This window comes from Oryzias latipes, chromosome 9 (genome assembly GCF_053564925.1).
Source record: "Oryzias latipes strain Hd-rR chromosome 9, Olatipes_Hd-rR_3.1".
In the NCBI taxonomy this organism is placed as follows: Eukaryota; Metazoa; Chordata; class Actinopteri; order Beloniformes; family Adrianichthyidae; genus Oryzias; species Oryzias latipes.
The window spans coordinates 19,642,260-19,786,438 of NC_136245.1; the positions used below are offsets into that span (position 1 = coordinate 19,642,260).

The 144,179-nt window shown below is 38.3% G+C and overlaps 2 protein-coding genes across 7 annotated transcripts; both read left to right on the forward strand.

Moving 5' to 3' along the window:
- Window positions 1-11,278: 11,278 nt before the first annotated feature.
- On the forward strand, window positions 11,279-48,778 carry rhobtb4 (Rho related BTB domain containing 4). Of its 6 annotated transcripts, none has more exons than XM_023958532.2 (13): window positions 11,279-11,483; window positions 11,896-11,966; window positions 12,038-12,135; window positions 32,533-32,734; window positions 32,965-33,068; window positions 36,144-36,329; window positions 36,623-37,442; window positions 37,539-37,758; window positions 38,674-38,792; window positions 42,811-42,961; window positions 43,228-43,316; window positions 43,573-43,678; window positions 43,848-48,778. In XM_023958532.2, exons 4-13 carry the CDS (start codon window positions 32,543-32,545, stop codon window positions 44,024-44,026), a joined length of 2,166 nt encoding a protein of 721 aa, XP_023814300.1. In that variant the 5' UTR covers window positions 11,279-11,483; window positions 11,896-11,966; window positions 12,038-12,135; window positions 32,533-32,542; the 3' UTR covers window positions 44,027-48,778. The 6 variants fall into 6 exon arrangements, with proteins under 6 accessions (XP_023814300.1, XP_023814301.1, XP_020561661.1 ...); XM_023958533.2 differs by having other exon boundaries at window positions 11,331-11,471; XM_020706002.3 differs by lacking the exon at window positions 11,279-11,483 and having other exon boundaries at window positions 11,761-11,966.
- Window positions 48,779-54,857: 6,079 nt separating this feature from the next.
- si:dkey-40c11.2 (uncharacterized) lies at window positions 54,858-88,150 on the forward strand. The gene is made up of 16 exons (XM_004072639.5): window positions 54,858-55,227; window positions 77,323-77,378; window positions 77,599-77,711; window positions 79,018-79,092; window positions 82,863-83,006; window positions 83,196-83,273; window positions 83,384-83,535; window positions 83,636-83,690; window positions 84,554-84,628; window positions 84,751-84,859; window positions 85,002-85,490; window positions 85,684-86,088; window positions 86,214-86,303; window positions 86,399-86,529; window positions 86,957-87,008; window positions 87,124-88,150. Exons 1-16 carry the CDS (start codon window positions 55,136-55,138, stop codon window positions 87,258-87,260), a joined length of 2,253 nt encoding a protein of 750 aa, XP_004072687.1. The 5' UTR covers window positions 54,858-55,135; the 3' UTR covers window positions 87,261-88,150.
- Window positions 88,151-144,179: the final 56,029 nt, after the last annotated feature.

Here is a 144,179-nt window from a genome sequence, read left to right on the forward strand (position 1 = left end):
GATATGTGGTATAAATAGACCTTGAAGTTTGGAAATGTGTTGCTGTCAGTGTTGGAGAAACAAACAGATGGGCGTCAAACAGCAGTTATTTTTTAATTTTTTTTTGAAAAGTGTTTTGCAATAATTTTGGTTTCAAATTAGTGTCAAGTCGTAGTAAAATGAAATAAAGTGACATCTTAACATTTAGGAAAGTGGAAAACAACCATTCAAATTTACTTAATAGGCAGTTACAAGACAATTTGCTCAGATGTTCATATTTCAGTGAGATGAATCTGGAGTTAATGCAGCTTAATGAGCTGGAATGCTTTTCAGGGCAGCAGTCTGAGGGGAGAATTTCACAGCTACCCTTGGAAGAAATAGCTGTGCCCTGAACAGGTTGCTTGTAATCAAGGTTACTATTTGACGGCTGGGGAACTGATTGCTTAAGAGCAACAGACAAAGGAACTGGCAAGCATACCGGTACTTTTTCCTGGGAGGAATCGAGTGACCCATCTTCTATGTGGCCTGTATCTTCCACAAATCTGTAGCTTGTGTTTTGTACACAAGGCACGGTGCTAGAGGGATAGCAGGTGAGTGCATTGGTCTGGGGAGCAGAGACTTACTCTGATGTGAATGTACAGGTGCTCAAGGCGTCGCTACATTTTCAAGAGGGAGTGGAAGTGCCTGAGGGAGCCTCACCCTGATTTATCTGAAAATATATAAGTGACAGCCACAATAGCAAAAAAAAAAAAGCCAAAGAAGTTTCAATACATTGTTCAATCACCTTTAGCATTGAAACATCCTTTATGAAAGAACCCTCTGCTTACAATATTTGAAGCTTCTTCACCTCATAGTGGTGGTGGGTGGTGTCAATACATCTGAGAAACTTCCTTCTGTTATGCAAACCCCACAATTTTTAAAGAAACCCCCAAAAAGCCCAACTTATGTATATGTATGGTTTGATGTATTGTGAAGGCATAGTGAAAATTCCGACATCTTTCCTAACTCGTAACATAAATTTACAAATAAATGATTATACAACAAAATAAGAAGAGAGTCGTTGGTTTAGAACTTTCCTGTCTTCCTGGTGAACTTCATTGGAATGTGGAGTGACAGGAGCAACAAGATGACTTGGGAAGGTCTGGAAAAGAAGCGAAGTTTTGACAAAAGTGGGTGGGTCAGCAGGTTATTGTGGATCGATTTATGCCTTGTTAAACAATGGAATGTGGGTAAAGCAACTTGTACCACAGGGTTTTACCACAGAGAACGACATCGTTACACCACACACATCAACTGTTAGTTATAAAAAAATAATTAGGCCACAGAAATGCATTATGAGAATAAGATTTCAGATTTTTTTTTTTAATTAAAACATCTTGATTTCTTATTGCTGTGTTTGCCTTTCACTCAGATTTTGAAAATTCAAATTCATTTTGGGTTTTGGGATTATTTTTAATTTTCAAAATAAATCTAAACTGAGAATTTGTGAAAGTTTGCTGTTTTGTAAATTGAATAAGGATTTTTATTCATGGCTGAATAAAGTTTTACATATATGGATTTTAAATTTGAAAATTAGTTTTAAATTTGAAATAGAAAAATAGAGACTTAAAAAATACTGAAGGTTTAGACTCGTACCGGAAGTAGCTCATACCAACCCTCTATAAATGCACTGTTGCTTAAAAAATCAATCGCCTACTCATCTGCAAAAATAAAAACACACACCTTGCATGATCCCTGTAATGTCATTTGGAGAGCACGGATAAGCAACAGGACTCAAATGCATTAGATTAAAGTCAAATAAATATGATCAGACACTGCCATCTGCCCCAGGATGGCATGGTTGCCTAGCACAGGGCGTTGTTTGGCTTGACTGACGTTTATACGCTGCTGATTTGTGTGTGTATGTGTGTACTGTATGTGCAGATGGCACCCTTCAGATGATGATGGATTCCTTTTCCTGACTCTCTTCCAAATAACGTCAGACTCTCATTTTTATAAATTGCATTGGTGTGCAATCGTGTATGTGTTTTTGTGTATTTTATTGTTGGTAATTGCTGTGTTGTAATGATAGAATTTGTGACAAAGGTCCCTTCATTTTTTCTTTCTTTATTTTCGGTTGTGAAACAAAATCTTTGGACTTGTGAAGACTTTTTTATAATTCTTAACTGCTCTTGCTCTCCCACATAAAATACCCATCTTATGGCCTCTGCTGTGTAGGCGATAGACTTAGTGGGCCTCTAAACAGACTTGGAGCATTAACAAGCATATCCTGGAAACCCTTGCTGTGACACTTCATCAGTGACTCTGCTAATGGGGTTAATATGAAAGAGACAAGTGGTGCATCTTCAGGAGATGCAGACGATTCCTTCAAACGTCAAGCCGTGTACTCGCTATTGTTTCTCATCACAAACAAGTAAAATAATTACAGTTCCTGTAAAGAAAACATCCCAATACAAGATAATAGAATAGTCAGATGCATCAAATAGAGGAAATGATGCATTAAAATCCATTTAGGCCCATTTCTTTTAGTTTCTTAATTAACCATCTTCCAATCACTTTAGTTGTAATGAAGGTACAACAAAGTTTGATACTATATTGGTTATTTTACCAAAGGATTGCCATTATGGCATTATATATATATATATATATATATATATATATATATATATATATATATATATATATATATATATATATATATATATATATATATATATATATATATATATATATAAAACAAATGACATAAATGAAAATGTTGGAATTATTATAGTTTTTTTGAGAGCTGGGTGACAGGAAGATAGAAAAAACTTTTAATTTAATTTTCTTTTTTTTACATTCTTTCTTTACTGGGGATGCCAGTACTTACCTTCTCCAAGAATCACTTCAAAGCTCCCGTTTTGGATCACAGTTTTGTTTCGGTTCGATCTTTGATTTGTGTCTGACAAAACAACTACAAAATGCGAAAAATCCAGAAAAATCCCTTTTTGGATTTGCAAGTGAGCGAGTGACAATAACAAAAAGCCTTCCTCGTTGGCTTTTACTAAGCTAAGTGCAATATACTCAAAAACATTAAATACTGAATTTAGCACAAAGCCTGTGTTTGACACTTGTGTCATATATGTGCAGTAGGAATGCAACAATTCACTTTCCACACGATTCGGTTCTCTGGTGTTACACACGGTTTGGTTTAAAACTGGAGCATTTCTTTCTCCAGTTGTTGCATTGGCAGGAGATAGTGTTAAACAGGCATGATGACCAACTCATCACATTCTTGTCAACAAAGTTGTTGTCTGGCCCAGACGCTTGACAATGAAAATGTGAAAGAATTCATTAAAAATGATATCATTCTTAGTCAATTTTAACTGTAATGCTGACTGGAAACTGTATCGTATAAATGTCAATGTTTCATGAAGATATTAGGAAACTGTGTGAAAAAAAGGTTATGTTAGAGTTGTCAAACTCTTTCAAATTCATTTTTTATGCATAACTAATTAACTTTCATAATATGATGGTTTATCGAAAATTAACACCTTCATTAAAGGTGTTGATTGTTAGACTCTCAAATTTAATGTTTGACAATAAATGTCCCATTTACACATTTAATAATCCACAGTTCCATGTTTTCCCTCATTTCAATATTGCCTTCTTCTAGTTACCTCATCTTTCACAATAACAATGATGCTCTGTCATGGTTCTTTAGAACCATGATTTCCCACTTGGTCAAAAAATATTCCATTTAATGGTCGACTAAGCCGTGATTTTTATTGTGTTGCTAAAGGTTTATATCTTCAACTGTTTGCTGAAGAAGAATAAAAATGGAAAACTAAAAATCGGATCAACAGTTAAGAAAATTGAAGATATTTCCACTGTTAAAAAGCTTCTTTAACTTTTTGAAACCACAAACGAGTGTTTTTGAAATACTTTGCCGAAAGACCAAATGTTTGTTTTCAAGTTGTTCCCTTTTAAAAGCCAACATATTGCAGGTACATTCTAGTGTGGCTGAACTAGGTATTCACTAATGATTTGGAGTCCATTCTTCCTTATATACACAAAAAGACGTTTGAAGGCAAATGTCCCAGAACTGGACACTTCTGCCGTTTACTCCAAAGTCGCACAAATTCATCTCAGACTTCACTGCCTCTTTAAAATTTTTTTTATTATTGTTTGTGAAGTTTATCTCAACAATTGTCCAAATACAAGTCAACACTTCCTTAGATTTTCAATCCAAGAAGAAAGTTTTAGAATAGTTCGGGTTTAAAAAATGACTTAAAATCCCACTCTGATCATCTTTTCATTCATTCTAAAAGCGTTCCAAGTGGTCTTTTGATTATGATTATGCGTTTTGAGGCAAAAAAAAACCAAATAATTTTCTATTTTTCTAGGGCATGGTGTCTGTAGAGCAGCAGTTCATTAGAATTTGTCGTCCGGAAGGTTGGCACTGAGAAAGCCCGCCCTTACTTCCCAACATTCATCTGTACACAGTCTCATGCAAGGTTATAGTCCCTCACAACCCCAACCTAACATTACAGGTACAACAAAACTGGTGAGAAATATTGGAGCAATCCAGTCATACGATTTTGAGTCAGGTACAAGCTTAGGCGAGGAAAACAAAGATGTTCATGGATCTGGTCGTCTACAAGTGGAGAATGGAGCAGGTCAGGCAGCCTGCTAATTGTAGTTTATACATCACAAACTCTTTCCAACAGGATTTTTTCGTATTCTCCTAAATCACAACAATCTGAATAAAGAAATACTCAGCAAATGCAATTTTGAGCTGAATTTCTTTTATACATGTCCTCCATCGTGAGAAAGAACATGTTAAAAACACCAAACACCCAATTTTCATCTAAGTGGGTCTTTAAAACCTTCTAGAACAATGTCCTCATAATGTGTATGAAAAGAGTAGTTCAAATATATAATGTTTGTAATATTACATCTCTTCAGGCTTGGCAAAATCAAAGACAGCATTTCAGTGTGAATCTCTCATATCCCCCATAAAGGACCTTCAAGGTGAAGAGATTATTTTTTTTTGTTGCATACCCATTGAATTGCATGGGCCACCTTCTAGTCAGTGAGCTGAACTTGAACTCTTCGTTTCTTTCAACCAAAGAAAAAGATGAAAAATCTGTTAAAAATCCCATATCTTAAATGTATGCCCTTTTGTCCATTACAACTAATTTGTGTAAAGCAAAAGCCTTTTTTGTCATTCTGTAAAATGTGTTTTTTTCTGGCTAAAGGTTGTGATGTATTAGTAAAAACTGTAAAATACTATGCAATGAAATAAAGGAACAATGACATTGAGCACTGATGTAGTCAAAGGTTACATTTGTTTCACCTTTTTCCAACTGCCTGCCACTTCACTTTTTGTTTTTCTATTGTTTTTTGGAATTTTAACTTCTCTATGCGATACAACTTCTCACATAGCCGTATGTCATTATATCATGAATCATGTCAGATGAAAGTTGAGTAAAAGGTCAATTTTGTAAAAATTTTGTTTTAAGTGCCTCTAAATAAAAAGCAGTCCTGGTTCAGAGCAAAACAACCGAAAAGACCTGGGAAGGACAGGAAGGAAACAGCTAGCTGCTGATTAACTCATCTTTGTTCTTGTTTATTAACTCACGACCATCCCCTGCCAGCTGGCCTGTCACCTAGGACACATGATGTGATTAATCACAAAGTGGTAAATGAAGCGAAAGTATAAACACGTTAACTTGCGTATTTGTCCTGGGAAAACTCTTTTTAAAGAGAAATAACTTGATCCACGCATTTCCATTATGGGCTTTCACTTCCACACTGCATGGACCAACAAAAAAGAGCAGGAGGTTAGGCTTGCAGAGAAAAAAATAGAAGTTACTGCTGTAACAACTGACCTTCCAATGATGGCAAACACAAAGAAGCATTTCAAAATTCGAGGCTCCAGGCCTTCATGAATACATTTTGGATTGCATTAACATTGATTTTATATTTTAATTTAGACCACAAAAACAACAATCTTATTGGTAAAAAAAAAAAAAGGAAGAAAAAAAAGAAGGACCATGATACATACATCTATGCAAAGCATCATATTGGTATAATGTAAAGAGGAAACACAGAAGGGACGAGGAAAGAGGACAAATGACGAATGAAGACATCAGAGTTTGTCTGGGAAAAGGCAGCCAATGGATGTCCGGGCAGTTTTAGCTCTACTCATCCCTGTTTCCATGGTGACCCCAATGTGCAGTCGGAGCGGTGACGCCAATTGAGAGTATTGCGCTGCAGTCATGCTGACATGAACCCCACGTGCCAATGCCCAGCTGACAGCACTGAGCATCCGCGCTTGTCTATTCATAGCACCTAACTGACACCCTTCGGGGACGCAGGCAGCTCAGACAGTGGGCAAAAGAGGCCAGGTGCCCAACTGGCAGAGAACGCACCCCTTGATGGAGGTGTCTGTGTGCATGGAGGGCGTGGGGGATTAACTCTTGGTGGGGGCTACAATGTTATTTCTTTGATCTTTGTCCTCACTGACAGAGTGACACACGGCATGTCAGTCTTAAAAAAAATCTTGCAAATCCCTCCTTTTTTTTTTACCCTCTAAATGTTTGTCTACCACATGTGTGGAATAGACAAATAGGTAAATAGATAAAATGCAATGCAGACAGATATGAAAGTGCTCTTTTAGTTTATTCATTTTTGGCAACCTGACAAAAAAAAAAAACGCCTGTAAAACGTATTTCTCCTAGCAGGTCCAGCTGGTTTGTCACCCGGTTTGGCCAAAGCTGATACTTCTGGAATAATGACATTCATCTGAGCAGGGATTTTAACAGGTCATTCTAGGCAGTTTCCTAGTATGAAATGTTCATGTAAAGGCATACAGATGATTGTTAAAGATTATAAGTAGCTCCCTCTTAAAGTCAGATGATATAACTCCTCTGACAGAATTGAGCCATGGAGAATTACATGTGTGTGACAAAGTCCTTTAACACAAGCAAATCTATTCTGAATAAAATGTGTCAAGCCAGACGTGTGCAATACCTGTCAACATGAAAAGAAAACTTCTAGACGCCGCTGATATTTGTAGTGCAGGCATCAATGGCTGGAATGAAACAGTGAGTGCCTTTTTTTGTTGAGAGCACTTGTCCGAGCTCAGTTGGTACATCCATAAAACTGCTTTGTCTGACAGATGGAGCAGAAGAAAAGCTGAGGCTTTCAGGCCCATTGTAGTCTGTCTGCAGCCAGCGTTATGTTATTGTGGTCATTTGATGGCTCGTGTCAAAAGCCATTGTGACACACCACATTGGCGGCCCAGAGTTGCTGAGTGAAATTGAACTGTGTGGGGCAAAGATGGTCTTTGTGCATTGTTTGTTTATGTATGGGTTGGAAATTCAATGGCAGCTGTGTTTTTCCAGAAGGGTTGGTGCCATGGGCCTTTCACACCACAACGATCAGCAATTTGCCCCCTCAGAAAAATAGACTGACAGCAAGGGGGTGAACCATGTGGATCTCCCATTATACCTCTTTTGTGCCAATGAGGCTGCATCAATAGTGCTATTACAGCCCAACAATGAAAATGTGCAACGCAAGAGACTTTGCTATAAAGCTTTAGCCCGCCCATGTATTAAATGAAGAACAGCAGAGAAAAAGAGCTAAAGAAAACCAAGAGACTGACTGAAATGAATACTTCGACAACTCTTTGACAGGCAGTCTAGCCGATCAGCAAAACTGCTGTATGTGGGAAAGAAAGAGAAGTATCTACTTTTTTCTTGTCTTATTTCAGTTCATTCCAAAGGTACACTTTTAGTTGCAGCATGATTCTCCAGCACATATCCACAGTGGAGTGTGCACATTTGTGTGTACGTGCGATTAATCAGGGCCTGCCAGCCACATCTTGACGATGGTTGCCTAGAACTCGACACATACTGAGGTTAGAGCAAGCCTGGACAAGTTGCTCTCGTCACAGGATGATGACTTTGAGGTTTAGCTGAACAGGATTCCTGCATTTGAGATATGAATGTTCTAAAGAAACATGTTGTCTGCATATTTTTTTTTCTCACCCAAAAGGGGATGTTTTAAAATCCGTATGAGCTTTGAAATGTATTTGAAAGAGATTAATGTGCTGATTCAACCCATCCTCAACTTTTCACCTATTAGTCAGGAGTCCATCAGCTCTTTACCAAGTCATGTTGTGTATGGCAACTTAGTGTCTGTAAGAGGTACATTTTCTGGGTCAATGGTAAAGTAACATCTGGAAAATGTAATTTTGTGGTGCTGCGTTGTCTACAAATTGGGGTTAACCATCAAATTGACCTTTTTAATTCAACAGGCACCAAGAACCTAGAAACACCATACAAGTATTCATATAGTAAAAGAGAAGGGGGTGGTCACATGCACCCCTTGCTAACCTGTCACAGGGCCAGCCAATGAAATATACATACCACTACTTAATATAACTTATTCCAGACAATGAATGCTTTTTCCCCACCTTGCTTTTACAGCCTTTGTGTCAAAAAAGGTGAAAAATAAAGTTCTACAGTATGTTACACTGTTGTCATCATACTGAACCTTTGTTTTTGTGTTGCTTAGTGTCAAAACAAGTTTTTGGATTTTTGCTGTTTGTGGTGAGTTTCTATGACCAACTAGAAGGATTGGTTATAGAAGACAAATACATTTTTGTGAAAGAACAAAGGTGGAGCATGCTGAGCAATGGGTTTGTCTAAAACTATACTGCATATACGGCATGCATCATACCTCCTGTGACTTTTATCACGTAGCAGAAAAGAAAGGTGTTGCTTGTGACTAAGACTGGACTGAGTTTTAACCTCTCCCTTACAGTGAATGGTTAAGAAAGTGTTGTCAATACACTGGAAGGGCAAACAAACAGCCTGAACGACAACACCCTTAAAAAGATGCCACAAAGTTGATGAGAAAAATAGAAGACACAAAATAATGTCACAGCTAACTATCTAGGACTAAATATCAGATGATTTTTGTCACATTTGACACCAACTGTTTTTTTAGGTACATTTGTGAAAAAAATTAAGATGCTTTATTTTGCCAAATGTTTTCCTTTGTCTGTGGCTTTCATAGGTCACAGGCATCATTGTGTGAATTATTACAAGCTTTATATGGAAGTATATACTTAACAATTGCTAAAAAGAACATCCTGTGTGTCTGCATGTGTGTGCGTGCATACGTGCGAGCTTGATTCTGTTTTGCAAGAAATTCTGCCAAACAATGACCATGATCATACAAGAAATAGGTCATACCTGTACTTTACTACATTTTTGTTTTTCAGTCTTTGCCATCCGACCAGGTTTAAAATTGTACTGGGTGTGTAATGGAAAGGATGAAACTGAGGGTTTAGGGAAGCTTTCAGCTGAATACACATTGGGTAATTTCTACAGCCCTTGTGTAAAGAATGGCTCAGGTGGACATGTTTAGGTCAGCAGCCAGAGCCACTGAGCAAAGATCATCAGCATTTGAGGTAAAAAGGAACTCCATAATGCCGTGAGCAAAAAAGCATCTAAAATATGATCTAAAAATGCCACACACACAAAAAAACTGATTACCGGTACATAAAAAGTGAGATGCTTCCTTAATCATGAGCTGTTGTGATCTATGACTTTTAAACTTGATTTTTGATCTGGAATGGTTCCTTGTTTGTTTGTTTTTTAAATTGAAAAATCAAAAATATTTTTGTCAAAACATCTTTTAATGAAGGACAAGTGCATAAAGTATGTATTATTTTGGAACCAGCATGTTGATACACATTTTTAAAAATAAAATCTGGTCTCGGTGAGTTTATAAATAATTACGCTTAATATTTTTTGCCAAGTCTAACTAAATAGTAAAATCTGGAGAATAAAGTCCAGTCTATTTTTGTTAGAACTGCTCATTGATTTTTCAAAAGTTGCTTCACATGTGCACCACAAGCTGTCAGCATTAGAAAGAAGAATATTTAAAACAAATTGGACTAAAATAGGCATCGCAGCCTTGAGTAATACAAATTAGTTTGGGCTCTATTATCCATAACTACAGATTAATAATCTATTGAGTTATTGTAAAAGTGTTCCCATTGGTCTTTTAATTATGTTTTTATTTCTTTTGCCAAAAGGTCAAGGCCTCTATAATGCCCATCAAGATTCGCTCATTTTCATGGATCTAAACTATATGGAATACTTGAACTTTATGGTTTTTATTTCTTTTACAAAAAAAACTAAACCTTGTTTAAAAAGAATTTTAAAGCCCGCCCCCATTTCCCATCATGTTTACTTGCTCTTCCACTAGTTTACACATAACATGACCTGTGGAACAAAAATGAGGTCCATTATTGTGGCTATCTGCTCTACAGTTTTGAGCCAGATGCCAGCTAGGAGAAGGAAAACAAAGACGTACATGGATGCAGTCATCTACAAGTGGATGCATCGGAATAGAGAAGAGCAGGGAGCTTGTGGCCAGCCGGTTTAGCTTCTATGTCACTGCTGCAAGCTTTTTACGACGGCCTATTTTCGGCTGCCCTGACTCACAATGATTTGGATCAAGAAAGAAACATACTGTCTTTCTTTATATATGTCCTCCATCATGAAAAAAATGCCAAAGGAACATGTAAAAAAACAAAGACATGATTTTCATTGGAGTGGGGCTTTAAACAAACAAAACAAAAAAAACGTTTTAAAGATAAAAATTTTAAAGTTTAGAAGGATTCCAGATGGCCAAAATAACTTTGACACCAGCAGTGTAAATACTGCTTTGTCAGTATATTTCAGCTAAAATCACAAACCATAACAAAAGTTTTCTGCCTCTTCCAAAAGATTCCACCTGTGCAGTATATTGATTGTTAATAGGAATTCTAGAATATTTTCTTTTGTGGTTGGCATGTTGTAAGTTTTGATTATGTAATTGTATCCCCCACCCCACCCCACCCTTTTTTTAGAGAAATATAACATTTGTTATAGCATCTGTGCTCCTTTTGACTGAAACTTTAGGCTAGTCAACTTTAACCCCATCATGTGACAACTCTTCATACATGAACAACTTCAAAGTAAACTAGGTCTGGTGACTTGTTTCTATTTGATGAACAGCGTTTGCTTGTTCAAATATATCTTTTTTTTTACACTTTAGGATAAACTGTTTTTATTGATGATATTACCTCAAACATTTGGTTGTCAAATGGATTGAATTCATGTGCTAAATAAATACAGATTTCAGTTGCTAATTAAAAAAAAAAACAGCAAAAACTTTTCAGTCTCCTCGAGCCCGGCCCTGGAGGCTGGCACGCGCTCCACTTTATGAATGGATGGGTGTGGCACGCGCGGCTATAACGAGACTGACGTCAGGGAGCTGGTTGCTAGAAGCTGCCGTCCGCGAGGGATGAAGGATGCTCTTCAGCTCTGAGTTCAGCTCGATTGTGCTTCTACCGCCGCTTCAGGAGTCAAAGAAAGGAAACTTAGGGGAGGAGAAAGGAGGCAGCTGCCCTCTTCACCGACGACTCAACTTTTAGGAGCATTTCGGTGAGAAAAGGGGTAAGAAAAAGGAGGCAAACTAACTAATCCCATTGACTGTAAATGCAAATGTAGCTTTCAGGTTTTAGTGCGCTAAATACACACAAACTAGAAAATAAGGTGTGACAATGAAACCACAATCAGTTTTATCGGGAAAAGAGCGTGAAAGCAGACAAAAGAGCACGCGCCCCTTCCTCCACCATGTGCTCCTTCCCGGTAGGTGTGACGGTAACAACAAAGGGTGCGTGGAAAAACTCGCATCAGGACCACAAGCGAACAACTCAGACGAGGGAGGCGGATGGGGGGGGGGGGGGGGGGGGGGTCGGAGGGGGCTGTCTGTAGCTTTTGCAATATGCAACAGTCCTCGTGTAATTGCATTCCTCCCGGCGTCTCTCGGTTACTAGACTATGTTTTCTCGTGTCCGCTCTGGCAGATCTGCACCGAGCAGGAGGCGAAGAAGGAGAAGAAGCCCCGTGGTTTGAAGAGTTTCGAGCGATCGCTTCTGTGAGTTTTGATCCGGTGCTGTCATCCAGAGGAATGCCCAGGAGGTGATCTCATGTGTTTGCTTTTTGCAGTTTATGGAGAGGAGCGAGCGCAGCTTAGAGTAAACCGAAGAGGAAAAAGGCGGAGAAGAGAGCTCAGGCAGCTGATCACGGAGGCGAGAGTCTGAGAGGTAAGTAAGAGCGCGTTTGCGGTTCGGTTCTGTGCTCGATCCAGAAAGAAAATAAAGTCTGAAGAGTAGAGTGCAGGGGCACGGATAGACAGCGACGGGGTTGCATAACGGTTCAGTCACCGCAGAGGACTTAGCAAAACCTCAAACACAGCTTTTCTGAACTTCTGTTCAAAACGAGGATGTCTCATCTGAGAAAAAAGTAGGGCTTCAGGATGTCAGAGGTCACCTCACTTTGTTTTAATTTGCCGGTTTAAAAAAACAAAACAAAAAGAAAACAACTTTTGCATGAGATTTATAGCATCTGTCCAGAAGGGGCAATTTCTTATCATCTAGTGGTAAGTTTGGTTAATTTTCATGGGGCACATGCACCAGAAAATATTTTCTATTTTAAAAAGTAAAAGATGCATTCTTGTGATTTTAACTTTTTCTAAACTGAAAATAATTTGTCTTTAAAAAAAAAAAAAACTAATAGTGTTTTTGCATAGTTTGGCCAAGTATGCGACTTATACTCAGCTGTGACTTATATATAAATAAAATAAACAGCAACAACCACTAGAGGGCACCGTAGGTGAGTATTATTTGTTTTTTACAACACAGAGGAAGAAGCGCCACTCAGCTGGTCTTGGCTGAATTGTTCTATGTCACCACAATTCAATGGATTTAGTGATTTAAAGCGATAGTTTAGAGTTTAGTTGACTTGTTAGCATGTTTTTTATGGTTTTCTGAATAATTGTTCATATGTTGCGCTGATGTACTCGATTCCTACTATGTTTCAGAAAGCTAAAGAAGCATCAACGAATTATGGCAGTAAAGCATGCATATATTCAGTCTATTATTGTTAACTATCCCGTTATTATGATTTACCTTTCAAGTAGAAAAGTCTGCTCTCTGTTCTCCTAAATTAATTTCTCCCCAAAGTGCAACTTATATATCAATGGGACTTATAGTCTGAAAAAATACTGTAGATTCAGCTTGGATACACAGTCTGAGAGAAGAGTTATTACAGGTTATGGCCTCACAGGGGAAGGAACCATTTATCTTCAGTGATGGCAACACTCAGTTCCTGTTTATTTTCCTCATCTTTATCACTGAAGACTGTCCAGGCGGGGACACTCTAACAGAGCTGACATCAGTTGCTTGGTTTTAGCCACTTTTAAATTTTTTATTTTTTTTATCAGCAGTGGAATTTGAACCATTCTTCCATAGGGGTGAGGCCCATTCCTTCGTCTGCCCCTGCTCATAGGAGTGTGTTGTCTTGGAGGAGCCTGTTGTGTGTGTGTGTGTTTCAGGGTGTGTGGGTGGGTATGACTGGGGCTTTCCAGCTGAGCTACGCACCAAGCATTTCTGGCTGCTAGATGGCCAAGCATTGGGGCTAAGTCTTCACAGCTGGGAATTATACAAAAAGCAATCTCTTGTGTAAGTTCAGAAACGTCCTTTGTATAGGCAGAAACTATAAGATTCAAAGTTTGACCCTGTTTTCTTTCAAATCAGAAAACAATGAACACATATATTAATCCTTAAGTGACACTATAACACAAAACAATCCAAATTAAAAGAGTCTGTGTTGTAGCTAAGTTTAAAATTAAATTGATGAGACGTTTTTTTTTTTGTGTGCTGTTCCATTAGCACTTTTCAAAAATGGGGTGTCCATGAACAAAGAATGTGTAAGCTGGAGCAGAAGGTTGAAGAAAGAAAACAGCCCTTGTGTGCTAAAAGAAGAGAATAGAAACAGATTGTTTGAAAACAAAGACGACCCGGTCTGTGCATGTTAGAAGGAAGGGAGAAGAAAAGACTGAAGAATTTGAGGAAGAGGGACACAGAGGGGCTTTGGGTAAAGAGGGAATCAAGCAGAGGCACTGTGGTGCTAGACTGAATACATAAAAATAATTAAAAAAAAATGGATGAAATGAAAAACAAGTGCTTTTTGTTCTTCTTTTAGACTTCTATTTCATCTTGTTTGCATCTAAACTATCGGTGAAGGGACTGAAAAGATAAAACTTCAAATATACGCAGTTAGCAATATGATCCGGAAAAGAGGAAGGGCCCGGCTGGCCTCTCTGGTCCCAAAATGAAAACAAATCCTCAGCTCTTCCAAAAGCTGATTCCACATGTGAAACATCTGTCTGAGCTTCCTGTCCAAATGTGCAGTCCTGAGCCGTCCAGTAGTTGTTGTTTTCACAATACACGCCAATTTTAACTCATTTAATTAAATAAAGACAAAAATCTATTAACCCAACAACCAAACGACCAACAGAACATGTGTCAATTAAAACTCAAAAACAACTTGCCACTGCCCTATCTATACTTTTTTGATATATAATGTAAAACACACCCCACAGCAAGAGCTCTGGTGTGAGGGCTGGAGTTGTTTCTGTGGTGAGAGCTGTGGATAAGAAAGTGTTGTTTTATGGGCGAAGACAGGACAGGGCCAGACTGAGTGGGTAAGAGATGATAAGAAATCCAGTTCATTTAAGAGCAGACATCCGTGCACAGTCATGGCCGCTCAGATAATTCAAGCTGGAGTAAGGCCAGTGTCTGACAGAGGGCTGTGTCCAGATGGTTGCACTGAAAGCCATATTACTTAACTTAAATATTGACCTAAGACGCCAAAGATAAGGTGATAAAAAATTTTCTGTTTCAATACATGCATCGTTACAAAATACCAGGAATGGTTTGGGAATTACAGTTGAAGACGAACTTCTAAGGAGGACAGTTTAGTGCACTTGAATACAAAAAAGCTGTCATAAGTTTTAAGCTTTCAGCTTGGAACTTTAAACTAAAAGTCGTGTACATTAGTTAGCAAAGATAAGCATAAAAACACTGCTTGCATAATGCAAGCAAATGTATTTCTACATGTATGTAACTCTAATCTTTTAAATTCAAAGCTAACTCTATATGTGTGCATGCTTTGCTCCAGACACCAAGTAGCACCACTTGGCTGTAGCCATGCAGTCTTTACAGTATGCCATGCAGTGCATCCTGACAGTGCATATATTAGTTTACCATCTTCCACCATATGCTATGGCCTTCAACTTTGCTCTTGTGTGCTTGTGTGCATATTGCATTCATATTTTTGTTTAACCGTGTGTGCAATTTGATCCCGGGTGCCTCTTTTTTTAGCATCTGCTGCCTTCGTTTGTGGCAGATAACTGGTCCCTTTTGGGTGAATTGGCTCCAAAATCATATGACTGAGGCAATGCCAACTAGGTATGTGTGTGTGTGTACTCAACAAAAACCGTTTGCAATTTACAGCATAGCAGGCTTCTTTGGCCTCTTTAGTGTGTGGGATAAGTTTCCAGTTGGACAGGTGTGGTCGTCTTTTTGCATCCCCTGCCTGCAGGACCTTGGCGGCTGACCCACACACCGTGTACTTCACACGTCTACATGAGCCCAAACAGACCCATATGTCTAGCTTCTGTGCTGTTCACACAGTGGCAGCCTCTTACATGTTTAGTTTTTGCTCCAAGTCTAAATATTTCTGCTTGGATTTACATTTTTTCCACTTTAGACATAGTTTATTTTTCAAATGTGGCCTTTTCTAGCTTAGAATTTTGACATCTGCACTTAAATATTGGTGGTAGATCTAATAGAGAAAACTGGCAAAATGCAGTACAGTCACAAAAAATAAAAATAATAATGGCCAAGTGGCCGGGATAGGCTCCGGCAGCCCCGTGACCCCGAAAGGGAAAAGATGGGAGAAAATGGATGAATGATGAATGAATAATGGAATTAGAAGCTCCTTTTTGGGTAATATTGGCACTGCACCCATGTGAAAATTGGAATATACATAAGTGTTGGGGGGATATAACTCCACTAAAATCTTTCTTACTTTAAAGATGTTAGTGGGATATTATACACGTCTACTGACTGTGCTCTTCTTTCAGAGTTGGAGGGTTAAGAGAAACACCTGAGGGTCTCATTCCTGCTCAACAGGGTCAGACAGTTTTAATCTTTGCAAACTCACGCCTGAAAACTACAATCTCTTATTGTGCAATTGTGTCTCAAGACTCTATAAATAGCATCTCTTCAAGGTGTTTCCCCTCACAACTATTTAAATGCTTCGTCAGGGACGCCCTATTTTTACGGTTTTACAATGCTGATGCAACCTCACCCGTTTTGTTTGTCTTTCAACCTCCCTTTTACAACACACACACTTACAACAGATGGGATGAGTCAGATGTGGTAACTGGTAGCACGTCTGCAAATGACAGATCTCGTCATCACAGTTAGTCTTTGCCTGTCTGGTTCTGTGGGTTGGTTTACCATTAAACTGTGAAATAGATTAACCGCAATCAGCAGGACTGGTTAGATGTTTTTAGCTTTGATCAATCTTTTGTTACATTACACCTTTTCAAAGGTGATGTGACACTTGGGTGTAGTGACAGTTTTCATCCATTTTTCTGTGGTATCTAACAGAGGGGGAACATCACACTTTGAGAGGTAACCACCATAGACAATAGAAATTAGGGAGTCTGGGTAATTCAAAGACCCACTCTAATGAAAATTGTGTTTTTGTAGTTTTTAACATGTTCTTGTGGCATTTTTCTGATGATATAGGTGATAGATTAAGAAAATTAAGCTCAAGATTGAAATTCTGAGTAATTCTTTCTTCCAATAGTTGTGAATCAGGAGCAGACGAAAAAAATGCTGTTTGAAAAAGATCGTATTTGTGACGTAAAAAGAAATACACTGGGTGGGTGTATCACTCCGTTGATGCATATGCTTGTAGACGACTAGATCCATGTACGTCGTCATTTCCCACAACCGAGCTGGAAAGCTCCAATATTGCTCGCCAGTGTTAGTTTGCGGTTGTGAAGGGCTGTAAGCAAACAGGGGGTAAATGTAAACAGAGAGCTCTCAGCAATGACTAGGTTAAAGGGAGGGTTGCTCTTTTCCAAGGGTCCCGCCCACAACTCAATAATAAACTCCCACCGCTCTGCAGAAACTATGTCCTAGAAAAAGATTTTGACTAAAACCAGCATATTCATAATTAAAATACTACTAGAACTGCTTTTAAAATAACGCAAACGATGATTGGTCATTTAAGAAGACAGTTTAACATTTTTATTCACCTTGTCTTTGTTTTTCTCTTTATGTCCCGTTAGAAGACATTACTCCTATTTCAGCATAAATATTTGATTAGGTTCTCTATTATCTCCGTCATTATTCTTTCTTAATATCACATAACACCTAATACCAGTGGAGACCACAACAGATGCTGTGCAAAATGATTTTTCTTTTACTGAGATACGGCTAACAGAATGCTAGAAAGGGCTGTGTGACTTTCATGATTCCTTTTAATTTAAGTCTTATTTGGTGCACAAATCATCACATGCTTCACCATAACATTTTTATCAGCGGTCACTGAGTTTGGCTCCTAAGTCTTAAGGATAAGCCAGGATCAACAGTTATGTTCCATCCTTAACAACTTGCACCCTCCTGCCCCTTGCCCTTGTTCGAATGACTAAAACCCAGGTGGCCAGGCTGCAGCTTGGCAAATAAAGGACATGTGGTCACAGTGTGCTGAGATTATACCATGCTGTTTGTGTACCAGGCCACAGCGCAGCAGAGCGGAAATAACAGAACACTAGTATAGATTTTTCCATCCCATAGTGGATCAGCTGTGAGCGTGTGCATGCGCTCTGCAGCATGAATTCAAGCGGAGGTTATTGCATTTTCATTGAAGGTGGAAAAAAATGTATCTCTGCATTTGGCATTCATACGATTTCACACTAATGAAAGGATTACGTGCTTCCTCAGTGCGAATGAGAAAATGACCACAAAGGATTAAAAAATCCACTCCCATCCCTATTGAAAAAAATCTAAAGCGGATAGCTTTTGTTGCAAAAAAAAAAATGTTTTGCATTGCTGAAGCTTTTTTTGTTTTGTTTGCTAAAGTGCAACACAATTTGAGGAAATCCACAAAGCAGCACAAATAGATTACCAACATTTCATGTTTTTAAAGTAAACACAACAGAGGACCTTCCTGTTATGTCTTGACTCTTGGGGAAGCAGTTTATTTATGTTTTTTTTTTCCAGGTTTGTCTTTTTACACTCACATGCGCCCCCTCCTCTCTGTTTACTGCTCTATATTAGTATCTGTGAGCAACAGTTTGTATAAACAGAGGCAGATGGTTGCTGGTTTTTCATGAGATCTCAGACTCAGGAAGTAGACAGTTGAAAAAGAGCAACAAAACCAATATTTATACTTCAAGCGACTCGATAGCAAACCCGACGACCCCTCTCTTTGGAGGTGGAAGGTCAAGGCCTCCGTGATGCCCATCATATCCCTTCATTTTCTTTCATCATGGATGTAAAACGACATGCAATAATTAAAATATTTAAAAGTAGTTTTAAGGCCTTTTATCAGATAACATTAGCTGATTACTTATTGAATACAACTGAGTACCATGTACCTTTTCTCAACCTAGTTGAATGGGGGCCTCTGATAAACAGCAGTTTTCAGATGTTTGCAGTGTGATTTCTGTGAGGCCACTCACTTCACTTTTCTGTGCCAGAATGAAGTTCAGAGGTGTTTGTTTTGGCTTTACAGACTGTTTAATCAGGCTGTTTTGAGAGTACTGACTGACTTGTTAGAGCCCTGATGTGTTGCCCTTCTCAAAACTGAAGTATTTTTATTTTTGCTTAATTCCTTCCTCAAGGCAGTTTTCATGTTGGTTTCAGCCATTCAACACAGTTACTATATTTGATTCTCAAATCCAAAAGATGCCTCTCGCATGTGGAGTTCTGGTTATTAAAAGACAGACAAAAAGACGTTCTATCTGCCATCTTTAATCCTGTATGAGTCAGAGAAAGATAAATGCACTGGCTTTAGGGCTGCACAGACAGAAGATACAACTGAAAGGTGAAATGCTACTATTGGTTTGATGCACTGATAGACAGATATTCTGGTAAACTGAAAAATGTCTACATCATCCATTGATCTACCATTAACTCACTAATCAATCCTAAATGTACTAGTATGCAATAGTTTACATGCCATTATTCCACTGAGCCACTCTTTTGGGGTATTTTCTGGCTTTCAGCAAATACCTTTTTTTTAATGCATCTAGCAAACTAATTTTATTTTTGACTGGTTTAATATAATTTATTATTTTTATCTGATTACAAAGTTACGTAGAAGTAGACGACATTATAAAAACCCATTACTTTTTCTATTTACCTTATTATAGACTGAAAAGAAATCTAAGCTTTGCACAGATCTAAATATCCTTTTAAATACCCTTTTTCAATTGTGGTACTTTAATGAGCTTTTTTTCCACTCTTAATATTCACTTTAAAGCAAAAAAGGCATGTTTGACTTCAATGTTAATCCATTTTAAGCTTTCAGTTCATTTTTTTTCCATTCATGATTTAGTCAAACTCCAGTCTTAGCTCAGCTGAGCTATCTGATGCTGTCTCTGTTCAGGAGTATATCCATGAGAGGGGGAATCAATTGGATGATAGAAACAGGTCTGGCTCTGCTACACTTTGTGAGCATTTGTGGTGACCGGCTGTGGTGCAGTGGTAGGGCGGTCGACCTCCCATCGGAATATTGCAGGTTCTATTCCTGCTTTGCCTGCCCATGTGTCGAAGTGTCCTTGGGCAAGAAACTGAACCCCACTTTGCCTCTGGTGGAAGGTTGGCGTCAGTGTTTGGCAGTGGAGCTGCCATCAGTGTGTGAATGGGTGAATGGGACGGTGACTGTAAAGCGCTTTGGGCCTTCAAAGAAGGTAGAAAAGTGCTACATAAGTATATTTAACATAATTTATCCCTCTTTTTGGCGGCCCTAAGCTTTTTTCTGTTGATGCTTATATCACAATTGGCACCATGTTAAATCCCCCCCCTCCCAGCTTTGTTTGGTCTAAGGTTCAACAAATATTCTGAAAATTAGAGGGTTATAATAATAATAATAATAATGGATTAGATTTATCTGCACTTTTCCAGACACTCAAATCGCTTACAGTGTGTCCATTTTTCATTCACTCCTCATTCATACTTGGTGATGGTAACTACTGATGTAGCCACAGCTGCCCTGGGGCAGACTGACAGAGGCGTGGCTGCCAGTTCGCGCCTACGGCCCCTCTGACCATCACAGGGATCATTCATACACATGCACATGCCAGTGGAGCCACGCAGGAGGCAAGGAGGGTGAAGTGTCTTGCCCAAAGACACAATGACAGTTGGCTGGGGGGATCGGGGATTGAACTGCCGACCCTTCGATCATTGGACAACCTGCTCCACCGCCTGAGCCACTGCCGCCCTTATGATAGAAGTAGCAGAAATATGCATTTAAACTGGAGATATTGCTTGTCTTCACACAAGCATGAACTTTTCCTGTTGCTGAACCAATTAGGTTTACGTGAAAAATAAATGTTAAATTCTAAAAAAAGAATTGCATGTTTTTCCTTCCTTTTGCACCTTTTCAACATCTTCCATTGTCCATGTAAAGTAAATACTGTAACCGTGAAAGGCATTTAAAAATGTCTTTAAATACATTAGAGCTGTTTTACTCCAGTTTTGCCCTATATGAGTAACATCCAATATTTAACGTTGCAACAGAGTGTTGAAAAGTTCAACTACCACTAACTCTTAAATGCCAAGAATGAAATAGCTCAAAGGGCAAATATTTAAAGGCTTTAGGCTTTCAACTGAAATGAGAGTTAGTAAATTACACTTAAAACAGAGAAAGTTGATCTTAAAAATATTTAGGCAACAGTTGTTTGGATGACCAGGGATTTAGTGACATTAAAGACTTGTAAATTCTTTTGTGCATTCTCTTGTCATCATTTATTTTTCTGTCAAACAACTGTCCTATGCAAACCCAAACAACATTCACATTTTATCCAAACAAATCTACTGCAGGCTCTCTTTGGTACTTATGAGATCACATCAGACTTATGGTCTATTTTCTGCTGATATTTGTTTTATTTGGCTGCTTCGGAAGTCTTAACATTTCAAATATTGAGATACTGCTTTCTCCAAAGCCAGGTCCAACCAGGCTTGATTCATTGACTTATTTTTTACACTTCTATAAAGAACTAAAACTTGCACTGCCAGCACATCCACTAGAATAGTTCTGGCTCAGCACTTATTTCCCAAGTGATCTTTTATTTGCTAGAGTATAATCCAAATCCTCTTGAACACATGTCTTCCTTTAAATCAAGCGACTACCTTGCTTACAAACATTTTTCCTAGCTCAAATGAAGTTCTTTATGCTGAAAAAACAATTTCCAATCTAAAACTGCTCATATTTCACTTTGGATGCGTGGAGCAGCAGATAAAGAGAGTCTTAGGTCTGTCACCTGTCAGCCACATCTTTCTGTAGTGACCTCAGTGTCCATGAGGTCCTGCGATTATTTATGTATCAATTGTTTCTGTTTCTCTGCAACACATTAGTCACATGAATTTGGAGCATTCATTTAAACCCTACTGTGTTCTTATCTGACCCCAGACACTACCTCAGGCTGGTATTACCGAAAAGTCCTGTTTGGCATCACTGCCAAAGTTTTTGAATAAAACAAATCAGCAACCACAAAACCCATGAAAACCATGTTTTACTTTCTAATAAATGTTTCCAATATTTTTATTAAGAACTATAAGGTCACAACTCAGACACAAACTACAGAGGAGTATTGCTCAGTGGCATAGCTGGTTTTTAAAGAAATGCCAGGTCGGTTGGATTTCTGATGCCCTACCTTGAAATTAACATGATTGTGGAGTCTGATGGTTTAGACAGTGCAAACTGCTGTACTGTGTTGCTGTCCAGTCCAGATATTGTGCAATGAGACATTCAGGTAAGCATTAAAAGCATATTTAAGGACTTCAAATGTCTGTTGAGATGGATTCAACCTTGTTAAATATTTTAAAAATATAATGTTTTGATTCTTCAATGGTTCATAAGTCTAATGGTTAACCTATACTAGCCTTAATTCACAGATAGCTTTTCTTTTATTTGATGTTTTTTGAGTCTTTTACAACAAAAAGGGCAATGTGTTCATTAGTGCTAAATGGGGGAAAAACAACAGCTCACAGATGTGGAAGTTACCAACAGAAACCCAGATAAAACAGACTACTGATAGCAAAGCAAGTAAATAAAATTCTCGGCCGCTCACATTTTCTCCTCTTGGTCTTATTGAGCATTGAAAGTTTTACACCTAAACTCACGTTTGACTTTCATGCCATCACCCATCTTCAAAACAGGGTGAGTGTTACAAAACACACTCTGCTTCGTGCCAGGGTGCTAGTTCCGGCAATGCCCGACCACTTTTCCATGTCCAAAAGTGCGAGTATTTTGTCTTTGCTTGTTTTACTTATGAATCATCTTTGACCCTTATCATTTTTCCTTAGAGGGAGCCAACTCTGGATTCAGGTCTACATTTTGGATTTTTCTGTGTAAAAGAAATCATGTGGACCAACCCTCTCCTACTAAACACAGATGTGACCTGTAGTATGGTATGTCAGTTATGCTTGCATGAGCTGGAGGCAGAATTTAATCTTTGAAATTGTTATCAGTTTCATGGTGATCGAGGAGGTGTTTAAAAGACCCACTGCAGCTCTGACCTACTTGTGGCAAGGGGTTGCAATAGACTGTTTTTGTTGTGTGTGTTTTTCAGAGCTGGTGATGTTGTGTGTGTGTGTGTTGAAAGCGAGCTGTGTGTGCACATGGGGAGTGTGAGAAGCTGGGTGTTTTGACAGCTTTAAAGCAGTTCCAGTACAGAGCTGAGGCAGGGGGTAAGCAGTCCTGCTGGATATTCGGGTGAGCTGTGGGGTTTAGATTAGGGTCAGTGGGGGAGTGGACAGGAGTGGATGAGAAAGGTAAAACCTCCAACAACATACGCTGCACAAGGGAGAAAAATGAAGTGTGGTCACCCTCCAAGACAGTATTTGGTCAAATCCTGTCCTGCATTTTGCATTTTGTGCAGAGGGTTTTGGTCTTTTACGTAATAGCAACAGTTCTGTCAGACTCTTGGTCCTATATGTGTGCATTGGTCTTTAAAAACTTATTCAAAGACCTGTGTACTGTAGATTTTGTCCTTACTGAAATCTGCATTATTTTACCAGAAACATCTTTGCATGGTGTTACTAAAACATTTTCAATTTTTCATTTAGTTTTGTTGTTTTTTTATTAAAACACATGCAGGAATTTCTTTGAAGTCATGTGATAAGGATAGAGAATCGGTGTGATTACACAGTAAAAATAGACTTCCTATTTTTGCCTAATTAGGATTAAAAAACAAGGGGCTACAATGAGTTGGGTGGCAATGGATGGCTTGGAACAGTATAGGGCTGGCTCAAGCATTTCTTTAGGAGGCCTCCTGGATGTCTCCCTTGTACTCCAGGTATGTCCCACTGAGGGAAGACCCAGGGTGCAGTGGAGGGACTTACTGTAGTCTCTCGGGCAGCCTGGGAGCGCCTTAGACGCAGGAAGAACTGGAAGAAGTGTCTGTGAAGAGGAAGGTCTGGGCATTTCTGCTTAGACTGCTGTCGCTAGATAAGCAGAAGATGGATGGATGGATTGATGGATGGATGGATGGTATTTTATCATGTTGGGAACAACTTTTTCTTGCATTGAGAAAGAGAAGTCTGCAAACGTTTGCATGTCACCTGCAGCCAAATTAATAAATAAAATGACAAAAAAGTATGAAAAAGACTGAAAGCTATTGACTGTTGACTTAATTCAAAATTTAAGGCAGAAAAAAGTATTTTATGGAGCAAAAATCTCCTTCTTGAAGTAGTCAGGGGGAGTAAAATTGTTTGGCTTCCCCCTTTAATCAAGCTGAGGTGTAAATGCTGAGAAGGGTAAAGAGTCCATAAAAGAGTGATCAACCTGATAAAAAACTAGATAAATACCTCTTGTATTCAGGTTTCACTGGAAACAGTGCTACTTTAAAGTTCTCTCACAAGCTTACCTCTCCAGCAAAGGGGCTCCTTCTCCACAGTTCTGAGTCCTCTTGATGCCAGTGGTGCTGAACTCCTGCTTTGTCCAACAGCATTCCAGCCCATCTCTCATGCTGTTTCATTGTGTCTATGCCAACCAGGTCAGGGGGCAGCATTTTCTCAGGACTCCAAGACAATATTAGACAAGTAAATAAAAAAGGGGCACCCATAGTCACGCAGAGAACTATTTAAGCATTTTGCATGCAGCAACTTCTAAAAAAAAAAAAAGACATCTTATATAAATGTAATGGGTTGTGCTGATAGCAAATAAAAGGTATTTTGATAAGTATGTCCTAATGATTCACTGGTGGAATGTTTTTGTCTTTGCTCTGAGTAAAACTACTAATTCACAATGAGAATAACAGTTTTAAAACAGTGTTCTGCATGGGGATCAATACCAAATTCTACCAGTAGATGTCTGTCTTCATTCTTCTCTGCAAACCTGAAGGCAAGTTAGTCAATCCATCCAGAACAAACAAATGCCCAAGAATTACAGCATATAATTTGCTAGTTCAGTCTCCATACATGTGTCTTACCATTAATTTTAAAGTGGGCAGGAGATGTTCCCGGATGACAGTCAGTGAAAAGTGGAGCACATCCTAGTCAGCTCATTTATTACTGAGCTAGACAGCAAGACCATACATCCATGTGCTCTTATGATAATTTAATCATTCTATTAAATAGTGAAATGATGCTGCGAGAGAAAATACATGCATGTACACCAATATATCAACAGAGATGTAAAATATGCAAGTGTTAAGCTCCTTTCCTATCTAAAGTTGCATAGAGAAGATTTAAAACTTGCAGATATCAAGCTATAAGGTTATACATTTGATAAATTCACAATAGTTTCAGATAGCGACATCCATCTTCCTTGATAAAGCTTATATTTCTGTAAATATTTTTTGCAATATATTGGTAGTGTACATAAACGTAGCCAAAATAATCTACTGTTTCTGTTCTCCTGAGCTGCCTTTTTGGTAGCAGCACAGTTGCTATGTGTTAGTTGCTATGCCTGAGCACCCAGAATAACCACAGAGCAAACTCTTCTCTCTTTAATGAGTTGTAAATGAAGCGTTTTTTTTTAATTGGGGTTTTATTGGAGAGATAATTAGAAATTAAAGCTTTATTTTTTAATTAATCAGATTGTTTTAGAGTTTTATGTAATTGCTAAACATTGATTTTACTCATTTCAGTTTTAATTTTAAGACGTTGGCAGTAGAAGGACTTTAGAGGTGGATTTGAGGGCTTGAGTTGAGGCAGCAGCACGTGTCTGTTGTTCGTTAAGGAATGGAGAGAAGTAGCATGTTTTAGGTGGATAGATAGACTGTCAACTCTCAGGAATGCCATTGGCACGTGTTCTCGTTTTTCCTGATGAGCCGTTCAAGTGTTTTTTCCAGCTCGAAAATCCCCGAATTACTACTTTAAACCTCGTTTGTTCCAACCTCAACACACTTCTTTTTACTGTTTAGAGTTAGTCTTTTATATAAATACAATTATCGTTGAACATGTAAAAAGAAACAAAAAAGCTTTAATCGCTTAGCTGCACATGCTAGAGCTCCTATAGAAGCTGTTTCTTTTTTTTAATCATGTGTAAGATAACTGCATTTTTTTATACTCCTTTTCTTTGTATTTGCTGCTAATTAATGTCACATTTAAACGTTAAAAGTCAGAAGAATTTATATTTTCGAGCCAGACATGAACGCAACACAAGATCATTTGGGCGTCTTAGGTTGTGACGTGCCGTTTAGGGGGCGTGTCTTGAATGAAATCAGCTGGGGGAAACAACAAAACAAAAGAGGACGGCTCAGACTAAGGGGGGGGGAGGCTTTTGGCAAATCGTGATTATATTGAACATAAACTAAGTAGCCGCAGTATTATCAAACCAGTTGACGTCTGATGCAAGACAGCGCGGCGATACTTGTTGAGCTGAGTGAAGCGCTGGATTAAAGAGGCACGGAGAGGAAGTTAGGGGAGGAGGATGTGTCAGGGCACACGTCCTCTCTGCAGCTGTATGCGCTCGTTGACAAAGAACGGGATCTTCGCGATTTACCTCGTCGTTCTGCCTGCGCGCCTCTGACCGGTTCGAGTGACCGGCTGAACCACTATAGAGTGGCATGTGGGTCAATTCCGGAACCGTTGGAAGGTAGGGACCCCTCCTGCAGACATGCTGGGTCACATGGTTTCCTTGTTGGGATCGTTCACACAAAGGCACTCATTATATACCCCACCGTGACTGCAGAGATGCTGAGAGGTTCCCCATCTGTGACACCCAAAGAGACTAGTTTTAAAAATTCCGCCAATCGTTATGTAAGTTCCCCATATTAGTGAGATTGCATGTGATGTTAAAGCCCTAATGATTTATGTATTTATTATTTGCCACATTTTTTTTCTATTAATCAGATTCCACATGTGGTGCACAGGCGGCTTTTGTGCATTTTAATTCACTGTCATTGTGCAGCGGATGGGCTTGGTGTATTACGCAAGGCTTATCAACAGCATCATGTGGGATGTGGACTGGTATGCACCTGCCTTTTGTAACGCGGAGAGTGTAGTGAAGATGCTTTATCTTTCTTACCTGTAGACCAAAAACAGCAGCCGATTGCTTTGTAACCCCCCCCCCCCCACACACACACACACACATACACTAAAAGAAAAAAAAAATGAATGGGCCAGGTGATTATGAATGGTTGCAGGGAGAGGGAGCTCACAGAGTACGTTTCATTGATGAAAGCAGCCTTCCTCCTGCTACATGCTTGTCGATCAGAAAATTGTAAAAAAAAAAAGCTCATAATACCACCAATGTGTCAATTAAAAACACATACACACACCGTGTAATGACGATCCTATGGTCATGGCGTCACCACAGATCTTGTGTTACGCAGGTAGCTGAGAGGCTAATGAAAAAGCCTCTCACTTCCACTTGGAGATAAATAAATAATGTTTCAGAGAGGCACCGTTTGCCTTTTACGCCCGTATTCTTACCAGCCGATTGTATCTTCAAAGTAGGGCTGCATAATCCATTTGGCAGACACAACACATTGTGCAATACTTGTCTTTTGGCCAATAGATTTTACCCTGAAAAAAGATGTCTGTTAATGATCGCAGGGTGTTTACGTCTTCTACTTTCGTGGAAAATCTCTTTTTTGTTTTACATTTACTATCCAACCTATCGGACTGTTGTTCTTTTAAAATGACCCATGATCCTGTTAACGTTCAGTCTCTTTCACTGTGTGTCTCTTAACCACATGCACACAGACACTATAAGACTGATAAGCATGCAATTATTGTGAATGAGATATGTTTAATCTAGCTAAATGTTGGCCTTAGACTTTCTAGCAAGTCTGTTAATATTTGGAAGATTGTGGCTTTCCATGTCAGTAGCTCAGTGATAGGCGGGGTGAATCACTGACCAACCCCTATGAAGGAGTTAGCCTGCATTTTGGCTTTATCCATTTCTAACTTTAAGTCTGGCTGGAAGATGTGGATATAAGAATCCACAACAGTTTTGTAGATATTAAACTTGTTTCTTTATAATTAACAAATAAACAAAAATATAACGTAATCATAATCATCTTTAAATACCCACTCTGATGAAAATCATGTTTTTAGCATGTTCTTGTGGCATTTTTCCCATGATAGAGAATTTATAATAAATTAAGCTTAAAATTTAATTTCTAAGTATTAATGAATTCAAGTCATCGCAAATCAGGACCAGACGGGGAAAAAAATGACGGTGGCAAAAGCCATGTGTGACATAGAGCAGTGGTACCCAATCTTTTTAACGCCATGACGTCACACAAAGCTTTCACGACCCGGTCTTCAAGACACAAGCGGATGATTATTGTTGCTATACGCTACGATGAAGGAAGAACAGAGTCGTAACAAGACGACCCTGAGCTTTTATTTTGTTATGCATGACATTGTACATCGTGAAGGTGTCATCATCCTCTCCCCTTCCCACACTCATGGTGCAAAAAAGAAGAAATGTGTAATAAATGTAGCTTTGTTTTTTTGGAAGTCAAAGGCTCCTCTTCTGTCTCCTGGCTGGGTGTTTTCCCCTTGGCAAAGAAACTTTCCAAAGATGTTTGTTCTTTACTCATTTTGCTAGCTTAGCGGTAACCTATCACGTGACCAAGAAGAGCGCCTTGACATGCGTCAAGAATGAAATAGACGGATGTAACAGAGAATCGGGCAATTTTTCAAAATAAAACAACTTTCAGATTCCGAAAAGAATAAAACGGAAGTAAAGTAAGTTATTTATTCTTTCTCTGCGGCCCGGTACCAAAATGACCCACGGACCAATGCCAGCCTGCAGCCTGGGGGTTGGGGACCGGTGACATAGAGGATACAACGGGAAGCCAAAATCTCCCTGCTCCACTCCATTTTGAAACATCCATTTGTAGAAAACTAGATCCAAACATGTTCTTTTTCTCATTTCAGCTGGTATTTGGTTCAAAACTGGATAGCTCCAATATTTTTGTTGCACCGCTAACATTAGTTTGCAGTTGGGAGGGGCTGTAAGCTATCATGTTAGAGTGTAAATAGATGGTTGATGGGAAGTAGTGGTGGGCTTGCTGTATGCCCTCAGTCCCGGCCACAACTCAGAGGAGAATTTCTAATGGCCCACTGCCACTTAGCGGACTGTCGTAGAAAACAAAATTTGTACTTCCGTATACTGAAAAGGACACAACCAAAGACTGATTGGTCAAAGTTGAACTGGTTTAACTTTCAGCGTGTGTTCAATTGCTGTGCATTTTGTATGCAGAGCCCGAAAGTGGACGAAAACTTGCACAGTGACAGCTTTGAATGTGGAAGCCCAAAATGGGCATATGCACGTTTACATAGGCTTTAATTGTAAGTGGTCACACGAGCGTGTTTCTGTCCCTGGTGTGAACTTTGTACAAGAGTTTAGGGATCACAGCTCAAGATACCACAAAATGATGTACCACAGTACTGTTGTTCTCAGATTCCACAACTTTTGAAATTGTCTTTTTTCAACCCTTGGTGCTGTCTTTGTTGACCACAATAAGGTTGGGTTGGTCTGTCATCACCAGTTTGTCCAGATCAAAATAATGTACCACATGAGATGAGTTAGGACTGTAACATCAGTTTGTTTGAACTACTGGTAATATTTCTCAGAGCTAGTAGGACATCAGATTTTGCCATGATGCCTTAATGGGTCTCCATTGGTTCATTTAATTCATTCCACTCTTTTACCACTCTCCTTTATCTCAGTACAGATCAATTGTTGAAGAAAAATGGCAGAAGGAGTGGTTTGTAATCTATGAACTCTAACTCACTGGGAAGTTGATGTATCTTTAAATAAATTATGGTTGAAAAGTGAAAGGCTTCTATATTTACAGGGAGTCTGTGTAAAATAACACAAAAATTAGTCGAACTGATGCTATAAAGTATTTTACTGAGTAGTGGTAAGGCAGAGTAACAGTAACAGTGAAAGATGGATGAGAGCAAAGTATGAGTGGAAAGAGTGGCGGGAGTGATGAAAGATGGAGAAAGAAAAATAAAATGAGCGCATCAAGAAAAACCTTTCTGTGTCTACAAAGCATGATTACATCTATGGGAAATGACAGGGACACTATTTTTTTTTTTTTTTTACCCCAACTGACATGTGGCTTCCCAGTCATTAGGAAATAAATTTGCTCATGACATTTCTATGGGCTTCATGTTAGAACCAGCAACATCTGCTCTAGCTAAGGCTTGGACATGCTGGCGCAAAAACATGTACGCATGTCTGTTTTAATGTGTGTGTATGTTTGACTCTGGCATCTACTGTCATATATCCAGGGAGCTAAGCAGACTACAAACCATGTTATATAACCAGTCTGTTTCAGCTGTGCCTGCAGCAGTCTCTGTCTCATACATAAAAAAAGAAAAAAACTGCACATCCAGTTTTTTAATCCTTCTCAAACACAAATTCAAATTCACCTGAGAATCCCAAAGTTTTACTGATAGAAACCTCTAAGAAAATGTTTGTCCATAATATTCCTTTGCAAAATTAAGTTGTGACCAAAGTATAAAATAGTTGATTATTGGTGTCTTTTTGTTTAAGGGTGGGTGAAAGGTGTAAAGGCCAAGCACCCGCAGTGTAGAAATGGGACAATGGGTATTTCTAAGAAATAGGACAAGTAAGATAAGAGGGATATCAGTGCAGAAGAGAGACGTATGAGGACAAGAACTGCGAATGTGCCCTTGATGGAAAAACTCCCCTGCCTAGCCCAGTCACTGACATAAATACACTCCTACTCCAAATTGATGACATTTTGGGGGTTGAGAAAAAGGGTCATGTTTGTGTTTTGAATGATGTTCTTGTCACAATGTTCCCACACAGAGGTCTGTAGAACCACACAAGCGCATGTGCCAATTTTTCTATGTCTTATGGTTTCTTTGGCATGTGTTATTTGCCATGTAAAAGAGACATTGTTGAACAGAAATCCAGACATCTTCATAGAACTGATCTCCATTGCCCTGTGTGTGCCTACATTTAAGTCATGCATTCTAGGCAATTCATTGTAGGAGTCCATGAGAGCAGAGAGAAGTTTGAGCATTCACCTTTGAGCAGGTTATGTATGCAGCCAGATGCATGAGTTGACTTGCTTCAAGCCTGGTGGTCAACCCCAGCTGGGGAATGATAGCTAGAAGCTGGGCATTCTGGTGTCCCTTTGAAAAACTGACCACATCCTCACTGGCGCTGCCTCCTGGTTACATCACTGCACACAACGCTCTGAACTCATTACGACATGCACACACGTGCATGCTCTCTACATGCATGCAGGCATACACTGACTCCCCAGGCTATCAAGGGTCAGCATTGGAAGATTATAAACTAGACTTCAGGACGTCCTCATGTCACCTTTTCTCTGTGCATCTCTATTTCTTTTGGAATTAGACACAAATGACAGCAAAGGGACGCTTCAGCAGAAAAAGCTGTGATTTGTTCATCTGTGCAGCCTGATCTTACCCCTTTGATCCCTTTTGGCATCACTGATTGATTGTAATACTGATCCCTCTTTCCATGTTAGATGAATAATTCCTTCCTGCCTTTTCTCTCTTGCAACTCTCTCTACTTATTAAGCTTTGCATAGGAAGCATTAGATGAGAATCTTCTCTTTTTTTATTAATAATGGTTCTGTTTGAACATGATTATGCTCTTATGCATATAGTAGATTTGATAAGTCCATGTTGGGTTTCATAGATGGTATTTTCACCTCTTTTACAATACAAACAGAAACATTGCTTTGCAAGCTGTTATTGCCATTTGGTAAATTGCTGATGGAAAACTGTAAGGTTGTTCCCTTCATGAATAGGAAATATTGTCTTATCTTTGCTGGAAAACTTTTCAACAATAAGAAACTTTTTGTTCTGAAAAAGTAAAACGAATTATTAAATGGATATCTTTTTATCACTATGTGGACTATATAGTTGGGTCAGGGCCGAAAAGCACACGCGGCTCACGTGTCTGATGAAGTGTCTGCCGTTTTTATCTGCTGGAGTCTGTCACTGCTGGACTGAAGTGTTGCTCTGGCATCCACGTCAATGGAATAACAAGCGACGGCCTTTATGAATGTTTCAGATGCTCTATTTACGGGCCCCTGCTGGGGCTCTTGGATCAAGTAGCAGTGACAGAGAGTGATCAGCTGAATGCAGCTTTAGGGGTGTTTAGTGGGATGATGCGGTTTAGCAAGAAAGCAGATTCCCTCTGGAGTGTTTTTCTCTGTTTATCAACGTTGGTTTGAACATGTCAGAAATGTTTGCAAGGAGTTCATGGTGACTTTTCGCTGCTTACTATTATAAAAAGAAGTTAGTGCAGCTCTACATTGGTGCTTCTTTTTGGTGCTGTAGAAAAGTCAGTGGCAGGTGGCTGATCATGCAACCAGCTTGTAGGGACATTTAAAGTAAACTAGACACATTAATATAATTTAGCAGGACAAGGCATAGTCAAAACCCTATTTTAGCTTCCAAAACACTTGATTATCTTTTGTAGAGTTTTTTTCTGAGCTAAATATGGCCAGAGTGCATCAAAAGGGGAACAGGCAGGGCAGAAAATGGACAAAGGGAGAAGAGGACATTGACCTCAGAATAGGTTGCTTGGGTTTCTGCTCCTCCCCCTCGCTGTCTGTCTCTCTCTCTGTGTGCTGTTACAAAAATAGATCCTTGGTCCTGTATTCTTCAGCCTGTGAACCCTGTGTTCTGTTTCTGGCTTTGGCAAAGGCCTCTAAAAAATAGGCAGTGCAGCCAAAAGAGGGCTTAGAGACTCAACAGTGTATAACTTCGTTTAGGACAGTGGGAGAGTAAGCGGTGTCTGTACCAAGTGTCGATTGCTGGTCAAAATGTAGTGTCACTGATAGTGCTTTGTCCGTTTGTCGTTCGTATATATTACTTCTTACTGTCTTTTGTTTGTTATCTCCCCCCCCCCCCCCCCCCCCCATTCTCTAGGGCACTCTCCATGGATATAGACACAGATTATGAGCGGCCCAATGTGGAAACCATCAAATGTGTGGTGGTGGGGGATAATGCAGTAGGCAAGACCAGACTAATCTGTGCCCGGGCTTGCAATGCCACACTCACACAGTATCAGCTGCTTGCCACCCACGTGCCAACCGTCTGGGCCATCGACCAGTATCGTGTATGCCAAGAGGTGGGAGAAAGCACACACACTGTAGAAAAACCCACTTAAAAATAAATATGGGCGCACTTCTTGTAATGTGTTGACATTTTGTTTAAACAAAGCATTTCTTTATAAACTTATCTTATGTATCTTAAAACACATTCTTTACGTTTCTTGTATTATTTACAATTAGGTTTGTTAAAAACTTGCATCAAAGTGAAGATGTTTGTCTTGACTACAGCAATACATCCCTGTTTTAGGTTCTGGAGAGGTCTCGCGATGTAGTGGATGAGGTCAGCGTGTCCTTGAGACTGTGGGACACATTTGGGGATCATCACAAAGACAGGCGGTTTGCTTATGGGAGGTAGGACACACGCACGCACACACACCCACATACACACACACCTACACACACACACACACACACACACACACACACCCACACACACACACAGCAACTGCTAGAACTTGGTTATTGACCTAATAACAGAGTTGCTGGATGAAAGCAAGAAGCTGCTTTATTGGTGATACATGTTGCTTAAATGCTGTCAAAAAATGTCACCTTTAATGACAAAAACCAAACAGACTATTAAACATTTGAATGTACAATTAATGCAGAGTAAAAAGGATCAACTAAAAACAAACAAACAAACAAACTGGGAAGTCAACGACCTTTGAAGCAGAATAAAAGGAATAGCCAAGAATTATAGCAACAAATAAATAATTCATCAATTATTTATTTCCCAATTTTTGTGCTGGTGTTATTCTTATCTTCATATGCATTTACTTAAAAATTGTTTATATTTCATTTGCACTTTTAATCAAAAAGTGCACAGTCATCATGTGCAAATTAAAGTGTACCCTCTGCGAGTTCTGTCAAGGTTGGTTGGGCACCTGTTGTGTAAGTTGTCACCTTGTCACCATTATGCAAAAGGTTTTTGCGTGACATTCTTTGTACCTTATGCGCTTGCTGGCTGCACGAGTTGAGTTTGTGGCTCAAATTTCCACCTCTGTTATGTTTATTCCCTGTCTGATGTCTCCATGTTTGCACAGAGGCATGTTGTAGTTGGTGCTTGCGTGCTGTGGTGTGTTTGTGTGTCTGTCCACTCAGTCAGCCTGCAGTCAGCTGATAAAAGCATGGTGCCAGCTCAGCTGTTTTCTCCCCTGCTGCCTCTCTGGCGTCACCAGCTCTAGGCATCATCTGCCTCTCCTGCTCGTCCTCCTCCTCCGGTTCTGTTCATCCATAAACTGGGTCGTGCCCTCTTTAAATAACTTTCGGACTCTGCTGCTCGACTTTGCCTCACCTTTTTTTCTTCTGCTGTGCCTCAACACCCTGTTACCCTTGAAACTTTGCTGCTGTCCTCACCTGTGTGCGTCTACGTCCGTTTAACATTAAAACATCATAGTTTCAAGACTGTCAGATGCTTTGACAGAAGTGGAACATTGTGTTTTGGGAAAAGCAATAATGGCTTTTGTAGGTCAGTTTAAACCTAATTGGAGCCAGCTTTTGTCCTAAAGAGCAGAACTCAGTTTATAAAAGTTTAAGGTTCCTTTAGGCTAAGAATGCACAACATGTATTATGACACCAACCTGGCAAAATCAACTTTACTGTTTAATTTTCAAGTAGGAAAACACACTGAATGAATGCTTTCAGATTTCATAAATCCTAACATGTTTTTCAGATTTATATTTCCATCTTTACGGACACAATTCTCATCTTCTTAATAAAAGCTATGCTTTTTATTCTCGCAGACTGGCCGCTTACAGCTCAACCATCAATCAGTGTCACAATTAAACAAAATTCTAGTTTCGAGTTTTTTGGTTGTTGTTTTAACATTTAAAAAATTAGTTTCCTCTTCAGCTCCAACGCTATCTGTTTGTCAGAGTTAATTTGGCTCACAGGCAGTGTGTGGAAATTGGTTTTAATATCAAACAACTGGTCAACGTAAGCTGCAGAATCCATTATTTTTGCTAATTGTATAAAATTATCAATGATAACACAATGACTTGACTTGGATGCAAAACCTGTCCACCTGGATATATATGCATACCTGTGGACTTTAGAAATATGCTGATTGATGGTATTTTTTTCATGCACATTGCAGAGGTCCTTCTGGATAAAACAAATCTGTCAACACTTCCATATTATATGTTCTAAGTCATGTCTAGCTTTCAGCTTTCAGCTTTACATCCATGTTAATATCCATGCAAAGTGCTAAATAGTATTACTTGTTAGTTCACAAACAGTGCAGTTTATGTTGTCACTAAGCCTGCCACCCAGGGGGAAGTATTTAAACTTAACTTGTGAAAACTTAGCCATGGTAATTATCCTTTTACAGAGTGTTAATGGCAGTTTTTGTTTACAGTGCTGTGATGTAATGCCAGCTTGTAGTAAAGTTGTTCTTGTTAGGCAAAAGTTGTAATTTTTGGTATTAGGATTTAAAAACTAGAACGGCACATGCAGTTCATAAAGTTGAGAGGGGGTGATAGAAGGGCCTTAGAAGATTTTCTTTTGAAACAGTTGTTTGTGTTTGTTAAGCTTCACCTAAATCCAATGTTAAATATTCAAATTAACAGTCTAAGAAAATTGCAATAATGATTTCTCTGTCATTGTGCAACATTCCATGAATAAAAGTTGATTAGTTTTTTATTGCCTTTTTTTGCATCCTACACAGAAATGTTAAAAACCGCTCTACAGTTTTAGAAAATAAAAGCCCTACAATGTACTGTTGATAACTAGAGCAGCACTTCAATAATGTGAGAAGCCTTTCTGGAAGACGTACATTTCCTGTGATTTGCTGCATTGTTGCAGAACAAGTTGATTTTTTATTTTGATCTTGTCAGTATTGATTTGGTGATAAAAGATCTTTTCTAATGACAAAGATCAAACAGTACCCAGAAATGCATTACTTTAAAACAGACACATGCACGAACTTGTTACTTAAATTTTTGAGGAACAGCTGCTATCTTCCTGCTCAAACACATCAGATGGGCTGGGGTGTGTTTGTGTATGTGTTTGTCCACCCTGGCCTATTCTTAGCCTTTTCCTTTGTTGTCTATGTTGCCTTTGAGGGTTTAGAAAGATTTATGCAAGAGTGGAAGAAAGATGAGCCACACAAATAACCAGCCCGGAGGTCCGCACATAGCTTTTGCATTGGCACTGTCCAGGCTTTGAATTAGATGAACAAGCCTCTTAAACACACACACATTGCAAAAGGTTTAACATTAACTGACAATTTGCTCAGTGAGTCAATTCTGATTTTTGTGGGTTTTGTTTTTTTGTAATCATTTCTGTTCTCTTTAACCCATCAAAGACAATATGACATTTTTGACTGACGCCTGTTCGTGACACAATAAATTGACTTCTTAAATGTGATCCCCAGTGTTCAATTAGCACAAACTAAAAAGTTTTCTACACCTTTTCTTTTTTTCTCTGTAGGTCTGATGTTGTGGTGCTATGCTTTTCTCTGGCTAATCCCAATTCCCTTCGCCATGTTCGCACCATGTGGTTCCCGGAGATCAAGCACTTCTGTCCCCGGACACCTATCATCCTGGTTGGCTGCCAGCTGGATCTGCGTTATGCTGACCTGGATGCAGTAAACCGTGCACGACGACCGTTAGCAAAGTGAGATGCGTTCCTTATCGGGCAATAAAAGACACTTATGTAATACTAGCACCTGTGGTTTCAGTTCAGACTGCATAGGTGTGTCAAGTTAATCAGTGGTCTGTTATTGTAACTGAGTAACTATAGATGAGGATCTGACACATTTTTTGCCCATTATTTCCCCTTTGTCTACAGTCTTTTCTTTAAAACCTCTATAAAAGTTTTTGTAAAGGACGGCTAGAATCTCAGTTTCTACTTTCTTTTTGCACTTGAATTTGTCAGTCATCTTATAATTATTTCTTTTTGACTCACAGGCCCATCAAACCTACAGATATTCTTCCTCCGGAGAGAGGCCACGAGGTGGCAAAAGAACTTGGCATTCCCTATTATGAAACCAGTATTGTTGCCCAGTTTGGAGTCAAAGATGTATTTGACAATGCCATCCGTGCTGCCCTTATTGCTCGCAGACATCTACAGTTTTGGAAGTCACACTTAAAAAAAGTTCAACGACCCTTACTCCAAGCCCCTTTCCTACCTCCACGTCCCCCACGCCCAATAGTGGGGATCCCTGATCCTCCCCTCACCAACGGTGAGGGACCGGATTCACTTTTCTGCCACCCTCTGTGTGCAGATGTTCTTTTCATCCTGCAGGATGGCTCCACTCATGTCTTTGCACACAAGGTTTATCTGGCAACATCCTGCTCCAAGTTCTACGACCTCTTCACTCTTGATATTGGTGGGTCATGTGCAAACTCACAGGGAGAAGAACAGGAGAACAGAGAAAATGTGGAGACTGTGGAGGAGGAGGAGCAGAGCAGACGTGGAGCCAAGGAGCAAGCTGGGCGCACCAAGAGCTTGGATATTGATAAAGATGGGGTTGATGGAGGAGTGAGGGACCTGTACAGACCCCAACTTCTGCAGCAGGGCTCTTTGAGGACTTCCCAGAGTGATAATGCGCTCCCATCTCGTGCTCAGTATTCACTGGGGGCGCAATGGACTGGGCGAGCACTTTCAGGATGGGGAAGGGGGTTCCTTAGTGTGTGTCTGGAGCATGTTGATGATCCAATGACTGGACGGCCACGACTCATGACTGTGGTAGAGATGGATGCACTTATACAGGAGGAACCATTTAAGGTGAAAAAACTATTAGTAAATGGACAATCAAATCACAATTTTTGAAAGATTTTTTTTCAACAATGTTGCTGACCTCTTCATATGTCACAATTTTAGGCAGTGCTGCAATACTTATACACAGGAAACTTGGATGAGGGCAGAGGCGATCTGATGCAAGTGGCAACCATTGCAGAGCTGCTTGAGGTGTTTGACTTGCGCATGATGGTGGCCAATGTTCTGAACCGAGAGAGCTTCATGAACCAGGAAATCACCAAGGCCTTTCATGTTCGCAGAGCCAACCGCATCAAAGAGTGTCTCAATAAAGGAACATTCGCTGGTAAATCACAGAGCCAAACATTGAGTGCCTCAGAAATCTCAGAAACATCGTTGTCATCACTTGTGAATTCTGCACAATAAATTTGATAGAATCAGTTTTTAAGTGTTTTTGCGTGCATGCTGTGAGAATTGTGGTGGGCCTCAAAGGCTGATATTAGTCTTATATGCTACAGATTCTTTCTGTCTCTGGAGATGTACTCTCTGAGTACATTTGGGTTTGATTTGCCATTGAGTAACTGCTATAAACATGTCTATTAATCTTACATTGACTTTGAAACTTTTTCAAAGCTATTTTTACTGTTGCATAAGTTGTTTGTTACATTTTTGAAGCTTGTTGTTTTGTCTGTCTTGTTTTGTGCTAGTGTGGCTTTGTGTTCCTCTGTTGGCTGTCTGCATGTTGTCGTGTCATTGTCAGCGTGATTTTTGAGCCAAACATCGCAATGGCTTCTTTGTACTCATTCTCTTTTCTAATTGCAACTGTAAAGGATTTAGTTCTTTATTTGTATGTATTTCATTGTTTACCACTTGCAAATGTGCACCACAAGTTTGTTTGCTTTAACGATAAAAAAAAAAGATGTGAAGTTTTGCTTTCACATATGATAATTCACCAACACAGTAACAGTTTTTTTCTGTCATATTGCCACTTTTTAGAAAAAAAGCACACAAAAATTACATCATGACCCCCAACTCTCCATCTGCTCTTCTTCCCTTATTCTGAGCCTGTCACATGCTCTGTCCCTCTGTCAATTTATCTCTCTGTCTGTCTACCTGTGTCCGTGTCTGTCTGCGTGTCTGTCTGGCCTTCTGTCTACTTGTGCGTGTCTGGTCGTCTGCCTCGTCTGTCTATCCCCCTTCTGTAGCTTGGGCTTCTGTGGCATTCCACGAGATGAACGCTCTTTTCCCACCTCGGTTTTAGATGTGGTGTTTCGACTGGATGACGGCTTCCTCCCAGCCCACAAGCCCCTGCTCATCTCCAGCTGTGACTGGATGGCTGCCATGTTTCGCGGGTCTTTCAGGGAAAGTTACATAGAAGAGGTGAGTTTAGACACACTTAATAGAGCCTTAAGATAGATTTAAGCTTGTTGCATCATCTATTGGTCTCAGAAAAAAAAGGAAATTGGGGTGGAGGTTGGTTAGATAAGGTTTATGACTTTGGTGATGCATTTATAAAATCATCTCACGCATTTACGTGCTGTGCCCCCCCCCCCCCCCCCAACAGTGTCAAAAGGTTGCGCTCCTATCACTTTGGCCTACATACCTCTTGTTTCACTTCTACTTCTGATAAAAGCTCTGCATGTACAAGCTACTTGGTGCATTACTTGCATGAGCACATACATCTGCTTACAGGAGTGCATACTGAGGAAGGTCATGTGCACAACCTCAACCACACAGCAAATGCTTTTTGAGACCAGCTTTTTGTTGATCGTCAGAGTTGCTTCAATGTGTTAACCACATTGTCGCTAAAACCTTCTGCAAGATAGAAGGGCCTTTTTTTAGCAACTTTTTCCAGGAAGTGAGTTTGGTTACTTCAGATGTACTCCGTTTCTTGTGGCAGAGCATGTGCAGGGGATCTGACCTGACCACAAAGGAACTCATAGTCTGTCTCCAAGCTGAGGCTCTTTGGACTTTGTTACACAACCAGATCCCATAGATTAAATTCAGGGCGTGTAGGTTTAGGTTACTAAGGATCAAGCTCTTAGAAGAACTGGATTTCCGTTAGCATTTCCTCCGAGAAGGGATTTAGCTCCAGAACAAACCGCAAGGGGGAGTTTAAATGTCCATTGCAGTTCAATGATGCTGATGGTAAAAATAAAATATTAGCAGTATTTGGAGGAGAAGTAAAATTTGCAGTTGGGCTGCTATTTTTATGGTTACTGTAAACAGTAATTGTTATGGGATTTTTTTATTATGCTTAAGAAAGCAGGTGCTCTGGATAAAAATCCTTAGAGTGATGACACATTGTAAAAAAAAAACAGATTAAGATTTATTTTCTTAATGTTCAAATGTATATCCATAAATGGTTCTGGCTCTTTAGACTCTACAAAATTCTTTCAGTGATAATTAGCAAATTTGGTTTAATATGCCAGAAGAAACACCATCTTACACTTGGTAAATGGCGTATACTTATATAGCGCCTTTCTTCCTACAAGGACAAAGCGCTTTACAGTCACAGACCCATTCACCCATGCACACACACATTCACACACTGGTGGCGGCTCCGCTGCCAAACACAGGCGCCTGCCTACCACCAGAGGCAAGGGTTGGGTTCAGTGTCTTGCCCAAGGACACTTCGACTCATGGGCGTGCAAGGCGGGAATCGAACCTGCAATCTTACGATCATGGGTCGACCGCCCTACTGCTGCACCACGGCCGCCCCACTTCAATTTAAGGGAAGTGAAAGTTTTAGTGTGGCAAATGCAAAAACATTTTGCTAAAATAAGATTGATTTTACAAAATCCGGCCTAAAACAAACTCAGCTTGTTGAGACAGAAAATCTTTGCAGAACAACGTCAAAAAATGAGGAAGATTTGAGGAACAAAAAAAGCACAAATAATATCAACATTTTTCTTTAAAGTTTTTCAGCTCAAATTGATGTTAGCAGGGACTATAAAAATAATTCTTAAAGTTTTCTTATATAGTTTTTTTTCTTATTTTTTATCAGATTTTTCAAATATCTTTTAAACTAACATTCAAAAAATTGAGTTTTTTTCCTCCATGAAGCATATGGTTCATCTATTGAAGCAAGTAAAGCTTTAAAAAAACCTTGTCTGTGGACATTTTCAAGGCAACGAAAGACTAATTATGTCGTATTGAGCATCAGGATTAAGTAAGTAATGTGTGTATGCTGTCACCATGTAACTGTGCTTCTTAGGGGAGTACCCGGTATTCTTTGGATATCAAAAGAGGTTGTGCATGCTTCTCCTTTAGAGTACAGAAACAAAATGATCTGGATCAAGTTTTCTTTATGTTAAGAAGGTATTGGCAAGCATTCTCTTGAGCGATGCCTTTTTTCTGTAATAATCATTTGCTGTAGACTTCCTCCAGTTTTTTTTTAATCTATAATTTTTACTTCCTAATGGATGCTTTTTTGTTTCTTCCATAGACTGTAAAAACAATGGACTAATCAAGGTGTAACGTCACCCTTAGAAAACGCCTTACATCTGGCTCTTACGGAATGAGGCACAATCCCTCACCATTGCTTCCTGATACGGGCACCGCCATGTTGAAACCAGTCGACAATGATTGGTCCGAGTAGCTCTGAATCATCGTATCTATGGCAATGGCGACAGTAGTTGCCATAGATACAATGATTCAGAGCAACTCGGACCAATCACTGGTATCTAAGTGGCGGAGCCCATACCAGGAAGCAATAGTACTTCCTATTTGAGAACATGAGAAGGGAGGGGTTGAGCTGCCCATTGTTTTTACAGTCAGTTATTTCTTCCTTCTGGACATTGCCTTTGTTAGTTACCCCAACTACATGTCACATGAATTTAAAGCAAATTTCATCAGGAATTTTCGCTCTGAACAAACACACACGTGATGTAGACAAAACTTCCAATAACCATTTGAACCGCAATGATTGCAGGCTGAAAGTCGAAGAGCATATATCACTGCAAAGGATAAGCCTCATCTGTGTACTGCATTGTCACTGTGTCTGTGTCCACTCATTAACAGTTCCTGTCTCCAGCTGGAGCTCCAAGCCCTAGAGACCCCCCTTGTCTTGGTGTTGTGTCAATTTTTCTATTCTAACAAGAGGTCAGGGCAAGTTGACATTCTCCTAATTGGTTTTGAGAGTGGAAGCTAGAAAGTACACAGGGGGTAACTCAAAAGTGCTCCTGGAGGGGTCAGGTCATTACAGTCATAAACATTTAGCTTCCTTCTTTCTGTGGATTCCACTTCCGGACCTGCTGTTGCATTGGTATCGGCCAAATGTACAGTAATTAAACTGTAAAAAAATTAATAGCCAGGAGGACATATACTAAATTTTGAAGTAGTAAAATCAAAATTTTCCAATTTTTAATGTCTTGCCTCATTTAAATTCCCTCTCCAATAATCTTTTCCCAGTGATCTTTCAACTATGATTATTCAATTTTTAGGCAAAATCAAAAAGCCTGCGTCATTTTCTAGAACACAGTTTCTGCAGAGGAGCTGTAGTTCATTAAATATTCACCTCTGGGCGGGACTGTGGGCATGGAGTAAGCCTATGTTCATTTCCCCAAATCCCTTTGTTTACACTCTCTCCCACTAGTTTACATCCCCTCACAACCTCAAGCTAACATTAGCGGTGCAACAAAAATGACAAGCAATATTGGAGCAATCCAGTCATTCGGATTCGAACCAGATATCAGCTCAGACAGGGAAAACAAAGACGTACATGATCTATTTGTCTACAAGTGGATGCACTAAAATGGAGTTGAGCTGGGAGCTTGTGGCCTGCCGGTTGCAGTTTGTATTAACAAGCTTTTTCAAACTGCATTTTTTTTCTCTACCTCTGATTCACCACAATTTGAATAAAGAAATACTCAGAAATGCAAATTTAGTCTTAGTTTTCTTTATACAAGTCGTCCATCATAAAACTTTTTTTAACAAAACAAGCTAAAAACACCAAAAACACAATTTTCATTGAAGTTGGTAGGTGTTTAAAGTTTTTTTTATTGGTGGTGGTGAAAACTAAACTGCTACCCATAAATCATATTCCATCACATTTTATGGCTGGTTTGTGTAGATCTGAGTTTTGTGATTAAAACATAACCAATAAAAGTGAGAATCTTAAGATTTCTCAGGTGTGGCAGTTCCTAATGTTCTTTGAAACACATTCAAGTGAGGCACGCGTCTTTTCATACTCGGGATGTTGTGAGATTTTGAGTCAGTGACGACGTCTGTTGTCCCCACAAAGTGCTTTCTCCTTAGCCAGCATAAATCGCAGTGGGGCCAGAAGACTATCCCCTCTATTTACCTCTACTGATTTAACTGTTCTTACACACATGGCCTTAAATTCAAGCAAATAGTTTTTCTTCTTCCAAACTTCTCTTTTTTTCTGACTCTTCAGGTGTCCATTCCAAACACCAGTACAGCCTGTATGCGCGGAGTGCTGGAGTTTCTTTACTGTGGTCTTTTGACTCCCTGTCCTGGTTTGGAGCCCATGGAGCTAATTGTACTGGCCAACCGCCTGTGCTTACCACGCCTTGTCGCCCTCACTGGTGAGGAATTATTTAGGGAACATTAGAATTTCTGTAGCAAATGCTAACAGATCAAACATAGAGGTAATGAGATGGAACACAGTTTTTTTTTTTTTGTAGAATGTTAATGTGGAGATCCAAAGTATCTGTCTGTTAATACTTCAGACGTTCTAGTTGTAAGGCTAACAATTACTATAAATTAATGTCAGGAATGCTGATGTACTGACACAGCAGTTTATGTAAATGACGCAAACTGAAAATGTTTCTATGATTTTGTGATATTTCAGAACAGCATGCTGTGGATGAGCTTCTCCAGTTGGCAGTTAAAGGTGTTGACATTGATGGACAGGTGTTGGCTTACCTCGAGCTTGCACAGGTCTGTCTCTAACTTGTTTCCAGTCCATTGTTGTTGTTTTTTTTAAACTGTACTGATATTGAAGTTGGTTGGTACTTTTTTGGCTTTTAATGAAAATATCAGATAATGCTTGTTCATAGTAACCTACAGGCAATAAAACTGCATTCACTCTTTAATCGCTTTTTTCTGAAAATGTTCTTTTGGGTCTAAATGGCTTTGTCTTCTTTCTTAATTGCAGCAGTGACTCATATTATTATTATTACTTTGCTTTTCACAGTTCCACAATTCCAAACAGCTCTCAGCTTGGTGTCTCCACCACATCTGCACTAATTATAACAGCATCTGCCGCAAGTTTCCCAAAGACATGAAGGCCATGTCTCCAGGTATTTTTAAAAAAAAAGAAAAAAGATAAAGCAGAATCATCAACATCAAATGTGTTTTTCCCCTCTTTTTTTAAACCAAAGAGTCTGTCAGGTACAAAATATACATCCGAATATTTCACAAAGATTCACCCGCACTAACCTCTGCATGAATATTTCCTCATTTCCACAGAGAACCAGAAGCATTTTGAAAAGCATCGATGGCCTCCTGTGTGGTTCTTGAAGGAGGAAGACCGGTATCTTCGTTCTCAGAAGGAGCGTGAGAGGGAGGAAGAGATCCTGCGCAAGCAACACACCAAACGAGGCTGGTGTTTCTGGAGGCATCCGTCTTCCTCTCCACACATCTCTTAAAAAGCTTTTGCTCACTGACGTCTTCACCCTGTTCTGGATCATTGCATAAAGAAAATGCTAACTCCTCATCTATGTATACATATGTATATATATATTTGAGGATGGCCCTGAGTGCTGGAGTGACTGCTCTCAGTGCTAAGATGCCTGAATGTTAGCATGTTTGGGAGTGTGTATGTAAATTTTGATAGCATGGATCACCACTTGAGTGCAATTTGCTATGTTGTGTGAACTAATGTAAACTCTGCTGGAGGGTATGTGCAAAAGGTGTGTGAGTGTAAGTGTGTGTTTTTGTGACTCGAGTGATGCTTCCAAGTTGTGGGCTTCCCAGATGCCCCGATCCATAAAAGCCTGTAACACTGCAGTGCAACTCCTCATCCCTCCAGTAGCACTTTGTCCCCCCACCAGTACTTAAACGGTTGCAACCTTTGAGTGATTGGACTGGGAGCAAGGGCTCTAATTCTCTCTCAGTCCCCTAGTCTCCATTCTTCACATTGACCTTAATGACTTTTACACACTGACCACTGCAGGTCCCTTTTGAAGGGGCTTATCTCTGCCTTCACTTCTGCAAAGACTGTTAGCTTACAAACACAAGTCCATGCTCATGATCCACTATTTTAAAGCCAGCATTAAACTCACAAGAGCTTAAACTGACATGATCCTATTGCATTAATATTCAATGTTTTTAACTACATTTGTCTGTATTCTTTGACATTGTGTTTAGATGAATTACTAGTAAGAAGTGAATGATGTTCATTGCAGCCACAAATATGAATTTGTTAGGCTAACTTTAACACTTTTTTCAGGCCTGCCACCTCCTCTTCCTTCCATACAACACACTAGCTAGAAAAAAGAGCAAAACACAAGCTGTTCTCAGTGACTTGATTAGAACAAACTTCTCTCACATAGCCACTTGACTATAATGTTAGGGTTAAACAGGCAAGCAAGCCTTACTTGATTTTCTTTTTTTTTTTTGCCACGGACGACGATGGCCCAGTATTAAACGTCCACAACCACTAGGCTGCTTCAAAGCACCTAAGCCAGCCTGCCTTTACACCCCTGTATCCTCTAGGGGCAGCAATGCTCAGGGCCTTGCCACTAATTCAACAGGAGTTTTTATTTTATTTTATTTTTATTTTTTTGGATAACAATTTTTTAAAATTTGTTTTACGTAGAATACCACCTTAAGTCCACGCAGTGTCAAAAAAACAACAAAAAATAACAAATACGCAAAAAAAAAGGATAAAAATAAAAACATACTGTAAGCTTATAACAACAGAAAACAACTTTTACTGGACTCTAAACACCAAAGCTGTAGCTCTTTTAAGTTAAAAAGAAATATATATATATATATCTTCTGTCTTCAGTTGTGGATGACGTGTGAGGAAAGATGAGAGTAACCTTTAGAAGAACACAGCAGTTTGAGGACATATTTGAAGTCGTGTCAGGAGAAATGGGTCACTGCGAGACATTGCCTTCCTCCCTGTTAGCCGGGGTTGAAAGTGGTGCTTAAGATGCGTCGACATAGTATTTTAAATGAGCATTCATCAACATGCTTAGTATAGTATTGAGTCTTTAAACATCTTCTTTCTAGTTGCTCGCTGATTACCTGTTGAGTTTGTTTGAATCATTTTTAGTCAGTCGGTAGGAGTACATTTCTTGTCTTAGATGAGGGTTTTTGATTTTCTCCTTTTTTTTTTCCTACAGAAAACAGCACAGGTGTGTTTCAATAGGTGTTTTACAACAAGCAATTTAAGCAAATTATTTTATCGTTGTATTTTAATGGTGCTAATTTATTTGGGCTTTCATACTGAATGTGAACAAAAAACACAAGATGTTTGGTGGAAAAAGTTTCTATTGTTCCATTTGTGGGTTTGGGCCCCTCAGCTTCACTCAGGCAAATGGAGGAGGCGTACTGTGTGAAGACATGTGGTGTGTTCCGCAGTTTTCCATTGGAGGTGCGTAAAGTAATTTTCAGTTACCAGAATAGAAGCATCTCTTGAGGCCCAAGTGAGGACTGAGCTGATTCATCTCTCAAAACAGTAAGGTTGACGAGAAAGCAAACAAGTCCCAGTTAACATTAGGTGCATCCTACATATTCTGGAAGGATTCCATTAGCCGTTATTAAGAGTGAAGCACTTTGCTAATTTAGAAAGAAAGGCAGAGAGAAGAGAGAGGAAAAAGGATTGATGTTTGTTTCTTCCTGGTCCTTCTAATGGTTAAGCTTCTATTTTTAGTCCCTGTGCCTTATATTTGCACTAAAGAAAAGGTGGAATTTTGGCAGCATGTTGCCTAAAGCCTGCAGGCAGGTTCTGCAGTGACTGATGTGACAGACTATGCCACATCTGGGAGGAAAAAATAAATCTGTGTTGCATCATCCACTCTAAAACATAAACCCTCCTTAAGGAGATTTAAGACAACCTTAGTAATGCTTAACGCTTTAGGCTAACTTTATAATCCTATCAATTCAAGTCCTTCTCATAGGGTTGTTGATGGTTTTCTGATCATATAACCTTAGATTGGGACTTACATTGTGGCTGGAATGATCTACTGAGTGGGTGATGAAGAGGGCAGGGTTTTCCATTTAGGTGAAATTCGAATCATCAGTTCTGTGAAAGCCCAACTTTTTCGTTTGCACTGGGTGGCCTGTGCGCTGGGCAGGTGCAACTATTTTGGGAACGGGGTTAACTTGCATGGTGGTCGAACTTTGTTGGTGTGGCATTGGTGTTGTTATGCACTTTCTTCTTTGTGGTAGCTTCCTGTTGTTAGCATGAATTTTTATCCTCACGTCAGTCTGCTCTTGAAGCTGATGTTCGTAGCATGACTTTTCTTCCTGAAAGTATGTTTTCCTTTCCCAGAGTAACAGGCCTCACCAGGCTTCCTTAAGGCCTTGTTGATGCCGAGCCTCACAGCAGCTGTTTTATCCTGAGTGGCTTTATGCATGTTTAACTCAGCACCACTTGAGGTAGCATTATTGCTGGGACATTTAAAGACATTAGCTTGATAGGGATTTGTTACCGCACTGTTTGCTCTTTATGTAGCTAACGCAACAGATGAGGTCCATAACTAACATTTTTAGAAGCAGTAAAAATCTGATGTTTGAAGTGATGTTTTTAATGATTAACAGAGAAGTTTGTTGGCATTTAGTTTGCACAAACCAGCTGGAAATTGGGGAAAAAGCACGGCTGCATCCTGTCCAGGAAACTTTTTTTTAACCTTGAGTGTTTAGAATGCAGAAAATGTCTACAACTGATGAGAAAAAAAGAAAACAAATCAAAAAGCCCTGATTTATTGCTAAACAAAGACAAAAAAAAGTATTTTTCTTCCAACTCTCAGTATTTGATCCACATTTACTCGAATATGCCAAAGTTACATCTTGTTGCATTGTAATGTAAAACGCAGGTTTATGGGATAGGTATTGCATTTTTATAGTGTTTTTTTATGTCATCCTTTTATACTGCCCTATTACTTTAGACAGAGCTGTTCTTCCTTTCTTTCTTTTATTTTCCAGGCCTGATATTCTTACTTATTTGTGAGGCCTAGTGACTGAGAAAACAACGCTGTTTGAAGACGTTGGTGTCTTCTCTCCTGTGCCTTCAGTGAAGTTTCAGCTTGGAACTGGTTGGCTGCACTGCTGTGTGTGTAGCTGTCTGGGCTCAAATTCAGATGTCAGTTAAGCCAAGAAATGAAATAAAAGCAGTTAGCTTTTGTCGATGCAGAGTGTCTTAAATTTCCAGTAAACTGGCTTTCGATTTTTAGGATCTAAAGTCACTGACTAGATAATACTTCCAGTGCTAACATGTTGAGCTTTACCTAGTCCAGTTTTAGCATTGTTTATGATAAAGCTACGCAATAGACCGAATGAGTTTTCAAATGACCAAGAAACCCAGCAAACCAGCTGTCTGCACTTTTCCAGGTGCCTGCACTTTTATTATGTAGCCTAATATTTTTATTCTGTCTTCATATTGACTTCTTTTTCTTGAGCAGCAATGAAATATCAATTTTATCGTGTTGTTTCTTTCTTTCAAAGCCAAGCTCTGCTGTTATTGTTTCTTTTTGCTTCTACTTCAACTTATTATCTTGCAATCGTACACAGAGTCAGAGTACTGTCAGCTGAATCTGTGAACATGTTGGATTTAAAGGCAGAAATGACCTGTGACAGATGTAGGTTTGATGTTTTTAAGGAAATAGGAATTATTACAAACAACACAGTGTTGAAAAATATCATATACACATATAGAAATACCCCCCACTGGCTAAAAAGTCACAACATTGTACCTATTTACCATGTTAGTGTATACAAAACTTAGCTAATAGCTTGAATGCACGGGCTGTCATTTAACACATAAGGTGTAATTATACTTTGGCCTGTACTGTAATTTTTAGGTGGATCGTACAAACTGTATAATACTGTTACGCTTTTATTTTTCTTTGATTTATTAGAGTGTTCTTTATATTCACTGTCTTATTGCTATAATGTGTTATTCATAAAGTTGTGTTTATTAAACGTTAAAAGAAAGAGCACACTACACTCACAAATTATTAAGGGCTTAAAAGAAACAATCAGAATGTTTTGCTGCTGTTGCAAAAAAAAAGAAAAAAAAGTTTTAAAAATTAAGATTTTGTAATATTTTTCAACCACTGTGATTTTTACAAAATTAAAAACAAGATATGTAAAGACTTTCTTTTTTTTTTTTGCCATTTCAGTATTTTGATGTTGGACTTGAATTTTATTAAAATTGTTAATCCTTTGGACTTCTTGTCTCATTTTTTGCACAAATTTGCTTTTTTTTTTTTTTTAGCCTGTTTGTATACTTTACATTAGTTAAGTTTTCAATATCTGCACTGTGATGGAATGGCGAAATGTCCCGAGTGTACTCCGCCTTCGGCCTTTAGTAACTGGGTAGGCTCCAACAACCTCATGTACCTAAAAGGGAACCATTTAGAAAATAGATGGAGGGTCAACATCTGAAACAAAGAAGGAATGTTGCTGCAACCATTTCCTGGGCATTTTGCATATATACCCAAAACTATTTCCACAGTTGTTTCATGTATTTTTCTACAATTATGTTCTTTGCTATACAACATCAATGATTTATCACAGGAAAGAATGCGGAGCATGAGTCACTGCAAAAAAAGTCGCTTTCATTTACGCTACTTGCTCAAAAGACAATCTCCTATTTTAAAATGTCTTGAATAAAAGGTATTAAGACTTCTTCTGTATAAACAGTGATTTATATCAAATACAAATACAAACAGGATTGATGAAACAAAACAAGCAGGACTTCAATTTTTCCTGAGTTGCCCTTCAATAGACTGGTGTTCTGTCCAGGACGTACCCCGCTGTCATCCTCCAGTAGCTGGGCAGGCATCAGCAGCCCCATGTTAGACTATCAGAAGATGAATAGATGGATGCATGGATTGATGGAAGAAGCAGATATTATAGAAATGACAAGGTAATGTAAATTGGAAAAAGTTAATCTAGGATTTTATTTAAAAGAGCAAGCCATGATCAGATTTGCTTGTTCATCATGACTTATGGGGAATTTATCACCTAAACTTTGATGCAGCTGCGCCACCTAGTGGTATTTTACACATTAACATGTGAAAAATATCGGGAGAGGGCAACATTTCTTCACAGGTTGCTGATTACACCAGAAAAAATTGCACAAATACTTTTCTTTCTGTTTTATGATTTTACATCCTCTTAAGATATTTAAGGACTTATAGACTTAACCTATATCCATCTCCACGTGGCTCTTCATGCATCGTCTCCATCGACACACTGTGAGCTCACTCTTTTATTAAAAGTGTGGTAAAGGATCACAGCAACCCACAGTGATGTGGGGGTTGCCATGGAAAGTTTTCCAATGTGGCCAGTGACTGATAACTGCGGAGGAGGACCAAGGAAAGCTGGCGACTGCAAAGAGTAAAACATAAAACACGCCGTTTTATGACGAATGTGAGTCTGTTATAGTCCCACTCATCTTACATTTTTGGAAAAGCATGATAGGCACACATCTGGCCTGCATCCTTTTAATAGACATTGTGGTACACAAGAGTTTTCTTTCATTACCTGTGAGATGAATTAATTTTACAAGCTTTTTGCATCAGGAATTAAATGGTCACCAGCATTGGTTTGAATGCTGATTATAGAGCTACTTTGTAGGTCTGAGCAGTGGGTTGTGTTCAGATTTCCCACAAACCCTGCCCCTGTCTCTGTGCCAAAACATCATGGAGCACGATTTAAGACAGAGACGAACTGACATCACCACATCTGGGTCTCATTTCCCCAAAGTTCTCTTGGGTGAACATCATATGTGTTGAATTCAGTTTGGAGTTAAAGACAAAAGAGTCAGAGGAAGCTTTAGGAACGAGAAAGAGGCAAGTATGGCCCTATTTTACCATTGACTAAACTTTTTAGTCATACTAAATAAAAAAACTAAAGTTTTCATAAGCCTCAAAGACATAATAACACATAAACTTATATGTTAAATTTACACAAATGACCAAATGCACAAACGTTCACAAGAAGACACAAATTAAAGTTTATTTTATATCTTAAAAAAGGCGGATGTCTTTTAAAAGAAATAAACTATCTTGTCTTAAATGTCTCTGCAATGCAATTAAAGAATAAAAGAACAATCTGCTGAGAAACGCAATTACTTTTGTGTCTTCAGTGTTGAGAATGCCCACTTCATATATACATAGTGCATAGACACACACAGTGACTCACGTGTGTGAACTGTTACACACACTCAAGCCCAAAGGAGAGATATCTCAAGGCTGTTGTGAAGGCACATAGCTGAGCAGTGACCTCACCTGAGTCTGATGGGAAGACTCATGTGAAAATCTCTGACTTCTTCTGTCTCTTAAAGGCAAACGTGCACATGCTCAGGCACAATGTGCCGCTGTACTCTGCCCATGCCTAATCTCTCTGCCTTAAACTAATATTTTTTTTTCCAGTTTTGGCACATGTCTACAAAAGTGTTCTTCTTTTATCATTGGTGTCTGGCACTGTAATTGATCTTGACTGTCTTGCAAAGGAACATCTTTAAGTTAATTGCCACAAGTTGCTGACAGATTTGTGATTTTCCCTGTCAGATGAATAGGTGAACATAACAGGATCATCTTTTGGGAGTGGTGGAACTTTCCTCAGTTCCACAACACTCCAACATTAACCTTTTTGTCCTCATAAAACACCATGTCGCTCCTCTACTGAGCAGAACAGTAGAGCTGAAGCTGTGAAATACATTCACATTCTCTTTTTGTTTGTATCTTTAAATTGCAAACAAAAAGAGCAGAGATGGATGTTTGTAGTTTTCAGGAGTTGCAGCAATATGTCAAACTCTTTCCATCATGGAAGAGGAAGTATCTTTCTTTGGACAGCTCCTTCCACAGCAGAACCTAAAATAGAGCCAGCCATCTTTTTATTACTTTGTTCACCCTCTTTATGTCACTTACTGTGATGCTCCCACAACAGATGACTGTCGATGTGAATGCATTCTTCACAGAGGATTTGGTGAAGATATCAAACATCGGCCTTGAAGGTCTGAACTTCTTTAAGATGTACAGCTGGAGTGTCTAAACATTTTACAAAGAGGGCCAATTGACCTACATTCTTAGAACCCTTATAATAACATTACATGCAAATGAACATTTAACTTTATTTTTAATGAGATACTTTATATTTCTCCTCATAAAAGAGAAATACATTTAAATGCATTTGACTAAAATTACAGTAAGATTGCCCCTCCTAAAACTTGGGTTCGATCCCCAGGGCGTACAGTGACCCAAAAATCCAGCTGCCTATCTGGGTCTCCCATTGCCTTAAAAATACAAGGTTGAGTCAGGAATGGTATCCGGTGTAAAAAAAACTCTCTGCCAAACCAGGGAGATCAGGTAAAGCTTATTCCCTACGGCGACCCTTGACGGGATGGGCCGAAAGGTGAACAATGGTAGTAAATTTCTGATTTGAATTTACTGAGTTGTTAACACAGGTTTTTAACAGCTTATAATTTCGCCAAACACAATCAAAAAAATCGTACACACAGTTCTTTAAAAGTGCAATCAATGATGGGAGCTTGCGGGCCGATAGAAATTTAAATGTGGCCCACATTTGGCCAACAGGCTGGACTTTAGACATGTCTCATGTCTGCTTTCTTCTGTCTTAAAAAATAGAATCACTGGTGCATTTCCAGTCCAGCCTTTTATCCATGTAAAGCCTACCAGTGGTATTTGTCTACTACCTTAACTTACTTGCTGTAAAAGATTTAAAAAACAAAGGTATCATGGAAAACCTTTACTATCCTCTGCATTACACAGTAACAGTCATTAAGAGCCTTCTCCAGAATGACTCTAACACTGAATGATACAGGAGACTTTTCCAGTCCACAGCATTCCAAAGAATGTTGGAAAAGTAGTAAAAACAACTTCTAATTTTCCTTCATTCATTAAAAAAGCACTTTTTGTAAAATCGGATTGATTTACATGACATGTCTATGAGACATATTATTTAAAGTATCCAGAAATTAATCAGTAACCATTCGTGATAGTAGTAATTATTTAACCACAAGTTATTTCAAAATCAGCATTAAAAGCATAAATCTACTACTGCTACTACTAATGGATGCACATCGTAAGCGTCTTGAGCGTCTGGAAAAGTGCAGAAAAATCCAATTCATTATTATTATTTCTTTCTTTTCGAAAGAATTTTCCAAAGACGTTTTCTTCTTTCTTTTGGATACCTGTGCTAACTTACTAGGACTATACAGACACTATTGGCATTTATTATCAAAGGGTTATTTTTCTATGCTCCATTCCTGTGCTGCAGTCCGTGCAACTTGGTTAATACAGAGCTTTTATCAATCTCAAGTTTCAAACAGCAAATGTTGTATTTGTGGCTTTAGTGAAAATGTAGCACTCCACATATCACATAAAATTTAACAACATCTGTTTACACGGTAAATGTGGGCAGGGCCTTTCCTCTGTGTGCACACAGAAGAATGATGAAAAACACATTTTAGAAGTGCAGCAAAACAAAACGGAACAGCCCGAGCTGTGACCCATGAACTCCAAACACAAGCATGAACTTTAAACACCACACATCATATCTGAGTGCACATAAAGCTGCCGTGGAAACCTTCGAGGTAAGAGCTGACATGCATCAAACTAACAAAGAAGTGGAAATTCAGCGATAAAGGTCTATTTATTCAATTCGGAAGGAGTATATGTTTGTCATCTAGTCACACATACCAAAAGCACTGATACCCTTACTGATGAATTCTGCTTATGAGTGATCCAGACAGGCTTGAAGGATGTTGTGTGTGACTGAGTCACTCAGCAGCTTGTCGTGCACACTCCAGCCATTAGTGTAGGCAAAGGCAGGAAGGCAGGAAACTGTACAAAAAGCCTAAAACAATTGAAGAAGTGTCTGCAAATGAAGAGAAAATCCCCATTAGCCCTCAGGGACACATTTCCAAATCCCCTCTGGACGTACAAAACTCCCACATTTAGACCCCATTTACAACAACAGCTGCCACCGCACCCCAGCAGAGGAAATGCCAAAGTCTTCTGAAGTGGAGCATAACAGCTCTGCAGTTCACTTCCAGTGTTCAAGAGCAGAAAGACTGAAAGAGCAAGACAGCCTCTAATAGCAGGAAGCTGCAAGTATAATTTTGGTATGAGGATATCAGGCCTCTTGTCTTGCTGGTGTAAAAACAACTGAGAGCTCTTCAAACTTGAGCATGTGGCACAAAAGTCAGTAAAACGATGGAAAAGTGTGACAGGGGACAGTATTCACGCAAAAATAACCTGCAAGAACTCAGATCTAAACACAAATTAGATTCTTTCTCTCTGAAGTAATAAAAAATGCAAACAAAACACGAATGGTTGCAGCCCTGGCAATGCAAATTTTAACCAGGGAAAAGGCACACAAAGATGAAAGGACGATGGAGAGTATACCTAACAAGGAAGTGTTGCCTCCCATGAGTGATTACATTGGGTGACTGCCTCAATCCTGTGTTCCTGAGAGGATTACTCAGCCATTGTGTACTGTTTCCAGATCAAACTTGGTGGTGAATAACGTCATAAACCATTAAAGTGGTAAAAAAAAAAAAAAAAAAAAAGTTGAGTTTTATGTGGTTAAAAAAAACCTGAGACTGAGGCTTCAGACAAGAAAATGTGACTCCAACCCTCTGCATCTTTCCTGGAATATCCGAGACAGGCAAATTAAAGTGCTCAGGACGATTCCTGGCTTCTTTTTTTTCATCTGTGTGCCAGTGAGTAAATGCCAGTATGAGTGTGCAATGTATGTGCAACACAAATGGATAGAATCTCAACAGCCTCTGCAGATTGTGCTTCCGAAGATTTGGTTCCCACAAAACTGGCCCTTCTCAGACTTGCTGAGAGAAGTTAAGGACAGTGGGGGCCAATTGAAAGACAAAAGGACAAAGTAAGACTGGCATTTGCTGGCAACTACTTATTTTTCCACCCTCTTTTTGTGTGTTGGAATAGTCTGAAAAATATATTATCACAACTTCATGGTTCTACTGCAGAACAAGTGTTTTAAGTTAAAGTTTATTCTCTTATTCAAGATCAATCTTAAAAAAAGGGAAATAAAAGAATAAAATATAATGATGAGCAGCTTTTTTGCAGTTTCTATGATGTACTGCTGTTATGCAGTAGGTTCATAATTGGAAAAACTACGAACTAAGCAGCAAGCTGTATGAATAATAGAAAAGGATGTGTTTCCTCTGGTCCTGCGGAGTGATACGCCGCGCGCGCAAGCAACACCTTCCCTTCAAGTGACCCAGCAGCCTCGTGAAGTCATTATGCTTTCCACTCTTTCTTCGAGAGGTGGAGCTTCACGCTGCAAACTTCTAGCCAAGCTGCACAAAGAGCAGAGTGCAGTCCCGGATCTTTCTCCACGCTGAGAGTGGGCCGCCTGCGCAAATCTATCCACTTTGCAAGTGCGTTGCATGAACCTGCGCGTTTTGACTGCAGGTTTTGCGTCTTCGTTTTTCTGATTTCCCGACGAAGACTGACGTGACCCCCGAAAAAAACAACTTTCAGGACTGAAGCTGCAGGAGTGGCCTGGGAACATTTGCCATCATGAGCAAGCAAAGAGTCAACCTTGACACTTACAGCTTGTCGCTGCTTACAGCCAAGGAGGACATCCTAAACCCTCGCTCCTCCACAAACTGGTAAACCACTTTACCAAACTCTCTCAAATTAAAAGTTGTTTGTTTGTGGTGTGAACTGTGTGGCTTAGTTACGTTGCTTAGCTGCATGACAATTAAAATCTATGAACTTTCCTAAGGGCTTTTATTTTGGCATACTAACTGTCCTGCAGAAGCAGCGCGGGTTGCGTAATCTGATCTGAATTAATCCAGTCAGGGATGTAGAGGTGACCACCAACAACACAGCACAGCACAGCACGGCACGGCACGCACAGAGGACTATATTTACTATAAGTCCGGCTTTACCGTTGGTTGAGTTTGCAGGCAGGTTTGGCAACCAGGTCGCGCACTAATTGTAATTGCAGGTCGTGACGCACACCGAACGAATGATGCGTCTCTTAGCGCAGGCGCTGGCCGACTGCCCAGCGGCCTCACCCGGACAATGCACTGCCTGAGCCTTTGGTCTGCAAGAAAGTAAGAGGTTTTGACAGGCAGCTGTTAAAACATCAGCACAAACTTTAGGTTGATCTTTACAAAACGGGTAAAAAGGCACAGTTGGTCCCATTTGGCACTTGGTGTAACCCGAGCATCAGACAGCTGGCTCATGCTGCTCACTTTCAGGTTTTGGATGATCTAATTTATCTTTTATATACAACCAGCCTTTTTGATCTCTTGTCTTAAATTCTTCTTTTTTAAACTTTTTTTTATAAATATCTTATATCTAGTGCATGTGTGCGCAACCCTTGTGTTGGTATTCTCTCAAAATGTAAATACTTTATTCTGCAGGATAAGTTAATCACACCACAATTTTTTCCTTTGCATTTTGTTTGTTGATAAACCTGCAGGCAAATACAGACGCTGATTTTATTTATGTCTGTGCCATCATAAACCTCACATGCCTCTTATTTTTCTTCCTATAACTTCCTGGCTTTGGTTTTAACCATCAATAGGAAAATGAGTATTACTCCACACAAACCCCTCCAACAATTTGAAATCTTCATGAATCGGGTGGTAAGACAATTGTGCACTGAAAGAGTCCAGATTTAAAATTACTCTGAAGATTTGTCATACATCTATGGTTGTGCATACAAAAATTGTATCGTGTTATTGTTTCATTATAACACTTGGTCTCTGGATGCAGGAGGAAACACCCGCTAAGTTTCACTGCGAATACCAAAGAAAGCTAAATAGTGACTTGAAAAGAAAGGTGGGAGGGGACATGGAGATGTCAAACAGCTAAGACAGAATGTTGGCCCACTCTGTTAGCATTTTGCAAGGATTTTGCATAAGCTTGTGAGTACAATGATTTCAGCATCCTGATGTATCCTGTTGAGAGAAATGAGTTGAAGGCATTGGGGCGTTTCCTTGGTGCGCAGTTGGATGGTTGTTTTGTTTAATGATCCCACCCCCACCGTGTGGCCTTGAGGTCCTTGTGTGTATTATCTTCTATTGACCTTGTTTTCTGACTGGGAAACAGCCTTTGTGAGGGGAAACTGAAGAAAAGAGAAGCCATTTCAATGCATCCTCCATTCAGACCTCTCAGATCTGCATAGGGCTTTGGAGGTCTCTGCTCAGTCCCAGGCCACTGCACACTATCAAGTGTACTTGTCGGCAGGCACTCCTTTACTGTCTGCTTGTGTTGTGTGTTTTTAAAGAGATGGGAAGAAAGATTACGTTTCAAAGTATGAATCCCAACTTACATCTTCTGACAACAGGGATTCAGATAATTTTCATTTTTTCTTAGACAATGAGCGAAGGTTAAAGGTCTATACTTTTTTGTGAGACTGTCGTCCTGCCAATGATGTAGAAAGTCTATACCAAATTAAATCAGCATGTCAAGAAAAGGAGTGCGGGCGTACATTCACAGTATCATTTAGCCTTGCAAAGCAATTAAAGAGACGTTTTAGTATCCATTCATTTTCTAAACCCGTTTTGTCCCCTTTGGGGTCACAGGGCTGCCGGAGCCTATCCCGGCCACTCGAGGACAAAGGCAAAGGACATCCTGGACAGGTTGCCAGTCTGTCGCAGGGCCACAAATCACACACACACATGAACACAACACTCACCTTTTACACCTAGGGACAATTCAGAGTAATCAATTAACATATGAAGCATGTTTTGGCACAGTGGGTGGAAGCTAGAGTCCCTGGAGAAAACCCACGCATGCACACGGAGAACATGCAAACTCCACACAGAAAGGTCCCCAATTGTTGTTCTGTTTCAGGTCCCCCAGCCGGGACTGAAACTAGGGGGCTTCTTGCTGTGAGGCAAGAGCACTAACCACTGCAGCCCTTTTTAACATCCAGTTGTTAAGAAATTCATCTTTATTTCAAGAAAAAGTGGAATACATTTTCAAATGCATCTTTCTTATGGATGACTTTACTGATGTGTGTAGTGGCATGTTGAGGACACACTTGACTAAATTGTTGCAATATTACAAAAAGCTAATGGACATACAGTAGCTAATTTTCAATCATCCATCCATCCATCCATCCATCCATCCATCCATCCATCCATCCATCCATCCATCCATCCATCCATCCATCCATCCATCCATCCTCTTCCATTCATCAGGTAACAGGTCGCTAAGGCAGCAGTCTATGCAAAGACGCCCAGACTTCCGTCTCCCCAGCCACTTAAATTAAATTCAATTTAATCAAGACACATTTTTGCATATTCAGAAGAAAAGCCAAAAGGGACATTTTCATTATTTGATTGTACACAAGTTATCCTGACCAATAATATGTGTATTAAATTACATTTATAACTTGGCTAGAGTACGTAAAAACAATACTGAATATTTCACTAAAGTTCAGCATAAGTTGCACCACAAATCATATATAATACTTTTCTTCTGGGATGGTCAATGACTTCCAAAGATGCCATTGGCCACACCCCCAAAACACCCTTGGCTACTTACTTTTTACCAAGGTTGTAAAGATTATATTTTTCGGGCTTTGGAAAATTCAAAACCATATAACTTTCTTTTTTTTTAACATTGAATTCATAAAGTGTCATCTTTCTGTGTCTTTTACAGTTTTATGTTCAGGTTGTTCAAATTTTCTTATTATATTGTCAAATGGCTTTACTGGATAATTTGAATAATTATAAAGTATATTTTCAATATTTTATTTGGCAATTAATTAGTAACTAAAAATAAATTTTTCTTTTAAAATCTACAATTAACTTAATAAATGCCACATGGTTTAAAAAACAAACACATTTATATAAAAAGGAATAACATTTGGCATTTGTTTTGGTTAGGGCTGCACGATATGAGGAAAACTCGGGATATGTGATATTAGTGATCAATATTACGATGATGATATAACTTGCAATAAATGAACAGATGGCAAAAAACAACAAAAACCTTTCCATTTCACTGCGAAAGTTTAAATTAAACAAGAGTTAAAATACTTTAAATTATTCTCCAAATGACTCTCGTCTAATTAGGAGGGCAACATCTAACATAAAAGCTCCATCCGATTGGTCAACAATGTGAAGGGCTCCATCTGATTGGTCAAATGCATGAAGGGATTTATTTAATTCATTAAATAATTCAAGTTGCCATAATATTGTTTTTAACATTTAAGGTTTACCATTTATTGCAATTTTCGCAAAATTTTGCAACATGGATATTGCACAGCTTGAAATTACGATGATGATAAATTTGCGATTAATAGTTTTGGTATATAGAATGAAGGCACTTTTTCTGTCAGGTTTTTGACTATCTTGAAAGTGCAATGATCTTATTCAGCCACATCAATTTGTATGCCTTCCCTACTCAGGTTTTCTGATCTGCAGGAATTTTTCACTTGATGAAAGTTGGAAGACATTCTGTTTCAACACAGGTCCATGATGTCTGCAGTGCAGTGCTCCTAAGTTCCCAAAGACTCGAGCATGATTAACTGATACCGCAAGAGTTCTAGGGTCTCAAGTTACTTGTTAGATTTAGAGGGAATACACCTGTGGGTGTGGATAGACAAGGCAGGGGTAGGAAGATCAGATGTGGGGCTTTGTGTTATGCTCTATTCATCTACTTAATTCACTAGGGTCCACATGGTAAAAAGACCCACATTGATGAAATTGCCACCTTTGGCTTATCTTTTTGTGAAATCCTCTTTTTTTTTTAAAGAAATTGTCACGTTGAGATTCTGGGAAACTCAAAAGGAAACTTAGCAGTCTAAAGTTAGTTTCCTCCTGCGTACCAGGATAAGACTTTTAAGGCCACCAAAAACTTGTCATCAAGCCAACAGGATGTATTGATTGATCTCTCAGATAAATTGTATTGAACTATAAATGGGGTTGTCAAAGGCTTTTGTGCACTGAACTAATTTTTAGTCCATTCTCTTGCTGCCTATATCTCTGCTTCCTGTGTTTTACCTTGCAGTGACTGTGAGTGGCATTGATAAACACAGATTTACAAAGAACTGTCCACCCTTTGACTTGTTTTTTCCATGAAACACTTGTAGGACCAGTTCTGGTGTATTGCGTTAATGGGTAATTTCACAATTCTTTTGTCTCGAAAGCAAGGTTAAATAAGAAAAAAAAGCACGTCCCATCAAGACACACATGCCCCTATTAAAGGATTACTGAACTGTGTGATAAGTAGAGTATTGCAAAAGTCTTAGCTTTTTCTACCACCTGTATGAGCAACTCTGTGGGTGGCACTCTGGAAAATGATGATAATGTAGCAAAAACGCTAAGAAGTTTTTAGAAGTTATTGCTTAACAACAGCTTATTACCTTTCTTAAATGTTGTTTAGAATTATCTGGGAGCCCGTAGTGAGGTTGCATGGTAATGGCAGGTTTTAGGCATGAGAAGACATGTGTTTTTGCTTGACTATTTATGTCTGGAGGTTGCAAAATGTAAATGTAGACCCATTAAAAGGATACATATGTTATCACTATACAGAAGATGTAAAAAATTGGCAATTAAAATGCAATGGCAAGCCATGGCTATTAGCCTTCATGGTGTCAACTGTCCTTTGGGCAGAAAATGAAAGACCTTGCTTCATGTTGTTATGTTTCTATTGTTATAATAAAGATTGTTGGGCCTTTATTTTCTCACCCTTGACCTTCTATCAAACCATCTGTCTTTTGAAGTGCTTCCGTTGATCACAATCCATGATGCCATTGCACATTGTATGTGTTCTTCCTATTCCCATATTGGTAGACATAACAAATATATTATTGCTTCCTTTTTTGTATTTTAAGATACAAAGCTTAGAAACTCAGCTGGAAAACTTTGGAGAGCTTTTCTTTTCCTTCGTGCAAATTTTATGGAAAAGAGAAGCTGCAGAGGGATATTTCCTGTTTATTTGAATCAACAACCCCAGAGTGTAGCAGAATCAGTGGCATTATCCAGGCTGTGGGACAATATTGTCTCAGAACAACTTTGGTCTTGGTGCTTAAATTCTTTGGAGCCTGGTGGGAAGAAAATCACAGTGTATACATAAAGGGATGAAGTGGTCATGATGCCAATAACATCACCATAGGGAATTTATGGTTAGAGATACATTTTGTGGAAATCCTCAGTAGACATTATTGTTATAGAAGTCAAAGAAGGTTCATAGCTAATCAACAGGTAGTTAACTGGTTTTTACTCTGAGAAATGTCATGTGATTTTAGGACTATAACCATAATAAAACCCTTTCATATTGTTTTTACTGTTATAGCTTCTTGTCAAGCTAGGTCTTTTTCAGAAATAAGGAAGTACTTTAAGAAGTCTTGGGTTTTTGTCTGTCCTATTTTTGACATATGGTAATTTTTCTAATTAGTTTGGTTTCCTTTTTTGCTGCTACAGAGTTTTCCTGTTGTCCCCATTGACTGTATATGAGAACTGGACTGAGTGATCCCTCCCCACTCACGTTTCAAACAGGAAATGCACGCTGGTCTCAACATATTACTCAATCATTAAATTCGTCAGAATACATATTTTTAACATTTTCTTTTTAATTCTATTTTTCTTTTTTCATTATATTTTTCTTTACCTAAGTTATTCAAGTAATAAACTGACCAATCAGATTCCTCAATAATGTGGTTTTACATTGATCGTTGGAAATGTTTGACAGATAAGCCACTTTTAAGTGACAGGGGTGTGGACTTTCAAAAATGTCACTCCTGACTGGTTAGATTGGTTGCCTTGCTCTCGTCATCAATGGTGTGAAATGACCGATATTACGCTCTGCCACACACTTTGGGACCCTGTGTCAGCAGACATGGCGTAATGAAAAATTGAGTAAAGCGGGAAATAGGTTTTATTTTGAAAAATGTATTTGATGCAATTTACACTCGCTCACATGATTTCTGGTTTAGGTCATGTCATTTGCCCCAACTTCACAAAAAATGCCCTGGGTCGCTTCGGCGTCAAAATTTGAAGCCAAGAAAACTGATTTGCAGCGGACTATAGCAGAGAGGCTAGACTGGACTGGATGCCGCGTGATTGCCTCTCACACTTTTCAAGTCACATAAGACTGCGGCAACCGCACCGCAGCGGACCGGATGCAGTGTGAGCCCCGGGTTAGAAATGTTGACACAGCCCGACTCAGACCAATCACTGCTTACTGACATGGTCTGGTTCCAACATGGCAATGTCTGTATCGTGGAAAAATTACGACTGAATTAACTTAATTTTATTGAAACTCATTTTCTATGGGTGACATCACACTCATTCGGTCTAGTTGTCATAAACAGTCAATGGTTGTCCCTTATGTTGTCCTTGATCCACATTCTAAGTTCTTGAAATGCTTTATCTAGTTAATAGAATGGAAAAATGTAGTCCAGATTCCATGTGACTTATGTTCAAAAATAACATTTTTTTTCTAGTTAAATAACTTAAAAAAATACTTCCATAACACTAAAAGTGTACTTTTCTATCCTCTAATTTAGCATTTAGCATCTATTTGCTTGTTTTAAGACATAAGTAATGTGACCTGCAGATTTATAACATATCTTGAAGGCAACTTTTGTTGTGCAAAATTAATAACACCATTTATTCATTATGCAGATTCAATTTTGTTGAAACCTCAAAGATCTATGCTTACTTGCAAAAGTACTTAAGCAAAACACTGCAAGAAAGCAGATACCAAACAATTCTACTTGGTTTAGTCATCATTGGTGTTCAGATCCAATGCTATTGGATTCTTTCCAACACATTCTTAAGATTGTAGTCAACATTACTAATGAATTTTTACTGTCTTTGATCAGAGAAATGCTATGTTAGATCTCATTCAATGATGCATATATCTTCTCATTAGCTTAACATTCTATCGTGTGTTTTTATCCACAGCTAAAATACTATTTTTCTGGATTAGCATCATCACAAGTTCAAAACAAGAATATGGATTTTCCAAAAGTCTGTATTCAAAATGCACATTTTCTTTGAAATGATTAGTCCAGTTCAAATGATAATCTGGTTTCAGACTGTTATTTGTGGTATCTTATAGGCTATAAGATATTCTGCCATGTGAAAATGTTTAGGTACATTTTAAGTCCATCGGTCTTCAGCATTTCAATTTCATGACTTCTCTGGAATAAGGAGGCTTGACCATAAAGAGCATTAATGAACACTGTATAAACATCAACTGTAGGTTCATGATGGAAAATTGTGTTTATGTGCCAACAGTATCAGGAAGAGCACTGAGTACAAAAAGAGCTTTCACAGATAAGATATTTGATGTCATTTTAACCTTGATAGAAAAATGCGATAACACATCTTTCAGGTCTGCATATTGTCATGGGACCGACCTCTTCTGAAAAAAAAGAAACAAAAAGAAAGTCGGTTTTGTTTGGACCAACCTTGTTGCCTGGTTCACTTTGATTGTATTTGTCAAAAAAAAAATGTTAAAAGGATTCAATTTGTTTGGAAATGGAAGGAATGGAAAGAGAAACAATACTAAACTTTCCTCTGAGATTTGGTTTTCTTACAATAATAAACAAAAAAGATTATTCTGCAAAATGAAATTATTGAGTTTGATGGACAACCTCCACTCAGAGCTCCGTTCACTGGGTGTAGTTGTGAGATTTAATTGAAAAGAAAGAAAATACATTATCAACCTCTTTCCTACATATTGGCATACAATTTGCAAAAAAAGAAGTGTTTGAGGTGCTTAAAGCATTTGGACTTTTGGAAACTTTTCCTCTTTTCTTTGACCTGTGTATTAAAGAAAACCAGTTGTAGCAACTTTTGAATATGTTCCGCTCTGTGTTCATGTTTAAAATCAACAGCCATTGAGGTCGTGTTATGACTTGGGGAGTTGTTTGAAAAGTTTTGTATCATTTTTTTTAATCTGTTCATAGACTAGATATGACTGTATATTTTATTTGTTGTAGAAGTGGAACAAGTCAAAATTAACTGCTTATGAATAAAAACATCACCACAAAAGCATGGTCTCTGTATACAAAAGACAGAGTCACAGTGAGTTAGTGACTACAGTGGATACATCAAAATGAAATTGCTCCATTTCCTTGATTGCACAATGATAAAATCCTCACATTTGCAAGTGCTAGTTTCAACATGCGTTAGACCAGTTGATAAAAAAAATGTAATTTTTCCGTCCATATTATGTGGTTTCATAGTTTGCTAAGCAATATCTCCCACTTTACATTGGCCAAAAAAATGCGCTCATTTGTTAAAGGCATGACCAATTGCTGAAAAGCCCTAAATGCAGAGCCAAGACTGGGAACTTCAGTTGCCTTTCTCCTGGCATGTTTGTTCACCGGCCAGTGGAGGGATTGGGCTGTGGGTACTTGTGGAAGGCTGAGGGTAATGGGTTGTCGTGGCGACACTGGTGGGAAAGTGAGGTTGTTTGCCAATAGGGGCTGAGGGAATTGAGCGAGATTAGGAAAAGGGGTGGAAAAGTTTGAAAAGGAGCTGAAAATATGAGACTACAGACACTTTCCAGAAGAAGGTAAAGAAATAAAAATAAGGATGGAGATGAAAAATTTTGTGTAGGAAAGAGAAGATAAGCCCAACTTTGGTGTAAGGACATGAAGCATTTACAACTTAAGGGTTAGATGAGAGGATCAGTGATTGTTAAAGTTCATCAGACTGGGAGAGGCTGCAGCAAAGATTGTCAAATAGGAGAATTACCTCACTGTAACCCTTGTGCTATCCTAGACACTTTAACATTGGGAGTTGGGTCATCTAGACCCACTAGACAGTGCTCTGAAACTTTTTTCTTCAATGATTTGTGAACCTCACTGGTGTCCATGATTACATGAAATCTTTCCACCTTTATCCACCTTTGTAATGGTAGGGAGAACACGTCAATGTAAGGGTGGGGTCATCTAAGATAGCACAATGGTTAATTAAAATAAGTATTTAGAGATAAAATTCCATTTTTTTGTTACTGTGATATGAATATTGTATAGTGTGTTTGTGTTGCTGTGTGTGAATGGTGGTGGGGGGGAAGCATGTACAGGAAATGCCACAATAATCTCAGTGCGCCATGATTTGGGGAAATTATCATAGGGCTTTCCTCTTCTTCCATATCATCCACTCAAAAATATTTCCATCAGTTCTCAGGAACCTGAATCACATCCATTTACACCAAAGGAACTTTTTTTAAAATTTTGCTTCCCCATTTCCCTCTCATTCTGTTGCACAGACTAAAAACTTCTATTTGCTGTTGTGCTAATGTAACTGCTGTTTTAATATTAATAACAATAACTATACTGTTAGAAATACATATTTTTGATCCTTCTCATTTGCCACCCTTCCAAATTTTTCTGCACCTCTCAAACCCCCCCCATATAAAATGTTCTAGCTCTGCCACTGTATACTGGTACCTGTAATATATGCTTAAAAAATAGCCATCATTTCATTGTGTTTGGATTTTATCCCAAACTGTTAATTATGAAGGCAGAATCAGAAATATAAATACAGATATTACTTCCTAGGAATTGGTCTAAATCCTATAGCTTACTGTTTTTTGCAGCATCATGTGTAGATGAGGGAATCTTCAGGCACTTTGTGATTCTATTTGGTTACTATTTAGGAAGCAACGATTCGATTATGAAACGATCATCAATGCATCTTGAACCTTTTCATATTTTATAAATCTTTTCTCTTTACCACAAGACATTGAGTAATAATACTTACTTTTATCCACCAAAGTGTATTTGTAAGTAAAGACAAGATCTTAAATATACTTGTATTCCTTTTACTAAGAAAATAAAAATTGTAACTTGAAAAATGTTTGGTTTGGTTGTCAAAAAACGTATAGAACATCAACAACAGAAAAATATTCAAGTAGGTATTTTCCCCTGAACTCAACAACCTTAAATAACATAATAATGTGACTTTTTTATCAAAAGATCAACTTTAACACAATACTCTTTAACTCAAGTCAAACACATTTAACGTTACCCTGTACTGAACATACTGTAATATTTTAATGGTGTTAATAATAGTGTGAAAGTGCATAATATGATTTTGGATGTTTGTTGTGTTCCCTAACTTCTTGGATGACTTTTGTCTGAAGCCGTCGATGTTGAAAAAGACAAAATGCTTCCAAATTTTAGCTTTAAGTGTAAGGCGGTGGCCAGTTGGGTAAAGAGGGACCTGGCTGCAGATAAGATGCGGCTTAAATCATCAGCCTGAATGGAAAATATACAACTTAACCTACCTAACTAGAATTATGAAAAAATAAATAAAAACATTTATAAAAGTTTAAAAAGGGAAAAACAAAAACTCGCCATTTAAAACAAAGTCTTTTTTTTAGCTGTTGATGTCTGCAACCAAGTTCTCTTGGTCGGATCACACGGTCTGCAAGGTCAGCCATGTTTGTGTGCTCTTCAAAAATGTCAGAGTAAAAAACGCACTGCGTGTTAATGTTCCGCTTGTGTGAAATCACATTATTTTTGGATTCTTGATTATTTAAAAAGCATAAAGTGATTCAAAATCTATTATGGATCATAATAGATGATCTAATAATGAATCTCCCCACTACTACCCCTAATGAATTGTTATGATCACAAAGCAATACCTGTAATGTGCTAACTCAATGATGCTGCTGTAATCCGTGGATGAGCGTTGCATCGCTGTAACATGAGATCAGTTTTATTCAGCGGAAGTTCTCCATAACCCCGTGCTCGCTGTATCAGCCTCTCATCTGAGTTTTAATTACTTTAGTTTAACTCATTTTAACAGTTTGTTTTAACGACCTCCTTTTAAATTGACATTTACAACAAAGCAGCTCAGTTTTTTTGTCTGTCTTTGTCCGTCCCCCACTCTTTTCCATCTGCCTCAGCACAGGGAGGACTGTTTTCTCTCTCTGGTCCTTGGCACAGACTTAATTACTTATTTGTTTAGTTTTTCATATTCCAAACTTCTTTGGCTCTCTGTCTTGCTGAGAACAGGGATTTTTTCCCCCTCCCCTCCTCCTTTTAGCATTCCATCCGGTCCAATCTGCCTTTCACTCCCTCTTCCCCACAGCCTGATATTGTTTGCAATCTTTTTACATTTATCCCTAAGCTTCCCTGTATTTAGTTTTGCTATACTTTGCGATCTCTTGCAATTTAGTCCTTTTCTTGCATTGTTTTCAAATCTCCACAGGCATAAAGGCTTCACTGGTCTGTAATAGTCTCCAGGGGAGTCTGATTTCTTCTCCACCCAGTCAAAGAGTATGCTTATTAGTCAGTTTAACTCACAGAAAATGTTGATTTAAGTCCAGCTTTTGTTTCCAGGAGGAGGCTCAACTAAATTCATCCATAATATCCATATACATTTTATTCTTCATAATACAGAGTAATTTGACTTTTCAAAAGGTTTTTTTTTGTAATTTACTGTCAGTAAAAGATGGACAAAAAAGTCTTTCTGCACTAGTAACACCAGAAGTTATTTATCTCAGTTACAATTTGTTTGAACGTGAGCAGGATTTGGTATTTGGTTAAGGTTTTAGGATCTGACAACCACAAGTTAAACCTCTGCCAAAGACTTGCACAAGGTCTTTTCAGAGCCAAGCGTACTTCTAACACAGTTGTGCCATTGGAGTTGACCACACACCACCACAAAATATCCTTTAGCTTATCTCCTGCCACCAACGGAATAGAACAATTCTTGATTGAAATTCTGAAAAGAAACTAAAACCATTAAAAGCAAATATACAGAAAAACTCATAGAAGTACAAATTAATTAAACATATCTAAAAAAACTAGTTATACAGGAGCTGACTATATTAATTCCACATTTTTATCCTGCTCTTCTATTTAGGATTACTTCTAGAATGTTTGAAAATAGTTTTTTTCCCCTGAAATGCATTCAATGTCAATCAAAGATGTGATTTATACTGCAGATTTTACACAAATCCGTGCTATTTTCCACCAATCAATGGACATAAGTAAAAAAAAAATGCTAGTAAACATACTGGTAAATCAATTTGAAGTGACTTGGTCTTATTAAGCCTAAAGTCTTTGGTTTATTACCTTGTACCACCCAGAAGCTCTTATTAAAAGCTTAATAAAGATTACAATGCCAACCCTGCTGAGTAATGGACTAAATCCTTAACCAAACTTGCTCGTATGAGAGCTAAAACTCAAATTAATCTCTTGATGTGACTCCGCAGCTTTCCCATTCTTGATGGATCATTATTTTTCTTTAGATCATCCCCCTGAGATCTGGGTCAACTCTGTTGTGGGGTGTGCTGAAAGCTGTGGGTTTCTACCGCATAAACATCATTTTGGCAGTTGAACTGGAACAAAAGGGGAATATGCTGAATCTGGACAGTTTTGTATACAGTGTTCTGTTCATTCAAAATACTTGTTTTTTGTGTTAAAATGTTGAAGTTCCTTTGTTTTGGTTTGGAATTTGGTTTGGCATTATGGCAGTTGCAGTGCATCACCCAAGAGCACATGAGGCTTCACAGCATTAAATGAGCATAACTTTGCTTCATTTTTCCCATCCTCCTCCATCAGTTTTCTCATTCCTTCACTTCCTTCTTGCTTAAATGTCCCCCCCCCCCACCCCCATCCATAAACCTCCACATGTCTGTGCAGTCCAGACAGCCGGAGGAATGTGTGTACCACAGGGGTTGGTGGATGGACACTATATGAGCAAACGTGCTTTGCGGGGGAGGATGGATGACTTTTTCAGCAGTCAAGTCTTTGCGAGACTTATTTTGCCCATGTTTGGAGAGAGGAAATGAGTAATTTGGGCTTTTGGGGACGTCTCTGAGCTCCACGCTCAAACACAGAGAGGTAGACTAAAAAAGGGCTAAAAATAGAAAATGGGAGCCCAGGTCAGGAATTGGGGAGCTGAGAGGGAAACGAAGGAAAAACACATGATGTAAAAAAACGGTGAAGAGAATGGATCTTTGAGATAGGTTCATGGAGTCTGGAAACCTGTTGTAGAAAATCATGAGTAAAAATTTCAAAGGACTGAAAGAATTCGACTGCAAGAGTTGGTGGGATCATTAAGGACATATGGGAAGAAAAAAAAGGCCATATTAATTTGTTGATGGGGTCTGAAATCTTGATCTTACTTCATATACATTGTCTCCAGCACTCTTTATCAAACTGCAGCAGTGCGCAGAACCAAGACCCGGTCTTATCTCCTCTGCTACAATGCAATGAATAAATGACCTATGAGCTCATAAGAGCTTTTTTGTTAGCAAGGCACAGGGGCCAGGGAGTGGGAATCAAGGGAGAGATGAGGAAAATGAGATATTGCTTGAGTTAAGGATAAAAATATAGCACAGGGGAGAAACTTGTAAATCTTTTATTCTATATAATATTCAAAAAAAAATAAACATAGAAGGAATGTATGTGAATTAAAAGTGTTTTTTTTTTTTGCTGTGTAGCTTTTAACAAAAGTGTTTTATACCTGTGACAGTAAGTAGAATATGTCCGGGCAAAAACTGCATAAAGGAGGAAAATAAATCACTAGGATCATTTTAAGAATGACAACACAAGGGAAGTATTTCCTGCATATTACCACACTAACATGGTCCAGAATGCTGGCATGGAAGAATATCGACATAAATGAGGACGCAACCTTCTCCAGTACAGCTCGCCATCTGCTTCTGTTATGATCATCTTCAGAACGGCGTCTGGCATGCTTGAAGGCTCTGACTGTTCAAAATAAACCAGCTCTATTGTTTCTGGCTCTGGCTTCCATTACAGTATGTGTGTGCACCTTCATGTTTGCATTTCTCCATGTCTAAACGACATGGGCAAATTTGAGCCTGTGTTTTTATTATGTTAATTGGTTGGCTGTGGTTAAAAAAAAAACAAAAAAACAGAGAGGTATCCTCCCAAGTGTTTGGCTTGATAATTGATGTGATGACATAATTGCTTTTTTTGTCATGCCCCTCTATGGCCCTCATGCTTTTTCTTCTCCTCCCTGTGAAGTCATAGCTGGCTAGCTTTGGAGGTGGGCTGGAGAAAAGACACAAGAGGGTCTGTTTTTTCCATCTGCTGCTTTCTTGTAGGAGACGAGGTGTGTGTGTGAGTATGTGGGGGGGGGGGGGGGGGGTTGGGTTAGGGCTTCTCAAGTTGAGTATGTGACTAAAACATTGTAAAAATCAAGAGGTGCATTCAACATAGCCTGCTTACAAGGCTTGCTTTTTTTCTTTGCTTTTTATATATTTTTTTCAATTTCTAGAAACCTGATGCCTTTTTTCTGAGAAAACTAAACTTACATGCAGATACTTTTCGTTCATGTCATTTTTGCTTGCCCCTTTCATAAAAAATTGATGGATATAGAATTTAGCACATTTAGCTACTCAGAAGAGACACAGAGGATTTGCTTTAGTTAAAGTAAAAAAATGAATTACCGGTAAATAAAAAAGTAAAGTAGTACTGCTGGTACACAATTGAATTCACAATTGAACACAAACATAGTTGAACTAAAAAATATTTGACTTGACCTAACGGACACAACCACTTAAAAAAAAGTTGCAAAGTGGTTTAGTCTGCTTGAGAGTCATTTTCTTTTGGGGGTAGAGGCAGCAAGACCTCCCTCGCATCACAGGCAACGTTGTTCCAGAAAAAGTTAAAACGCTCTGGGGTTCCAGATCCAGCCTTGGCATGTCTCTGTGTCCGTGTAACTTCAGGCCAATTCCACAACCTGCAGAAGATTTGAAGCATTTGTTTGGGGTTATTATTCAAACAAATCTAGTTAAATTCCTTTCCCAATCCTGATAAAGAAGATTGGTTTTAAGGGGACCTTTTATAATCTGCTTGTTAACCCTTGAGCTATCTTAGGCACTTTAACATTGGGAGTTGGGTCATCTAGACCCACTAGACAGTGCGCTGAACCTTTTTTCTTCAATGATTTGTGAACCTCACTGGTGTCCATGGATTACACGAAATCTTTCCACCTTTATCCATGTTTGTCATGGTAGGGAGAACACGTCAATGTATGGGTGGGGTCATCTAAGATAGCACAAGGGTTGAACCATTTGACACAGACTGCAATGTGAAAACTAATCTGACAGCAATTTTCTTTTTTGCCATTCATGTAGGTCGCAATGTTTAATCTGACAGTTTGATCACTCTAATCGTATTGTTTATGAGAAGAAATTGCGTAATAATTGTACAAGACTTGAGTGTGTGGTTTGGGCTTAAGCCACACCCGCTGTGATATCAGACCTGACCTTAGTTAGACATTGAACTTGTGAGACTCATGAACAATGTTTAGCTATTGGGTAACGCTTTCTTTTACAGTACAGTACTTACAGTGTACTTACAATGTATTTACATGGTACTTTTTATGGAATTTACAGGGTACTTATGGGGTGTTTACATGGTACTTTATATGGGACTTACTGGGTTCTTACATGGTACTTTTTTGTGTCTACTCGATACTTGCATGGTACTTACTGTGTATTTATGTGGTACTATTTGGTTCATACTTATGTGGTACATACTGGGTATTTATAATATACCTACTGGGTATTTATAATATACCTACTGGGTATTTACATGTTGTGCAAAGGTGTCTTTTGTAGTACTTACCACATGTAAGAACAAGGTAAGTACAAATAAAGTACCTTGACCTTTAGGTCTGCACTCCCTGTATGTTTCATGGCATTTACCATGAATTTACCACAGAAACTACCCCTTAAACACGATGAAACTGGACTGTAAAAGAAAGTCAGGCCTATTTCCACTCAACAACATGGTACTTTCAGTAGTAAATACTGGGTATGTTCACTTGAATTTTACTTGCTTACCTCTTAAGTACAATGAAACTGGACTGTAAAAGAAAGTCAGGCCTATTTCCACTCAACTACATGGTATTTTTAGTAGTAAATGCTGGGTATGTTTACGTATCACCTTCCCTTACAGTGTACATACACTCTTGGTCTCCTGACCTTACCAAATGAGACAATGCTAACTTGTTGGTAAAGGTGAAGTAACTGCATTGTTAAAACATATTCTGGCCTGATTACTTCTTGTAACATGTGGCAAATTTAGAGAGAAACTAGACAGCAGGGAAAACAACAATCTTTAATATGATACACTTCTACAGCATGCAAAGTGTCATCACAATAAAATTTGTTTTAAGTACAAAACAGTAAAAAGGAGCATTCCAAAGAACAGATTTTTTTCGCACTCCTTTGCATAGCTTATGAGTTTGTCACCCACCATGAAAACAGGAAATGGCCCCAGATCCTCACTTTTTCCAGCCAAAGTCATTTCTACAGTCAAATCTATTGTATTTGTGTCTATATTACACTGACGATATGTGGGGTCGTGCTTTTTGTCTGTCGAAATTCCTTCAGCAGTTTGGTAACACTGCAGGACTTCTTCAGGGTTTGTGACAACAAGAAAATCACAACACAAGCTCAAATGAACATAAAACTGAAGTACAAAGTATATTTTTCTCATTTAATAATTTCTGTATTGAGTTTGATTAATCTCTGTGAATTATTTATTGCTTTAACTGCAATGCTTGTAATTAATCAATTATCCTGATTTATAAACATGAGAAATTATTCACTTTTTTTTGTAACTATTGTTCCAAACATGAACTTGTTTTAATATAATGTCGGGAAAAGATGTAAAAAAGGGGTGCTCACTACTTTTGAATCGACAATTTCTTGAAGATCTATAAATATATATATATATATATATATATATATATATATATATATATATATATATATATATATATATATATAAAGTACTATTAGTAAATGTTTGTTAGTTATGTTTATTAGTAACATTATTGTTTATGTACTGATGATTAAAAACTACACAGTGAGATTACACAAAGATACTTTAGTATTAACAGATGAGGCGTTTTATAAAGACAGAAAGCAGCAACCATCGTATGTCATGCTATGCTGTAAATCGTGCAATGGGGGGAGCATCATGGTTGCATGGCGTTTCAAAGGCTGCTAGCTCCGTATGAAGCGCGTGCCTCGGACATACCAGCTTCCATATGAGCTTATCAGGCGGGCTGATAGCAGGAGGAGACACGCGGGGCGGCTTCAATAAACACTCCGGTTGTGCGGAGCGTTCTTCTGCCGGGAACTTGACGTGACGCGGGGCAGAGAGCAACTCTCTATGACAGAGAGTTCGCGCTCAGTGTTTTTAAACACGCGTCTGCAGCGACGTATGCATCAGAGGATGTCCGATTGGCCGTTCTGCATGTCAATCAAGTCCCGTACTTGTCGGTGAGGATTTTGATTGGCTGGTGGATTTTTAAGAAGTACTTTTTATTTATTTATTTTTTATCTTCTCTGTCCCGCGATCTACCCTCATGTCCTTGACGATCGACCGGTCGATCGCGATCGACGTAATGAGCACCCCTGATGTAAAACAACAAGGCTAAATATTTACTTTACTAGTGGGTCGGGATGAACAAATCTGCAAATTCTCAGTGCACTTGAATGTAGCAAGGTTAACGAGTGCATTAATCGGGCAACAATTTGAATTTCTCTTCATTTGGCAGGTAAACCAGTGTTTTAAATATAGAGCCCTGGATATATCTATAATTTTTCCAAAGAGTCTGTCAAAAATATACATGCACAGTGACTTGCATCCTTTACCTCAATGATTACTGTTTTCACAACCTTTGATCAATGATTCTGGCATGACCGGTCACTAAGCTTTTTATTAAACTCTGCATGTTAATTGACATTTTTTTAAAATATTGGATAAATAATATATAAATATTTAAACTGATCAAACGTTATAAAAAAGCTAACCTCCTGATTTCAAGCCGCTCTCTGTGTTTAAAAAGTGACGTTAAAGCATGTCTGCTACTTTAAACTGCAATAATTTCAGTTATTTCGAAATGTATAACTTTTCAAAGTTTGTAACGAAAATCTACAAACATTGTTGTTACTTACCAGGAGAGCACGTGGCCTATATAATACAGTCTGTTGTTCAGGCCTCGTTTGAGCGCATGTCTATCTGGGAAAATCAAAGAAAGGCGTTTATTTAAAAAATAATGATGACGTGCTTCCGTCTTTTTACCGCTTTAGAGCAGCTATGGTGAAGTACGCTAAAGTAAGCTAAATCCATCAAGTGGACATATAATTTACATGAATCAACACTTTAACTGCCTTTTCCCCATTGTCTTTTCTTTCTCCTTTTAATATTAATTTTATTTCATTTTTATTTTTTTCAAGTATGACAGAGACAACAATACCACCCAACAGTGAAGGTAACTCACTGTTTGTAAGTTCAAAACATATATTTGTGAGTAACTGTGTTGAAATTGCCTCTTTATTTCTTTTATTCCTTTTCTTTTTACAGTGGCATGTATTTTATGCTAATGAAAATTGTAGGTGCAAATAATATTTATAGAAAAGAAATACACACAGCAATTGCCTATTAAAACATTACTTTTGTAATTCTTTGTCTAAGCAGATAAGATTTTTTTATGGCATTTTTGACTTTTTTCTTGACTTTTAATGTTACTAAAATATCCTTTGTAACTCATCAAAAAACTGAAGTTGTGAATAATCTATCATGTTTATAAATAAGGATAATTGATAAATTATAAAAGACACCTTTGCACAACATGTAAATACCCAGTAAGTATATTATAAATACCCAGTATGTACCACATAAGTATGAAGCAAATAGTACCACATAAATACACAGTAAGTACCATGTAAGTACCGAGTAGACACAAAAAAGTACCCAGTAAGTCCCATAAAAAGTACCATGTTAACACCCTTTAAGTACCCAGTAAATTCCATAAAAAGGACCATGTAAATACCCTGAATGTACCTAGTAGTTACACAATAAGTACCATGTAAATACCACTTAAGTACACTGTAAGTACTGTACTGTAAAAGAAAGTGTTACCGGCCAGGGTTCTTGAATTCTCCAGCCTTTGTTTCCCAGTTATTCCCGCCCTACTCGTTGCTGATTAGCCGGATCAGGTGAATCCACTTTCGGGTTCACTGAACACACCTGATCCGAGACACCAGTTCCAAATGAGGCAAAGATAGCTAGGGTGGTGGACCATAGGATTTCTTGCTACAGTTATAAACTATGCCACTAAACTTTGATTAATTTTAACTCAGAAGAGATACCGGTACTTGATTTACTCTTGCATAGTCCTGATGTATCAGAACTTACTGCACTATGTTTCCTGATCACTTTTCCCAATAATACATCACTTCAAATAGGTCAAATTATTGGAGATGCTTTTCCCCTTCAAAAAAATGCTGTGTCATCCTACTGTTTGAGTTATTTTATAACAGGAAGAATGAAATCAAATCAAAAAATATATATATAACTCCAAATATGTTATATGAAACATTTCCTGACTGAGATCTTGGCATTTCCTAAATTAAGAAGGAACATTCAGGGATAAAGGATATTTATTGTTTTTACTGTCTGTCTCATGTTTTTTTTTATCCTGTACTGGCTGACAACAGAATTAGACGTACATTTGTAACTATACATGCACCTTTGTAAAACATTTAATTTACAAATGACTTAATAAATATGTGTTGATGAATAGACTGTTGATCCAATAACAAATGATGTAATTCTTGGCAGTTTTTGAATTCAATACTGAGGTAAGAAAAATGTCTAAACTTTGGTCGGTGGTGTCCTACAGCACTTCTGTCAAGTGCCAGCCTGTTCCCCATTCGTGGAGAGTTTGCATGCAATTACTACTCAGCAGCAAAGTGACCTTTTTTCTTGGGAATGGTGACCTTTAAAATGCTCTAGGCTCTAGACCCAAACTCAACAATTATAGCAGAGTGCTTCTGTTCTGAATGTTGATTATTTTGGACCTGTAACTCATAATCATTTCTCAAGTTTTAGAAACAAAACCAAAACAAGACCAAAAGTGAGTTTTTTCCCAGTCTGTTCTTTTGAGCTTAGTATTTTCTTTTTTCTTCACCAGCCTTGCCATTCATTCATTCATTCATTCAGTCTTGTTACAAATTGTATTATTTGTACACACATTTTGATTGTTATAAACTCAAAATATTATTTTTTTTTTTAAATATTTTAAAAAATATTTTTTTCCTGCTTTTTTTTTAAAGAAAATGTCTGCTGTTTATTTATAGTGTATACATTTTTAAAATTATTTAGAATGACAAAGTTATTGCATTTTTTGTAAAGCCAGTGACTGTCAGTCTGGAAGCAATAGCTCTGTTGCATGAATATTTTTGGTATGAATAGTCAAACATTGGTCATATATTGGGCTTTTTTGAGTCCAAAAAGGTCATATCCATACTTTTTGCCTTTAAAAGAAAATCCACTTTAGAAGGAGAAGTGACTGGTGTGTGACCAAAACAATCCAATATTGTCATGTGACCTTTGCAATGTCTAGTATGAGACAGTAAAATGCATAATGGTTGGATATTAAACATATTTGTTGTTTCATCTGATTAGATTACCCCTAAACGATTAATTTGTTTTCGGAATAGTTGGTTTCTTAGTCAAAAATGAAATAAAATCCCTGTTAGTCCAGCATCCAGTTTGCAGAATGTGCTTCACAATCTGGTTATTGTTGCCACTCACGTACTGACTGACTTTTTGTGGGCTTTTGCCAGGGAGGAATCAAACAAAAGCACATTTGTTGTATTAGAAGAGAAACATAACAGAGCGATTCAGTAACATACACTGAGGCGGCAGGCCTGCAAAACAGCTTTTTTTGCTGAATCGCATTTATTTGCTGTTCGGTGTGTGCTCTGTTGACCACACCACTGTAAAACAACTTTAAATTAAAGCATTTTAGCGTAAAATGCTGTCCTTTCGTGCTCACCTACACCCATACAGAGACCAGAGGATTGTTCACCTTTGGCCCATTGTAATAGCTGTTCATGGCCTCTTGCTACCCAGCTCCAGATGTTATTGACACAGTCCCACAGAGACAGATTTACACCTATGCATACATGGACACATGCACATACTTGTACACAGACATGTGCACACAACCAAATGAAGGTTGTATGTTTTATTTCTCTATAGACAACCCTCTAAAGTCCCTTCTTGCACTTAAACTAAGCTTTGTAAAATGACGGCGTAAAATGTGTTGTCTTAGGGATGAATCAGGGATTTTGCTAAGCACTGTCTGTGATCTTTCTTGCCTGTCCTTTTCTTTCAATGTGTTGTTTTTTTTATAAAAAATAAGTAGGGAAAAGTGCTTTTAACTCAACAGTCTCACAAAAACATCACAAGTAGTTAAATTGCCACAAAGACAGTCGTCTGAAGGGTGTGGTGGGACAGGTTTTCACCTGCAAAATGCCAAAAGCCTAATAGCTGTGAACAGTATGGTTACATTAGATTTCACGTTGAAGAGAGATCCACATATGCAGAAACTCGAGGGTGGTCATTGTTTTGCTTCTCTCCTTCCTGTTTAATTTTGGAGTTGCAAAGAAGTTTGCAGCAGGATGGGAAAAAGGCAGGAATAAACAACAAATCGGCTTCGCGGTTTAAAAAAAAACCATTGTGATGTTACTGTAACTACAGAAAAGTGTGTTTAAAAAAACATTACACAAAAAAGAATAGATGCATCTATTTTTGTGCATCACTGTGTGTTCTGTGCATGATAACAAGGCAAATACGAGTTAGGATAGTGTCATTGCATCCTTAAAATGATTTTTATTGTTATTTTTCCAATCTTTTATGACCATTAAAGTCATGAAGGCTCTGTTTGTTCTATTTAAGTAACCCGTTTGTGTTTTTGCAGGGCATTGTTTGCGTACGAGGGGGCCACCAACAAGCTCAAGCTGGCAGACTCAGGAGGTAGAGTGGACATATTAAATAAAGACGTCTATTTTCTGCACTTTAAAAAATAAATTTAAAAGAAAAATTCAAGGAAAAAAACCTTGTGAGATTCATAATTCATTTGAATGAATTAGATGTATTTAAAGATCAAATAGCATTCTGTATCCTATCATTTTTGTTTGGAAATGTTGTTTTTTCCCCCCGCCATTTTATCTCTTCCATGTCTTGTTTTCAACAGTGGGTGGTGTGACTGAATTGGCAGAAAAGTTTCACATCTCAAAGCCTCAATATGGACTGGTTAACATAGGACAGACAGAGTCTGGAGCAGCTCAGATAGCTATGATCTGCTGGGTGAGTGGCATATCTAAACACACATGCCAGCAAAACTGCTTAGAAGTCTATGTATACATGAGCAAGTCATATTTCAAGTTTTTAATGTCAGTGATCTAGTTTCATATTAGTAATGAACATTTTAGGATCATTAGCATGGGGGATTTCCGGTTCCGGGTTACACGGCAGGACGCGTGGCGTGCCTCTCTGCGAATACAACTATCTTCAAATTACTTAAAAGGTTGATTTTCAAAAAAGAGAGCTGACCATGCCCCCGAAGAAACCCCAGGAATACGAAGACTTTAATTCTGTCTGATAAAAACTGGGAACCGGATATTGATAAATTATGTAATAAAATGGTTACAGTATAACGGGGTGGGATTATATAAGTTCGCTTCCTCCCACTCCCTTTCAAGCAATATTTATTAATATAACTAATTATCCTAAGTTTGATTAATTACTGTATGCATGTATAACTGATGTTTATATTGCTGTTGTGTATTATCTACTTAATTGCTTGAAATAAACCATTTCAAACCAAATCAAATTCAAATCAATAGTAAATCACAGCGCTTGTGCAAAAAAAAAAAAAAGGGTTGCAGGGCAGCACTTTTTATAACTAGTTGATCATTTTGTGATTTTTGTCAGAGATCTGATAAAAGTCAATCAAATAAAATAAAGCAAACTTTTTTGTTGTTGCTGTTTTTATGGATGATTGGGATCAACAGGTGGCATTTTGCCCCACAGCCTTATGCTATCTCTGAGTATCACTATTGATAGGCCGCCAGCGTTGCTGCAAGATGAACAGTTTTGGATCATGTCAGATCATGTCAGATTTCTAAAGGCGCAGTGGGATGTGGAAAGGAGAGATCTCATACGCTGTTATATCATGTTGAACAATCACTAACTGGAAATAATGAGCATTTATCAGCTAAAAGAAGAACAAAAACTGATCTTATCAAGGCCCATGATGAAAGTACATCTTTGATTACTTTTGACCTGTGAATGCTCTCATTTTCATGACTCCTAAACCTAAAATCCAGCTGAATTCTAACATGGCATACATTAAACAGCTCAGTTTTTAAGAAAATGGATTCTGTCACCACACCTCAATTTCTATTCTTCTTCTCTATTCCCTTTTTTTATTTGATAAAAAAGCGCTTTAAAATAGTTTAAAAGTTAAAAAAAAACTTGGTACAAGTCATCAAAAGAGCATCATTTTCAACCTGTCCTCCCCTGAAATAGTTTTTCCTCTTTTTTTCTTTTAGCTTCATGAGAACTTTTCATGTGAATTTACATCCTATTTACATCCTGTGCTTGTCCACAGATGGGCCAAAAGGTGGATGACTACTGGAGAACAGAATGTGCCAGCCACATTCCAGCCATCAAAAACTTCTTTAAGGTGCTGGAATTGTGGTTCATTTAACCGTGACCAGCTTTTGCATTCAACAAAGAGTGATGCACACCTTCTTCTCTCCGCTTTGGCTTTTCTGCTAAGCCATTTTTTTTGCTATTTCTAGACTCAGATACAAAGGAATAAACAGTGTAAACATTAGTTCTGATTCTAAATTACTAAAAAAAAAAAGATGCATCTTATTTGCTTTCCCCTCCACATTTTACAACTTAAGCTGCAAACTATATTTACACTCAAAGTTTACTTAGTATTGTTAGAACTTCCTGCAGAAAAACTTCCTGCTCTCAGGCTTCTTCCTGCTGTATTTGCCTTTTGGTCTTGATCTGCTAGCAGTTACCACGGGAATGCCGTTATATTTGGAGCTCAAACTAAACTTTTTTTTGTAACGGAACCTTTAAGTTACATTCCTGACTCGTGTTTAATGTTTTGGTCCAAGCAGGAGCAAGTTTTAACTACCCAGACCATATAAAGGCATCACCCCTGCAACGGCAGTGGCATTCATGGAATGCCTCTTTTTTGTTGTTGTTGTTTTATTTTCTTAACTGTATTGCGGGTTTCTCAGATGCCTGTACACTGTGCATGTAGACACACACTGTCAAGAATTCATTTGAATATTTTACCTGGACCAATCAATGCAAGAACAATATCTTTCTTGCTTTGAACTTTGACAGAAATGCGACCTTTAACCCTAGCAAACACACAGACACACATTAACAGCTGGGCCTGTGCCATACCTACACTTGTAAGCAGTAAATTAAAGTAACCACTGGTACAACTGCTACTTGCTTCTTTGAGTTATAATTAAGAACCATTTTGCCTTGATAACTACATACTCTCTAAATGGTAATTGGTAGAATAGTTGGACTTTGTGGACTCATTTAAAATAGTTGAAACTTTAGATTTGAAGAGTTTTCAGGGTTCTAAAGTTTTTTTTGTTCTTTTGATTGCACACTTACCAAACATCTTCCAAATGCATTGAAAGTTTGGTTCTTTAGGCTCTTAGATGCATTCAAAGTGTATGGAGTTGTGCAAAAAATAACGAACATTCACAACTTTGCAAGGAACATTCCTTCCATCTTGTTGTCCATTTTTACAGAGCAAATAAACAGATTCCCTAACCTTGAAGAGATCTTTTTCCCAGCCAATTTCCTACATGACCTTGCAGTGAAATGGGAAAAAAAGATAACCTTCATGAGGCAGCACACAGTTGGTAACAGATTTGGTGAAATGAAAGGTTTGCATGGAGAAACCTTTTCTGTTAGCACCTTATTTGTTTGTGGCTTTCAGGTCTTTTGATCCTTTCAGACTTTATTGCTGTCTTTTCTTTTACTCTCCTTTTTTTGGGCTCACTAAGCTGCATGTCTCAGCTGGTGTAGGGTGGGTGGGGTGGGAGGGGTTGTCAACGAGAGCTTTAGGTGCCTGGTGGAGTGTGGTATTAACTGTACTGAAGTGCTTGGAGTTATGAAAATACATGAAGAAGCAGGAGGCAAAGGGTTTTTGATTGACCTGCAAGCCCAGTGAAATGAGTGGAGCCATAGAAAAGCTTTATGTTTGTCAAAGATAAGCGTCTGAGAACGTAATGTTGTTTTTTTTTTATAGTGGAGCAGGAGATTTGGATTACTAAAACAGAACAATCCCTGAGTTGTGAAGAAGATATGAAGCAACATGTTCAGGTCAAGGCATTAAACCCCCAAGCAGTCTCGCTCAGCCGTCTGTCTTCTTGATGTGGCACACACTTTAGGAAAGATACTTTTATCTCAGTGATCTGTCAATACTTGGATCTCTTTTTCTTTTGTATTTAGGGTAATGAGCTTTCGCTATAGCTCCGATAGTAACAATCGTGTTGCAGTGCCAGTGTGTCTTGAACATTCAGACATTTCTCTTTGTTATAAAATGAGGGGAAGCGGATACACAAAGACCACTTTCTTTTTTCTTTTTTTTTTAACTCTACACACCAATAATAAAATGTATCATTTGTAATCACCTGCCATTTGGGCCAAAGTTTGAGTGGAGAAACTTGAGTTCTCCCCACAGCCTTAGTAGGACAGAGACTGCAGAGACTGTTTGACTCCATACTAGAAGGACAGTTTGAGAGGAGTTGAGCCCAATTATAGCTAAAGTCCTGTCACATTGCCCCAGCCTTTTTTTTTTCTTCTTAGACAGGTTTTATTCTCATGCCACACTGGCACAGGTCATCAGTACCACAAGCCCAAGCAGGATTATTTCCCATGCATCATCCTAACTTTATCCCATTTTGTGCCTCTCCCATGAATCCACCTGCTGTGTGACACATTGTTCAGGATTTAGCAGTTTACTGTTGGAGCTGCATTATGACCCCCCCCCCCCCGTGCTGAAAGCTTAGGGAATCTTTAGCTGTGCAATTCTTTTTTTAAAGTAAAGATTAAAGTAAAATCCTGCAGCTTTTCTGTGAGTAAATTCTGTCACAAATTAAGTCAAACAGTCAAATAGGGTTTGAATTTTTTTGAGTTAGGGTTATGATTAGGGCAAATCATAAATATATCATCTATAAATAATATTTTACATACAATTTGTGTTATGATGTTTTATTATTGCTGCATGAGCAGATCCTTTAGAGCTAGGAAAGCAATGTGTGAAAATCTGTCACTGAGGAATATATGGACTGTTTTTTTTCCTGTTATCAGCTGTTTATCAGTCACATACATGTGCAGCTAAGCAGTGCTGTGGGAATATATCTACTGACTAAGATACCAGGACTAACCCTGACAGTTCCCATATGCCCCGCACTAAATTATTTACAGTGCCTAAAACACAGGGCTAGTGGAAAAAAAGATCTACTTCTCAGAACTGAAAACAACACCATGCTACTGTGAGTCTTAGCTGCAGATTGTGGTTTTCCAAGTGTCACTATAGCAGTACTACTTGTCTGATCCTTGGCCAACTGTGTGCAGCTGCCATTGACAACCAGATTGATATGGATTGTGCACGGCACTGACATGAATTGTAAGGCACACCAAATGCTCTGTTCAGTGTCAGTGTCAGTGTTGTCAGTCTCACAAAGCTGTGGTTTCCTGCTGGAGGCTGGCAGACCTGGCCCTTCGTCAAGAAGCCTTTATTAATCCTCGAAGGGGAAATTATTCAGAGGTCTTGGCCGCGCACAAGTACCCACAGTTCAATTCATGTTTAACACCTCCAACAGTGGAGCATTTGTGTTTTAGACTTTCCTTTTTTTCCAAAGTAGTTTTAAGATCCTAAAACCATAAGAACATGTTTAAAGTCCTAAAAGCATGGGAGCATCGTGTGTGTGGTAATAAGTAAAAATATGCAGCACAGAATGTTTTCCTTTTAGGCCTCTACAGTGTACAAGCATTTTTGTGAGACAACAACACAACTATTTCTTGCATTTTAGTTACTACATCTTAAAATTAGGCTAAATTAGGTCTTTCTTCCCACTAAACACATAAAAAGATTTGCTACTAGTTATCATTTCCCGCTTCAGTTTTTTAGTTATTAATTTTCCAACCCAAACCATTTGTGTTCCCACACTGAGGTCTTTGCTGTTTTTGTTCTCTCTCAGTTCTTACAACTAAAACCTTTTGGCTCCAACTTTTCATAACTCCAAGCCCCAAAAAAGCACCAGAGGGGATATGAGTATAACTATCTTTGTGTGTCTTAGTGTGTGTGTCTGCCGAACTGCATGGCAAAGTTCAATTGAATATCTATCTTTCTCCCCCTCCACCTCCCGAACTTTTCCTCTTTCCCTGTCCTCCATGCTTTAGGAAGCGCACGCTTTCATTAGTGCTGAGAAGGCTGACGATGTGACAGAAGAGAAGGTACAAGCTGAGCTCAGCAAGGCTCAAGCTCAGACTCCATCGCAGTGGGCGAGACGGAGCTCGAGATCCACTGAAAAGGAGGACATAGTGGTGAGTGCGCTGCAGTACTTCTTGTGTCCATCAGATGGCAGCACAGACTTAACTTTTTAGCAGTGCCCCATTGTCAAGGACAAGTCAGTTGGGCATGTTTACTGTTTTAAATCAAGACTAAAAAGAAAATATCATACTATAACAAAAGTGCTTTTACATTTGTATTTTATTTCCCGTTTTGTCATAAAGGGTACCAACTACAGGAAAACTAATGCAGCAATGGAGATGAGACACATAAACAGAGATTCCTTTTGGGCACATGCAGAGGTATGCAAAAATACTCTTTTATTTCTTAACAAAAATAGAAACAATAAATGGGAGGCAGGTGTTAATGTTGAAACTCATGGACTAAATGATTGACTATTGATGCATTGAAGCGGGAAGAAGAGAAGAGGAAAGAAGAAGAAAGGAGAAAAGCAGCAGAGGAGAGACGTCGCATTGAAAGAGAAAGAATTCTGAAGGAGCGAAGAGAAGAAGAGGAAAGAGACCGCAAAATGAATGAGAAACTACAAATGATCGAGGAGCAAAGGTTGGAACCAAATCTTACTTAGAAAGCATAAGCTCAGCTCATGTTTCCCACTGTTTACTGTGATTTGTTAAATGCTTTCATTTGCTTGTCTGTCTTGCAGAAGAAAACAAGCAGAGCAAGACGAAGAAATGCAAAGAAAGGAAAAGTTGAAATGGGTGAGTGCATGATTTCTTTGCATTTTTGATGGACTTTTAATGCGAGAATAACTGTCCACTGCATCAAAAAAACACATCTTCTGTTGGAAACATCCTCAAGAAAAGAGACAAAATCTGAAAAATAGTTTTCTAACTTGGAGACAGACACTAAATGAGGCATGTCCAAAGTCCGGCCCGTGGGCCAAATGCAGCCCACATTCAAATTTCTGTTGGCCTGCAGCTTTCTGTCTGAACATCAATAGGCCCCCAGTACTTAATAATACTGTGTGTACTATTTCTTGGTTGTGATTGGCTAAATTCCAGTATACGCCATTGTAAACCTGTGGCAATACTCCACTTTCTAGGTTATTTCTAAAATGTCAACTGTAAACAAAATAAACAAATTTGTGTCTGTGATCAAAACCCCAGTGTTTTGTACTTCTGAATAGGAAAACTATTTGTGTTATTTTCCTGTTGACATGATTTCAGTTTAAAAGTTTACAGTGAGCATTTAATAATGAATAATATAACATTTAATGTTATTCTGATTTAATGTTGCCAAACATCTTTTTTTCTGACAGACATTCAAATACAAAATTCTACTTTAATTTGGTAAAGATTTTATTAAAATATATTTCTGTTCAGGAGATAGAGTTGAAGAGATAAAAAGTGTCCCATTGCAAAAATAATTTTATGGAATAGTTCATTTGCATTCAACATAAGGGTTTAAAAATGCAGGGCAAATGGTTGGCGCTCTTTGCAAAACAGTTTGGACAACCCTTCCATAAAGGGTTTGCAATTAGCTCTTAACTTTCAAGCTAAAGAGTAGGCTTGTTGTCTTTTTCAATGTTTGTTGGAAGTTCAAATGTTTTTTGCACTGACAGGATCAGCTTCAGAGGGAGCACCAGGAGGACATGAGGGCTCGTCTGCGCAGGAGCGAATCCATAGAGAAGGCAGCCGTAGGTTTTACTTTGTGCTGAATAAAAAAAAAAACCTTGACGGGAATGACATCTTTTTGTTTAAATAGAATCGGTCAATTTTTTATTTTATTTTTTCTAATTGTGCATTTATTGACATGTAGGAGGCAGCAGTGTTGGTGTCCCAGCGCTCCATGAACCCCAGGGAGTTCTTCAGGCAGCTGTCATCGTCATCATCGCAGAGTCCCACCAGCCCTGGCTCTTCCCGTACCGGTATGATCTTCAATAAACAGTGAAGTGACTTTGTATTCACTTGAAAGCCAAAGTGGATTGCAGTGGATGCATTTTCAAGATTTTCTATGCTCACTGTGTGCTTGTCTTTGAACTGACAGGAAACTGTTTTGTTTCTCTCCAGGCAAACCATTCAGAAGATATCAGCGCAGCCTGACAGATACAGCCTTCATCTTCTCGAAAGCAGAAGAAAGCGCCCCATCCTCTCCACGCAGCTCTCCCCTGGTGTCCCCCTTCTCACGGGCTCCTCCCTCCCCGCTATTTCATGCAACATCGGCCCCCAGGAGCCCCGATTTCTGCTCAGCAAGCTCCCCGCAAATGCCCAAGGCTCCCATGTCACCTCCCTTGTCTCCTCTCCGACCCACTCCCCCTGTTTCAGCCTTGCCCAGAGTTTCACAAACCAGCAACCAGGTTATTTATGAACCCAAAGCGCCATCACCCACAGAGCCTTCTGACTCCCTGAGATTCTTGGGGTCTTTGTCGCCTAGTTTGATAGAAAAAAGCCTAGAGACTCCCCCAGCCACACCCCCAAATATCCTAAACCAGACAGAGTTCTCAAGCTCTGAAAATACTCTAGCCAGTCCCCTCCCTGAGACTTCACATCTGAGCACAGGTAGGTTAGAATGGCAAAAGAATAAAACCTTCAAAAATAAAAGGAACTTACGGTTCTGAAATAAAGGAAACTTTAGGAAAGGTTAATGCATGGTTAAATGTTCCATTGTGTATCGCATTCATATCCAAATTTCTAAAATAAATCACTGCTACTGTTAGTTTGATTGAAACTATATATATTTTTTAATCAACAGACTGCAGCACTGCAAGTGATGTTCACAATGGGCTGCTTCCAGACATTGCCTACACAGTACAAGCTGTACTGGTTGAAGAGAATGAGGAAGAGGATGTGGAGGAACCTGAGGACCATAAGACTGATGAGCAGCGTGAAACCATGCCAGAACATGCACAGATTGAGACAAAAGAGACTGAAGAGGAGCATAAGGAGAAGGTGAATGAAGAGCATTTGAAAGAGGACAAGGAAGAGGAAGAGGTGGAGGAGGAGGAGGAGGAGGTGGATGGATTAAAAGAGACTGCGTTACTGGAGGAAATTCCAGAAGTGGGATATGATGAAGATGAGGCTAAGGAAGATGGAAAGGAGTTCGGAGAAAGCCAGCCTCCTGCTGAGCCTGTGGAGACAGAGGTGTCATCAGTTCCAGGTATCCTCACTTTCCTGTTTTGGTTTAGCAGAACTTCAATTAAAACTGTTGCAAAACAGAATGCCAATTTTTTTATTACATCCTTTTTTATGTGATCTTTAGTCATTATGAAGTTATTATTTCAGACACCAAACCCATTTGTCAAGACAAGATTCGTGACTCTCTAATCCTCCCAACCAATGGGATGACAAACAGACAGGAACAGAATGGGACAGGTATGGCATCAAACTGTTCAAAAATGAAGCTTTCATTTGTCTTTTTTTCCTCTTCCTGAATGAATATAAACTCCTTTTCCTCTGCTTTTCCTCAGAGCGATCTTTGAGCCCATCTGACACAGAGCACAGCATGTCTGAGCTGAGTGTGTCCTGCCATCCTTACGCTGATGAGGAAGAGGAGTTTACAGAGGATAAGGATGAGGGCATTTCAGAGAATGGACAGGAGGTGCGTCTTTCAGTGCGTTACTAATGGAAACAATGATAATGAAGGGGGTCATCAGAGATCAGTTACACACGTAGTAAAGACAGCAACAACCAGGAAAAGCAGACAAACCGGAAAAAAAAAAACGGCATTTACCCAGTGGTAATTAGTGGAAAATAAAGGTAATACCTTACATTAATTACAGCAGAGGTATGTCTTTTTAAAACCACAAATTAATAACTGAGACAAAAAATGACATTTAAAAATAATACAATTTTTAAACATTCTGGATTTAGGGAAATTCTTAGAAGAAAGAGAACACTGTTCTATAAAGTTAAAAGAAAATGTGAGTGCATATTTTTTAGAATTTGTATTGAATTGTTTTTGCTTGAACCGTAATTAGCAGAGTGTTATACTTTTTTTCATTGACCTTGTTTTCTCTCCATTTCAGGATTCAGTCGAGCAGCACATGTGCGTTCGAGCGCTCTATGACTACCAGGCAGGTAAGATGCCATTTGGGGGATAATTACCATGCAGGTGCACATGAAGTGCCTTTCAATTGCAATAATTACCTTGCGATTACCTGGTCTTCACTGTGTTGTCTCGTGGTTCCCACAGAGGACGAAACAGAGATCTCCTTTGAACCCGGTGACATCATCCGGGACGTGGAGACGGTGGACAAAGCCTGGTGGAGGGGCTGGAGCAAAGATGGTCGCCAAGGCTTATTCCCGGCTAATTACGTGGAGACCATATAGGCAGACAAAGACGGATCACGTACACACAAACCTACACTCAGGGACACTTTCTTTCTTCCCCCTCGTTTCCGCATGTTTTCACCTTAATCCTCCCACTGTAACTTTATTCCCCATGTTCTGTAGGAAGAATAAAGACACACGTGACTCCTTGTTTTGTAGAAAGAATAGACTAAAGTGTGACTCTTTTTTGATGTTTTGGAGGAAAACACTAGTATGTAGAAATTACCCTGCCTCATTTTCATAGGTAACGTAGCAAAGACCTTTTTTCCTGGACCAAAATAACTTATTTCCTTTTGAGATACTGCAGAATTGTTGGCAGAAGAAAAAAACATCTTAAACTTTTTTTTATTTACTCGAAGAAGAAAAAAAAACATTTTCTTCCAAGCAAAAAGTATTCCTTTTGATTCACACCTTTAACAAGCATTCCTGTGCTCACCTTTTGTAACCATGTACCAGGTATCACCTTATAATCATCCTTTTACATTACCTACTTTATTTTGTATTTGTGCACTTCACAACTCAGTTTAATTATCCCCCCCCAAAAAAGATAATAATATTGAGAACAACAGGAGAGGAAAATGAGACCATGATGCATTTGATGCATACATTGGGACCATCTTTGTTCTGATTGTGTTTGTCCTTACATGCTTTTGTCTTATTTTTGCATGGATTTTACAAATTACTGCATTTTCTGTCAGCACACATATAATTTGAAAAAGAAAAAGTAGTCCACACTGTATATAAGAATGTATAAAAAATATTAACAACTATCTTTTTGTATCCTTGGGGTCAGAAGTTTGTATGTTTTATACTTGTGTTGTATTTTTCTCTGTATCTACTCCAAACTTACCAAACAGTTTCATCTAAAGTTAAAAACTATTTTAAAAATATATTTTCTCTGTCTTTATTTGATATTTTTATGGTTTTCATCTACCCAAAAAACCTGGGATAAAATATAATTAAAGAAAGCCGTTATTTTGTCTGACCGGATATCAAATTGTTTGCGATATTTGTTATAACTTGCGCATTAGAAAAAATAGATAATAATAATAATAATAATAAGTGCTCATTAGACCTTTTTTAAATTACCATAATTCAAAAAAATTTGCCACTTTTAAAATAAGCTCCAATTGGATGTGGCAGTTGTAGAAAAAATAACGTTTGATTGATTACTTTCTAAAAAAAACATTGATATTCAAACAAATTGTGATTTCATTTACATTAGTTTAACATTGCTGATATTAAAGTTCAAAATCTCCTTGTGACGAAGAACTTGCTATTGATGCTCCTGCCTCTGATGTGCTCAGTAAACAGAGAACACCGCTGTAGTGCTCTGTTTGGACCCTTAGGTGGAGGCATCGCCTTTCCCAATTTGCATTGCAGGCCGCTGCTGACAGAAATGAACAGATTCCTGAGGACAAAAGGCAAAATATTTTGACAGGCAGAGAGGAGGCTCTTTGTTACACTGATTTTCTGAGCGGGATATCCTGACGTTTCTAAAGCTAAAAATTGCTAATACTTCTACACTTTAAACAGGATTTTCCCCTGGGGTAAGAATGATTGATTAAATATGACATTAATATATTTTCACCATGCACCTGTAATACTTACGAAGCGGCTAGGTTACGCTCTTTTGGTGCCAGTTCAATAACAGTGTTTGGCAGATGTGCCTCTGTTCTGGAGTACAGAGGTAAGACTTGACATGGGTCTCATCCTGCTTGAACTGATGCCTCTTGACAGACTGACTAAATCTATCCTGGAGACTATTTTGTCAAAGTTACCACTGAAGGTTAATCATCAGTGATATGTGTGAAAAGGTGGTGCCTCTCATATGAAATACTAATTGTTTTAGCAGAAAAAAACGATGGAGAAAAATTAAAAGGAGCAAAATTAGGAGGTAAAAAGAAAAAGTTTTGAAGCTGCAGTGAACTTCAAGGTGAACTTTCAGGTTAGTTTTAAAGTTTACAGAATAAAAAACACAGCATATGTGCACAGAGAAATCAAATAATCCCAATTTTTGTGTCCCTCTTTTCAGTCCGCTCTCCGTTCCCGTGGTCATCTCTCTACCTCAGGAGATCTCTTGTCTCTTTAGATTAACTAGAGTGATAGCAAGGCGCCAGCAAATGTGCCAGTCAACTCTCACTTCCCCTCTCCGTTTGTCTGTGAGCTGTTTCTTCGCCCTGTGACCCTCATCAGTAACAAAACCCCTCAGACTGTCGTGTTAAACCAACAGAGAGGACCACCCCCCTTGACTTACCCTTTATCTCTTATTTAACTGACAGACCCTATCTGACCTGTAGAGGTCTGACAAGTGTGGGATGGCCGAGGTGAAATGGCGGTAAGGAAGTGCCACTCAGTGCAGTGTTATCAGCACATTGCCAATGACAGAAACCTAATCTATCCTGGCTGCTGATGGCATGGGGCTCATTGGCTGAGTTGCTGCTCTAAAGGAGATCCTTCCACAGAAGGGTAGAGGTAGATTTATGTGAGTAGGGGCTTAAAGATCCTCTCCAATGAAAATTGTGTTTTAAACATGTTTTTGTGGCATTTTTCTCATGATGGTTAAATACAATTAAACTTAAAATTGCATTTCATGGGTATTTATTTATTCTAGTTGTTGTGAAGCAGGAGCAGACGAAAAAAGGGAAAAAACTGATATGACATTGAAGATACTATGGCAAGCCACAAGCTCCCTGCTCCGCTCCATTTTGATGCATCCACTTGCAGACAAATAGATCCATGTAGTTCTAGATTTTCCTTGTCAAAGATGCCATCTGGCTCAAAACTGTATGACTGGATAGCTCCGATATTGCTTGCACCTCTTATATTAATGTAGGGTTGTGAGGGGCTGTAAGCCAGCGGGAGCGCATGTAAACAGACGGATGATGGGAAGAAAGAGCGGGCTTACTCCAGACCAACAGTTCTGTCCTCAAATTTGAGGTGAATTTCTAATGAACTCCTTCCACTCGGTAGAAAATATGTCCCAGAAAATGACACAGATTTCTTGATTTTGGCTAAAAACGCTATAATCGTAATTGAACAACAACTGAGAATGCTTTTAAAACTGATCCAGAAATAATCGTAGTGGGCCTTGAAAATGCAAACATGCCCAAAAACCATCAATAAAACAACATCTACTCCGAGGCATTCTTCCCTCTGTTTCCAACCATCTTGTTTTTTGTAATAAATATCCATTTAATGCAGCTTTTTGGGCCACACAAATAAAGTTTTTTTTAATCATTATTTTATTTTAAATGATTTGACGTCTTGTCTTCATTTTCTTACAGGTTTTGTTTTGCTTATGAAGAAATCTTGGTCAGATAACTGCCTGTGCTTTCTACATTCCAATATATTGTATGGATTTCCATTTTTCCCTGTTTTTTTGTTTCTTTTTTTGCAAAACAAGGTTTAACAAGCACCATATAAGAAATCAGGCTGTATTTGTTTCCACTCTTTATTCTGTGTAACCATGAGGCACACTTCAAACATATGATCACTTCTTACAATGAAAAGAAGCTTCACTGGTAACATGGCACAAAAACTAAATCCAATGCTTTTAAGAAAATGCTTAAGTCTACAGCAGCATGTCGAGAAACTGTTATCTAATACAAATCAGCTTTAGCGCAGAGATAATTCCATGCGCTGTAAGTCTTGATAAAACCTTAGCTTTTAAACATCTCTCTTGTGCTTAACATTGTCATGTTTTTCTTTAAAGATAATCTTCAAAACCGCTGAAGTAGATAACGCCATGGAATCCACGGATAACTCCAGCCAGGATTTTACTTCTAGCGCTGAGACTGGCCCATTAACTTCTGAAGCCTTCCTTGGCAAGGCTCCCTATGTGCTCTCCATTGCCATCAAAAGGCTATTCTCATTGGCCAGTCCCACACAACCCTGACAATGAACCAAGGATTACGACGTCTCACTGTCTTGGAGTGAAAAAGAAAATGCAAAAGTGGATGTTTTTTTAAGTCTTTTTTTTTCCACTTGTCAGTGAATCACAGCTGGCAGCATTTCCACCCCAGGATTTTTCCTGACGTGTTTTTTTTTTCTATTATAATACAATTCCTGCGCTAACAATTAGCTGAAATGTGGCATTGTCATTGGATCACAGAGATTTTTCTTTTCCCCCTTCAGATTGGAAATGGTTAAGTCTGCCGGTCTATTGTGAAGGAATCTTCAAAGTGGATGGAAACCACAGGGGAACATTGGTAGTTGGTAATTAATGCAACAGAATCTACACATGCTTTATTTTCCTGAATTTAAAGATAAAGGAAAGAAAGAAAAATATGCTTTGAATCTGGAAACAGGCTGGCTGTGCTTTTACTTCACAATCACATGACCCTAGACAAAGAAAAACTTTTTTTCTTCAAGTTTTGCCTCTATTAATTCCATTATGGTTCCAGAGGAAATTACTCTTCCTTTGGTTTAGGTTTATTGCACAGTTTTTTTTCTTTTGCTCTTACAAATAATTTGGGTTTCCATTCAGTCAAATGACAAAATGAGCTTTGCTAAAATAATGTGGCTTTATGACTAAGATTAAACTTGACAGAAAGGGAATTGCCATCCAAGGCTGTGGTTACAGCTGTTAGGCAACTGAGAAAGCAAGCAAAACTACGATAGAGATAATTTATTTAAAAAAAGCTCAATCTTGGAACTTTTTAAACTTACTCTCCAATGTATGAATTTTAAAGATTTGACATAAATGGTGCGCATGAAAATAAACACTTTCAAAATTATGACTAATAGCTAATTATGACTAAAAACTAAAGAGATGAATGATTTAATATGAAAATAATGGCCTTTTAGCTGACAACTGAAATTTTCGTAAGAAGTCGTCAGCCAACATGTAAATGTGATTAAGGTACTGGAGGTCATAAATGGGGTGAGCTGTCTCTTACCCTAAAGACTAACAGGGTTGGAATCACTTCTCCCCTGGGTGACAAACACACACACAAGCTTTGTGTTTCAGACACTTTGCCTGGGGCACCACAATCACTGCCAAATGCTGTGACTTTCTCTCAGACAATTCCTTTCACAAGTATCTCTGAAGGAGTGATGCCAGCGGTAGTATTTGAGGGAGACAAATGTACCATGTGTGTATGTGTGTGTGTGTGTGTGTCTGTGGGTGTATTTGAATGATGGAGATATGCTGTTGGCAGTGTGAGAAAAGGACACATATGAGATCAGATAAAGTTGAGACTAATTCCCAGGCTGGCCTAAGGACACCAAGGAGGATAATGTGAGACATCTTTTCTCACACCAGTGAGGCTAAGCCTTTGGGGACGGAGTCTTTATTTTCTGGCTGAACTACGTGATTAAGGCACATAGTTCTTGGTGTAAAAAATTTAGCCATGAAAAAAGCTTGTTCAATAAATCAAGTTTAGTTAAAGCAACTTAAAAATCAATCTTACTAGTTCATTTTCTTCCTAAATCACATGTGTTGATATTTGGATTGCTGTTGCAATACTGTAATGTTAACTGCAGATTTATAGTAGATGAGACACCCAGTACCAGCTCTGGCAGACTGGGCACTGTGCCCACCCCGGGGGAGGTTCACGATGGAGAGCAAACAGCGCAAAGTTATTACTGTGATTACAAAGGCTGAGGAAACACTTAAAGATGAAATTTTATAGAAACAGACAGGAACTTGATCAAAAACTATTGCTTTTCATTAGAAAATAACTGTGTACGGATTTAAAAATTTATAGGCATCTATTACAGACAAACTCACAATTACCCAACAAAAAACACTCACACAGTGTCAGGTAAAAGATTTTTCAAATTTATTTTTTTCTATTTTGAGTTTTTCCTTGATTGTATGATAATGGAATGACAGACACACATTTTTCATCAATCTAGCCACATACAGTATCAAGACTCAGCTCTATGCAAAGGTGATCGCAAAACCCTCCTACAAACTCTTTCAGTTTTTGTTTCCCAAGGCAGGAAAAACAGACAATATTCCTAGCTTTTCTTACATATCAAGTTGTAGTACTGGTTGGACACAACCAGGTAAGCCTTTGGAGGTATCCTGACAAAATGCCCATGCAACTTTAATTGGCTGGCCTTAAACACTTGCAGAAACATCAAGCTCATCCCTGATATGCCATTTCAGAGGGACAATCCAGCATTTTTTTTAACTGCCATAATCTATATAACTGTTTATGATTGCCCTTAGTTTTGTTTCCTAGCTAAAACACAAAACCACAGGTGAGGGTTAGACTTTAATAGCACTGCCTCCTAGCAATAGTTGCTCCAACTTTCCACCCCTCATCTTTGTACTGCAGCTTGCTCTACTAATAAATAAAACTTCAAAAGGCTACAATTTCTGTGGCAAAGTTCCCCACTCCCAACCAAAAGAAGGCATCCCGTGTTTCTTTTTTCCCTTAAAAGTATAACTGACTTTACTTCTCATCGTAGCAACTTCATTGTTAGTTGCAGACTGTTTATTAAAGTTTATTCTTCAATTAGCTAATCAAGAACACATCATCTGCCAAAACCGGAAATCAAATGTTGAGATTAGCAGCTGTAGCTATTTTTGTTTTGTGGTTGCACAAAGATAAATTGACAAAATTCTGAAAAGAATTAGTGGCCAAAGGCAGTCCTGACATTTCAAAAACACCCAATGGGAAAAAAGTACGACTGACTGCAGTTAATACAAACTAAGTTCTGATGCTGTAAATGAATTGAGAGATCCAATAATGTCCCATATGCTCTACAAGATCTTCCAAAATATACAAATGTAAACAGAACATTGACTGTTTGGACAAACGCCAATGACCCCTTAAGAGCTGTAGAGAAGATGTGCAGGTCTGAATCTTACAACCAGGTTTTTTTCCTATTCTTTTAGTTTTTCCACACTATTCCACACTCACCAACAAAAAATGACTTATTTATGTCTTGTCGATGGGTGTGGCAGTACAGGTAATTCATTTATAAATTATTTTGGATTTGTATAAATCACTTCACACATTGCTCCTGATGGTTGGCATCAGTGGAGCCGAGCCACCGTTAGTGTGTGAATACGTGTGCATGGGTGATTGGGACTGTGACTGTAAAATACTTTGGGCCTTAAATCAAGGTAGAAAAGCACCAAACAGGTATACACATTTACCATTTAAAGTAGAGTAGTATTTAGTAAAAGTAAAGAACAATGAAGAAACATAGTGGCAGCTTTGTTTATAATTTCAAAACGAGCATTTGTGGGAGGATCAGACTATGTGGGTTGACAGCAATGGGTGGCAAATAGTGAAGATCTGTCAGTGCGGCAAGAAAATTCTGTTCTGTTATATTCTATTCCTTTACACATACTATTGTATATGGAATACTTACTCTACTGAATCAAACTGAATCCAGTGAGATATCAGTAGAAAATCCCACTTACCGGTACTAATTAACCCCAATGAACATGTGTACTGCAGACATACCATGTAGATTGGCTCATCTTTCAACAATAGGGCTTGTATCCCCTCTTTGGGTCTGCACATGAAAGCTTGCGGTCTCCAGCTGTTTTCTGAGCAACACAGTAGGATGACAACATAAAAAACATCATGGTCAGCCTTATTAACAGTTCAGCTGGATTTCTTTAAATTAAAATTTGCTTCCATAAGGACTCTAATGTCTTCCAAAAGGGAACACTCCATCATTTCTCAGTAAATTCAACATCTGGTTTCTGAAGGTTGAAAAGATTCCAGTTTCTCCAAAGTTGCATGTATATTTTTCTAAATGTACTTGACATGCTGCACAGAAATAGTGTGTTTTTGATTACTGTTTGGCTTGCCTATCACATTTGTATGTGTGGGTACTCTCAAGCGAGAGAAATGTGGTGAACACAATGAGTGCGATAATATATGAGCGACTGTTTGAGCATACAGATGTCAAATATGAAGGGGCCATCATAGAGCCGGCAGCCATTGGTCATGACTTCCTAACCTACTGTGCCACATAGACCAGGTCTGCAGAACCACAATGGAAGGAACAGTGAAAGGCTGCAGTGGGTGGGTGGTCTTCTGTCATAGCAAAGACCCAAACAGCCTATGACAGATTAGAAATAACCAGCAAGATTGGAAAATTGCTTCTTTGGATTTTTATTCATTTAGTAAAGACTGAATGGTTTCATAGAGACGTGAAAGAACACAGATTTTCATTTCATTATTATGAAATGGTAGCACATGTACATTAAACGTGTCCCTGTCTCATAAAAATAAATAGGCTTCTCCAACATTGACGGTGGTTACCTGGGTGATTATTCCCTACCCGGGCGGTGGGGATGGTGCCAAAACATCTGCACAAAAGGTCAGCAATTAATTAATCCATATAACAGTACAGACTGAGCTCTATTGTCGTGCAGCGCAAGGGTAAAGTTTTTGAAAGCACAGACAGTTTTGAATGCAACTGGTGCATTTGAAAGACATTTAGGATGAAAATGATGTTAACTTTTTAGGAGTTGAAATTTCTTGGGATGACTTCTTTCCCAAAGGATTTGATGCTGTATTATGTCCATTAAAAAAAAAAAAATCAACTTTAAATTTTAGTCTATTTAATACAATGTTACAGTGATGCAACTGTTTAAAACTACCACATCAAAGTTAGCTTTTTAATGTTGATCTATATTTTTGAGGGCTGAAGATTGGAGAGTAAGGACTATGAGAAAGTAACCAAAGCATCTGTGCTGTAATCTGATAAAACTAAAAAAGGTGGATGAAGAAGACACAACAGCAAAGAAAGATAGATGACAAAAATACTGCTGTTGCTACAGCCAGCAATGTGAGTTATACCAAAGCAGATGACATGAGAACAACTGCCATAAAGATAAAAATGGAGACTATAAGTTGAACAGGAACTTGCTGAAGTAATTTACAATAAAACAAAAAAAAAGTTTTGGAAGGATGTTTAATTGAGGAACCAGATGCAACTGAGACACACAAGGAAAGCTTTACCAGAGTTGTATCATGGCCTTCAGGGATGCAGAGCAAGATTTTTCAAATCAAGCACAATCAAACCTGTTTAAAGATCCTTTCTCTTTAAATGGACATATGGTTGATTCTTTTTCAAAATTTTGGAAGAACTTGTTTTTTTAATTAAAGATGATGTTACTTGGAGGAGACCAGCACAAATTAGAACAAGAGTAAGTGTGCTCAGGAACATGGAAAGGTCTGTACTAATCACAAAAACACATAAAATCACAACAACAGTCGTCTCGATGGGCTTCGTATCGGTAATTGAAAAAGTGAAACATGAACTCAAAAGGATCATGAATACATAGAGTTCAATAGGAAAATACTAAAATGAACTAACAAACTGACTAAGCTATATTGGCATCCCTGCCCTTAGACCCCCTTCGAGGTAAGGAAAAATTCCTAAAAAAAACAGATTCCGGAAAAAACAAAGAAACCTCAAGTGTGCCCACATGAAGGAGGGATCCACACCCAGGACGGATAGGCAATTTACCAGAACACTTAGAGAAGAATTAACTTATCTAACTCTACAACTATATATACAAAGTCCAGCAGACAAGCTTCATCCAGCCAGGGTTGGGGGGACAGTCAGGGGTGCGAGTCGAGCCGGAGACAGGAACCACAGCCAGATGTAGGAGCAGGAGCAGGGACAAGGTACACGGTCAGGTACAGGAGCACGGATGAGCCAACTGGAATCTGGAAGCACTCCGACTCCCCAGGAGGGGAGAGGGAAAGAGGGACAATACATGAATCGCACTGCACAAAACAGAGGCATGGAGAACTAAATGATGAATAATGATCAAGAATAGAGAAGAGAGGAAGGGTAGAAGTAGATGAGAAAAGAGGACAGAACCTCAGAGCACCATAGCTACCCCAGCTTCAACTTCTAGCAGCCTAAAAACAAATTGTTATTGTTATTAGTTTTAATTTAAACACATTAACATTAAGTTAAATAATCTCTGAATCCTAACTAGTCTGATAATAAGCCTGTCCAAAGAGGAACGTTTTCAGTCTAACTTTGAATGTAGAAACTGAATCGGCCTCTCTTACATGAGCTGGGAGCTTATTCCATAAAAGAGTGGCTTGGTGGCTAAACGCTCTACCTCCAACTGGACTTTTACTAATTCTAGGAACCACAAGCAGTCCTGCATTTTGTGAGCGAAGTGTTCTGTTTGGGTGGTAAGGGACTATGAGGTCCTTAATATAAGATGGGGCCATACCATGTAAGGCCTTATAATGAAGTGAAAACTAACACAGGAGTGATAGGGAAATGAATGGGAGGGTGTACAACTAATATAATCTTCCACATGCAGCCAGGTATCTGTCAGACATAATTCGTTGTGAGAACCACTTAGTATTACATTAACCTGCATGAACATTAAAAAGAAAAAAAAAGACATTTATTCGAGCACTGCTTTGTTTTCTATTCAAATTAATTGGTAATTTTACATAAAAATCCAATTCCTTTCAATGGATTAACCTTGAGGTACTGAAACCTTTTGTACATTGAAATGTTGAGAAGATTGTACCAGGGCAAAGGTTGCAGAGATGTGTGGAAAACTGCTATAAGTGTGATGTGCTTTCTGTTCTCAAACCTAGTTAACCCTTGTGCTATCTTAGATGACCCCATCCTTACATTAACGTGTTCTCCCTACCATGACAAAGGTTGATAAAGGTGGAAAGATTACATGTAATCCATGGACACCAGTGAAGATCACAAATCATTGAAGAAAAAAGATTCAGAGCACTGTCTAGTGGGTCTAGATGACCCAACTCCCAATGTTAAAGTGCCTAGGATAGCACAAGGGTTGCAAGAGGATAGGGCTATTTAAGAAAATTTGCCATATTACTGAAAAAAAAAGAGTTTACATTGTAAGGATGTAACAAATAATTGAACGAATTGATTATTATATTCCTACAATTCCAACCAGATTGAGACAAGCTGTCTGAGGCAAGTTGTTAATTAAATCAACCTGGTACAACTATAAAAACATTTCAAAATTAAAGAAATGGATTATATAGATCTTGGAAAATACTATTTGGATTAAGGAACTTTAGTTTTGTTTTGTTTTTTGTTTTTTTACTTTAACGTAAAAATGACCAAGTGCATCGCAGGCAGACAACACACTCGTGAGGGCGTCAAAAAATGATCAAACTGTCATTACAGTCCAATGTGTGGAAACAGACATGTGACCATACAGTGTGGTATGTGTGTATTTATTGTGGTGGTGTGTATAAATAATTTCTGAGTCACACTAGTTGAATTTTTGGCTAGAGATGTCCTGGATTGATTTTAGGTCAGTGAATCGGATCATTCAAAGTGAACCAATCTTGACTATGAATCATATCGGAAGCCACAAATTATGATATTAATCGAATTGTTAAAATGAATCACTACACCACCACTATGGTGCTTAATGGAGACGCCCTATAGCAGGCAAAGGATAACATGGGACCAGATATGTTATAGCTTTCTGTACCCCAGAGAGAACCATGGAATCAATTTCCATTCCCTCATGCATTCTACATTGAGTAATTTAACAGATGCTTTTATCTAAACCGATTAACAAATTAGGCACATCAAGCATGCATATCAAAACATAAACTGTCACCAAAGTAGGAGATCCAAAGGCAGGATTGACAACTGCATAATTGAAAAAAATAAAACTTAAGAACAAGGCTAAAACTGACCTTCATTCATCTTCTTCCGTTTTGTTCCTTTCGGGGTCACGGGGCTGCTGGAGCCTATCCCGGGGACACCCTGGACAGGTGGGCAGTCTGTCGCAGGGCCACATATCATGCATGCACGGGGAAAACATGCCAACTCCACACAGAAAGGTCCCCCATTGATGTTCTGTTTCAAGTCCCCCAGCCAGGACTTGAACCGGGGGCAAGAGCGCTAACCACTGTGCCTCCGTGCAGCTGACTTGCTGCAGACAATAAATATATTCACATACATGCTAATATTTTTGGTCTTTTCAAAATGTATTTTACATACAGAATAAATAACTGCCATGTAAATACATATTTCCGATCACTAAGGAAAAAGATGTTCTGAAAGATCAAGTCATGAAAGGAGAATGGCAGTACTTATTGATGGTTTCCTGACATCCCATCAGCTGACAGTTTGTTATTGAAAACACCATCAGTCAACTGTGCATTCTGTAGTTCCAAAAAACACTATATTTGTTTTAAATCTCAGATGTTTTGGACATTGCTGGTGCATAAGGAAGCACTTCAGCTTCAGAAAAGCTAAAAAAAGGATGGTTTTTGTTGGTTAAAACTAACAAAAAATATATTGAGAAATAATAACTATGAACAAAACGCGATGGATAACTTTCAGACTGACATGATTTATTTTTCTTTTTTGCTGAGATAATTTGAAATATGTTCAATAACACATTTATGGAAATATTGTTGTTATTGAAATACAAGTATTTATATTATTAAGAATATTATTTTATGAAGAATGTGAGTTTAGTCCATGTTAACAATCTAATACTGCAAAAAAAGAAAGTAAGGAGCATCATAAGAAATAATTTGAGTTTATTATTGGCCAAATGTCATGATAAGTGTTTGTTGTGGATATCTGGGGTCACTCACTATCTAGAAAAACTCCAGTAGGAGAAGCAAAAGGGTTGCCTTCTAAGATGTTATTAAACGTGTGCAGGATTTGGTGGATGAATATCTCAAATTGACAACAGACCATAATGCACTGGTTAAAAAGGTTTTACATAAGATATCTTATGTGGAATTTTATTATGGTAACAGAAGGAAATTGCACTGAGACCTCTTGGTCATGAGGAATAAGCGCATTTAAAATATATTTTTCTGTATTTTTTTTTTCTGATTCACACTCCAAAAAAAAGGTGGCTGCTAAGTAAAGTCTCCTTATAGCAGCATAGATGAAACTTTTGATCAGTTTGGGTAAAAATATGTTTTCAAGGCAAGAACAATATGGAAGGGTAATTTCGCTAGAGCAAATGATGCACATGCCTTGGTTTTATCTTGACATAGCTTTCTAATAACCAAAAGAACTAAAACTATACAAGACCCCCCCCCCCCCCACCTCCAATTCATTCTGTTTAGCAAAAGAACAGGTTAATATAGTTTTAAAACCAGCATTGAAATCAAAAACCCATTATCCACGGTAGAAAATAGTTCTTCTCTTTATAAATCTGTCTTTGAGAACACAATGACACATTTGTTTCTATATTACATGTCAACCTCCTTATGGGTTGTCACTCTGACATCTCACAGGCTGCAAGGCAAAAAAAAAATCATGGCCACTATGTCAGACACAGCATGGAGGTTAGAGCAAGCCAAGCTAAATGCCTGCATGCGCGTTTCTGTTTGTCAATCTGTGCACATTAGTGTGAGTGGCTATGTGTGTGTGCGTGTGTGTGTGTGTCAGTCTGAAGGGATGGATGCATGCCAAGGGCGAGAGTAGCACCATGTCAGACCGCTAGCAGACGATGTCTATTTGAGATACACAAACAGTCAGCTTAGCCATGAAACCATTTCCTCTCTGATTTCTCCACTCCTTTCTGTCCTTTTTCATCTCACCTATAAGGCATTGCAAAGAAAGGCTAGAAGTTTGGATCAAGTCAAATATAAACTGAAGAATCAGTGATTGCCAGTTGAACTTAAGCAGTTTTGACGAAAAAAAAAAAAAAGTTGATTGCACAATGAATTGACTGTATAAAAACCTCTGGGAAGGTGTGGATTTCCAAAATGGCAATGACATTTGAATTATGAAAGACTCTGTCACAGTTACACTTAGAAAAATGAAAAATGTCTTTTACTTTTTTTTTTTTAAATGTTTTGCAGGCCTGGAGTAAAGATTACATTCAGTTTCTGAGATAGGACTCCACATGCAGACTCACAAATAGTCTTAATATCACTTTTAGTTTTTATAGCCAGGTTTTGATCCAAAAACACATGCGACACTGTTTTGGATGCCTTATGATTAAACCCTGATGAAATCTTACCAAAAACAAACTGACCCCTCATTTCATGTAGTCGAAAATACAAAAAAAAAATGAACTGGCATTTTGAAGGGCTTGTGTGAATGAGACCTAAAAGCTATAATTGCAATTAAAATAAAATGAATACATGGTTGGGATTGCAGTTTCATTGCCCATTAAAAGGCTACAAACTTGTGAGCCCATTCTCCAACAAAGAGCGATCTGTTGCCTATAGAGTAAAGAGCATTCATCCTGCATTTGAAACTTGCATGGAAATTGTGATGGGCTCATACAAAGATATGAATAGTAGACCCATAATAGTTGTGGCTTTGCCTGAATGATCCCTTTGAATGAACAGTTGGTTAGAGCATTGCCCTTAAATCGTTTTAGCTGTCTGCCAGTGTCAGACAAAAAGAGTACCACATACCTTTAAGTGTTTGGGTCAGTGTATAATGCATTTTGCAGCTGTAAGTGTCTAGGAGCAATTGGTAATGGGCAAAGGCAACTGGGGCCACCTGGAGAATCACACTAAACCTGCCAACCACCCATCAACTCCCCCAACACCCACGCTGAGTCTCACACAGACACATGAACACACAGTAGGATGTTCCTTGGAAGGAGAAAGAGCGAAAGCTGGCTCTCAGAGTAGATGTATAAATAGTCCTCACACTGAACAACATGTCCTTTTTTGATGTAATTATGGTGCAGGAAAAGTCTGGTTTAGTGAGGAGCGCTCTTTCACACCCCACTTTAAAGTTGTAATGAGAGATTTGGTGATGCAAACGGTTGCATGACAGTGGATTCGGACAACTTGGTTGTTAGTCAAAGGCACAGGTGTTAAAGGCCAGACACAGAGACACCGTCTAAGTAGACGATTCAAACTGTCATGTCCACATACTGACACTGATGGAGCAACACCTGGACCTGACAGGAGCCAGATGTTGTGGCTACTTGGTTTTTCACTGATGAGTAAAGCAAAGAAACCACCTTCAAAGCTTAAGTATTTACTTTATTTTCTGCACCATGAGACGCACTTGAAAGCCTTAATTTATTTTCAAAATAGAGCACCTTATATTAATTCTGGTTGTGCTTACTGATGTTGGAGCAATTCTGTGAGGTACATGGGCCTTCGTCAAAATGTTTGGTTGGCTGTAACTGTAAAAACGCTAACGAAGCTAACATGTAGTGGTGTCATACTTTGTATTTTAGACGTGTTATTTACAAGGTTGGGAGTTGGGAGCTGGCCCCAGTAAAGTTTGCTTTAGTGGTATCAGTCTGTTTTTTTTTACGTGTTGCAAAAAAGGTTGGGAGTCAGGCTACATTCACACAAGCCATCTGCAAATGTGCATTTCGGGCTTCCAAGTTGAAAACTCTAGCATCCATGCATCACTAAACATTTTTTTAAGTCAATATTTGGGCTCTGCGTCCAAAACTGACGCTAAAAGTTAAATTAGTTGACTTTTGGCCAATCAGGGACCTAACTGTAAGTACACGCGCTGGTATCGGGTAACAACAATCCAGCATGACCAACATATGCGAACCCGCATTCAGCGTGTTCTTGAATGTGTATCACATGACCAGTGTGTACATCGCATAACAGATGTTGTAAATGTGCTAACGCTTCTAATGTGACTGGTTAACATGTAGCGTGTTACAAACTATTTCAATAGTTAATCCCTCTGACTCTTGTTTCGTTTAATGCACCTCATAATTCAATGTGCCTTAATCAGGAAATGACTTCAAAAATAGACGACTCATTGACGGTGCGCTGTATAGTATGGAAAATATTTTCTAAAAAACTAGAAGCATATTTAAAAAGAAAATCTGGATTTTATTTGCAAATGTTGTTAATTTATTAAAATCCAAAAAAGGAAGCAATCAAAATAGTCATAATTTGTCAAACAAAGGTTGGTATTTGTCAAAAAAATGTATCTGAAGAAATTCACAAACTCTTGAAATTTGAAGCAGGAGTAAAGGCAAAAGTATGAGCTGAACACAAGGGGGAGCAATAATGCTTTCTTTATGTCTTCTGGTCTGTCGCTCCTTCAGTGACAGGCAGTCTTTTGAGTCCATTGTTCCCTACTTTAAATCAGAAAGTCCTGAGTGCTTGTTTGTCCCTCTTTGGGTGAAAATATATCAAGCAGGACCAGTCAGAATCAACGTAATCACACCCACACATGCCAAAAAAATATGAAATATGCATGAACAAAAGAAAAAAAAAATCAACATTGTACTTAAACAATCCATGTTTTGTTTTAAATTGAATGCTTACCGTTGAAAACAGAAAATGAAAAAAAGTAAAAATATGCATTATTGTTTGTAAATCAGTGTATGAAAATGTAGTAGCAGCTTAAACACTGAAATAAAACTTTAGGAGACATTGGGGCTCAACATGCGGGAACAAGCTTCACTTGTACAGTCTTCTGACATTGAATGATTTGAATTCTTACTCTGGTGAGTTTCCCCCCTCTGTGAATTAATTAGTCTTTGCCAAAGCGGGCCACATTTGTCATTTGAATTTATGCTAATGAATGCCTAGGTCTCATGGAAGAGCTGATAGGCCAGAGCAGCTGCTCTGTCCTTGCGGGGCCTAACTGTCTCCCTCCTTTTAAACTGCTCCATCTCTCTGCCGGCTCCTCTAAACTTGCTCGTCATCCCATTTTTCTCTTTCAGGTCTTCGCCTTCCATTCCGTTCTCAGCTCCTTCTCCTCTTTGCACCTTGCCGATTTCCCCTCCTTGTCTCTCCTCTAGTGGCCTTATCATCCCACCTCCTCTTTTTCTTCAACCTCCTGCTGGTCCTGGGCTCCATGACCTGTCAGTGGAGAGGAGATTGCCCGTGTCCCAGGCTGATAAGGCAGCTAATTATCCAACACTTCACACAGGGAGGTGGATCAGCAAAAAGACAGCCACACATGCTGAAGTATATGGGCTCCAAAAACACTGACAGACGCGTGCACATCACTGGGAAATACCCCGGCACAATTTCAAACAAAAGTTCAAGATTAATCACAAATACATAAATAAATAGGAAAAATGCTAGAACATCCGAATACCAAAAAAAGAAGACCAGAAGACAAATCTCGCTCTAACTGGATAATGCTGTTATGACTAAAATCTGGTTGAGAAATCAGTGGCATATCTTGGCAGTCACTTTTGGAGCTGAGCACTCCAATCCAGCCTCCTGGGCTCCCAATTTGATGGAGCAGAAATAAGCACTCTGGTGCTCTTTCTGCAGCGCTCAAAATGCAGCATCGGTGGAGCGAGAGTTCCACATTCGCTAATGCTCCATTTTGGAGTTAGCCATCAAGTGGTAGCCAAGTGGTTAAGATAGTGTGTTAGAGGGCAGTCCAAACAAGCGATACAATGCACTTTTTGTCCAACAACAAAGCAAGTGGCTGAGGGATTTCTGACAGATTCTTCTTAGGCAGGCTGAAGGATATTGTTAAGGAACTTTTATCATATTGACGGGCGGCCGTGGTGCAGCGGTAGGGCAGTCAACCCATGATCGTAAGGTTGCAGGTCCGATTCCCACCTTGCAAACCCATGAGTCGAAGTGTCCTTGGGCAAGACACTGAATCCCACCTTGCCTCTGGTGGTAGTGTGAATGTGTGTGTGTGAATGTGTGTGTGACTGGGTGAATCGGTCTGTGACTGTAAAAGCACTTTGTCCTTGTGGGAAGAAAAGCACTATACAAGTATACACCATTTACCAACTTTTGTCATATTGTCAAATACAAGTACATTTTAGGAAAAGGTACACAAGGATTTGCTCAAATAAAGGGGAAAAAATGGATACTGCTTATTGGTCAAGCCATTATTTTTTTAATTTTTTTCCCAGTTTGTGAAAACAAATTGGTAGTTAGTCATTACCCACTGCAGCTCATAAACCATTTTCTCTATGAAACTTAATGGTTATTAGGTCATATTGGGTTAGTCTAAAAACAAAGTAGAAAAAAATGTATTTAAATGTTTGGTTTTTAACAAAACTTGATAACCAGTTTAAAACGTGTAACAACAAATGAACCATTAAGAACTTAAAACCTTAGATTTTGATTAACGGTGCCAATTATTTCTAGTCTGTCAGTTAATATTTTTGTAAATTCCAGTAAAATTATGGTCTTTAAAAATACTGCCAAGTATTAAAACAATACAAGTTCCTTTTTTGTGTATCTTCATGTGAAGTGACTTCTTATACTTGTAGTTTGTTCACCCACACTTATCTGTTGTGGTTGCTTATATTGTACAGTCACAAGTTATTATTTACTTCTATTTCCCACTTTTTCCACACTACACAAACGACCTTTATGTAATTTATGACTTAATTAGTAATTTGTTTCCAAAAAAAAGAAAAAAGATTAAATAACTTAAACAGTGTGGTATGACCTATTGCCAGGTCATCACTGATTCATTTCTCCAAATTTAGACAGCTTTCACTGTACTTTGTAACTAATACTAATTTCTTTAACCCTTGAGAACCCAACAACAATTCCCTTAAGGGCTTTTAAAGTTAATTAAACAAATGTGGTTTTTGTTTGTTCATTTTGGAAAGCAGCAATTAACAGCAGCCAAAAAATAAAAACATAAAAATAAAAAATAAAAATAGACAAAGAAATGACCAAAAGGGGGGGGGGGGGGGGGGGGGTTGACCTCATGGTGCAGGGTTACCAAGTAATTACAATATTTTCTGCACTACCTGAGCAATCTTTTATTCTTTCTTTTCATTTACTCATAAAAAATATTACACAATTACATTTGTCAATAATTATTTTAATGACTGGATTCTAACATTTTTAATTCTCTATGAAATTATGAGTCAATGGATTTTTGGAGATTTTTCCTTAATAAGTACAGTGACCAACAGAAAGTGAAGAAAACTTTCTGAAACACTTTTACCATGTACCTTTTTACTTTTTAAGGAGTTAAGTCAAAGCACAACAGTGACCAAAATTCATCTACTGTAGAGCCTCTAATAGGCTTACCATGGAATGCTGAGCAGATACCATATTTATACTTTTTAGACTTAATCAAATTACATTGGGAACTTTATATGTTTATCACATCATTCCCAACACCCTAGAGTGTCATCAGCAATTTGGCTGAGATGATTTCCACCTACTCAAAGAAGAGAGTGAGGACTAATGTCATTTCGAGGGGATTACTGTGATCTTTCAACACATCTTTGGGGAGTTAAGCATGTTGGTATAAAGAGGAGAGGAAGAGCAAGAAAAGTGATAAAACCCCACCACAGAGCTCTGTTTTAACTTTCCCATTTTCTCCCCTCTCTCCTACGATCTCTTCCATTTTCTCCTTCACATCACCAAAAGCCATATTATGTGCTTGTCAAGATGGATAAACCCCTCAGCCAAATGTTCAGATGAAAACAAATAAGTAGGAGACGTTCATGTAATCGCTTCTGCCAGAGAAAGGCTTTAAGATGAACATAAACACTTTCTGGAAATGTGCCTCGCAAATACTAATTCCCTCACGCTTTTGTTTGAGTCTCATTCAACTTCAGGACCATTTCATACTGTGCCATGATGAGATGTCACCATTCGAGACACGGTTAAAACTACTTTGCAACACGGTTAACAGCGGTAAATGAAAATATGAGATTATATTACCTTGCTGCTTGCAAAACTGTCATGATTCTATTCTGGGGAATTAAGAGGAAAATGCTGTAATTAACCTGGCGACAATATAAATGTGGAGAGACAGGTAAAAAAAAAAAAAAAAAACAGATCGAATGCTGGGGTATTTCTTCCACATGAAATTTAAGTACCCTCATTATCAGTTCATGGATGTTCTTTGTTTTTACTGGTGTGTTATTCTATGTAATGGCTGGACTCTTTTCACATGAGAAAAGTCCCCTAACTGTCACTACACTCCCACAATCTTTCCAGCCAGTCCTTCCCGTTAAGTTCCCATGGTGGTCCTTGGACGGCTCACAGACTCTTCTGCACCCAATCCTTCAGTCAGAGCAGCAATCTGTTCAGGTTGTAACACTAGTGTGACCGTAGATTTGTTTCGAGGATCATGCAGATGAGAATTATTGACCCATTCTTCTACACAATAAGAGTAAACTAATTCTCTTGTGTGCTTAACTTAATTTTTTACATTTTGGACAGCTTTATATAATATTATTTGATTCAATTTAGGCTTTAAAAACAAAGAACAATTTTTGCTTTTAGATGTTTTACCCAATTTCTAGGGCAAACATTGCAATCTGCTTCAAATGTAATACAAAAATAGAAAATAGTAGCTTGCTTAGATGGGTGGAATGTACAACAACTAAAGGAAACTGAAAAGTTTCAGAGAAAAAGCTCTCATCTTGTTAAATATTAAAGTGAGAGGACATGCAATATTCCTGAGTTTCTTAAAATCACTCAGGATGTGTGCAGCACATAAGAGTTCATCTACTCCTGATCTTCAAAGATCTGGGTTTGTCATAAGCTTGGTGTTTCCAGCTAAACCTTTGTCTGTTACGGATAACTGTACATCCCAGCAAATAGAGAGGACTTCGTATGACTTTGATTCTAAATCCACATCTTGTGTTTATACAGTGAAACTGAGCAGTTCATGAACTAATTCCTTCGCTGCAGCCAAACGTCCAGGAAGAAAAATGTCTTCACATGATGTGGCTGGAATTTCAAGGAAAACTGAAAAAAATTTGGGTAAATCCCCAAACCAATCAGGCAGTTCAAAGGGGACACTGGGACCTCTGTCCTTTAGACTAGCCTGATTTCAAAGTGATGTAATACACAGAGCAAAAATAGTAGCTGGTTCAGGGGTTGTGGCCATGACCACTGTGTCTATGGAGCTCATGTTTATAGTAACTGTACACTATTGAAGTGTCTTCCCCGGAGTAAATGAAGTCAGAGGCACAGTAAAAGAAACAAGTCTATCAACTATGGTTAACAGGAAATTATCATAGTGTTGTCACAGAAATAACACTGAACAAGATTGATGACCTCCTAGATATCCTTAAAATTCATCCATCCATCCATTTTTACAATGTGTGGTATCCCTTTTAGGGTCACAGGGTCACCGGAGCCTGTCCTGGCTGTTGAGAAAAGGCAGTATACACCCTGGCCAGGCCGCATGTCTGTTGCAGGGCACACAATCACTCACACACACACACACACACACACACACCTATGAATTTAGAGTAACGAATCAAACTATTAAGCATGTTTTTGGACAGTGAGAAAAAGCCAAAGTGCCCCCATGCTTTCCTGGAGAGAACATGCTAACTCCACACAGAAAGGTCTCAGCTGGGATTCGAACAAGGGCCTCCCCCATTCAGCCTTCCTTAAAGCCCAGTGTTATATTTTACCAGCGAAAACACCAAATGTATTTTAGAACATTCCACTTAAACCTTTATGAATCTCCACTTAACCACAATCATTTTGTTTACTTTATTAAAAGCTCATAAATAAGGGTCACTCTGATAAGGCATAAAACTGTGGGGTACATTTAAACCAAATGTCTCCTTTTCCAGCTCAACTTTTCATTTTGGAGGCTAATAAAGTGTCACAATGTGTTTAATTAGTCCTGAGAGGTACAAGTGAAAAATAAGAAAAAAACAGAATTTGGTCAACCAAATCTGTGTGCCTTTTGGTGAGTTAACTGATAAGCAGGCAGAACATGTCAAGCTTGTGGGCCAGCTGGCAGGGCAATAGTGTTTGTGTTTTCCTAGTTGGGATGTCAAGGCAATGGTGCGCTGAAACAGGCTGAGGGGGCTACAGGAGCACCAGGCCTCCTCCAGCCTTGGCTGCTCAGACTAAATGGACCAGATCAATCACACTGGACGGCACTGTGACAGTGAGTTAAGGTTCTGCGGCACGGCGCAGGGTTTTTGGACACAGCGGCCCTCAGTGAGGCTTGCTGGCTGGCTGGCAAGCGCTTGTGAAGCATTCCTCTTGCATACCATGGGCTCACCAAGCAGATGGCAATGGCAAGGACGAAGATGGCTGTCCTGCAGTCAGTCCCGTGCCACCATCCATCCAGAGACAAGCGATGACATTAGGGTGTGGGATATGTGGAGAAGGATTGTATGGATGGAGGATGGACTTGTCAGCCAGGTCTGGGCTGAATCACAAACAGCTGGGCAGTGCTGGTGTGGCCTGTTCCTGGATCTTATGAGGCATGGCACTGGGTAATGGTTTAGCAGAACAGTGGCAGTGGAGGTCTACACAGCGATGCAGTATGGTAACATATCTGAGGTCTGACTGGCAAGACATCAGTCAGAATGTGTGTGTGCGACAGGGAGAAGGGTGTCGCTTATGTGTGCTTGCCCAATGAGGCTCTATGTATGGGCCATCCAAAAAACTAACTTCATATTGAAACACTCCAGAGGAACAAGTGGAGGAAAAGATGACCTACATTGCCATAAGGGATGCTCAGCTCTCATAATGTACACAAAAGCAATCTGAATAATAAAGTGAAAGCATGTAATTGAACTCCTAATGTCAAGTTGTGATTAGCAGTTAAAATTTAAACTAAATTTCAATTCCAGGCGAAAGTAAATGATATGTGCTGAAATGTTTGAATTGCTAATCAAATATTTGAGCTACTGGTTTTGCTGTTAGGAAATATAATGATGTTTGCAGGCATATGTAGTAAAGGACACAATTTAGTGTATTAAAAGTCCTATAGGCATTTTTTTGTGTTTGTAAAGATTTGATCTGATTTTTTATTGCGTTTCAAAAAGAGTGAGGAGGGATGTTGGCTTTTCACATAGCTTTGTTTAAATCCCAACAAAGAATCCTCCCACTTATTGTTGTGCATGTGACGTTGACCGATTTTCCCTTATTTTTCCTGAAAAAGTGAATTTCAGAGCTCCCGCACTGTAGTTTGCAGGGTAAGAATTGCTGAATTCACTGATTTGTTTATAGGAAGTCTGTCAGAACTAATTTTCATTTCATACTTAAGTTGTTTGCGTCAAGAAAATCTTATACGAACTTTAAAGATTTGTCATATAAGTTTTCAATATGTTACACCTATGATCTAGTAACACCTGTGATGATTTGGACTCACCTGTGATCAATTCACTTGAGATTAAACCTTGAAGTTTAATAGCCTCACCCTGCACACGCATTTGAAGTGGCACAACACCAACCAGTGGATGAAACTTAGCGACAAATGAAAAATATATTCTCCTTGGTGTCACAGCTGTCTGTGTTTTTTCATGATTTGGACACTGTAGCTAATTAGAGATCCTTTCTTGTTATCGCTCCTCTCCTGGTGGTTGAAATGTAAACAGGAGGTTATGAAAGTGCCCTTATGGCACAGGGGGGTTGGGGGCGGAGGTAAGCGAGGCCACTGGCACTTGCGAGGCATGCCTTATAAATAAGTAATGGAACTGGACGTGTAGTGGTTAGTCATAGAGGAGGAAGGTCTGCGCATCAACCCCACCTCTGTTTGCCTTGTACATATTTCATAAGATGCTGGGATGGAGAGAAGTTGGAGGTTGCGGGTTATATGGGAGGGCGGATGAAATAAAAGGCAGCTCACACAGGCTCTTCTCTGTTCCTTGTCATGAGTCTGTTACTATTAATAATACCAAGTGTCCTCTCTCTCTGCTGATACAAGTTGATACTGCCCCCCACACCCCTGCCTTCCTGGACTCAGCACAAAGAAGAACCAGCTGCCGCCATGCCAACTTAAATGCAAGAAGAACACAGAACAGCACTGCCGGTGTGTTGGTTTAACAATTAAGACAACGTTTCCTTTACAGAGTCCAGATGAAAATTTTCTAGAGGGATATGATCTAATACAGTGTGGAAAGGTTAATAGCAAATGTTTATAGCCAGGGCAGCAATGGCTGGAATTAAATGGTTTTCATAGGCATTATTTCTTTAATGCACAAAATATTCTTGATGTGTTTCATGGGATTTGGTTAAAATTAATTATTGATTAGAAACTGTAGGACCTAGTTGATCTCCTTACTTCTCCATATAGGATGCTCTCCCTCTTCATTGCAGAAATGAAACAGCACGGCAGTTAGTTATTATCCTCCAGCAATCAATGAATGTTGTCTTCATGATAATGTAATGGGGGTCATGTTATGTGAATGGATCAGGCTTTCTCCTCTTTAGTCACTGTTCAACCAACACCTTGAGTTATTGATTTAAGGCAAAGAAGACCTTCACAAGAACGGTGCTTAAAAAGAACATTTCCACCAGCAAGTGCAGAACCACAACAATTAAATGATATTTCAATGAAATTTCTCTCACACAACAATGAACAAAGGTTCATATATACAAAGCATAACATAGTAAATAACCTCAAACATTTTGCAAAACTGCATATTAAAAAAATAAATTAAACACATAAATTTTTTTTACACCTACATTTTTTTTTTAATTAAGCTGCTGTTTATACTTTAAATGAATGCCTTTTTTGTTTTTCTAAAAGCTAAAAAAAAAAGATCAAATCCAGCAATGGATTTTTACAATCATGTTTTTACCCAGGCCAGTAAGTAAACAGATTTTTTTCCATCATCTGGTTTTTTTGTTTTTACTTTTTAAACAAGCTAAAAGTACCTGACCTGTTGCCAGGTTACTGTCAGCCAGCCAGCTCCACACGTCCTACAGAGGAACAAGGAGTAGCTACACTTTCACACACAAAAAGAGCACTTTCATTTCCAAAATGTAATCAGGAGGGGATGAAAATTAAGTAAATAAAACCCTCAAATGACAGAAATCACATAACAGACTGTGCCAATGTTAATATCAGAAAATAAAAACAAAATGCGAGAGCAGTACACTAAAAAGAAAGTCATAACATCTCTATTTACTGAATTTGGGAATAAATTTAACACCTAGATGCTGGCCACAAATTTACCATATAATCATTGGGACCCCATTCTGAGTTGAGACTTGCTGGGCTACACCTTTTAGATGTGTAATACAAAATAGATAATAAACAAATATGACATAATTATCAAAACATCCACAAAGCACAAACCATCATACCAATTATCAAGATGGTGGGGAGGTGATTATTTGAGATTATTTTGCTCTGCAGATGTTGAACATTCAATAGAAAGGGGAGAGCGGGGTAAGTAGTGCCAATTTTTACTTAACGTGTCTAAAGCCATTGTAATTTCCCCAAAGTAAATTGTGTACATGCACGAGAAGGTTCCTCAATGATAACACGCAGGACTGATATCTTTTAAAGTGACTCAAGGTTTCTTAAAGCTATTGAGTATTAAAAGTAATACTTTTCTTGCATATTTTTTGTGGTTTAATAAATCTCATTAAAGTGTTTCCAAGGTGACTCTATCTTAACCTCATTTAAACATCAAGCTCATTTTTAATCCTTGATATGAAAAAGGACCTCAAACTTGAAAGAGTACACAATCTTTTTGACAAGACTGTATGTAGCCGGGCCTCAGCAGCACATTTCCATGGGTAAACTTACACATCTTGTCTGTTTACAGTTCCAATTGCTCTCTTTAAAGAAGGTTAATGGAAAATGATGGTCATGCAGTCTGGTGCCACAAGCAAGTCCCCTCAGGCCACCACAGAACTGGCTGTCCTTTGTGTGTGTGTGTGTGTGCGTGTGTGGGTGTATACTTGCAGCTGACCAGTGTGTGGAGGAAGTGTGAGTGAGCTTTAAGCTATTTTTGAAATTACCTCACAAATAAACAAGGTGATAATTTCTGCTTACCAAAGTCCTGTTTTAGATTTTTGTGCAGTTCAATTTTATTCCAGCTCCACAAAGATCGGATACAAAAACTGAGTCTGCACTGGAAAGTCTATGCTCAAGGACAAAGAAAGTTCCATAAAACAAAATGCATAAAATACAGTATGGTATCTTCTGTTGAGTTATATGGGTCAGACATGGTGCTCCTACGGAACAACTGCAGCCTGCAGCTGAGGGATTTGGCTGAGTCAGCAGCCTCAGCTCATTCTTTGGTACCTGGATGCAGCACTGTGTTCCGCTGTGACTAGGCAACCAGTTTCAATGTTATGTGTGCCTCTCTCCAATTTAAGACCGGCTGTGTCCCACTTATAGCTCACGTAGTCTCGATAACACTGCTATATTTCATTCAGAAGTATAAGCTAACTTATGTCAGGAAAAGCGGAATATGTACCTTACTACTTTCAGTGCCTCACTGCAAAATGCATTCCAACTCTTTATCTTTTTTAAATTAATGTAATTTATGTTTAAGCTGTTGGGATAAATGAGGGAGTTTTTTTTTTCCAAGTATTTATAGACCAGAAAAAAGAAGATTATATTATTTTTGCTTCATATATATGCTTCATATATATGCTTCATATATATATATATATATATATATATATATATATATATATATATATATATATATATATATATATATATATATATATATATATATATATATATATATATATATATATATATATATATATATAATTGTAAAGTTTTTAACTTTTTCTCTGAATCTCAAATGTGTATAATATTTTTTGTGTGTAAATCCCTTAAAGTTATCAAAAGTATAACAAGGCAGCTGGGATGCTTCCAATCACACCAATCACATGACACACAGTTTCCTGAATGCAAAGGTTCCAAAGGTGAAGAGGGCTGATATAGAGCTCAATTCTTAATGGAGATGACAGAGGACTGAGTTATTAGAGCGACGCAAATGGATATAATGTGTTCACTAGTCCATTTTTTTGCTAACCGTTAGATAAATAATAAAGAATTATTCATTTTCTCCATCTCTGGCACCACGTGATGAATCATGGGAGTGTCTTTACCTCATTTCTTCTTCATGAAAGTATACATGCAAGTGTCAGAAAGGTTTAAAAAAAAGACACTCATTCAAAGTCAAAAGGGTCATGATTTCACAGGTTCTGGCTGTAATGAACCTAAATATTGAGAGAAAGAGATTCTTCTGGCAATGTCACATGGGGGTAACTAGGTGCTGACCTAGATGCAAGGAATAAGTCAGATTGAATACATTCAAAATAGATTTTAATAACTAAAGTAAACTAAAAAGTGTGAAAAAGTCAAGAACTACAAATCAGAAGCTGCAGGGTTAATAAATTATTGACAGTGTCAGTACACATAACTCAAAAACAGAGCAAAGAGAGAACTTCCAAAACACACCAGGGGCCTGTTTCAGAAAGGAGGTTCAACCAACTCTAAGGTTAAACTTGAACTCTGAGTTGGTCAATTGAGAGATTAACAACTCTGAGTTTTCCGTTTCAGAGAAGCTGATCGGAGTTAAGTCAATCAATTCTGAGTGGACTGATTCGGAGTTAAGCGTGCGCACCACGACTATAAGAAGCCATTATCAATGGAGCGCAGATATTGCGAGTCACCCTGGCAACCGTGGAAAAAAAGAGGTCTGCATATGTTTCGCCAGCTGAACTTGACGTGCTGCTGCAGAGTTACAGTGAATATGAGCACATATTCCGGAAGAAAAGCAACACCGCTGCATCTGCAAATCAGAGACAGTTAGCGTGAGAAAACATAGTTGCTCAAGTTAATGCGCAAGTTTGCATTTAAATCATTGTTATAAAATATTGGCTGTAATAACTTTCTAAATAATGTAAGGTGTGAAATAAAAAAATGGCGATATTTAGGTGTACTTTTGAAGTGTTATTCCTGGTGTAATTGCATGAAATGCTGCATAGTGTACAGAACCAATCGGGGGAAAAATGCATTAAACGTCGGTAATGTTTAGAGGACTTTTTTGTTAACCTTCCCCTCTTGCAAACGTTGGTCAGTTTAATATTAATACATGCAATTGTGTTTTTAAAAGTGAACTTTTGTCTACCCTTGTATTGATCAACTGGTATAGGTTTACATGGGATAAAGAAAGTGAGCAGTTTTAGCAAATTGTGTTTCCTAAAAGTAATTGTTACATTAATGTAATTCAATGTCCCTGATTTCATTTTCATTTAGATGCAATCCTGCAGGAATTAAAAGAACATGGCAGCAGCTAAAAATGAAGTATAAAAACATAATTCAATCAGGTCAAATTTGAGCATGTCATGGATGTAAGCTTTGTTGACAATATTTGACATATGAAACATCTACATAGCAATACATATCTAATGTTTTCATTGTATATATGCAATTGACTGCAACGAAAAACGGTAACATTCAAACAAAAACGTATGGGGAAATGACAAAAAATCGAGTCTAGGTCTCAAAATCCTCGCACGACGTAAATGTAATTCTCTACGAATTAATGCAGCCTCCTCGTCTATTGGGTCCTCCAAAAAAGGACAAGCCATTCTTGTCACTTGTCTCTGTGTGACGAAAATTTGGGCAATAAAGGTTAAAGCAAAAAATACCGCTTCGTCTTTAAAAAGGGGAGGGGACCGGCAGAAACCTTGAGTTTAGGGAATAAAACCTGCTCCCGACCAGGTTAGGTTCACAGCGCAAGTAACCATGGACACTGACTCCGAGTATAAATTACCTCTCTTTCAGAAACGGGTTTGACTTACTCTGCTTTCTCTGGTTTAACAAACCTCCCATTCTGAAATGGAAAACCCAGGGTTTCCCTGATTTAAGGGTTAACGCACTCAGAGTTTACACTTAACCTCCTTTCTGAAACAGGCCCCAGGACTGTAGGCAACCAAAGTGCTGCTTAAAAACAAGGGATGAAATCAACTAAGTACTGGCAGCTGTGCACTGTTCCACAGAAAACCACAGGTGAGTGGGCGGAGCCTCTGGGAGGAGCCACAGCCAGGCTGTACAGAAACAGAAACTAGAAATCAGTGGACACAGAGCATCATGCAATATTTAAAAAAAATATTTTAAAATTGCTAAACTGTTTTGCCACATCAATCAAAATTAGTGACACACAGCTTTCTTTACTACTAACCTTTGTGACTCTGAGCTGACATTTTAATGTCGCAAAGGCCAGCTTTAGGTTATTGTCAATACAAAAAACAATAGTGACATGGCAGTTGCAAAATAAATAAATAAATAACACAAGTGGATGCTTTGGCAATGTAATTCAGCAAGCTGGTGGTGCAGTTATAGAAAACACTGTAACATTTAAAAAGATTTCAGTTGTACCCAAGCACACACATCCTGTCTCGGATGTGTGAAAAAAAAGTTGCAGTTCCATAAATGACCACTGGAAGATGGTGGGAGAAGAGAGCAATAGTCCACTGACTCCCATGTTAAAAAGCCAGATTTTGTACCCATTTTTTGTTTTGTTTGACACCCTGGTGTCAAAATTCAGACTGGGAACATCGTTTGGTCTGGACCCATTCCGCTTAATTTGGTCTGAATTAAGTTCTGAATCTTGTGTTTTGTCTGTATTCAGACTGCCCTCAAGGGGACTTTCCTGATTCAAACCAAAGTTTGTGAACAAAACCACTAGATTAACAATCTCTTCTCTCATTGGTCAGGAATCAAGAGGGCGGGGCAAACCAACTAGAGACAGAAATTGTGGAAGTCTTGCACTTTTAGTTTAGTCACACTTTATTTATCGCTCACAAGTTTAGAATGTTTGTTTCAATTTGAGGCTCAACACTTTTTACTCACTTTTTGGTCTGGTGGAGGCATCCTGGAGGGCGCTTATTGACAAGAAGAGAATTCTGCTAAGGAAATACGAGGTTGCTTTTAGGATGACATCACAGCAGCGTCTGGCAGGCGCATGCATTGAAGAAGAATTTTTAGCTGTATTAAAATAACCGAAGTAACATTTGGACCCGTTTATTGGTTTGATAACACAACAATCGTTGCTTTATGTTTGTTCGCAGCTCATTTGTTGGTACAGTCCTGTTCTGTTTATGTCGGCTGTTCTGGCGACGAACTCTGGTTTATTTAAAGTGGACTAAATGTGTTGAGTCTGAATAGTCCCTTAGTGTGCTGTTAAAAGAATGACACACAAACTATTTACAGTTGCTTAGAAGTGCAGGTAATTTGAAATAAGTTTAATAAGCTCTTGAAGTGAACTTTACTGAACTGTTATATAATTTTATAGCTTGTCCGCAAGTTTTATTGATACCAAAGGATTCAACCTTATCTAAATAATAGCCAAATCATAGAGCTTGTTATAATCTAGCCAGTGAATGACTTTTCTTTTTATCAATGTAAAATGACCAATTTCATGTCTTTTATGGAAAACCAAAGAAAATAGCCAAAAAGAAGAGGTCAAACAGGACTTTATGGTATATACACCATCCCTCTATGCTCTTTTTAATTAAAAATGAAACAAACAAATATATAAATATGTATTTCTAACTGGATATTAACAAATATTTTTCTCTGATATCTCTGTCTAGGGAGAAAGACCACACATTACATAGATGTACAAGGTTTCCTTTAGAAAGGTTTCCGTGGATACAAAGCTATTACTTAATCACTCAGCTCGTAGCATTTGGAGACACCCCAAGCAGCCCCTATAATTACTCAATTCCAACACTTCCAGCCGTTGTTCTTGTTGAGCTTTGATTTGAATAATTGTACAGTGAACCATTTCGAGTCAAGAGGAGAGCACTTGATAGTCTTGTGTGGCATTTTGATTAAGAAGCATTAAGTAATAGCAGTTTTTTTAGTCATTTTAGATTGATAGCATTAGCTGTCTCTTGACAGTTTTTAATGTTTCAAAAATATTTCAAGATACATTGTGTATGGGTGTTATATTGGTTTAAATGGGGGGATTTTTCTTTTGTTTCACAAAAGCTAAATATTGTTCTTTTATCTTATTTTAAAAAAGTGTCCTATAAGATTCTCTCATTTGGAGACACATTTTTAAACCCAACAATGCTGTTTAACTTCCATTCAAAACCTTAATCTTAACTGCCTGTGTTGAGTAGATGTCAGTCAACTGTTTCCCACATATTTTGAGGGTAGACAGATAAAGTATGGGATCCTACTTTAAGATTATAGAGGCATAAAATAAGTTAAGACAACAGAATGAAGCAACATTCCATTACAGCCCATTTCCAACAACTGCACCATTGATTTACCATCCAGGGTGTCAGATGTACTTTCAGCTCGGCTTCACTTTTGAATATTTGAGTGAAATGTCTGCACTCCAACAGCTATTATGACATTTTAGTGACCGTCTGTTTTTACTTTATCTCTGTGTGACAATGACTGTGTGCAGTTGACAAATGGACACTAGCCTGCCCTCCCAAAATGACAAAAAACAAAAAAAAAAGCCACTTATTTTTTCCAAAAAACACATCACAAAGAAATGACATATAATAATATTGTTCACCTTTCGGCATATCCCTTTAGGGGTCACCACAGCGAATCAGCTTTCCCAAATTCACAGAGGTGGTTTGGCAGTGATTTTTACGTCGGATGCCCTTCCTGACACAACCCTGTATTTTATTTGGGCTGGGGATCAGCACAGGGAGACCCAGACTCAGGCACCCCATGGCTACATAGTTAGTCAGTAGCGTGAAGGGTCTTGCCCAAGGACCCACACTGGATGACACTATCGCCCGCTGGGATTTGAACCCCGTCAATTCAACACACATTTAAAGATTCATGAAATGTTTGATCAGGCATTTATTGTTTATTTTCATATTACTTTGATTTTTATTCCTTCATCAGCAACATAAGGAAGGCTGAAGCCCATCACAGCTGTAAAGGCACAATCTGGAGAGGTGAGTATTCCTGCCACATGGCACTAATGTGGCAAAATTCAAGTTACCAATGTTAGTTAAGGTTAAATGCTTCTAATGGACTTAGAGGACGAGTTGATGGAAAATCCAACAAACTCACTTCCTTTGCACCACCTCTGAATCTCTCTGTGCCTTTGAGACCTTATTTTTGCTCAGTAAATAAGAGTCACAGACCAATTGCTCTTATTGCTCTTCAGTGTAAAATCCATTTTAGCACAGTAAACTGTGTATAATGCCAAAATACAGGCTCCCCGACCCCAACTCTGCTTAAGCTCTGACCAAGGGCACAGTGAGTTGTGCCCCCCCACGATGTGGTGTCAAAAGGAAAGCATGGAGAAGCAGAGGTCTGGGGAACAGACACGCATGTGGCAATCTATTTCTCCTTGGGGGAATTCAGCATAGACACTGTCGTAGCCTTACTGATTTTTCTCTTCCAATCCACAATGCCCTCCATCTCTCTATTTCTTGTCACATTCAATCGATTTTTCTCTATACTGTTCACTTTTTCCTCTACCTTTCCTTCTCATCTCTTAAATGCCCACCACCAGCCCTGGATCTGGGTTTAACCTGCTCCATTTGCTCCCTTTTTTTTACAGACGGAGCTTTGACACTGGCTTGACCCAGCTGTAATCAAACACAATTAAATAAATCCCATGGACTGTAGTCTAATCCCTGAAGTGCCGCAAAAGCAAAGAGAAGCATGGGCGAATGATACAGTTGAGGAAAAAGACAGACTTGGCAGAAGAAGGGACAGCTCACCCCTGCAGAACAAAGCCATGTGTAGAGTCTCATATATCAAACACATGGATTAGTGGTTAGCTGGGAGAGTTGATGCTCCTCAAGAGCCAGCGGTTTCTAGCTTTCTTAGAGGGTCATTTCGAAGTTAAGAGAAAGAAAAGGTCCTGGTTAACCTTGAGGAAAGAACAAACATTTAAATATGTAGAAAAACTACAGATACATGTAGATAAGTTATGATTTAGTAACGTTTGCTTCGATACGGTCTCTATTTGCCAATACTTCAAATAAAACCATAACACTCTACTGATTAGATTTCAGATTACACTTATTATATTTGAATCTCTGCAAAAAAAAATCAAAATAATTATAATGATGACCTTAAAATAATTTTCTAAATAAAAACCCCTCAAGTTGCTGAAATTTCGATCAATGTTATGACTGTGATGGTGTCATGTTTTAACTTGTATTTCAAAAAAACTTATGGTTTTTATACATTTATCTCAAATTATCATAAAGCGTGACAACAAGCTAGCTTTATGCAATTATCTTCCCGTCTGGGCTATTGTTTTACAAAGCCTGCAATATTTTCATAACCCTAGAAAGATAATCTTTCACTTGACTCCCAGTATTGAGTCATTTCAACAGACCCACTTTTTGGCCATGTATTATTCACGGGTATTCAAGCCCCGCTCTGGCCCAGAGAGGAAGTGCTCTCTCCCAGTCTCCGTCACAGGATATCAGCTTCTAATTCATTATTTAACAAGTTGGAGCAGGGCCACTCACTCTAGCTCACTGAGATGTTGCCTGGACAGGAAAGGACTGTGGAACTACAGAGGCTGGTCTGAGGCCTCCAGTGATTTATCCCTCTGCTCTTTAAACACATTTGACTTTTTTCCTTTTTAGATGCATCAATTAATTGAGGAAATTAGTGAGGATAAATTCAGTGCTCTTGATCTGGTAGCAATATTGATGCTGTTTAACCTCTCCAACACTTAACACACATTGACCCAATCCTAGCAACAGTTTAAAAAAGTATGTATATATATATATATATATATATATATATATATACATACTTTTTTTTTTTTTTTTTTTTTTTTTGCCAGAAGAAATGTTCTGCTATTTGCTTTACTGCTATTTTATGGTTTTACTTTGAAATATATAGCTAAAAAATTGTTTTCCTGATGCAACAGAAAAAACAAAAACAAAATGGAACTGGGGAGTGGTAGAAATGAAACTATAAATTGGGTGATAAACATGGGAGTCGATTTTATATTATTTCATAACAAATAACCTCTTAACCTTATTTTTTCCAAAATTAAAACAGTTTTATTTTAGAACGTTTTCTCTTTAATCTTTATTTTAAAGCGACAATAAAATAATGTAGTTGAAAAAAGAAAAACAGATTTTGTCCAATTTTATGACACAGTTTATCCTTTCTAATGTAAATAAATAAATGCATCGGAACTAAAAAGAAGTTTAAGCTAAACACTACCAGTTATCTAGTAGGAAAAAAAGTGCTTGAGCGCTTGTATTTGAAGACTTGGCAGAAGATTAATCAGCCTAAATTAGGTCAGTGCAATGTAGGTCTCTGGAGGTAGAGGACAGGGAGAGTCTCTGGTTTTGGGTCATCTTTACCCCCGACAGCTAGCAACAGGCAAGGGAGGGAAACTGACCATCCTCCGTTTTCATGTTTCATTCCCAAGATTTTTTTGTTTAGACTTTGCTGTAAAGCTTTCCTCGTGTCATTGTGAAAAAAAAGCACACTCTGTGGTAGATTTGAAGTTTCCTGAAAACAGCACTTTCAAATATGTCAATAAAAGTGTGAAAACCAAAATTCTCAACATTATGTTGGCAGAAAAAAGTTACATTTCACGTGTTCCGTAGACATTCTATGTACTATGGCAAAAGCCAAACTGGTGTAGCTTAGTTCCGTCTGTAAGCTTTTGTTTGTTCATGTGGAAGCATTACTGTACTCTCACATTAATGGACCCCATTTTTCAGGCTGAAGAAAGCAGATGAGAGAGTAGCTTTAGATATAATAAAACAAAGAATACTAACGAAGAAGTGTGAGCAAACACATATAAAGATGATGCATTCCTAAAAGAATTTGCTTGCAAAAACAATCAAATGATGTATCAATGCCCTCAGTCCTGTCAAGAAAAAAAGATTTGACAATTTTGAGAACATGAGCTTTACGATATAGTATTTGGTATTTTCCCACCAACAACCACTAGAAGAAGAACCCCCGTCCAAGTTACCGTTGATAGCGGCGTCATTCAGTCGCAGCTCCTGCAGTTTAAAGATTACCTGTAAAAGAAGAAAAACTTAATGATCTTTGGAACCTAGACATGGAGACGTGCTTACCAATGCTTTTGCAGAGCTCTTCAAAATAAATAAACCTGATCTCTCAATGACATCAATGTCTTCCATGCATTGTAACAGTCAATGCTTCCATCTAGCGATGAGGCTAAAAGCGATACCATGCAGATTTATGGTATGTACATCCATCTTTGCAGAAGTTTGGATGTTGTTTGTTTTCGTGGGCGAAACGCAGACATGCTGCCAAGGTCTGCTCCAGGATGATGTCATTTAATGGGCGGATCGACAAGGAGTGAAAGGTGGTGCCTCAGAATTTAAGTTGTCTTACTTCCGAATAGGAAAAAAGTTTAAGTTTATAAACACATTTGTGGATAAACATTGAGCATTCAATTTGATGCGCATTGTAAAAGAGGCACCGTTACGCTGGGCTTGGAGGATTTGTTCCGAACCGTTGCACTTTTCTCTCAAAATTATACTCCGGTGTGACTTTGTTTTTTTCTTCTTAATCAGCATTTATCCGGTTTCTTCGACCTATACTAGTGTGATTTATACAGAAAATTCAGTACCTAAAACTTTGGAATGTTATTTTTAACCTATGAAATACAAAATCAGATATGTAGCCTGATATATGGACAGCATAAACATTTTACAAATGGTATATTTTATGGCTGAAGTTTTTTTTTTACCCCTGTCAATCAAAAGGAAATGTCCTCCTTTAAACTGCAGTTTGATTTGATCCAAACACTGACTTTTCCAAGCCTTTACCTAAAGAAGCAGCTAACATATAGGATGTCACGTAACAAATAGAGTACATTTGGACAGACTGTGCAATTTTGGGATTACAGTTTACAGGCCCCATTATGGCAATGATTCTATTTCTTCTTTATCCCAAGCATTTCTCTTTTAGAGCTCATTAGTTTTAGATGTATAAAAAAAAAAAAAAAATCAGTGATGATGTAATTAACAAGAAGTTCAGAAGTAGTTGTAAACTTTCTACCGAGTACTTATTAACTAATCAATGCTGTGATATTATTCCTTGCCGCATGTTCGATTAGGTGCAAATTGACTGTGAAATCATAAATATTTTGTCTTTTTCAAACACATGATAATTAGATACATCAGAAATACATTACTAAATTGTTTACTTGCTTTAGCAGGTTCCTTATTGCACTAATAAGGCATGACAGATTTTGCTTGTTAATAATTCTGCCTGTTGCCTGCTAGAGATGATGGATGGGGTGCAAACAGCTGTGGTATCAACATGCATTTCATGTAAAACAGGGACATGAAGACATGTAGTGTGTGTGTGTTTTGTGTTTGCGTGTGTGTATGTGTTTGCACTATGCGTTGTTTGGCACATTTTCACAGAGGGGTGTGCGTTATCCTTGTCTTTTGGAGTCAGACCCGAGGCTATGTCTAATTGGAGTCTTCACACTTTCAGGCTTGACTCGCACTGACACGCTCGACCTTGGCTCTCCTCCCTTTGCCATGAAGAGGGAAAATAGTGACACAGAAACATACCTTCTTCTTTACAGAAAGATGAAACTGTGCTGCTCCTCATTTCTTCTTGTTTTTTATTTCTTTGTTTTTCTCTTACACTTTTGGGCAACTTTAAGAGTCTGCTAAAGTCTTTCCTCCAAGGAGATGCACTTTTCAACCATACAAACAGCATTAAAGAGACACACCCACATCAAATTGTCAACCAGCTCCATCCTGCTGCTGGACACCTTAGCTTAACAAGCATGTACAGCCAGCTTACCCACTGCGAAGGCAACACTGTACCTTACAACTTACAACAAAAATGGGATCTCAACTAATTTCAACATTTTAATGGCTTCTTTATTTGCAAATGTTCCACCTCTCTAGGTTTTAGGAGTTAGAATCTGTTTACAGTATGGTAAAATATTTTTATAGACCAACAAAACATATGACTATAAATGTGAAAAAGTCTCACTTTTTGTGTGGGTCCTTGTCAGACTGAAAACTTCACCGGAGTGCCACATATGCACCACATACATCTGCAGCAGGGAAAAGTGTTAGAAGGTCAAACACTTCTATTTCTCGGAACCAAGCCGTCAATATGTTTCTCACCATACATTTCAAGGATTGGTCCCACAGGTCTCACTCCTCTTTTAGCATCCAAAGGCCCATTTATGGGCTTGATTTTCCTTTCCCATCAGGCAGCATTGATCAAACAGCATACTTAGAGTGTTTCAAGGTGGACATTACTACTGATAGCTACCGGTACTTGCAACTACAGTGCAAAAACTGTAGCCATTACTCAACTGATTGGCCTCTCCTCCATCTCTTAGTGGTAGGCATTTTGTGATTTGGTAGGTATTTATATCTCCACAGGGCCGAATCACCCTCACAGTATTAGCACTGAAGTGCATGCTTTTTGGTGGTGTCACTTAGTTATTTAGTCATGACTTAGGGCAAGGGGGGAGTGATTATAATGACTTGGTAAAGTTAAAAATGTAAACTTTAGAGATTGGGTTTTCTGTCAACTTACTTCTTTCTTCTCTTACATTTTAGGACTTCAGATTTTAATTCATACAGTAAGTACTGAACAGTGATTAGACACTGAATGTATGAATTGTATAAAATACTTTATTAATCATTAATCCTTTTCTTGATTTAAAAAATGAACACGAACAAACCTTTTAAATATGCTTAACTTTAATGTCGCCTTTACAAACTCTTTGTTGTTCATAAAAGGTACGGACGATCTCATGTCGTTGCTGCTTACAAACCCATTTGAACGCAACAAAATAAGTAATTAATAAGTCATGACATCCAGATCTGTTTAGTCTGTAGATGTAGTTTTCTTTAATTGCTAACATGCAATCCATTTAAAACAGTCAACTGCTCATTTGTGTATCCGCAAAAGGTAAAAAAAAAAAAAAAGGCAGATTAAAGTAGTCCAGAAAATCCAAATTTACACCCTAAAAAAGTGTTTTTCAACCAGTGTGCCATGTTTTTGTTTTTACATTTTAGTTTAAAAAACTTCTACTATTGCCAGCACATCAGCTTCGTGTTCATCCACGCAAGCCTAGGTTTTACACTGAATAAGTAGGAAAATGAAAGATCAAAAACTACTTTTTTTCTTTTTGCATTTATTCTTATTAAAGACTAGAATTACTGTATGTTGTTAACACACATTACTGCTGCTTTTTTACATTTTCAGTTAATGATGTGCCTTGTGATTTTTTTTATCAAGGAAAAAGTGTACCTTGGGTCAAAATAGGTTGATAAACATTGCCTAAGCCATGGTCAGAGTCTTCACCAGTGCAAGTCCAGCCCTATTAATCTGGAGTTGACATCTGCTGACAATTAGTTACTTGAATGTGAATTGTGAGATATCAGTCAACCTGTCCATCCATTCTCCAAACCTGCAAAATCCTTTTCAGGGTCACTGGGTTCCTGGAGCCAATCCCAGTCACTGTTGGGCAAAGGTGGGGTACACCCATGAGAGGTTTAAGTGAGACATGTTTCTGCTAATTTCAAATTCTGGGATTGATTTTAGTTTTACAAATAACATACAATTAGGGCTTTATTTTCAGATTTTCTGTAAGTTACGCAGAGGTCAACAAAGTACGTAGCCACCATGTTCTAAGTGATGCTTGTAAAACTGTAACCAGAGGCTGGCATAATAAAAAGTACTCAGCAGTTTTCTTGGCTTGACACAGTTCAACTTGACCTGAGCCTAAACAATATGTTCTTACACCATGAACTGTCTTTTGTAGAAGAAACTTTTCCCCCCTTCCCTTCATTTATTTTTTCAAGACTGCCCAATCTTTTCAAAACGCACGATGACTCAGATTAACACTAAGGTTCTGTATGACTGATCATGAGTTGAAGTGCATTCACAAAAGCTGTGCAAATGTCAAGACACGCAAGGCACTACGTCACGCTTTAAAAGGCCAAAATAATAAATGGAATTGGGCAATTCAGTTGTGCTCCCAACCAACACACACCCCACACGTCACACAAAACAAGTGTATTCATTTATAATGTCGTATTCATCTCTAATTAAACACCTGAATACTCCAGGCAGACATTGAGGAGAACACCACAGGCTTTGCACCCACAAAGAGTATAGCCTCTGATCGGCCACATGAATCAAAGACGAAGAAATGACCAAATACCGGCCAGCAACAATAATCTCTATATGACTAATCTATAACGACTCATCCATGATGCAGGTTAGACTAAACAAAATTTGGCTTTGTGACCTCTTGACAATCTTGACAAAGTTAAATGTTAAATGTTAAATGCAGGAAGATGTGAATGGAGTTAATAAAATTAACATTGGAGTACCTTATGGTCAAATTCTTTGAAAACATGCTGTAGCAGAGCAGAGATTTACTGAATATGAGGAAACATATTCAGTCAATATAGCACCAATGTTTCATGGTCAAAGCAGCTTCAATAAAAAAAAACAAAAAAACAATGATTAGTACCATGGCAAACAACCATGGGACGCTGTCCTTAAAATTTATTGTGGTCAAAATGGTGCCAACTGCTCTGAGGACATGGCCGGGGTCAATTGCTGTTTTGACTAAAAGAAAAACAAACAAACATCTAAATAGTTAAAACAGAAAAAGAGATTGACCTTCATCCAAATAAAACAGTGTTGAGTTATGAGAGTTTTACATGTTCTATCTGTGAAACAGAACAAATAGTTTATGTAAACTATATTTTCAACACTTAAAAATGTCAAAGCCACATTTGTCTATTAAATGGTAGGAATATTATTCAATCTTTCAGCAAGGAGTTTCATTTCATTGGAAATTTATGAAAATTGAGGTAGAAATGTCTCATTACGATTTGACTAAAGGAAGGAACCTTTGGGGACTGATGTATAGATGAGGACAAGTGCTCTTGCTCTGCTGTGTCGTACAGATGCAGAGAAAAGGTCCTTAAGTATTATCTTCATCGCACTTTGACGTGAGGCACAATTATGCCTTCCACAATTTCAGCAGATAGCCGTCACGTTGAGTGGATTTGCAGACTGTGGGCGGCGTGCCAGGGGAAGGTCAGAGTGCCCATCTTGTATCCAGATTTGTCCGCCCTGCTCCTGCATATGTTTTGTCAGTGGTCTACAGTCTGGAGAAATTCTGAATTAGGAGTTCTTGTAGCTGTGATTGCTGTGGAGAGATACTCATTTCTCCAGAGACGTTTGGGGTTGATTCATTCCCTTAATGCTTTTGAATTAAGTTGTTTTTAAAATGATGCTAGAATAACTTCATGCGGTAAAAAAGATACAGTATAAGTCATGTCAAGTTTAAAAGAAGAACATTCCAGACCAACTTAATTTTTTTTCCTCTGTCAAAATTTGCTGAAGCGCAGAAAATTTCCAAGTCTAACACAAAACGTAACGCAGTGTGTTTTCAGAGCTTTACATAATCTGTCTCTGGGTCTGCTCTTAATTCATATAGAGCCGAACACTAAACACACCATGAAAGTGAGTGCCAGGATGAGGAGGATACTCTCAGGGGATTCCCATCCCTGCATTTGTACCATATCCATACCTTTTTACAGGACCCATCTGTTTGGCTGCTCAAATCCCCCTTGCCTGTGATAAACACAGGGCTGCACACCCTTTCATAACTGTAGAGGGAAAAATGAATGGGCAATATTTGGTATTTAAATTTGGTCTCTGTGATGCATGGTATTGCTCTTCTGAAGCTATCCCCAGAGTAACATTTTGCTACTGCTGAGCAGGTTACACATGTGGGCCGGTTGAACGAGCAGCACCCACACATTTGAAGTTGAATAGACTGGAAAATGAACAGTGCAATAAGTTGAGGGGGAATAAGTAATGCCTCAGCAGCAGAATCTAGTTGTTGCACATATAAGTTACTTTAGAAAAAAGAATTTTTTTGAGGATGCCCGTTTTTCCTTGACTTTTCAAAGCAATTACAATTCTAAAACCCAAACAGTCCAGCTCAGCATCAGCACAACGCAGAATACAAGCATTACCACAGTGCTTCTGTCAGCTTGAACGACTGATTATACATCTGAAATGGGAAGCGTGATGATTACTGTGCACATGTACACATGAGCAGAGATGTAGTATCTTGTGTTGCAGGAGAGATGTTGTCAGGCCACCAACCTGCTGTGCCTGACAGGTGCAGTGTGTCGAGGTCCTCTAGATCCTCAGCAGGGGCGCTGGACAGAATATCACGCCCTCTGATCCTGAATGCTGTCCCCTGCCGACTAGGAAGACGTCTGCCTTTTGTCTATTGCCTGCTGCTGACACGTACCTCTTACCGCCACGTGGTCTCCTGGGGCAGCTGTCATGGTGAACAGACTCCAGACTACACTGTATTAATACCTACAACTCATTTTACACCCATTAATAAAACAAGGAACTTGCTCCCCAAGGATGTGCTTATTGTTATGGCAGCCAAGATTAATTTGATGATGAACAAACACATTTAAAAAGAACCTGGTTATCTGACCAATCAGAAAACTAAAGCAAATGCACTTTTTTTCCCCTTTTTTAGATCCGTTGTACGTTTGCTAATGTGGCCATATTTCGTACATTAGGAACAACCCCAGAAGATAACGAAGTTGACCTGTTTTTGCCCTGCACTTTTTGCAAGTGACTATTACCAAAAGCATACAAGTACAACAAATTTTCCATATATGTAAATTACTCGATTATACTTGGCTTTGCACGATGAAATTATATTTTTCACCTTTATATTTGTGCAGAGTGAGTTAATTTGGTGCCATTTGGCAGCTTCACGTCAGCTTTACAAGCATTATTATGTCAAACTTTTTTCAAACTAAATATTACTTTGTAAAAAGAAACATTTCCCATAATCCTTTAGAGAATTAGAAAGTGGAAATCTATTTCTTGAATTAAAAAACTATGGTCATCCAAACATTGTACGTTTCAAAGACAAGTCTTCAAAATTGAAGATAGACAGTGCTTAGATATTTTTTTTCTATATTAACCTTTCTCATGAGTGAGATTTAATTGCTTTTTTGTTGTTGTTTGGTTTTTGGTTTTGCTTTGTCCTCTGTTATCTTCTTACAACACAATTTTATTTCTATAATTAAAACTAATGTATTCAGGAGACATGCAAAACATGAATACCTTTGTATTCACTAACTTCTCTTTGATGAGCTAATCAGAGACCTATTGGTGCAAATTATCTTCCGATTTAACATTGATTCAATTAACTTCAGCTGCATGAACTGTCACATCAATTTGGACCACTGCAACAGCAACTTTCCCAGAATGGACCCAAGTTCTGTCTATCCTTTTTCTAAACCTGTTTCATCCTTTTCTTGGTCACAGGGCTGCTGGAGCCTATCATTGGGTGTAGGCAGTTCAAGCTGGATGCTTTGTCATTGCAGGGCCCTTTCCACCTCCATCCATTGATTTTCTTAACCTGTCACATCCCTTTCGGGGTCACACGGCCTGTTCCTGCTACTGTTGGGCGAAGGCGATGAACAGTTTGGACAGGTTGCCAGTCTGTCGCAGTGCACAAAATTACTCCCCCACACACTCCTGGGGACACTTTAGACTAACAAATCAACCTATGAAGCATGTTTTGGGACTTTGGTTGGAAGGGTCCCCAGAGAAAACCCACACATGCACAGGGAGAACATACAAACTCTTCACTGAAAGGTCCCCACCGGGATTTGAATTTGAATTGCCGTCTAACTGTAAGGCAAGAGCGCTAACTGTGCCACCGTAGAGCCCCAAAACAAACAATTAAATAAAACTTTAAAACACGTAAACGGTGTAATCATATATTAAATATGATTAAAGAAAGTAATGAAGAAAAAAACAAAGGATATGGAGGAACTACAGGGCTGCCCGTTGGAACATTGGTTAGCGCTCTTGCCTCACAGCAAGAAGGCCCTGGGTTCAAGTCCCAGCTGGGGTACCTGAAACAGAACATCAATGGGGACCTTTCTGTGTGGACTTTGCATGTTCTCCCCATGCAGGCGTGGGTTTTCTCCGGGGACTCCAGCTTCCTCCCACCATCCAAAAACATGCTTCATAAGATAATTGGTTAATATAAATTGTCTATTGGTGTGAATGTGAGAGTGCATGGGTGTGTGATATGTGTGACCCTGTGACAGACTGGCAACCTGTACAGGATGTCCCCTGCCTTCACCCACAAGTGGCCAGGATAGGCTCCAGCAGCCCCGTGACCCCAAAAGGGTTAAATGGAAGAAAATGAATAAATAAAAAAAAAGGATGAATGGAGGAACTGATTGTGGAAAGAGTCTGAATAAGACAAGCCAAAGAACATGGAAATTTAAAAAAAATTGGTAAGAAAACAAACCCATTACAAGCATTTAAAAAAAAAAATCATTAATTCTTTTAAATAAGTATTTTGTTTAATAGAGTATCCAGACAGCCAACAGTTCACATAAGATTCATAATGCTGCATTGAATTTTGGCCAACAAGGTTTATTAGGAAGACATCTTTGTTTTTCATCATAGCCTTTTAACACTCACCGGCAACTTTGTTTATGTTGTTGAAGTTAAAAGATTAGGACCATTTGGAATTTATTTAGAAATACTGACCCAAAAATGTAGTAGCGAATCCAATCATTTTGACTTTTTTACATATCTTTCATGTTAATGTGTTTGACATTTTGTTTATGCCTTTAATGCAATCACATTAAAAAAAAAGTTAATACACTTAAATACTCAATGGATTTGAATCCACTTTTAAACTCTTATGTGTTCAGATGAGAATAACTCAAAAAGCTGCATGGTGTGAATGATTATGATAATTCTGATCTGTTAATGCCATTTTGACTCTGAGGCTCAGGAGTGATCCTACCACGCAACAATCATCTCCGCAAACCAAATCAAAAGGCTTGTTTTCTCTTCTCAACAACCCAGAGTGATAACAGCCAGAATCTTTGAACTGTAAATCACATTTGAAAGCTGATCGTTTCTTCAATCTGCCTCGTTTTAGCTACTTATCACAATATCTCCTGTAAAAAAGTGAGATAGTTGGAGAAGCTTCAGTTAGCCTATTTAACCACCCACCTAGTTGCAGGCCCATACCACCCACCTTTGCATCTGAGTCATTTTAATCTTTCTCTTTCTCATAGGCTGAACATGAGAGTCAACAGCACAGGTAAGGACAGCTTTGTGCAGTGTGCAAGCCTGCGAGTGTGGGTGGAACAGCCTGGTGGTTTCAGTCATTCGACCAGCCATGAGGGCATCAAACAGACACAATAACAGAGAAAGACGGAAAGAGTACCAAAAAAGGCAGAATGAGAAATATAAAATAGAATTAGTTGCCAAAATAAAAGATAAAAGGGAAATTTGATTGTATAGACTGTAAAAGAGAGGGCAACAAAACTAATAATGAGGCTCTAGAAATTCATCAATTTTCAATCTAAAGTGTAAATATCAAATAAATATAAATCCTTATTAAGCAAAGTAACAAAGAGAGAAACTGGTGAAAACATTTTATGATCAACCACGTTAATGGGTTACTTCAGTAAATAATGCTAAATGTTAATGTCGATTAAATCTTCCTTCACTTCACTTCTGTCTCTCGCCCCTCCACCCAAAAAAAATAAATCCATCACTTTAATATGTCTCTTTTTTTCCCTTTGGCTATAGCAGCCGTAGCTCTGATTTACAATCAGCCACTAATCTCCCCTCCACACTGAGCCTCTCAGTTATCAAAATTGATCCTACGTTACTTTAAGTCGGGCCTTGACTGTAAGCAAAAGCAGTCTTTTAATCTTCATTTTATACACTGCTTTATTGTTTGTTCGTTTCAATTTCCAGCAGCCTTAAACAGATGAGAAATATTTACAGTTAGCTGGTAGACTTGTACTTCTAGTTTCTCCTGATCCCATCAAGAAATCTTTGTTCTTAACTGCTTAACTTCTGTTGTGATAATGCTTTGGTCTGAGCTGAGAAAAAGAAGGATTTCTAAGCTGTGGGGAGAATTATTGTTGTTTTATCCCCATGACGGGATGAGTGTGGTTTGTTAATGTGATTAGTGAGACATTAAAGCCTTCAACTAGGCAGATGTGGGAGCAGGGTGGTTCTCTCAAATTCCCTTTTTCTTCCGTTCGTATTGAAAGTCGCTGCCAAAGCTGTGGTCACTACAACTGAGAGCAAAATGAATGTTGTATACTTTTATATTGTCTGAATGTCAATAAAAGTCAAGGTTGTAAGTGTGGTGTGGGTTTTTGTAAATATGGAGTTTATTTGTAACATCCCTGTTCGAAAGGTGTGGATGTTATAAATTTCTTTGAATGTCTGTTGATCATCGGTACTTGTCTTTCTAGATGGAGTGGCAACTTGCCCAGGCAGTAAGTGTTCGCTTGACAAGTAAGATAGACTTCAACCCCCCACCCCTGAAAATGTGAATCTGAACAGGATCAAGGGCTATAGAAACCGAGTGAATCAATGTCACAAACCTGCATGTGCACAAAAAAACATGCATCATGAGTGAAAGTGACTTCTTTCAAGGCAGAAAGCCTCTGTCACACAGAGCTTTAATCCAAGAAACAAAAACGCTTTAAAACATGCCATTTTTCATTATAGAATGGTGAAATCCATCCAAAAAGTCGTCTTTACAAGTAGTGAATTACTAACAGGTCACTTTTGTGATTTTAAAAAATCACACTGATGATTACTTACCATTTCAAATAGAACGTCCTTGACATTTCGGAAAATATATGCAACTCCTTTTTTTATCTGTGTGTGAGCACAGTCCTCATACTAAACACATTTTAACTTTCTACTTATACAGGACTGCACTATAATGTTAACACATTAAAGTTTTTCACGTTAAAATAAACGTAATAAATCTCCTTTGGATGAGATGCTGATTATAATCAGCAATGAATAACTATTCATTCACCTAAATACTAGAATTTCCTTCTGTGGCCACTGATGTATACAGTCATGTATACTTATGTATACACAAGTGGAATGCTTCTACAATAGTTATGGAAAGAATGTTCCACACACACATCTAAACGATAACGGGTTGGGCAATAAAGTTAATAAAGCTCAGAATAGAGAAGAGTCAAAGCAACAAACAAAAACTCACACATTTTCTGATTTGTGGGGCTCCAACATTCCTCATTCTTTTAAGCAAACATTTGTCACTGTTACAGGCCCAATTGAATGTCTGCTATCATATTATACATAAATAAAACAGAAGCCACACACCCATATGCTACAATAATATAGTAAGAGAAATATAACGTGTAGAAGAAAACCTTTACCATGAGGGCATTTTGTGATCAGTCTGTTAGGGAAAATCAGATGACCTCTCCTATTAAAGAACATCTGAATGTCCCAAAAAACATTTTGTTGTTTTTCAGTTGTTAAAACACAGAGTAGCCAAGTGACTACATACTTGGAACTGTTAAGCTACAGACATGCCGGGCATGTGATGTGCCTTCAAGAACGGGGTACACGCAAGACCTTGAGGGTGCATTTAGCTCAGTGCTTCTCAAATAGTAGGGCGCACAGTAGTGGCGGTTTTAGGCACAGGTAATGCGGGCAATTGTCTGGGGCGCAAATTTAACGTGGGGGCAGTGGTGACAAAAGTCACCAGTAATGGGAAAAAAATCTGCGCCACTATTCAGTTCCTATTGTCTGTTAAATCACAGAGTTTATAACAGCCTAAAACCGGTGAATTCCCGTCCCTGCAGCTGCGCGCTCCCGTCTCCTCTCACACACGCAGCCGTATGTGAGAACGATAGGGGAGGGGAGGGGTAAGGGGCTCAGGTTGCCAGGTGAAACGGGGCACGTGGAGCGCTAGATTGCGCAACACCAGCCCTTTAGATTCCTCAGTTCATGCTAATAATGTCGTTATTTATGAACTATTGTAGACATTTTGATGACGTGCCTTTATTTTCCATCAATGTATTCTTTGTCTACCTGTGGTTTAGTTGGTGTCAGTATTTGACATACAGACAGCAGGTAATGCAGGACAACAGCTGCACTTTATGAGATCATAAATAAACAATCCATAATTTAGAAAAAAAATCAGCGCAATGTTTTTACCCGTTTCTTCAGACTAAAAACGTTAAATATATTGGTGCTGCTGTGTTAATGTTTCAGATCAATTTACATTTAATATTATTTTTTGATTGAAATTTTTTTCTCAGCATCAAATGGTTCAATTGGTCAAAATGTTCTAGTTTAAATAAGGACTGACAGTTTTTTTTATTATTTTTAGGCACTTTAAGCCTCTTTTCTGTTTTATAACAGGATTTCTGTGTGGCCAAATTAATTTTCTTAAATTTGTTGAAAGTGTACGACGGAGTATTAGGGCCACCAAAAAAAAAATGTAGAGCCACCAAAAAAAAAAAAAAGCAAAATTACGAGATTTTATCTCGTAAATTTAGGAGATAAAAACTCGTAAATTTAGGAGAAAAAAACTCGTAATTTTAGGAGATTACAGTGGAAGTGAGCATGCAGAGCAGCAGGTGAACGCCGTGCAGCAGAGGAGCAGACCGACTAAACTTTGTTGAACAGGTGAGCTGAATGTTTATTGATAACGTTCCAAATGTCTGGAAGCTCATTTGTTTGATTTACGATTCATTAAAGTTTTATTTATTGATGGTTGGTTTGCAGGATCTCTGCAGCCTGATGAAGCCATCGTCGGTGTCCCTGCAGCTGTTTGCTTGAATCCTTTCTTCCTCCACCAAAGACAAGACTCTACGTTTGTGTGACGCTTCCGTCACACAAAAGGAGGAGCACTTTTTTTTGGCATTTTCAACGTTCCAAAGCTAATATAAAACACTATTTTCATTCCTCTTTATTGTTTTATGCTGAAACGGGACATTTCATCTGCAGGAGGGGGCGTTTCTAACACTGTTTACTTCCGCATTGGTGTTGGCATGACAGGTTCATGACGTAATGAGACAAATGAACTTCAGGATATGTGAATGAAAAGGAGAATAAAGGCTGCAGTGATTGTCTACACCCAAACGTGTCTCTGAGCTCCTTATTTTACATATTAAACTCCGCTTTACTGACACTGAACCCCGGAAAGACTGCTACACGGAAAATAATCTGATTTTGAGTCGCCAAAAGGTTCAGAATCTCTTTGTTTTAAACCTATAATAATCCGGAAATGAAGCTTCAAAAAAGACTCCACATACTTCATCTTCAAGCTAGGTTCCGATAAACAGACAACTTCGGTGTTTTTTCCTTAATCTACGACTTTTTTCTCGTAAATTTATGAGATTTTAAGTCGTAAATTTATGAGATGAAAAGTCGTAAATTTACGAGTTTTTATCTCCTAAATTTACGAGATAAAATCTCGTAATTTTACTTTTTTTTTTTTTGGTGGCTCTAATTTTTTTTTTTTTGGTGGCCCTAATACTCCGTCGTAAAAGTGGATTCATTTTTCTTTTTTCTTTTTTTAATGTTAAAAGATACAATTTTGGGTATACGTACACAATTTCTATAGATACTAACCTAATATATTGTGTGTTAGTGTGTGGGGTGGGGTGGGAGGGGTGCTATGGGGGTGGGCGTGAAACATTTTATTTTTCCTATGGGTGCCTGGTAAAAAATAATTGAGAAGCACTGATTTAGCCTATGGTATGGTGTTTACTGGACAAGCAGGAAGGGGCTTTTCATGGACAGTTTTCCATTACAGTCAGTTATTTGATTGACGGTTCAGATGACCACCAGTTTAAACCATCTGCTTTTCTTTTTGCATGTTCAATAAATGTATATACGTGCTATTCATTCTCAAAGCGGTATTTGATATTATATTTGCGTTTTCCTCAACAAAACGGGCATTCATTAGCCACATGTTTTGTACATAGAGCTCAAAAACAGCTTTAAAAACGTATATTACATATATGATAGCCCAAGAGTTTTGAATTCAGAAGCCTGAAATATTTGTTTACGCAAGATTTTATGGACTTTTCATTGGAAGCGACCACTTGAATGTACATTGCCAAGGGTGGTGTGAAAATAAGAGATTCTCATCTGTTCAACAACATCTGTAACAAACTGAACTTTATTTCAAAGCAACTCAGGCACTAAGTCCATAAGTAAGCTTTATTTCTGTTGCTCCTTTCAGAGATAAGTTCAAAAAGGGCTTTACAATACAAAACATGTAGGTTAAATAAATAACTTCTTGAAATTATTTGGCTCTTTGGTTTATTACTCCATGTTGTTTCAGACGACCGTGATCAAACACTTTTCAAAGTCTTTCATGGTGTTCACAACCAGAACCTTGGACCGGTCCTCTGGACCGAGCGGTTTGACGTAAATCCTGCAGCCTTAACCCAAGTGTTCTCAATCTGCTTACGCTTCCTGAGAAGCCGTGCATGTTTTGAGATTTCAGCATTCCTTCTGGTCAGATGGTCGTTCAGATAAGCAGCCGAACCTTTCAGGTGTTTCCTTTGGGTCATCAAAGCTAGCTTGTGTTTGTGATTCACAAACCTGATGAGGATCGCTGGTTTATCCGTCTCCTTTCTCCTGGGGAGCAGGTGGCAGGTTCAGTGGATGCTGAAGCACACAATGTGCAGGGATCCCCATCATTCAGCAGAGTTAGTCCTTCAAACCTCACAGGGCAGATTATATCAAGAACAGCGCGTAAAAAGCATCTGGAAATCGCTTTCTATGGCAAACGGTTGCATCCATCCCAAAAATAATCAAGTGCAAAATCAGAGCATCAGACACTGTTGTGTGAAGCACACTGTCACAGGAGATTCGGTCTCTGGAGTGACAATTCATGCTTCCTTATCTGACAATCTGATAGACTGGGTTTAACCGTTGCCAGAAAAAGGGTACTTGTCTGACTGCATTGTGTAATGTTTGAAGTTTGGTGGAGAGAGAATCATGGTGTGGGTTGTTTTTCAGAATTGTAACTTAGCCTCTCAATTTAATGAAATTAACTCCTATTGCCTCACCATAACAAGAGACTTTGAAAATTCCCTCTTCTCAACTTTGTGGGAACAGTTGGCTGAACATTTCCTTGCTTGTTTTTATCATGACTGTTTAACAGTTACAAAGAAAGTTCATAAAGATGTGGACGAGAAAGTTTAGTTTGGAACGCCTTGACCTTATCTTGCACAGAAAATTAACCTCAACCAGATAATAGACCTTTATGATGAATTAGAAGGACAATTGTGAGCAAGGGCTCTTCTGCAAAAAAATCAGTGTACGACCTCACAAGTGCTTTTGGAAGTATGGTCCAACATTCCCATGAATCCACCCCTAATGTTTGTTCCAGCAGAGTTCCCAGCAGAGTTTGACTTATTGTGGCTGCAAAGGGTTGACCTACATTATATTAAACCCTATGGATTACAAATGGGATTTCATTTATATATATATATATATATACAGTATGTATCCAAAGAGAGATAGATGAATACTTTTGTCATTGATATGTATAGGGTTAAAAAAATAACAGTTTATGTTTTTTCCAGTATTCTAGCAGTCATAAGAGTTGGTATTTTACTTGTCCAACGATCAACATTATGTGATAGTCAAATCCGCGAAGTAGGATCATTGATGTTTTGAGGCCATAAAACTCAATATGCACAATTCATACACTTTTCTCAGACAGACATTTCCGCACTTTTCTCTCTTGTTTGAACCCTCAGAAGTTCAGCAAAAAAATAATTCCAGTATTGCTGAACATATTCTGTACGAGAGACACGGCACGGAGGAGATTGATTGACAAGATCAACAGCCAATCAGGATGCAATACACAGTGTGCTGTGAAGGAAAAAAGAAGTGCAAAATCTCACTGATGAAAATAGGCGAAACACTGAGACCATGAAAGGTCAAACTGTCATTTAGCAAAGGAACAGAAATATCTTTTTTCATTTGCATTTATACACTTTTAAAATCTTTGAAAGTACAATGTTTTGATTATTGGCTGACAAATTTTCAGTATGTCTCTTTCTTTAGGTTTCCTTGTTCACAGATTAAATTTACTCATAGAAATGTGGTTATTTGCATATAAAATACTGTTTTCACTGGATTTTTATAGACCCATTTTTGGTATAGGTAGAGAAAAATATGATGTCTCTTCAGTCCATAAATGGGTACAAGATACATTTGAAAACTGTGGTCGTGCTGTAGGTGCTGCCCGTTCGAGACCCTGATGCCAGCTTACAATTGTGATAACTCATAGGAAGTTGATTCATGAATGTGATTTCAAGTATCAACAATACAGGACTAAAAGAACACGCAATATATTTTTTTTTTAAATAAATAAAAGATAACTCACCAGCATTTGGCCGGTTGATGCTGGAGGAAGGACAGAGGAAAAGTGAATAAGGGAAAAAGAAATGTGAATGTTAAAGGCAGAGTTACTCTCATTATGTAAACTCCGAAGGTCACCATGTAGGCAGCAGCTTGTTGTTTTTTGTTAGTGCCCCACTGGAGCTATGGAACGAGGTCTGACTGAAGGGCAGTGGCAGTCGCTCACCATAGAGGGTCCAGTGATGAATGTTCTCATGCAATCCAGGACACTGCAGTAGCAACACCATCAATTCAGATGCACTGTCATAGTATGACTGTGAGGAGCTGTGTAATGTGTATGCATTCCCACACAAATGTTCACACCTACAACTTCTATTGTGTGTCAAACAGTGTGTGAGTTTTAAAGTCATATGGGGAAAGGGTTAAAACATTACAGCTGTCTTTTGGCTGTGGGAAGTAGCTGTGCAATGCTTCCCATTGGGCATTCCCATGAACCCTTGCTCTTTAAGGGGGCACGGTGGGAGGCAGCATTCAGGACAGGGGAGTAGATCACAACTGGCGGGGCCAGACACAGTCAAAGCACCAGCCAAGTTTAAGACATACGTCTTTCACACTTAGAAAAATTACAAATGGGAGTGATGACTCAGATTTTTATATAGAAAAACACGTTTTCAAGACAGTACACAAACAGTGACTCAAATTCCATTTATGACCTGACTTGGGTTTCGTTCCTTTTCTCCTCCAACTGTAGCTGATCTCCAACCTCAGATCAAGACTGCATTGAAAAGCACCAAATGAATGAAAAACAATCGGAAAATAGCAAAAATTAATTTAATTCTGCATTTTCAAGGTAGATAAAAACATTTTTTTTTTAAATTTGCTTCATGTAGGGATATAAAAATTAAAAGAAACCAACAAAAATTTTTCTTCAAAATCTTTTTTTTATTTATAAATTAATTCTAATTGATTTTAAAGAGCTTTTTGAACTAGTCTTTCATTTGAGACTTTCACTTGTTTCTGCAAAGGTATGACATCCTAAGCAACAAAGGAAAACCCCTGTTTTGTTGCTTTTCAAATTCAAAGACTTCTGATTATTGCATGAAGTATTTATTATTTAATTTGAGGGTTTAAAAGGCTACTTTAAAAAAGAAAGGACTCACTCCACTTAAAATTCTTTGATTGCTAATTTGCTTTCGTGCCATCTATTTAAATCCAATTGAAGAAAATGTGATCCAGTATTGTGACTTATTCTGTTTACAGCATGAAGAAAATGGCAAAATATTTGTAAAAAACAACAACAAAAGGAATAAAAGAAAATCAGTGGTAATCACAGTGACCATCCAAAGCCTAACGCAGAATGCAATGGCAGAAAGGAAATGCAGGAGGAAATCTGGCAAACAAAAACTGAAACAAGAGTGATATAAATACACTGTAATATGTATACTGTATAATGAGAACGAATGAACATCTGTGGTGATTGAGGCAGATACCAGGTGTGAACAATTAACAGGATCATTAACCTGTAACAAGTAATCATTAAATAAATACGTTAATAGGAATACTTAAGGAACAAACAGTCGGACAATACCTAGATAATTTCACAAGAAAAATATATATGTAGAAGTTTGAAATTGTTTTTTAACTATATCAGCTAACTTTGTTTTTACATTGTTGTGACTGTGAGTTTTTTACATTAATGACTGTATAAAAGAGTTTCTGCACACATTTATGGGTAAAACAGAATATTTATGTCCAAAATCTTACAGTTGCTAAAATTCAATACAGAAAAGCATTTTATAAATCTGTCAAAAAAAATGCATTTGCTTTTCCTCTTTTTTTTTGTGCACAACTTTATAGTGCTTGTGTTTTTCAAAAGCTTTTGTTCTGCTAGAATCTAGCAGATAGACCATCTCATGCAAAGAGTAAGATTAAGACGAGAGGAGTGTGGGCATCATTGCTTTGAGGGAAAAAAAAAAAACGGCCAACGGAAAATACCCACTGGATGATATGGGTTTATCATTTCTAGCACAGCACAGATTTTCCAGGTATCTTGTCATTTTTTTGCAAAGCCTTTTGAAATGTGAAGGAAGAAACACGAATAAGCATGTTGCCTTTGCCTTAACTGTGTCCAAATGTTCTTTGAGAAGCTTTAAGAGACAGCTAAACTTCTCAGCCTCTTGCATTGACAGACACACACGTAGGACGCCTTCCCCTCAGCGTCTGCTAAAAGAGAAATATCTTGGCTGCAAGTATTCCTCTCTGGCAGTAGCTATCCTGATGTCTCAGTTAGTGTATATAGCCCCTGAAATATGTTTCAGTAATTTGTTTAATCACATTAAAATGTGGATCAGATTTGTTTGCTGTGACAATGTTTGTTGAGTTTGGAGCAGCCTGACTGTCTCTCATATTGACCTGTTCGATGTGCATGGGCTAACAGACTGTATGTCTAAGCAAACACTGTGTTTTACTTTTGCCCGTGTTGACACTAAATCTGTGTGCAAAGGATCATCCTATTTATTTACTTTTTTAAAATCTCCACAGGAAATCTAATTTCTCTGGAACCACAAAAATAATAAAGAAAAAGAAAAAAGTAGTGCCTGGGAAAATATGAGGACTAGTAGATGGGAAAGTCAAATATATATCTGTCACTCGATGTTGGCTAAAAAATATTACTTATAAAATTATTAAAAGCATTGCTGTGTGAATGTAAGTGTGCAAAGGTGAATAGGACTGAGACTGTTAGACACTCTGGGAATTCTAAGAATTTGAGAAAAAAAAAATTTAGTGCTAAAGCAGAAACCAGAACTGATTGTATCACTTTTTTTAAAAAATCGTACCAGTTTGCAACACAATAAATTGCTTGTTGTGGCTAAACAGTGTTGAGGGCCGCCGTGGGTCCGTAAGCTCCGGCTTCTCTGTCAGACGCGCGTACCAATAAAACTCTAAACTTATGCCTCACTGCGAAGTATTTATTTATTTCTTTTGCAGTCTTGCACAGAAAATTGAAAATCGATTCATGTACTGTCCCTCTTTTCCACTCCCCTCCTGGGGAGTGGGAAAATGCACCAAACAGAGGCACGGAGAACTAAATGATGAATAATGAACAAGAATAGAGGAGAGAAGGACAGTAGAAGTAGATTAGAAAAGAGGACAGAACCCCAGTGCACCATAGTTTCCCCAGCTTCAAACTTCTAGCAGCCTAGTGACAACATTATTGTTATTGTGAAGTTTAATTTAATATGGAAAGGTAAGGTAAATATTCTCTGAACACTAGCTTGTCTGATAATAAGCCTGTCCAAAGAGGAATGTTTTCAGTCTAACTTTGAATGTAGAAACTGTGTCGGCCTCTCTTACATGAGCTGGGAGCTTATTCCATAAAACAGGGCCTTGGTGGTTAAAGGCTCTACCTCCAACTGTACTTTTACAAATTGAACCACAAGCAGTCCTACATTTTGCGAACAAAGTGTTCTGTTTGGGTGGTAAGACACTATGAGATCTTTAATATAGGATGGGGTCATACCATGTAAGGCCTTTTAGCAAGAGGATTTTGAACTGGATTCTAGAATCAACTGGGAGCCAGTGAAGTGAAACTAACACAGGAGTGATGTGATCTCTCCTGCTAGTTCCAGCTAACAATCTAGCTACTGCATTCTGAACAAGCTGGAGACTTCTTAAGGAACTCTAAGGACACACTGCTAACAAAGAATTACAGTAATCCAGTCTAGATGTATCAAATGCATGGATGAGTTTTTCACCATGACTATTACAAAGTATATCTCTGATCTTAGCTATATTCCGCAGGTGAAAAAATGCATTTTTACCCGCCTGTGATTTGTAAGCCTTCAATGATAAATCCTGGTCAAATAAACCCCCTAGGTTTCTAACTGTGGAATTGAAGGTGATACTTACACCATCCAGGGAGACTATCTGAGCAGACAGAGCATCTCTGACGTTTTTACGACCTAGTATTGTAATTGATGCTATGTTTTTACTGTTTCACTTTGAAATTTCCAAATCCAAAAACAAAGTTGGAATCTCTGATTGCCTTTGAGACGTAACAATGAAATATTTTAACATGCATCTATCTTATAAACCAACGTATAATAGATAATAGCATCTCGCGGTGTTAAATCAGGCAGTGTAAAGTCTTACATCTGAAATTGTTTTGACGAAACTGAGTCATGATCAATTTATGAACTATGGACATCACCATCCACCGTTGACTGGATGCTGTGTGTGACATTGGATGCCATTGCTGTAGGTGTTCAGAGTTAAGCATCACAATGGCCTCGTTGACCTGAGTGACTTGACATACAATTCAATACATTTTCAAAACCATCGGACCTTGGTTTAATTTATTGATTTTGCTTTTTTTTATTGTTACAACAGACAAAGATATGTCAAGTAAATTCAACCACAAGGGGGCACAATCCAGTTTCTTTGGACTTACCCTGACTTTGCACTGGCACACAGAGGGAAGTATCAGGAAGAATAACATTAACACAATGTCAAATGCAGTATACAGACATACAGATCTTTTTATACTAGTCATATTGGTTGTGATCTTAGGGGTACTTCTATCATCACCGGGACGTACACATTTTGAGACTTTTATTAAGATTGACAAGAATGGATAGGATCAGAAATCGATACATTAGAGGAAGCTCTTGTTAGGTGTTTTGAGGATTGGAACTAGATTGAGATGGTTTGGACAGGTTCAGATGAAGGACAGTAACATTGTTGGTAAAAGGGTGCTGAGCTTGGAAGCCTAGAGGAAGACCAAGAAGGATGTTCGAGTGGTTGAAGGTTGACTCAAAGGTGGTTGCTATGATTAAGGGGAATATTTAAGGGTTGAACGACGGCAAATGATTTGCTGTGGATACATCTACAGAAAGCAGCCAAGGCAAAAAAGTACAAAATACAACCGATTAATTACAGGTCACCTGTGAGTGACTTAAAAGAAATGTCATCAGATGTCTTTTTGATATATATATATATATATATATATATATATATATATATATATATATATATATATATATACTACTATAAACTTTTTCTGTGTAGCAGTTGAAAAGATAGAGCCAAAAGCATCTTGTGTCAGATAGAGGGGGGTTTGACACACAAGGTGTTTATTTGTATAAATCCCTTTTTTATTTGTCACTTAACTTTATCTATATGAATTATGCTCGTATACATTTCTTATTGGCCCGGAAAAAAAAAAGAAGAGAGGAAAAATTGAAAGTTGAAGAATGTGCAGCCTAAAGCTGAGCACCACATTCAAATTGGGGAGTAATCTCCATGGTGCTTGTATTGCAATTGAAATAAGATAATTTTCATCTTTACTTACTACTTTGTTACATTTTAATGTACAAAGCTACAATGGTTGGGTCAAGGGTTAACAGTACTACACACTGTGTGGCATGATATGTTGAGAAAACAGAAACAGTGTAAATTCAACATCAAACTGAACAGCTCTGAAAAAATACTCAAATCTAATGAGATTATGTGCAGTAGTGCGAGTTTCAACAAACCACTTAAACAGAAGGTTGAACACATATTACTCAGAGAGGTGGTGTAAGTCTGTGGTTCACACATTGTTATTTCAGTTTTGGGAGAAGCTGACTTAGGAGTCTCCTAAAGTCTTGATCAACGTATAAATAGTTTCTCTGATGGCAAAAAATAGCTTGAAATTTCACTTAAATAGCAAGGTACTGGAAGTCGTTAAAATATTTTCCTGAATTTGAAACCAACCAATTGTTGCACTTCCTTAAATTTTTGCTGACAACTGGTTTCAGAAGGAAGCACATTCTCATCGACTCTCATGTACAAAAAAAAAAATCAGTGTAAAACGCAGTTACTAACATTTTTTCAGTGTGTACTTTTTTCCACCTAATTAGGCATATTTAAAAAATGGTCGGATTGACAGGAGTGAAGTGGCCCCACATCTTTATGGTTCTTTTTACCCATTCATAATTTTATCGGCTGTGTGTGGTCATGTCTTGGCATTAGCAAGAAGACTAGACACACCAATTTACATTCGGTGCATCAACTTAATGAAAATTACAGGCCTCTCTCATATTTTTAAGTGGGGGAATTTTCACAATTGGTGGCTGAGTAAATACT

Excerpts from the sequence above, each read along its gene's own strand:
- si:dkey-40c11.2 (XM_004072639.5), top strand. The coding sequence starts at position 55,136 with ATGAGCAAGCAAAGAGTCAACCTTGACACTTACAGCTTGTCGCTGCTT. Across the intron at positions 55,228-77,322 it reads CCTCGCTCCTCCACAAACTG|GGCATTGTTTGCGTACGAGG; the intron begins GTAAACCACTTT and ends GTGTTTTTGCAG. Across the intron at positions 83,007-83,195 it reads CTGAAAAGGAGGACATAGTG|GGTACCAACTACAGGAAAAC; the intron begins GTGAGTGCGCTG and ends TTTGTCATAAAG.
- rhobtb4 (XM_011479283.4), top strand. The coding sequence starts at position 26,193 with ATGTGGGTCAATTCCGGAACCGTTGGAAG. Across the intron at positions 37,443-37,538 it reads TACAGGAGGAACCATTTAAG|GCAGTGCTGCAATACTTATA; the intron begins GTGAAAAAACTA and ends TCACAATTTTAG. Across the intron at positions 38,793-42,810 it reads GGGAAAGTTACATAGAAGAG|GTGTCCATTCCAAACACCAG; the intron begins GTGAGTTTAGAC and ends CTGACTCTTCAG.